General features: G+C 38.0%; 4 protein-coding genes and 1 long non-coding RNA gene across 15 annotated transcripts; 4 read left to right on the forward strand and 1 right to left on the reverse strand.

Moving 5' to 3' along the window:
* Positions 1-39,365: 39,365 nt before the first annotated feature.
* Positions 39,366-44,160, forward strand: skor1b (SKI family transcriptional corepressor 1b; the record flags this gene model as incomplete). The annotated part of the gene is made up of 8 exons (XM_083551658.1): positions 39,366-41,102; positions 41,457-41,544; positions 41,638-41,748; positions 41,892-41,963; positions 42,695-42,769; positions 42,956-43,030; positions 43,701-43,766; positions 44,063-44,160. 8 exons carry the CDS (start codon positions 39,366-39,368, stop codon positions 44,158-44,160), a joined length of 2,322 nt encoding a protein of 773 aa, XP_083407784.1.
* A 3,598-nt stretch (positions 44,161-47,758) lies between these two features.
* On the forward strand, positions 47,759-69,609 carry pias1b (protein inhibitor of activated STAT, 1b). 8 transcript variants are annotated; one of them, XM_083551663.1, is made up of 17 exons: positions 47,859-47,893; positions 49,488-49,565; positions 58,147-58,254; positions 62,658-63,105; positions 64,755-64,784; positions 65,017-65,101; positions 65,346-65,393; positions 65,746-65,836; positions 65,927-66,061; positions 66,198-66,303; positions 66,414-66,487; positions 66,741-66,901; positions 67,639-67,769; positions 68,121-68,307; positions 68,536-68,675; positions 68,893-68,933; positions 69,226-69,609. In XM_083551663.1, exons 4-17 carry the CDS (start codon positions 62,661-62,663, stop codon positions 69,505-69,507), a joined length of 1,956 nt encoding a protein of 651 aa, XP_083407789.1. In that variant the 5' UTR covers positions 47,859-47,893; positions 49,488-49,565; positions 58,147-58,254; positions 62,658-62,660; the 3' UTR covers positions 69,508-69,609. The 8 variants fall into 8 exon arrangements, with proteins under 8 accessions (XP_083407787.1, XP_083407788.1, XP_083407785.1 ...); XM_083551659.1 differs by lacking the exon at positions 58,147-58,254 and having other exon boundaries at positions 47,833-47,893; XM_083551665.1 differs by lacking the exon at positions 64,755-64,784.
* LOC310731797 lies at positions 53,827-57,520 on the reverse strand. Its single transcript, XR_014535294.1, has 2 exons — positions 57,252-57,520; positions 53,827-57,095 (listed from the first exon to the last, which is right to left on the reverse strand). It is a non-coding gene; the product is annotated as an uncharacterized lncRNA (long non-coding RNA).
* A 10,153-nt stretch (positions 69,610-79,762) lies between the features above and the next one.
* morf4l1 (mortality factor 4 like 1) lies at positions 79,763-87,185 on the forward strand. Of its 2 annotated transcripts, XM_083552136.1 has the most exons (13): positions 79,768-79,936; positions 81,216-81,273; positions 81,380-81,426; positions 81,636-81,703; positions 81,841-81,927; positions 82,183-82,263; positions 82,387-82,412; positions 82,502-82,590; positions 83,384-83,485; positions 83,587-83,675; positions 84,307-84,479; positions 84,765-84,849; positions 86,738-87,185. In XM_083552136.1, the coding sequence occupies exons 6-13, from the start codon at positions 82,205-82,207 to the stop codon at positions 86,820-86,822; spliced, it is 708 nt and encodes a 235-aa protein (XP_083408262.1). In that variant the 5' UTR covers positions 79,768-79,936; positions 81,216-81,273; positions 81,380-81,426; positions 81,636-81,703; positions 81,841-81,927; positions 82,183-82,204; the 3' UTR covers positions 86,823-87,185. The 2 variants fall into 2 exon arrangements, with proteins under 2 accessions (XP_083408261.1, XP_083408262.1); XM_083552135.1 differs by lacking the exon at positions 81,216-81,273 and having other exon boundaries at positions 79,763-79,936.
* A 4,316-nt stretch (positions 87,186-91,501) lies between these two features.
* On the forward strand, positions 91,502-104,971 carry uacaa (uveal autoantigen with coiled-coil domains and ankyrin repeats a). 3 transcript variants are annotated; one of them, XM_083552053.1, is made up of 17 exons: positions 91,502-91,903; positions 92,730-92,857; positions 94,962-95,050; positions 95,175-95,239; positions 95,811-95,868; positions 97,706-97,776; positions 98,249-98,355; positions 99,679-99,860; positions 100,721-100,761; positions 101,062-101,112; positions 101,382-101,447; positions 101,583-101,610; positions 101,689-101,723; positions 102,022-103,101; positions 103,272-103,412; positions 104,217-104,282; positions 104,582-104,971. In XM_083552053.1, exons 1-17 carry the CDS (start codon positions 91,856-91,858, stop codon positions 104,651-104,653), a joined length of 2,328 nt encoding a protein of 775 aa, XP_083408179.1. In that variant the 5' UTR covers positions 91,502-91,855; the 3' UTR covers positions 104,654-104,971. The 3 variants fall into 3 exon arrangements, with proteins under 3 accessions (XP_083408179.1, XP_083408180.1, XP_083408181.1); XM_083552054.1 differs by lacking the exon at positions 92,730-92,857 and having other exon boundaries at positions 91,586-91,903; XM_083552055.1 differs by lacking the exons at positions 91,502-91,903; positions 92,730-92,857; positions 94,962-95,050; positions 95,175-95,239 and having other exon boundaries at positions 95,811-96,098; positions 96,264-97,776; positions 104,582-104,724.
* Positions 104,972-144,179: the final 39,208 nt, after the last annotated feature.

Consider the following 144,179-nt stretch of genomic DNA (forward strand, 5'->3'; position numbering starts at 1 on the left):
TTGTCTGTGCTATTTGAATATAGAGTCGCTATGCTGAGACATGCATCAACTTTTTTTTTTTTTTTACACTTGTCACTTTGGACTTGCTTTCAGCTGTTGTGTCTCTTAGGGGTTTATCAATATTTGGAGTTTGTCCCCTACACATTCACTGATGCTATTCTGCAATGCAAATCTCTCATAATAATTTAGAAAATTCGCTTTAACGCGTTGTTTTAGGGTTCCTGTGCTAGTTGATTACGACTCTGTTTTTTCTCTTCTCCCTTGGTGCTCATCTCATGTTCCCTTCATCCATATTTACTGCTTACAGTGTTGACATTAAGAGTAATGGTTTCTAATGGTCTCTCTGTGAGTTATTGTGAGAGTTAAATGAACTATCCTTTTTTGTTATATATTATGCAGTATTTAAAGTTTCGGGTCATTAAAAGGCAGACGCTACCCTCTGCCTCCCCCTCTAGGTTGCCTTTTACCCCCTGCCAGCTTGTACTGATGCTCCTGTCGCCAAGGGCTGCGTTTAATCTGTTTTTCATAAAGCATAATAAGAATATTTTGGAATAATTATTTATTTTAGAATACTTTGTGCGTTCCATTGAATTTCGCATTGCCTTTCTGACACTGTATGCTGTATGTCTATTAACAGTTAGTGTTTATAGCCATTATGTACCACTGACCTGCAGTTCAGATATATATATATATATATATATATATATATATATATATATATATATATATATATATATATATATATATATATATATATATATATATATATATATATCAGTCGCTGGCATACATATGTAGTCATTAAGCTAGTTCCATGTGTACTGATGGGACTCTGTAGCCCCTGTAACTCAATTCAGTTAATATAATATAATTTAAAAGATTTATGACAAGACTCACTAAAATGTGTGTCAACGAAGTCCATTGGGGTCGACAGAGTTCAAGCAGCTGATGTTTGTAAGGTCACGCTCTCTCTTGCCGGGGTCAACAGCATCTGACAAAGGTTAAAAATCAAGATACTGGCTTTACTTTCATTCCTCATTGTAATGGTTTTGTGTGTACTTCTGTTCATTCACACACCACCTGCGCAATGTGGAGCTCAGAATGCACTTAGTGGTGAAACACTTATCCACTTTAAATACTCTGTATTAGAACACCAGCAGTCAGGTGAGATCTTCAGAAAACTAAAAGTGGAATAAATCATTTCCATGCCTCCACGGTGATACCTATTTTTCGCTCCTTAAACGCGAACGTTAGATCTCCAATCTTTCTGCAAATGAGCCCCGGCTTGCCGTAATGGCTTTCTGCTCCTCAAGGGAAGACGGCCGTGCGTGCCCGCTCCAAAAGCTGCTGATTGAGGGGGGAAAATGCAATACAGGTGTAAAGCTGGCTTGATGGGGTCTTATGCAAGGGTTATGAATTTTAACCATTCTCATCTATACACTGCTATGTACATACATGGCATAATAGAGGAGGAATGTGCTGTCTGGACTGTTTGCAAGCCCACAGAGACCACAAGGTTTCTGCTAGGCTGTCGTTAATTCCAGATGAGAGGATTGCTGTTATGCCAAATTAATAGGAATTAAGGAGGCTCAAGTTGGTTAAGCAAGCACTTGATTAAGCACAAGTATGGGGGAGGGGGTCTATACAAGCAGCGGGGTTGATGTAGGTTATGACACTGAAGGTCAATAGCACTTGCTGAGAGCAGTGTTTGTAAGCATTGGTAGCATTTTGCACTATGATTGGTTGCCATGGATGAGGTTTTTAAACAGTTTTGTTATAATGAAAACTTTGCTTGTTGTGTGCTAATTGTAGTCTCCCATGGCTATTTCTAATGGACATTTTCGATAGGAGGCCATGAGCAAGTATCATGTCCTGCAAATGTCCTGTGACCTATCAATTCTTTGTGCGTGTGAATGTGCCCTTGGTCAGGTCCAGTAAGTGCACAAGGCCAGACTAATTGAGGAGAAGACTCTATCTGTGGCTGCTAATGATGATGAGCGTGGAGTTGCGCAGGCTTGTCCCCTCAGGCTGAGCGATGGTGTTTGGGAAACAGCCCTGCTTAGTTATTGGCCAACAAAGGGGGAATTCACTTAATACAACCTGCGCAGATTAGTGGGTAATTGTTGCCATAATCAATAAGGCAGCAGTGCGTAAAATGAAAGGTGTGATTGTGTGGAGGAGGGGAAGTCCTAGGAAGTCTGGAATAGGTTTGCTGAATCTTTTCAGAACCTTAGGTCCATGTGTATCACTGCCATACAGTTCACAATATTCTAAACGCTTATGAGGATGTTAATGGTCCATGCGTCTGTCCATAGCTGTGTGTACGCAAGCCTGTGATTGTAAGGGCTGTCATGTCAAGGGGTCCTTGTGCCTGATCTGTGTGTGCGTATGTGTGTATATGTGTCTATCCATTGTAGCTCGGCCTGCTTGGATGAGCCTCATTGTTCCTGTGCGGCCTAGTGACAACGCTGGCGGGCAGAGAGTGATGAATCCTGGGCAGGGTGACAGTGATAAATAGCCCTTTTAATAACAGCTGCCCCACTTGGCCAGCCACTCACAGCCTGTGTCCTCTGTGTATTTATTCCTATGTTTATTTATGCATCCATTGCAAGAACGAAATCACAACCGTAGGGCTCCAATATGTCTTTTTTTGCGGTGGGGGAGGTCTTGTGATTTTACAGTTTCGAATTTTTAAGGAGACTCTATCCTTTAACCCAAACAAATCATCCATCTCTGCCTGTGGTTCATCTCACCCTGCGCTCTGCATTGAGGACTTTTTCACTTCTGTATTTCCAGCTTGTTCTGCATCAAGCACATTTATAAAGAATTTCTCTCTGGTCTTAGTCACTGTGCAGGTATATTTGTGGCTGTGCATCAATACTATACACTATATTCCATAACCATGATTCTCAAAGTGGGGTTTAATGACCCATAAAGACCTGTGAAGTGCATCTAAAGGTTCTGTGATTTTGTGTGAGAGGTTCAAATCACAACCTACCTTTAGTAAATGTATTGTGCTTATAAATAACATTGAAATAATGCTGATTTGGTTTAAATGACACTTTTAATATGTTGTATGCTTAAAAATTTCAGACATTACCAAAACTCTTTGATTCTAATACATAGGCAAATATTATTATGTATATATTTAAATAAAGAGCACAGTATATGGATTATATCCATATTGTACTGAGAATGTGTCTGGATTTCTTTTTTTCAGAGGGAAAGACTCTGTTAAAAATTTTAGCTCAGTAAAACTGCTTTTGAGGATGTCTCGAAGCTGGCATGTGCCCACTGCATATGTATTTCTGGCTTGTGACTTTCTTGCTGCTTTTGAGGAGATACAGTTCTATAAACCATGACCAACAGAAAACTGCTATTGCAACTAGGTATATTTGTTTTGTGGCATATATTTTGTGTCCTATAGTAATATTTTAGTGCCAATTGCTATTTGTCTGTTATATAACATTTGACTCTCACTTCTCTTTTGCTTATTTTGAATAAAAAAAAAAATACAGAAAATGTTTTATGCTGCTTTTTGAACTCGAGAAGGCAGAAGACAATTATGTTCCATTAATGATCACAGGTTTTAAGTGAACAATCCAGTATAGTACAATTAGGAGCAATAGATCATTCTGTACTTCAGCTCACCTGGTTAGTTAAGTAATCATTTTGATATCGTCCATGTAAAGGATGAACACCAAAGCCAATATGATCCTGACCAGGATAGGCAGATAACTGAAAAAAAATTAAATAGTTTCTTAGTTTTTTATGAAAAGCTAGTTTTAATGATACATACAGTATAGAAAAACAGCTGAATGATGAACTTGAAACATAATATATTCAGAGTTTTTATTTCAAAGCTGTTAAATAAACTTGATTGTATTGCCCTATTATTATTTATTGTTGTTAGTGTTATAGTTACTGCTTGATGTCCTGCCCTGAATTATAAACTGTATGAGGACCACATAAACGTGGCAATTTCCTCCTACAATTTAATGTTTAGAAAAATGTTAATGTCGGCACTAGTAAGTGATCGGGCTAATTGAGTAATTAAAAACAGATGTCGAAACACAAGCCCAAGCACACGCTTTGCCCTGCAGAAACTCAGCACTGTGATGGTTTCCGACACCCCTGTAGTGCAGGGATATCCCAGAGGTACCTGTATAATAGTTACAGTTTCACCCCTGTGATTATTCGGTTGGAGTCTTTGATATTGAACCGAAAATGGTCTTTTGTGTTTTTTGTGCAGTGGACGAAATGGGCTGGAAAGGGGCCACGATTGTAATGGCAAATAGTAGCACATAATGGCCATATCCAGTGGACCACAGCTCTGTCTGTGGCCAAGAGTTAGACGTTTCATGCACATACACAAGCACTACTCATATCTCTTGAGCATATGAGAGATGAGTTTATGTATTCTACTGTACTGCATTGTTAAGAAGACGCGGTGTGTGTCGACGATGTGAATGCAGCATCCTGTGACATCACAGGCCGAGGCTGGCAAAGATCCCTGTAACTGTCTGACAGCTTGTGTGATTGGAGTGTGGCTGGCGGGCATTGCAAAGTGCAGATCAATAAGCAGCAAATTTTCCATTAAAGAAAGATTACCTGGACCTTGCTCTCAAATAGCCAGTGGCTGCGGCGTGGATAGACAGAGCGGGGGAACGTTTTGCGCACTCGAGTTTTCCGATGTTACGTCCTGTACATAGCTTTAGGTCAGTACAGCACGCAATCAATCTCCCATACTGCAGGCCGCATAATAAAGAACATAGCACGTGATATGAGACCTGCAAAAATTCTCAAACAGCTGTGATATTTTAAATGACTGCACATGTATTCATGCATCCCATTGTGTACAAGTGTATGTACGACTTCCATGGATCACCTAAATATAATCACTGCACAGTGCTGAGGTCCCAACTGACAAGCATCCCAAAATCCTTTGATTGTTCATCATCATGCATTCTTTAATCAAACACAACTCTACAGGCCACTGAGCAGGAGTTGAGAAACTGCTGTCAATTGGTTGAGGTCTGTAAGGGACGATTAAGAGAGAAAGACCGCTGGGAGGTGCAAAGGGGGGTGGAGAAAAAAAAAAGACACAACAGGCAAAAATCAACACAGTGGCTGCAGAACAATCAATCAAATCTGTCAGCCTTTTTTCCAGCCTGTGTAATTTATTGGAATTGTACTTAGGAAATGGGTACACCCTGTAACGTGTAGCTAAGATCACTCTCTCTAACACCTCGCAGCACTTAATATGGAAGCCAATCTTGGACCTGCATCCTGTGATCTGTGACTCTGCTCTTTGTTGTAGCTGCTGTGTTTTGCTGTGAAATATTTCGACCTTGCTTGGCTTGTAGCAGTGTTTTGTACTACTTTTGAAACACTGTGTTGAAGCATTGGGTGTTTTTATGTCTGAAGTAGGCTTGAGGCTCTAAGGTCATCAGGGTCAAATATAGAACGGTTTATAATAAAAAGTGTTCCAAAAGAAAATACCGCTATGATTTTCATATTAGCAGGTATCTATGCATGAGCAGCATCCTTTAGCGTTCTAAAATGTCATTGTGTGCATGTGTGTCCTCGAGTTTAAATACAAGTCAGAGACACGTATAAAACTGTGGACCACTCACACGTACACTCACACACACCCTCAGTCTCACACACACATGCTGAAGCTCTAGCAGACCTCTAAATCACGTTTTCTAATTCCCTGAGCCACATCTCAATCATTTTCCCTGCTAATTTGAGAGTCACCCTCATTTCTTTTTAAACGATTCATTTTCAGCACATTTGTACAGTAAATGGCCCCAATGTGTTCTACAATTTAGTCAATTACTGTTCCAGCCACCCAGGCTCCGGGGAGCCTGAACACACATGGCCTAGAGCTACCATCTCAATAATTGTTTCAGGAAAGTTGGGAATGGATCGCTAACGTTGTGTTCTACTTATTGAAATGTCAATTGGAGCCAGGACTTCACACATCCCGTTTTTCTGTTATACACTTTCGTGTTCCATTAGAAATGTATGGAATTCTTTGCCTCACCAGATGTTACTGGATGTGATAGGAGATGTTTTGTGTGTGTGTGTATACTTCGGAGCAGCATTGCATTCATTTTTACTTATGAGGAAAAGGCTGTTGGTGCTAACAAGGAGTTTACTGGAGTGAAATGAAAATTCATTCAGATTCTGTAGAATTATGTAATGAATATGAAAATGTAAAAAGGTAATAACAAATTGAACTGGGGTAGAAATGCATATTGTGCTAAACTATCGAATTTTACCTCAGAAATACCTCTCTGTTTTACAATGCTATATAATATTTTTCAGTTTTAGCTTTTTCTCTGCTGTTTCTTTCTACAGTGTCTCTTTAGTTCAGGCCAAGACAATGGGAAAACTAATATATAATATATACATTTATACTTCCCTTGTACCAGTGGGCCCTCGTGTTCCCTAAATGTAATTCTACAGGAGGGTTGTACAACTGCAGAACTTCTCCCGAGGTCCTCTTTAATTACAAAATAATTAAATCAAAATCAATTAAAAAATTAGATCCCCTTAAATGAGGTCTTAATGGATGTTAATGAGGGGGAGAATGTGTAACTGGACCAAACAATATGACCCAGACACCCCAATTAACTAGCTCATTTTTCCCATCTATCGTCTGCTTGGCCTATCTCCACTGAAGTGAAATTTGGTTGTTACACAGCAGGTCGAAAATCGCTTTTTTGCTAAAAATTACCCACACAGCATTCGAAGATTAAGGCTCAACTGGCTACATTACGTTTAAGCTACAAGAATAAATGTCACTGCTACTATATATAGCTCTAGTCTCAAGCATAAATGCAAATGTTGCCTACTAATAGCCTGTGAAACAATCGTTGGAATGAGTGTACTCTTATGTTTGGAATACAAACTCTTTTCGTTAGCATTCACCCTGTTAATCCCGGCCTATTATTCATGCAGCTTTATTAGTTGGCTCAGGATGATGTGGCATTAGGCAGTCAGTCTATCAGTATGTATTAAGCTGTCTCAGGGACATGATGGAGAAGGAGAGGAGAGACCTGGTCAGCCTCGGCGTAAAGACAAGCCCAGGCCTATTAACTCCAATTGACTGTGACACACATGTGGCCTTCTAAATGACTGGTTCCTTATTGATTTCTCTCTCGTGCTCTCTTCACTTCCCCTCCGAAGCTGCCAAGACAAGGGTTCTTTATCCAGACTGATTGGGGATGTGTATTGCTCCAGCATATGACACTTTAAGCCTGAATATGCTCTTTTTTTTTTCCTTTTAACCAAACACACAGCATAGAATTGTGTTGTCATCACTTGAAATACTCTGGTGTGGAGAATAAATGGAATGGTTAAGGAGTGCAGTCTCTATTCCTAGCAGCACTCTGTTGCCAAAATGAAGTCTGACAGCAGATATCGACTTCATATCACCCCCAGTCACTCTGAGACAGAAAGATTGTGCTCTGCTAAAATCAGCTATCGATAGACAGCCAGACAACTTTCCACTCTCATGCAAACTAACAAGATTTATTGATATACATTACAAGCTAAAGGTATGGACAAGCAAATAGCCATTTAATTTATGTCTTGTATGTGTGATTTTTTCCACTTATGTCATTTAAATCATAGACTTTAGATTTAAAGAGTAAGAGATTCATTGTATGATTTAACAGACTGTTTCTTGAACATATAAGAAAAAGCTCTTAAATCTTGAATACCTTTAAATTGTAGTATATATAAACAAATAGTAGATTGTTTAAGGTGTTCATGTTTATTTGTTTCATCTGGATTGAGCAGAAAAAACTTTTGTTTTGCAGTAATATATTTTAACGCACAGTATAATCTAGAAAGATTACCTTCACAATAAGCAATGTTTAATTTATTTACACATTTTGGGTAAGTACATTCATCAGGAGGGCCTGAATATGACCAGTTTTACTCAAATTTAATGAAATCTGCTTTACCTTGTTAGAAATTAATTTAGTCCTTGTGTCTGTTGTCTTGTAAAAATATCTTTATTTTGAATAGTTAGCGCTGGTTCCAAGGCATTGAAATGTTAGTAGATGATGTGATGTTGATAGATATTCAAAGCCGGTAATACAAATCGTGTGTGTGTGTGGGTGTGTGTGTGTGTGTGTGTGTGTGTGCATCTGTGTCGTTAGATATACAATACACTATTTTCAGGTTTTTTTTTTTTCCTCACTCACTCACTGGATGTTCACTCTGCTGAAGCTAAATGGAATTGCTTCTGTGTTTCCATCTCTGCTGTGCTGTGATTCTGTCTAAAAGTTAACAGTAGCAAAAATAGTTATAATTACATTTTATTTCTTTTCCCTGGGCTCCACGGTTTATATACAGTGACCTTCACGCTGTCACAGTCTTCTGCTGACCGTGCCGCTGCCTCTCACAAGGGCTGATTAAGAGTTTATTTGCACTGAGTTTTGCTTAAGCAAACAAATATTCGAAGTATACAATGATTCTCTCATGCATTTGTGCATCTTTTTACATTTTTTCAATGACATATGGTACATGATTTATTTTCTTTCTTTCTTTTAGTATATAGTTTTGTACCTTGTCCTACAAATCTAATGAGCTATGAAGTATAGTCCATTCTTCCACCCTGTTCATGTTTCTATGTGCGTCGTGGAATTGAACCACAAATATAATATTGATCTCCTTCTTTGTTCCACTGAACTTGAGATGACCCTCTCCCCATGTACGTACATACACTGCGGTTCTGTGTGTGTATTCTCCCCCTGTGCATTTTTTGGTCTATTATTGTAGCAGTGAATCTGAAGTATTTATTGTTCCCGATGTTAAGCCAGTAGAATGCATATTGATTTTGAGATTGAAAGCTAGACTTGTTTGTCAGTGAATACATCTGTAGTCTATACATAAGCTGTACTTTTCTATCAAGATAGAAAAGTATAACTGTTCACATTCCCCTAAACCTCCTGCTTACATTTAAGAGCCCGGAGATCCAAGCTAACAAAAAGCTTTTCATTTTGATTACTGTTATTGATTGCTAGCATGCAGACTATCATAACCTCAGATACTGATAAACAACCTTGTTAAATCTTAAACTTAAGGGCTTTAGTTAGGGCTAATGAACATTCATTTTTTTTCAGCCTCACACATGGGCTGTAGCTCACCTTTTTTCTACACTAACATTTTAATGTTTTATAGGCAGAATATCTCATTAATTCTTGTTTTATGACAGTATAATTGGAGCTGAGCAAAAGCACCTGACTACTCTGCGTTCCGGCACGCTGCGAAAGTCAATACTGCAAGCCAAACAACTTCGCACTCAATTGAGCCGTGCAGAAAATCCATAGGAGCTCCATTTCTCTCTTTATGGCAGTGAGGGATAAGCGTTCTCATTTACAGAGCCTCTCTAAATTTGATGATGTCCGCTCCAAAACAAGCTCTTCTTCTCATTCGTATAGAGATGAAATTGTTTTGTTTGCAGCATTCTATGTGGGAAGCGGACCACAGAAAAAGACTAGAATCAGGGAAGAATTGTTTTTTAATTTCACATTGCTTTTGGTGGATGGTGTATTTTAATTATATTTTTTTATTATGACAATCATATTCTGTTTTCTTTTCCTCTTACAAACCTAAACTTAACTTTTAATAAAGGAAAATTCTGTGGGAGAGCCATTAATTGTAGCAACCCAAAGAAACATTTTTGCTAAAGCCAGTTTTTAGTGATTTAATTACCATATAATTGGTTTTATATTGCACTTATGTTCAGGGCCACATGGAATGTAGGTTGCCAAATAGCTCAGTTTTTATTTTTTGTGGTATTGGGAATTTAAAATATTTTTTTCAGTTACTGTTCAGTGGCCATGCTGATGTTTGTTGCATTGCATTAACTTACATTTTACTCTACCAGGTCCACGCATATGCACATATTACTGCAATGTAAAGAGAAAATAAAAATCTGACAGGAATACTTTAGTTTAATTATCGCCTCTTGCTGTAATCAAAGCTTTTCTGAAAGACTAGCCTGAAAGGTAAAGAGTTAACCAAAATCAATACTTGCTTTTTGTATTTTGTTCCTCCGTATGATCCTTTGAGTGTGACTGAACATTGTAAACTCACTATCCGGCTGGTGTATGACCACCACAAAGTGAGTTTTAATGGAGGCACTGAGCTGACCTCAAGATGAATTGATATCCGAGGCTGGCCTGTATCTTGCTCAGATGGTGAGCTGATCTCTGTCTCTCTCAGCCATCCAGATTTTTGTGTGCGGTCTTTTAGAGAGGGCCATGAATAGTGCATGGCCAAGCTTTCATTACAGGCCAGACTGGAGTGTAAGTAAGAGACAGGAGGGAGCAGGACATGGGAGCACTGTAGCGCAGGTCAGCTGAGCCAGGGGAGGAAAGAGCTGTCAGTCAAACTGAACCTACTTACTTCCCATTCACTCACCAAGGCTAGCACATGTATGCTGTACTAACCTTGGGTCAGGTTCTTTGTATGAAACAGATTCTGCTGGTGCTGCATCTTTTTGTATGCCTCTATTTAGCATGACCAAGACAGGAATGAATATTCAACAAAATTGTTTCTGTGCTCTTTCGCCCCCCATCAACGCAACTGCTCATGTACCTTCCAGAGGGAAAAAACTGTTGTCTGTTTAATACGACTCAAAATTGCATGAGAAATTGTGGTAAAATTGTGTCAAATATTTGGCAGTGCAATGAACGTGGCCTTACACAAAATCAGCATATTCAAGCAGTCGCTCCATGAAAGTGGCACATAAATACAGCCAGACCCCTTTTTTAATTTATTTGCTTTAAGCCTGTATTATTATCCAAAAACAAGGAGCCAAACTTGTGCTAGCAGAAGTCTAATTACCTTTCTGCTAGTGTACAGGGAGCAGGATAATCACCTTCAAATGCCAAGCACCATAAGGTATCTTATGCCTTAAAATTAATATCTTCTTCCCTACTTAATTAAGAAATGAAAGTCTTGCTTAACAGGTATTGATTGCGGCTCAGAGGAGAAGTAAGCCATCAACACTAAGAGGAGCAAAGAGGCCCCCTGGGTAGATGCCGGTAATGCAGCATGCAGTGTGATGGGTGCAGGAAGAGGACACCTCTCATGTTGTCTGTTAACTGACATTTTTCTAAATAATAAATAATAATTTACATCTGTAAGCCTTGTAAATTCAAATCTCTAAAGTACAGATGGACCATTAAGCATCACTATCAGCTGAGTTGATTCCAAAGAGATTTTACCATTAATTAATGTGCTGAGATAAGGACTGGTTGTAACTGGAGCCTTTGCTTTAAGAATAGGGTCTCACTGTGCCTCCATGCTCTGGGGAAAAATTACAATGCAACCTTTGTGTATCACTTTGCGCATTTTTGTTGTGTTTTTGCTAGTTTACAAGTTGAGCAAGTGCTTTAAAGTAACTTTAGAGTATCAAAGGAGACACATGTCAACATGTATTCCCCTCATTCAGAAGATGTTAAACAGGAAAAAAGATCAGCATGGCTGTTAAGCTGAAACTTCCTTGAATCCCCCACCTCTGTGTACCTCTCTTAGTAATCTAAGCATTGGGTTAAAAAGAGTTGATGTCATAATTAAATCATCAGGTCTTCTATTTTAATTGCTCTGTAACCCAAACCTCAACAGGATCTTGTGTAATGCTATCAGTCTAGGTGCTGACAGGCAGATGAGGCTGCACCACTCCGAGAATGGGCTATTGTGACTCGCTCACAGACCCGAGCTGGCCCAACTAACACCCAGCCAATGCTTATCTGAGCACCTCTGAAGCATGATGCTTAGTTACTGCTGTGGCTGTTGTATTTACTGCCTGCCCCATAGTCTCAGATAATTCCAGGCTTGTGGATCTTGTTTGGTCTGTTTTGGTTAGTTTTTCTCATTGTTGAATGCCTCACGATTTTATAATAGAATCTGAAAAGATTCTTTCGTTCATTTAATACTGTACTGCTACAGGTGACTTCAGTAAAAACGTTCTGTTCATGTGACAGTCCAGTTTGCGGTAAAATTTCCACGGGGTGAAAATTTTGTTTCATAGCAATACGTGAGAAATCCAGGTTGAGACAGGAATATCAGAAGAAAAATAGGTATTAGGTGAAGTATCCACTTGAGCGATTTCAGTGTCAAGAGGAGCCAGTAAGAGTGCAATAAAAAAAATGGAGTCTGCTGTGAAAGTGTGTAAGAGTACATGAGAGTGGCTCTAGTGGCTGGTGATGGTCACCGTGCCCCCAGTGAAGTGACTAACACACAGGCAGGTGGTGATGAATGGCTGTGTTTGGGGGAGCAGTTGTAATCTATCCCTAATTGGTAGATTGAACACACAAAGCTCATTCAGTAATTGAACCATTTAACCTCGGGCATAGAGTTCAACAATCAGCAATAGAACAGTTTTAACCCTATAATGGTATATTTTTTTTCTCTCTAACCAAAGCATCATAAAAAAGGAACACATTTATTTCTGTAAGTATCTATATTAAATAATGGAGAATAATAATAGAAATACATATTATTGGTAATATCGCAACAAAAAGCACCAAACAAACCTAAAATAAAATACTAGCAAAAAGATTACATGTTTTGGTGGATGACTGATTTTTCCACATACTGTGGCTGCCAGAAATTTGACCATCACACTGAGATGTCAGCCCTTCTCCAAACCATTGCCAACAAGAACAAGATTGAAAAGGATTTTTACCAAATTTGGAGTGGAAGAATTGAGAAGCGTGCACAGAGTCTTCATCTCAACCTTCGGGATGAACCCCAGGTCTCCTCATCCGATACCACTGATGCTTTTGTAACTGAATGGGCAAATCCCCAAAGTCACATTCGAAAAACTAGTGGAGAGCCTTTTCAGAAGAATGGATGTTATTATAACAGGTAAAAAGCACTGGAATGTTCCAAAAGCAAACATGAATGTGAAGGTCCAGTGTCCACATACGTTTTCACTCATCAGAAATGTTTAAATATACAATATTTTGCACAAATGTTTAAATTGATCATACTTAGTTAGAACCTTCAGGACTGTCTCACTCTGTTTTTGCACTTGATTTCTGTTCATTCCCTTTGCTCAGTTAATCTTCCACGGTATACTGTCACTTTAGAGCCAAAAAAACACTATGTTTTACTTTGTAACTCACCCTAACATCATATGTTATTTTTATGTTTATTGTTTGTGTGTATGTTTCAATTATCACATTTATACAAGCTCAGTTTGCCTATTTAGAACTATTGATATGCTCTGAAAGAACATAGGGTTGAAACTGGATGGCCCTGTTTAGTGTCAGCTGAATTATTAAGCAGGGTGGTGTGTCTTACAAAGTTCGTCTTGGTGTGTGTGTGCAAGAGAAGCCAACTGGAGGTCAACTTCCCTAACAACCAGGAAACAAGGAGCAACATAATATCTGTTTCTTAAAACTACCTCTTTAAAGCTTACACAGATATTATCTATGCTATCCCCCTGTGTTTTTTTTTTTTTTTAACTTTGCAAAAATATACTACAGTCTAATATGGAGTCAAAAAAAGGAGCTTAGAGTGATGTGCTATGCAAATAACATTATATCCAGTTGCAGATATTCACAAAAAGTGTTTGCCAGGAGTATAAGGGATTAAGGCCATCAACACCGACAGTCTTCTGTTCTTGTAGTTGTAATATGGGCAAATATGGCTTTCTGCTGTTTTTTGCATTTGGTAAATCTATTTTTCTTTGATAGATTATATTTACCAGTGCTCCTAGGCTTTGAAGTGGGAGAAAAGTCGATGCTAGCTGAGCATTCACTCTCTTTGAAAGTGCTCCATAAATCCACCGGCATCCATCCATTCACACCCCTGGGCTGGCGCCCATCTCTGTAAAGAGCTATTAGATGTTCCGTTGGTCAGTGAGTGTGTGTAAAAAGCTCCATGGGTGGATGCTGCCTGCTTTTAATGAGTGGGAGACCGGGGGGAATGCGAGTAGTTAACACTGAGAGATGCTGAGATCATTTAGTCCCCCGTGGCTCCTGACACTGACTTAATAGTCGCCCATTTTCAGAGATGCATCTAAACTGCCTCTGTGGAGCCTTTCTGCACTTTGTCAGGGCAGGAATGCTGGGGTATACAGATGGTCTTTTTGTGATACTTTTGCCATTTGTTGCCGCTGTCAGTTGATACTGATGATAACTCAGAGAACTTGTAGCAATAAGCAATTATAACTTGAACTTCAACAAAGTTGTTGTTGTATGCTAATCAGGAGCCTGTGTGGTTCACTTTACATAGACTAGAGCTTTAACCTGAATCCAAAACATATTCATCAGCAAACCAGTGCACGTTGGCTGAGCGCATTTACAGTATGCAGCAGTATGTTTCCAAGTAGCTGTTCATTCTTTTCCCCCCACTGAGACTTACCTCGCTATTCATCGCTTCAGCTTCTTGGGTCCCATCAGTCCTGCAGTCATTAAGACCTTCATACTGGCGTCGCACTCCTTGTCCCTCACAGCCGCCCGCCAATTGTTTCTCAACACAAAACTACCCATGTTGTAATTACCATTCACACAAACAGCAGAGCGGTTTCATTGCGATGCCGGCAGCGGCTGGGCAAGCATGGGGCAAGTGCACAATAGCAAGGGTGTACAGGGGGCTGTTTGTGTTGGGAGGAGTGGGCCACCAGAGCCGCCCGTTATTCACCACACGCACCAACTTTAATTAATTTTCATCACCCCCTTCTCGGTGCGCTATAGTGATGCTGACCTCATGCTTCCCTTGTTTGAATGGAGCCATCTCCTCATCACTGGCTGTCACTGGGTCAGCAGGGCTTGCATTTCAACAGAGCGGACCCTAGAGAGTACACTTATTGTCTTTTCTGAGCTGTGTGTAAATGGTTCTGTGTGTGTAAATGTGCGTGTGCAGCCTGTGCACTTAGGTGCTCTTACAGACAGGTACCTGATAATCACTGCAGTCAAAGGGTTAGTGACAGGCTACATTTTAGAATAGTGCTTTAATGTGGCCTCTATGTTCTTCTGATTACATCTATTGATTCTCTATATTAAGATATGGGCTTAACATATGGACACATGACAAAGTGCCTTGCGTCCCTCTTTTTTTGCTTTTATTGATGTTCTGGAAAATACTATAGTTAACATTGGCAGTTGATGGAGCCATTGATGAAAAATTGAGTAATTTGATTGTATAGTCTGACACTTTTCTAATTGAACCATGGCACTCCCAGACATGTTCAGTCTGATTTCCTGTGAAGCATGTGGCTGGAGATAAAGCTTGATCAAGGGTGAATAAAATGGATGTTGTCTTAAACACAACATGATTCAGATTAAGCCACAGGATATAGAGACTCCCTTTAGTGTGTAGGCCTAATTTCTGATGTTCTTCATGCCTTTTCACAGTGTTTGATGTCTCAGTTCACCTGCTGAGGCCTTGTGGGATTAAAAATACACGATATTGCCGCCTATGAGGTGTCATACTCTTATGACAGCTTTGATATGCTGTGCACCTGAGTACGGCTTATAGAGACCCCACTGAGTTGCAGCCCACTGGAGTGATTAACTAATGGTGGCAGCACTTTTAGATGTATAGTTGGGTGGTTATGCACTGAAACCAGTTCAAAGCCCACACTTAGCTCAGATGTTTCTTTGCTGGACCAACATTAGGAGATTAAACCACACTTGGTTTACTTGTACTACACACCAAAATATTATCCTTTATCTCTTCCCAATACTCTTTTACATGCTGCAACATACATTTTTACACTCACAAAAACTTCTAAACCTTTAATACCATTAGACATGCTAATATATATTTAATTACAGTATACGTAACTTAAGTATTATGTGTTAGGTCAGTGTTTTATTATAGCACATTTGTTATCAAAGAAATACAGCACCAGGTCGTGGTGGCTATGTGTATTATTAGCTTATTTTGTATTCCTTTATTGTTTGTGTATGTTTTAGGATTAGAGTGCAATAAAATGATTGAATACATAAGAATTATACCTCCTCCCTTGTCTAAATGTATAAACAATGTTTGTAGACTAGCTCCCATTACCACCTCTTCTCCTGAGGCCTATGGCTGCTGGATGTGGCAAAGTAGCTCTGTAGCCTAAAGGCAAACGATGAGCAGACGTTCTTGGCCTTGTCATCGTCAGGCTGATGGAACTGAGGCCTGTGTGACTGACTATTCCCTGTTGAAGTGTGTGTGTGTGTGTGTGTGTGTGTGTGTGTGTGTGTGTGTGTGTGTGTGTGTGTGTGTGTGTGTGTGTGTGTGTGTGTGTGTGTGTGCCCCCGGCATGTCTGAGTGCTGTCACTCCCTGCTTCCCGGCATCTATTAATGCTGCTATTATCATGCTAATCTATATTGTATGATTACATAAGGTAATTTATGCACAGTTTTATTGCGTGACTGCACAGAGACAGGCTTCACTGCTGATAAGCATGTAGTGAAGAGACTCTCCATGTCCAGGTCTCTTCATCCTGTCTCTCTTGTCCCATATAAAGCTCTTCATCTCTTTATCAGCTGCCACACCTACTCACTGAATTACACAACACAGCTTATCGTTTATCCATGAAATAATTAGTCATTCATTACTTTATTGTTTTATTGCAGAAGGAAATTGTTTTGTATCTATGCTCATGATCTGTTTACTGTTCTCTTGTTTATCCTTTTTGAAACATAATTCCACTGTAACTTTGTATTCAGTTTATGCTTAGAGTGCATTTAGCAAGAAATATATTTTATTGATGACAAAACTGTAGTGTTGATGTGGTGATCAAGAGTTATTTCTAGCCTTAATGTGATAGCGTTCAGAACAATATCAAAGACAAAAAGAAGAACTTGTATACTGTCGACCTTTTTGTCTTTGCTGCTGTGTCAGAGAGCGAGAGAAAGAGAGAGAGAGAGAGAGAGAGGGAGAAGGACTACAACTTGCATTTTCTTTTTCTCATTTAGTCACAGCCACTGATCTGATTGGAAATGCAGAGGGCTGTTAAATTAAAACTGTATTGCACTTATTAACATTTTAACTACTAACCCCACCCTCCTCTGATGGCACACAAGGACACGCTTGACACTGGCATGTTGCAGAGACAGTATTTAAGCCCAGGGCCTTCTGCAAGTGTCAGCGAGTGACACATTTGGTCAGGGGGGATGTTTTATTGCTGATCACACTTGATGCGTTTCCTATGCAAAAGGCCTTCCCATCCCTTCCCGAAACATGGCGTGAAGTTCTTCGACACATTTACCGGCTCCACTGAAACACTAGTTGTTAATGGAATCCTATTTGTGCTTCTATTGGAGGGGCTAATGGTGTCCCTTTGAGGGGAACGCTCCAAATTAAATAGCGCAGATTCACATCTGTCAGACAAAAACCAGGAGGCTCTTTGTAATCAATGACCCAGGCCGGGAGAGGCTCCGTGGGGGACCTCTCGTTCATGATGGCATCGAACGCGAGGACACACCGGGGACAATGGAATCTCCCTCAGCATGATCCAGCCTTGTGCAGGAATATCTTCCTGAGGGAAGGAGGGGCAAATAGGGTTAATGTACATTTATAAAACAGGGGCGTAAAATACTTAAGCCAGGGTCTGATTTATAATACTACAATATGACCGAACAGTAAGGGGAAATCTCTCCTTCTTTTTTTCCCTTACCATTCTGTGCAAATATTGCCGGCGGTGTTGTGTTAAAGTGTTGAACCCCATTAATTTTATCACCCCCACTATCCTCTCCCTCTTTCCCTCTCTACATCTTTGAATTTTGTTTGGGGGAGAGGAGAGAGGAGAGAGAGGGTAGCGGCCTCCTGCTGCTGTGGAGATTTTCTCCTCGTTGTTAATTTTCCTCGCTCCATATGGCGCCACAGACTCCTTACCTGCAGGCTGTAGCAGGCTGGCGGCAGGAGGCGGGTGGAGAGGAGAGGAGCAGAGAGGAGAGGCAGGCAGGAACTCGAGCCCGAGCAAGCAGCCAACACACATCCTCAGGCCCAGGCTGTCATTTACACAGCCTTGTGCATCTGTGTGTTTGTGTGTGTATTTGTGTTTGTGTGTGTGTGTGTGTGTGTGTGTGTGTGTGTGTGTGTGTGTGTGTGTGTGTGTGTATATGTGTATGTGTTGCAACCAATCTTCCTGCCCTCCATGCAAACATACCTATCCACAAATATATCTGACACTATTCAAAAACAAGTCCATTATAGAGCAAGACGACAGGGAAAGAGGGCAGTATGAAGCATGTTGTCGCAGTCAGAAGCTTCTGCTCCCCATCTTTACCATTTTGCCAGGTCAGACTGGTGTAACTACTTTGTACACTCTGATAGTGTGTGTACATGTGTGTAAGCATCGCCCTGTGGCAGAACTGTAGCCAAAGAGGTGAGCAGCATTCCTTTGTTGATGAAGGAAAGGAGAATGGATGGGATGGTTTCATCTTGGCTTGTCATTGATTAGAGAAGGCTCTTTAATTCCCTCTCACCCCATGGTGGGATTCATTTGCATGTTCTGGCAGGAGGTAATGGAGTTTTGTTTTACGATTCGCTCTGAAAATCCTTGAAGACATAAGACATGATCTGATGCATATGCAGCCGCCAGCGAATTGCCTTCTGATTGATTGTTCTCTTGTTCTTGTTGCCTTTTTTCTTCCTCCTTTCTCATTGTGGTATTTCTTTCTTTCTTAGAGTAGCGTGTTCGACATGGTGTGATATGACTTTATGAATATATATGAGATGAGTTATCTGTCATGCTTTCCCTATATACATATACCAATATTGTTTAGATGGAGTATGTCGTGCACAAATATGGAGAACTGTTTAGAAAGAGAAAAATACCTTTTACATAAACTAACTATATATCATATGTATATACAGGAGAGGCAGGGCTGCGGGAGGCAAGTCAAGCTGCTAAAAATCTAACTGTTTTTTCTGTTTTTGTAGTGATTAAACTTTATATGAGTTCTCAGTCTCGTGGATATGTATCCCAAAGTTTGTTAAAGCACTGCAAATTTTATAGATTACAAATAGATTATCTGTGTAGGTGAACTAGTCACTAAAATGGCAATAAATGTTATTTGACATTTGAAACTAATAAAATCTCTTATGAATTCTTAATTATTTTATCCAGTATTAGAAAAAGGATGTAGTTGGTACAGTGAACCCTGTACGTTTACAGGATTAATAGATCTTGATGACGATTCACGGGTTAACGGGTTGAAAAACTGTATCCTTAATTGTATACATAAAAGTTCTTTATTGTGCACACTTATAAAAATATTTTACTCAAGGTCCACTTAATATTACTGTAATACCAAAGGTTCTGTCTAACACTCTAAAAACTTAACATGTGACTTCAAATTATTTAATCTTGTTACAAAAGATTTACTTCTGACAGCGTAAATGTTCAATATTGCTTCTAGTTAAGGATAGTGACTGGTCCATGACCGGACCCTATGACTGGATTCTTGTGTGTGATTGCCAAAGGCTGATTTTTTTTTTTAAAGGGGCCTGGAAAGTAGTGGCGCTAAAAATTTGTCTGCCGTTGGGAGAGGCCGTGTGTGGGGTCACGACTAAAGCTGGGTGCCGCAGGCATCCAGCCGGCCTATAATTCCTGTGCAGACGAGAGGAGTGCTAACCTCTGTGCTAGTGGAGCCCACTCAGTTGGATTTCATTTTACCCACAGGATTGTCATTTTGATAACAACAAGGAAAAGTGTTCAGAGAGACACAGGCTTCCCTTCTTTCCAGCTATCTCCAGGCTATCTCTCCAGGCTTATCTCCATGGAGACCAGTGCTGAAAACCCTGAGGTTTATTTTTGACAATTTGGACAATTAAAAAAAATTTTAACACCCAAAAGTGTGCTTAAGGTTTCTTATGGTACTTTAACTGTAGCACTTCTTTTAAGCTGATGCATGCTTTATTTTACAGTTCTCACTCCATTTACATTATTATATACCGTATTCATGCGTATGTTTGTGCATACGAAGCAAGAGGGGATTGCATAGTCCTAACTTTTTTTCATGCTGTAAAACTGAATTTCCAGAAACTTTAAATAGGCTCCTAGGATATGACTGATGTGGAAAATGATGCGATCAAGAGGAAATACACACTTTTCCTGATTATTTCCCAACCCTATTGAGGAAGCTTAGATGATAAATATGCAAATTAACACCCATTGGGAAGCATGCCATTTGAATTTTAACATGCAAGAGTATTGTAATGTGATAAGTAATCAGATTGGCAAAAATGTGCTAAATGCAACTTTGAATTCCCTTTGAGATAAATAAGCATGCACAATGTGTGGGGGGGTTTATTGCCGCTTTTAATGACAGTTCGTATTAACTAGAACGAATGGATAATTCACCTAGCAAACACACGTTAATATCATTTTCTCATTTCCTCCTGCACGCGCTTGGCAATTATAGTTATTTTTGCAATGCAGGACAAATTCATTATCCATGTCGACTGATAATTCATTCGCTAGCAGCCGTATGGATGTTGTGTCAGGTGGGGGGTCTCTAGGTATTAACAGAGAGAGGGGAAATAGCGAAGCCTTATTTAATTGAGAGGACAAATCAATAATGGCATTGTGGCTTTGTCAGAACGATCTTGCAAAATGAGCAGATAATGACGTGTAGGATGACTGGAAGAAGGGAGAATTTGCCGGAAGTCTCACACTGTGCTGTGAGCATAGAACCCCAGAGCACGGACAGCGAGAAGAAATATCAAACAAAGTTATAATAGTTCACAGTAGTTAGAGCACCGAAATTACCAAACAAAGCAGGACTCCAATGTTGAAGGACACATAGCCATCCTGCTCTATGGAGACCTCATTTATTCTTACTGAACAGTTCAGCACAATCCACTACATTAAAATATATAAAAAGTCTGCACTCCCTTTGTTAAAATGGCTGCATAAAAACAAAGCCACATCCATTTTGTCAGCTTTTTTCACATTTTAAAGTAATCTAAAATCAGAGAATAACAAATAGAATGCTGTACAAACAAATTTTAAACATACAATTTTTGTAAAAGATTTTGATCAGGAGATGATCACAAAAGAATATTAAAATGAGAAATGAGGGCACCAGAGTGACATTACCAAGAGTAGGACAAATTCAAAATTATTGAAAGAATAATTTATGAAAAATATTTTTGCCAGCCAACATTTTCAACACATGTTTTGGTCTAACAATACCAAAGGTAGAACAGTTCGGGCTTAATTTGTAAAGATATTTTGCTTCTCATTCAAAGAATACTAAACCCACAGTGAAGCATAACGGTGGCAGCTTCATGCAATGGCAGTGCTTCTGTTCATTTGGCGCTGGTCATTATTGATTAGAAAACTGACCTATACAACAAAGCAGACTTCAGAACAAGAAAAATTTAACTTTTTTGAATGTTCCAGTCAAAAGCCAAGCTTTAAATCTTATAAAAATTTAATAGATCTGGAGCATTTTTACGTAAAAGAGTGGGATAAAATTGCTTGATCAAATTGGTAGACCTTTTCCAAAAAAGGTATTAAGTGCTCTATACCAATCTGATTGCTTGTTCGCCAAGTATTAGTTATGGGATCTGCACATTACCCATTTTTTTTTCCTTTCCTATTTTCTTAAAACATTTATATTTTAACTTTTATTTTTTGGGTTAATTCACATCATAGGTGGAAACAAATTTTATATCATTTTTTTTCCCAACAGAGAAGCTGAAAGATTCAACAGGGTTTTTATATATATATATATATATATATATATATATATATATATATATATATATATATATATATATATATATATATATATATATATATATATGCGTTCTACATAGATACTGATGTCTGTCTAAGGCCTCTCCTTTTGTTCAACACTAGTTGGCAAGACAAATCATAATCTATCTTTAGCTGTAAGATTGTGAAAACATTGGCAGAAGTACTGAAATGTGATAAGATCAAACAAACTAAAGCAATACTGTGTTAAAGTACTGGTCAAATAATAACTGTCAAAATAAGGTCAAAAAATGTTCGCCTTATAATTAATTCAGGAAATATACAGGTGGTTATTTTGTTTTTATTAGTACAGAGACTTTGTATGAACATCTGCATCTTTTTTTTTTTAAGAGAAAGCTCCTCAATAGAAACCTCCTTAAATAAGTGTAAGGTCACCTGTGAAAGACATTAATCAGATTTCTACAAGTTTGCTGATTTGTATGTATTGTGTAAATATTATTTTAAGGAACTTACCTTGTCTGGGTAAATTTATCAGACCTTTTGTTTCATAAAATGTAAGGTGAAAGTTAAAACTGACAAAAAATATAACAAATTAAAATTAATAAATTAGATTGAATATTATATCATATAGATTTAATATAATAAAAAGAAAATTTCCCAAATGCAATTCTATTTTATTACGATACACCGCTGCATGAAGGCGATTAGAATGAAATTTAATAATTACTTTTTGTTGCTGGTTTGTGACCCATATTGTAATGAAATTCTGAATAGTATTTGTTCATTTCTTTCGACAGAACAAATCTAAATTAGAGACGTGGCAATAAAAAGTCGTGCGTGGGCTTGCGCTGATGTTGTGTAAATTATACCAATTCTTCCATATTTTGTATTTAATATATTTTGTTGCTTCACAACACCATTTTGTCATGCCTCAGGAAAAATGACTCGGGGCTCATTGTGTACGTGTCACATTGCCAAACAGCTTCCATTCCAACTTAGAGTATGCAAATTATTGTTTGTTTGGGAATTAAGAAAAGCTTTTAAATTGGATAAAATGTGATGTTTTCATGGACTTTATTGTTTTGCATTGTGTAGATAATGAGAGGCTTCTCATCGATCATTGCCTCACTGAAGTAAATGGATGAAGCTAAATCATGGTTTAAAGCAAAGAAAAAAAAATTATATATATAAATATATATAAACCTACACTTTGGCAAGCATCCAAATATGTTAATTCCTATATATAGTTTTAGACTCAACTTCAATTTAAATGGGATTTTAATTGAAAATGAGATCATTGCATGGAGTCTCTTTAGAGAAAAGTGGCATGGAAAATAGTAGTTATTGCCTCTGTAAAGAAAAGTCACAGTTCTGACTGTAGAATCAGAAAAACAACATTTGCAAAATGGATTGAGTATACATGTGCTCTTCCAACCTTGCAGTTCTGCTTGGACCTAAAAGCTAGTAAAAGTGCACGGCTCTCCGCATTCCCTTTCCAAATCAAGGCGCGGTCTATTAACAGTGGTGTATTTTCATTATGGAAATGGTGTTAACACATGCCCACAGATTGCCACCAGCCATGCTGTAATTTCCTACCAGTGATCATAATGTGTCCGAATGAGTCGTTTTGATTATGACATGCTAATTACATATTCGCCGTTTCCTCTCTTGCGCTTTATTCTGCTTTTCTGTCTCACTCCATCCAGGGATCTTTAATGGTAATCTTTTATGAGTTGGAGGAAAGGCGGAGAGGAAAAAAGGGGGGGTTGAGCAAAAAGAAAATATCACGGCTCCCTGTGTTCCTGACGGCAGTGTGAGGCCCACGCTTCAGCGGTTCCCTTTAAATTTCCCAAATTGCATTTCACAATGAAGAAATACCCAAGCCCTTAACTGCCTGTATTAGATTAGACACCATTAGATGTAATAGAACATTTCTACCCCTGTGATATTTTCATAAGAGTTTGATGCGTTTGATTAATCTGGGCACATTTTATTGCATTAATGTTTTTTTTCCCTCACCGCACCACTGTAAAGACATCGTATGTAGGCTAATGCTGTTTTCTTCCTCCTCTACGCTCTCCCTCCATGCCCCCCCCACCACCTCTCTCTCTCTCTCCGTCTCGGTTTTGCTCTCTCTCCTTGTAGCCTGTTCAAGTCTGTGCAGTTATTGCAATGCATTGTTGATGAGGTGAGTCGCCGTCTTATGTGCTGTAGCTCCTAAAGTCATTGGTAATGGAGTGGAAAGCTTATATTTTGTTTCCTAATGAAGCACGGTGGAGGCGCAGGCTGCTGCCGCTCAGGCTTGCTCTGTAATACCAGACTGCCATGGTCCTCGCTCACAGCCTGAACACCAGATAGGACAGCAAGAGGCTGGGGATGGATGGGTAAAGTTCGCCATACTAGCGCTGACCTTTTAGGCAGCATATTGTGTACAGATTGACAGATTAACCCTAATTATGTAAGGCCTATTTACATTGAAGGTGCAATTCAAATTAGACTTTAGCTTGTTAAAGAAACTTTGGTCATTGTGAAACAGATACAGCAAAGGACATATAATAAGAAAGCCTATATCTTAACTCAGGCAATGAAATGGGGAAGGAGAGATAGGCTTTGTATCTGAACATTATTATCAAATGTCCTGGGTGTCTGAGAGAAGAGTTATTCTGAGCTCAGCTTCCAGAGCAAGGTCATTTTTAAAACAACGTTTCTGACACTAAGTAGGTCACCACTCTCACACTCACTCTCTCTCTCTCTCTCTCTCTCTCTCTCTCTCTCTCTCTCTCTCTCTCTCTCTCTCTCTCTCTCTCTCTCTCTCTCCTCTCTCTCTCTATCTCTCTATCTCTCTCTCTCTCTCTCTCTCTCTCTGCCTTTTACTTTCAACCAAACTATCTGCCTACCACAGCTGATAATTAAACACACTCAATTATCACAAATTTAATGGGATCTCAGAGCCAGTGTTGTATTTAAAAGGTAATGAATAATATTTTAATTGCTTACAGTCAGTAAGTGTATGAGCCAAGTGTGGTTCTGTGTCTCCACGTGTAATTACTAAGTCAAGCTAATATGATCTGATGAAGTGTGCATGTTCGTTGCCACTGTAACCTGAAAAATTTTCCATCTTTCAGTTTTCCCTGAACCCTTTTTACTCTAATCAAAATGTTGGTTTGAGCATGTGTGTTTGGGGGTTAAGTGCAGGGTTAACGTGCACTCCTAAGACTAAAAGTGTCCTTACCCTTCTAGAAGTGTGTAATTAATAATTAAGCAGTTGCAGTTGTAATGGCCTAACCTCACTGAACTTTTCATTACTCACACGACAGAGGCCTCACTCAAACTCCACCTCCTTTCTGCCTCCCCATCCCCGCTCTCTCTCCCCCCGCTGGCTAGAGAACACCTATTTCAGCATCTATATTCAGCTGACCAGGGCTCTAATAGGGGCCTGGACTGAATTAAAACTCTCGGTTCCATAGAGAGCAGAAAGCCACTAAATCCCACTAAATAGCTTTCTTCAGTAATCCTGTTCAGACTTTACTCCTTGCCCCTGGAATGGAGCCACTGAGCATAAGAAAAAAATATGGGGAAGAAAAAAGTTTCCACTGGTTGGGCTGCATCTATTATGGAAGAAAGAGTAAATGTAAAAGAGGCATATTTGTTTCTTGTTGTTTTTATTCTTGCAGCACTCTTATGTGGATCACCAGTTCACTCTGTTACACTCTCTGACCTAGTGTCAAAAGGCAAAAAAAACACATCCCTGACACGTAAAAAGCCTATTTAATTTTCTCCCTGGTAATTACTGATCAGTCTCTTTTCTGTTCTACCTCTAATTGGGACATAATCATTACATGTATAGTTACCAGTCACTGTGTGTGACCGTGATGTGATGTTCTGTCTGCAGTATTTGGGAAAGATGAGTCTTAGTGTCCTCCAACAGAGCTTATTTCTCACTCCCTTTCACTTTCCTTCTCTCTCTCTCTCTCTCTCTCTCTCTCTCTCTCTCTCTCTCTCTCTCTCTCTCTCTCTCTCTCTCTCTCTCGCTCTCTCTCACATTCTTTTTCATTCTTTCAAACACACACACTTTACTACATCTAAGGCTGCTGCCATTATGAATACATGCATGTCTGCTGGCCAGATTGCCTGGCTCAGTAGATGGAGGCTCACGCTAGGCTGACTAGCCTGCGGCACTGCACTTATGAAGAGGAGGGGTTCAGATTCTGGGTAATGATACACTGCTCATCTGAATGGCCACTGCCTTCCCCTCGTCAAAAAAAAGAAGAGTCTGATTACAACAAGTCACTCCTGAGTTAATTTAAATGGCCCAGTGCATTATGGCAGGTAGCAGCAATGAAGGCAAAGCAGCCAAAGGCTGTTTCTCTAAGTCTCAATTAGATTCTACGTGAGGCTTGATCGCTTGCACTTTTTGCCCTTGTTGTTTTTTTTTTGTTTTTTTCTTTACAGAATTGCCTGCACATTGTAGTTGTTGTTGTGAGAGCAGCTCCCAGGCTATTTTTGTATGCAACACCAATGTGATTGCTGTCACGGCCGACTTCTTTCCTTATTTTGCTACAACATATTGAACTGTGTTTTAGGGCGCCTTTCCGTCATACGACTCAGTCACCTGGATTAAAGGAATTGGTATAACTGTCAGCATGTGGCACAACCCCTGTGCTATTGGCATGCAGCATTAATTATATTTAAATCTCCTTCTAGAAATCATCCCTAAGACAATTCTCTGTGCATGTATTGGTTTAAATTTGGACATGGTTACAGTGATTATTATATGGTTTCACTTAAAAGTTTGAGATGATGAGAGTCACAGTTGGTCCATATTTACTGACACACATCTGCCACTTTAATAGAAACACCTTCATGTAATAAATGTTTCTGCAGTCTTTCATCAGCCAATCATGAGGCAGCAGAGCAATGCAAAAAAATCATATCAATACATGTCAAGAGCTTTAGTTAGTGTTTTACTTATCAGAATAATGGTCTTAATGGCAGAGTTGTTGGTGCCATATGAGCTGGTCTGAAGGATAACAGAAACTACTGATTTCCTTTGGACTTTTACACAGAATGTTGGGAAAACATTCATTAAATGATAGAGCTCAAATATTTTGTCAATAAAATAGGTCAGAAGAGAAAATACAGCTTTTCTTAATCAGACTTATAATGTACTATTATGTATTTTGATCCTCCAAATAAATGACAGTGTTAAATGGATAGCAATGGTTAAGAGGTTTTCTGATGCTTAAGTGTACTTTATAACAACTATTTACACAGTATTAGATATTAAAAATAACTGGTGATAACTATTGAACAAAATATTTAAAAGAATGTTTGGCCACTAGCTAAAACCCATTTAATTCGCTAGCTAATTCCCAGTAGCAGAAAAGTAGCAGAAGCCTGTATGACAACCAATGAAATTTATATACAATGTTTCTTCAAAAAGATAATTGTTGCTGTTATCCCTGGCCCCTCCTTTGCTCTCGCTCCTTTTTTAACTATTTAAAAAAAAATCCTGATTTCTAATTTTCTTGCCAAGTGGCAGTTCATACAGACTTGTGCTTAACTGGTTATTGGTTGAGAATATTAAACTTAAAATAGTTTATTATAGTTAAAAATCTTTTTCTGTCAGTATGACTTCCATTGGACTTCCATACAACAATAAGTGGTAGCAAGGACTAGTAAAATATTGCATCTCGCATAAGTGAGCCTTTATAACTGTCACCACCTTTCAACCTATTACTTTACATTTATATTCACAAGAGAATTTGACAGATGCCCTTATAAAAGTTCCAATGTTTACGGTGTAAAATTGTTTTATACAACTGAGCAGTTGAAGGTTGAGGGTCTTAATCAAGGGTCAAAAGTCACATCTTGTTGGTGCTTACAACCTCCCAATCTGAATTTCTTCACTTAATCACTGAGATACCACTATTATTTACCCACACACATTTGTTGTCCTCCTATGTGGCGTAATAATGAACCATTTTACAGTGTAAACAATGACATGTTTAATAGTCTACCCTCTGTGCATCTGTTCCTCTGTTTTCCCCACTGATCTCAATGTAAATATACCCTCCGCATAAGGACAGTGAGAGGTCCAAACTGCCAAAACAATGCATCATCTACAATGTAATTATAACTCAAAGCACTGCAATACAAATCAGATATTCTTAGTGTATAGGTCATTTTCCTGGTTTGTGGATACTACATCTAAGGACAAAAAAAGGCTTAAAAAATGTAAAACTTACTTTGTAACTGTTAAAAGTCATTTTAAAATGTAAATTTTTTGATCAAGTCTTTATAGGGTGCATGCTTCTCATGCTTTTGCTGACTTACTGTCAAATGCTTCAGTAGTATGGTATTAGTGACTCTTTCCTATTCTTCTGTAGATTTAAGAATAATAATGAGACTTGTATAGCATGATGATATTAATGTCCTGCTGCACAAATGTGCTGCGGTGGGAGTGCTAATATAAACAAAATCACTCTTACAGGAGCTCTCACTTCAGGGCGATAGGACTACACTAGAGGAATGAATGTTTGCAGTGTCATTAGTCTGAATCCCATCATGTTAATGGCGCCTTTGTGCTCTCATCACCTGGTTTATATGTGTGTGTGTGTGTGTGTGTGTGTGTGTGTGTGTGTGTGTGTGTGTGTGTGTGTGTGTGTGTGTGTGTGTGTTGCAGATGCTGTTTACATCCTGCTGGTCATATTTACACAAACTGGTAGCCTTAAGCAAGCCTTTTGCCTTCTCACTGGAGACCCAGTGCCCTTCTCCTCCACAGCTATTATTAGTGTAACCCTCACATGCATAATTCATCAAAATGCAAACAGGTTTAATCCTTAGCCTTAAATTCTCATACCCTCTCCTTTCTCAGATATTAGCTGTCATGGTCATACGAAATATGGGTCATACACAAATGCATGCATACAATATGCAATATTAGATCAATATCTAGTGACACCTTTTCCAGTCTGGATTATGTATTGTGTTGAACTTGTACTAAAAACTCATTCTCCATTTAAAATATTACCTCTGGGATCACACAGTGAAGACTTTACAGAGAAAATTAGTTCATTTATTTGTGTATGTACAATCCATATGTAAGCACAGAATGTAAGCAATATGTTCAAAATAGTTGTGGAGTTGTCAACAGGACTATAGCACACTCTTTTACTTATTTTTGTGTAGTTTGTGTTCAAACACACACGTACAAACACACACACAAACACACATACACACACACACACACACACACACACACACACACACACATGCACACACTCACACACGCACACACATGCAGACACACTACAGCTGCAGCTACTTGCACTTGGGACCTCTGAGAATCATCTCAGTACCCTGGACAGCAGCCCTAATAAACCTAAGAATTACTCATACATTTCTGGGAGCCTAAAAAAACATCCAAATTTGTACTACATATAGTTTGAAATTTATATTGTAAATGTTTTTTTGCACATATCCCAATCAGCAGATTAGAGAAGCTTAAACGGCTTACCCCAAAAATAAAAAAAAAGAGCTTCACTTTAAGATTACATTGCAATTTCACTGAAATACACCAATACACCAATTTTATTTATATGGAAAAAATTTACAAATTATAAAACTGTATTTTATATTTGAAACATGTACTATAGAATTTGACTTTTCTACAAAAATTATAATATTCGGAATTCATAAAAAAAAAAGAAATGTCATTAGAATGATCCACTTCAGTCTCTTTGGCCTTATCACCAAAGGTATATCATTCATGGTATTTAAACTGTAAACTCATATTTTTATAGCTGAAATAATCACTGATTAATTCAGTAAGTTTGTCTTTATTTGGTTAGATAGCAACTGTTTTTATTAGGTCATTTAAAACATATTAAAACTGTCCATTGTCATCTATAAAATATGTGTAATTGCCTTATATGGAATTTTAACAGCTGATATATGATTACAAAGTAAACTGATTAGGTTTCTGCAAGTCACTACAGAACAACCATCCAACAACTTGCTGTTTGAGGAGAAACTGTTTCCAGTACAATGTTTGATGCACTGGCATCTTATTCAAAGTGATTTTTGTGAAATGGTGTATTATAAAAAACAGTTCCATGTCATTTTGGCCAAAAGTTTTGCATCAATTTCTCAGGATTCTGCATCACCTGACAGTTTTTTTTAGCCAGCCCACATGCTTCCAAACACTTAAGTGTGTATGTATGCTGTGTCTGTGTCCGTTATGTGGTTGAAAAGAGGATACAAAATATACCTACACAGTGGTTATTATTTAGGTCTTCAATTCTACTTTTGGTGCATAATCAAAGCAAATTTACACGCAGGTTATTAAACCCAGCTCATGGTCACTCTATTTGTCTGTCTCTGGACACCAGGCATTTGTTACTTTTCCTGCAAGGCAAACTGACACAGAGGAAGAAACGACAAGGAGGTCATGACCGGGACTCTTGGTCAGGATCGCTGATGGCGTCACCTCACCAAAATGCCACTTTCTGCATACATATCACCCCTCTGGTGCACATCTATCTGTATGGAAATTCAGCAGCCTCCACAGCTGGAATCCCACAAAAGCACTGTCCTTTACTAATAGTTATTATCTTAGCGGACTGCTCCTCCGATAGACCCTGCAAAACAAGCACTTCGCATCTTTATGGTAATGCCCTGCTATAGTATGGAAAATGCCCCGGGCGAAGCATGAGCCCAGACACTGGTTTTCATTACTATAATTCCCATTATCACTGGCTGATGCTCATCCGGTGATTGGCACTATTGGCTGACATGCTGAGCTGATGGAGTCTTCTCCTCAATGTTATTCTCTCACATGAACTCTTTGAATACATCATAAGGAGTCTCTATCTTAGGCCAAAATTTGCGTTCTTGTAGATTTAAGCTTTAGAAATAAGTATTATTATTTTCGAGAGTAGCATGTGCTGGTAAAGCTTGGCTATATTTAAGTAAATTTTTAGCTGAACTTAAGGATTTAGTTTAATTTAAATATTTAAATAAATTTAAGTATCTTTCTGAATTAGGTAACATAGTAATATGTAGTATTTAGATCCTGATATACAGAAGCAGTCAGACATTGTGTTTGAATGTGTGTGTGTGTGTGTGTGTGTGTGTGTGTGTGTGTGTGTGTGTGTGTGTGTGTGTGTGTGTGTGTGTGCTACTGTGTTTAATTGTTGCTGAAGAATGATTGACATCAGCGGTTGTATGCGGCAGGCCTCCTTCTTCCTCACCCTGCCCTCACTGTCACACTGCCTTTTAGCACTTTTGTTCCCAGCATACCTCATGAGAGCATAAGCCTACGGTGGCAGATGAGCCCCTGCCTGTGACAAAAGGGTCCCTGTGCCCTCCATAATCAAACGCAGTAACAGCACTCCCTCTCATTTCGCACTTCTCTCTTACTCTGATGTCATTAGAACACACACTACGGCAACCTTTTTACCATGGTGACCTTCATTCCTGCTCTTCTGTCTTACACACGCACACACATTAAGAACACTGAGCTTTGCAGTAGTGTAATTGGTGTTTGTGCTTGTGTGTGTGTGTGTGTGTGTGAGACCCAGGGGGCAGGCTTTTATGAGGCAGATAAACATCAGGCCAGGAGAGGAGTGATGTCTCGTTTACACATTAGCAGGTTGGAGAATCTCCTGCTTAAACTCAGCACACTTGTTCTTTACAGCCCTCAAGAGGACTCACTAATATCCACTGCACCACTGTTTCCTTTACCCATGCACACATTCACATTGAAGAGTCCTGTGTGTAAAGAGCTCGGTTTGAGACTTCCATCTGGTTAGATGAAGTTCTGGAACCGTCAGTCTCTTGTCTGACCTTGAGAGAATGTTTGCAATCGGAAGAACTGACTACTCAGTGACACTATTACTTAAAAAGAGACATCATTCCCAAAATGATAGATCTAGTGCTGCAGACCTGAAATTGCCCATCGCCAGCAGACAGAGTGGTCAGAGTTTTCCTTTCTTGGGAATAAGACTATTAGTATGTAAATCTGTAAAGTCCTCATTATTACACTGACCTTCTTAGCTACCATGTTCAGTCTGCTGATCACTTCTGTTCATTTTTTTACCCTCTGCTACATTCACATACACTATGTCTCACATACAGTACCATTTAACTGAATCTCACCACATTCAATATGGCACACTGGATTCACAATATTCGGCATTATTATAAAGGGAAATTGTTTGATATCATATGGAGATTTCTATCTGAGGTTTTCTCCTAATCATCTTAATGCAACAGTAAGGTACACTCATCTAATCAAACAACATGAGGAATGTAAAAAAAAAAAAAAACACTATCTAGGCAACTAAAAGAAAACGTATGCATTTGACTTAAGAGGTGGCAGGAAACAGGATATGTATTAACAAGAACTCGATGTAATGACCTAATGGCTGCCAAACTGATTATTAAACAGTTGTATAAGTTGTAAGAGTGAATGTATATATTTCTCAGCATCAGCTCCGGATCACGTATCACATTTAATGGGGACTACAGAACAACATTAAAAAATAAAGTTGAGATGCTACTACAGTTGCTATAGGATACTAGTAAATTTTTAAAATGACCCATAGTAAAGAAAAATATATTTTGGGATTAGGGTCCCAATGTAGACTAACAGACTCACCATTGGTCAACGAGGTTTAATACAATAGGTGCACACAAAGTGTTAATATCATTAACCTTATGTATTTACAGGTTTTAGCACAATTTTCAGCCCAACAACACATCACAAATCCTTTGTCTCAATACGTTTCTTTTTCCTACTTTTTACAGTACCCATCTTCAACCACTAGGTGCACATATATAGCTTTACAATGCTATATGTGGTATTGAGCTATAGTCTATGATTGCTCACCTCTAAAATGGTAACCAGATTAACAATAAGATTTTTAAATCTTAATCCCTTTAAACAGTTAATTACTATTTAAACAGAATCTAAAATGTTTACAACTCTGAAAGAAGCTGCCACTGCTCTGTCTCATTCTCATTCTCACTCTTTCTCTCTCTGTCTCTCTCTTTCTCTCTCTCCCTGCCTCTTTGTCTCTCTCTCATGCTTTTTTTCTCTCTAGATGCAAGCATATTGCAACTTCCCAACACCGTCTAATGAGGTGATGACCAACCACTTGTTATAATTGCTTCAGACTACTTTTAATTTTCAAGCTTATTAATCATATGTAGAGTTATTTAAAAATGCATAAATTAATCTTGAATTAAAAAGCTGATCAAAGCCTCAAAACAATTAAAGTGTAAGGTGAGATTTCCCCGGGGCTGCCACTTTTATTTTAATGGAGTGTTCAGGTGATTATCACACTTTTAATATGCAGCCGGTGATTAATGTAGGGCCACTAAATGGATTTTTCTTTCCCTCTTTCTTGTAAAAGGTTAGCATAAGACACACAATGACCTCCCAACTTTGTGTCTGAATAGCTCCCCATTCATGCATCAGGTGCTGGCAGGAACTGTCCTCAACGCTGTTGCTAAAAATGGAGACTGGGTATGATTTACATAATGTTAATGTCTGTGCTCCATTCTTATTAGCACTATTAACCATTCTGGGCAAAGTCCTCCCTTAAGGTTTGATCTTGGATAAAATACATTGTGCTGGACTGGTTTAAATATGTGACCTTATGTGCACTTCCATTAAACTTACATCACCATGACCCCTTGTCAGGAAAACCCACAAATCTGTTCCATGTTCCATGTGACTCTAATATCTGGCTTGATGTAAAATTAGGCTCATCGCTACTCACAAAACCAAGCCAGTGACTCTCCTATGTAAATGTAATGTTGTTTAGCTAAAATAGAAAAAAAAAAAAATTATATATATATATATATATATATATTATATACAGCAACGTGTTTGAAATTGCAATGTATTGTATTACAGTAAAATGGTGTATTTTTATTGTTAGATCACTGTTAGATCACAAGTAAGTTTCGTCATTCATTTGTCTTGAAACTCGCACCTGATTGGCTGAATTGTATTGTATCTTCACTTACAGTCACGTTTGTGGAGCGCATGCTGTAGTTCTCTAGCTGTCTCATTTGACCAGTGTGAACAGGGTTAGTGCACAAGGGCACACTGACAGCAAGAAATGGGGCTTTAACCAGCACATTTTTGTCAATGTCCAGTAATTAAAAGGTCACCGTTTAATGTTCAGGACACGCTGGTCCTTTTGGAGCAATCTTTCCTTAATAAAGGGTCTAATCGAAACACTATTTTCAGGTGAAAAGAAGGAAACCAGAAGAGGCGGAGCGACTGCCGAGCGGGTCAATCAATAGGCGCTGGACCACTAGAAAAGAAATGTATCTGGTTCACAGTGTAAAGGGGTCGACACGGTTATTTGTTTTCGACAATTGCATCAGATAAAGGCTTAATTTTTTTAGTTTATGAATCGTGTTAATCCCTGATTCTTCAGTATTTGTTTCAGATTTTACTCCAGATCAGTTCTTTTAAACAAATGCATTCTTGAGATTTTAAACTGATTTATCGTACATCAGGAGTTTGGCAGAGTAGGAAAAACTAGCTGAAAGTGAATGCAACATTTCTTTTCTCAAAGCGCTAATGTGGATATTCTTAAAAAAAACATAACCTCTAAATGTAACATTACTACTACTTCTACAACTACTACTATTAATAAAAAAAAGGATAAGTTAATGAATACATGATAATACTATAATGGGTTCTGTTTCCTCACAAGGTTTCTTCTTCATTCCATCTCAGGGAGTTTTTCCTTGCCAATGTCGCCACTGGGTTACTCTTTATAACTATCATCTCTGTAAAGCTGTCTGAAGATGTCCATTGTTAAAAGCGCAATACAAATAAAACCGAATTGTATTTGATGAAATTGAATTATTATTATTATTATTATTATTATTATTATTATTATTACTGTTATTATTATTATTATTATTATTATTATTATTATTATTATTATTATTATTAATGTTATTAGTAATAATAACAGTAATAATCATAATAATAATAATAATAATAATAATAATAATAATAATAATAATAATAGCTAACAAATTTAAACCAGTATGTTAAAATTTAGCTGTGATTAAGCTTTTACCCGGACCACTGTTGTAAAACACTTTCTGACCAATCCGATTATTTATTCATTTATTTATTTATATTAATATGTATTTAACCTTTTGTGCCATGTTGCAGTCTAGTGTGCAAATGGTTTATTTTAAAACAAATATTTAAAATGTGTTTTTTTAATAAAGGAGTTTGGAAACCGTTATCATATTGCGTGCTTTTTTTGTGAAATATCTATTATTGTTGTGTTATTATTATTATTATTATTATTATTATTATTATTATTATTATTATTATTATTATTATTATTATTATTATGCAATGATTTAGTACACTTCTCAGTCAGTACAGTAATCCTCTCCCCCTTGGTTAGACTGTTTGTTTGTGATTGTGGAATATACTTTTCTTTAGTGTCTATCAGCGGCAGGACTCATTAATGTCTCCACCTGATAGATCTCCTTCACCCAAAACTCAGCAGCCTGTGGGATGGATGTGGCTACCACCCAGCTTCTCTTACCTTCGGATGATGGATGATGAATAGAAATGGTAAGCTAAAAAAAACACCCAATATTGCTTAGAGTAAGACACGGCAGTAATGTAGATAGAATAAAAGAAATGTAAAGAAGGGAAAAGCTTTTATCCGTTTTCTTCAAAAATTATTTAAAGAAGGCAGGTCTTATAGGTTTCGAAATATTTCTGCATCGCGTGAAGTTTAGGTGCACTTGTGATTATTAGGATGTCCAACCAAAATCTGAAATTTCAAATGTGTAAAATTATTTATTATCCCTAAGGCAGTTGGTGAATAGTATTTTCAACTAAAAAATTTTTTATCGATTAAACGTTCATTCCAATATACACAACCAGAAAATTAACTGCTCCACGCATTTGTCCATGCTTCTTAATTGTAGGTATGGATATGCTTTTCTGCTTTTTCATTTTAATTTCTCAGAAAGGACTTGCTATTGGTTAGACTCCATGTTCGCAGTTATCAGTGGTTTGAAATACATTATAATTCTGTGGGCTGCACCCTTGATTTAGAGCAAACTTATATGGCGGGGTGTAAACACAAAGGTTCAGAAAACGAAGTGTCAGTTTCCCGTGACCATGCACGCAATCGTGCCATGACGTGCGTGTCTCACACACAAGCACGCACACACACACGCACACACACACCACAAAGGATATCAATGTGGTATTCAGCTTACTCTTGAATTATTTAAAAGAAGTAAATAATTACAGTCCAAGATGGTAATTATTATTGGCGAAGAAGAAAGTCTCTTGTTTGTGAAAGTCAATATCATGACACTGCATGACACTGGGTCGGATTACTCTCTCTGCCGTCATCAATATTGCAGAAAGCAATAGAGGAAGAGGCGCAGCAAGGAGCTTATCACAAACACACTCAAACTTATTTACTTTTTTCATAGGTGTTTTATGCACCCATTCATTCGTTCATTCATTCATTCATTCATTCATTCATTCATTCATTCATTCATTCATTCATTCATTCATACCCATTCTTCTTTGTGTCGGGTTTTTTGTTCTAACACAGCATAAGATAATTTTCTTATTCTCAATATATCTCATTGGTGTGCTCTGGCGTGCCGGGACTAAAAATGACCCCAACAAGTCTCATATGGTCTAAGTGTATGACTGAAAGTTTGGTCCTGGGAAACGTACCATATGTGTGTGTGTGTGTGTGTGTGTGTGTGTGTGTGTGTGTGTGTGTGTGTGTGTGTGTGTGTGTGTGTGTGTGTGTGTGTGTGTGTGTGCGTGTATGTGTGTGTGTGTGTGTGAGAGAAAGAGAGAGAGAGAGAGAGAGAGAGAGAGAGAGAGAGAGAGAGAGAGAGAGAGAGAGAGAGAGAGAGAGAGAGAGAGAGAGAGAGTGAGAGAAAGACCCCATGCACACATGCACCGCTCCAAATCGCTTCTGGAGACATTCACCGTTTACCAAGTCCCGCGGCGCTTATCATTTCAATAACAATGTTTTATTCTTAAACGAATGCAGATGGAAAGGCTCAAGGCGATGGTGTCATTCTTTTTCTTTTTTTCTTTTTTTTTTTTTTACCTAACTCATTTATCATTTGTTCGCATTTAATTGAAACAGTGGATATTCTATTGATTAACGACGCATGGCAACGACGAATTACGGTTATAAAAAAAACCCACATCTATTTATTTATTTAATTATTTATTTCTTTATTTTAATTGTTTTATTGTACAGTTTTTTTTGTTGTTTGTTTGTTTTTTTTAAAGGTTTTTAAACAGGTTTAAACTGCGTTTTCTTTTTCTCCGGCTGTGATGATGAGCCGCTTAGTGAACTTTAGATGACAGGGAGTCAAACACCGGCCACTGATATCCCTGTGCGAGGCTTTTGTGCTGAGACACTGCTCACTGATCGCACTATAAATACTAATAAATAATGTACACTCCTGGAATACCTACACCGCTTCACCACGAAGCTCACCCGGATATTGTACACTTTTAGGCGTTTGCTAAATATGCCACATATTCAATAAACAGTCCCAATGATTCTGTTTGACTTGGAAAAACTGAAGATTAAAAGCTTAAAGCTTCAAATAAAACAATGACAGCAGATCAAATTAGATTAGCAACAGAAAAGGGACATTATTCGTGTATTGAGAGCAATAGATTACATGTTGATCGACTCTATTTTTGTCACAAATAAAAACTTTTATTTAAGGATAAACAAAGATTAAGAGAGAGAGAAAGAGAGAGAGAGAGAGAGAGAGAGAGAGAGAGAGAGAGAGAGAGAGAGAGAGAGAGAGAGAGAGAGAGAGAGAGAGAGAGATCAGCGTGATTGTTGCTCCACCACATGAGGACTTGCGATGCGTTTTGGAAATCTCACTCCATATTATTAGGATGAGTCTCGACTAAACTCTCTCTCTAGTTCATCCAATCAAACACGTGAGCGAGGTACCGTGTAGGCTTCTGTCACCTAGTGCACGCCGTTTACAGAAGCGACACAAACACACGCGTGGTAAAGATCACGTGGTGAACCTTCAGCGCGTCTCGGGGCCTCCGCGTGACAGCAGCGTCCATCGTTTTTTCCCATTGGTCCCGGAGGCGGATGCTTAATGTAAATACGCCGGCGCTAAGTGGGAGTTGCCTCGCTATTCGTTCAGCTGTCACTCGATCTCTGCGATCCGCAAGCCGCTTTGCGTGATAAAGGCGCGCGCTGGCACGCGGACACCGTGCGCGGACTGCAGCATGCGGAGCCACGCGCTCTGAACACGCATTGCGCGACTTCACGCAGCCGAGTACGTGCGGATTCACACTCTAAATCAAAAAGGAAACCAAGAAAGAGGGGGGAAAAAATTCACAAAATAAATTAACAAATAAATAAACACACACACACACACACATACACACACACACACACACACACACACACATTTCTAAGACGAGGCGGCTGACGAGATTTCCACACACAAGTCTCAGAGCTTCTTTTCTCTTCAAATAAGGTAAGTGTTTATAATCTTTATGAAATCAGCTTCACATTTCCTCCGAGTTCATATTTCATCACTTTATTTGCATGCATTTATTTGCATTCTTTCGATTATTGTACAAATGTTTCGAGTCCAAATCCAAAAATTTGAGGCACCAAACACGGATCAAAGTGAATAATTCTACATTTTCTCGCCAAACGTGTACATTTTGAGATGTCATTACTGCGAAAATCCCCCCAGACTTTGAAAAATAATACAAATAACAATCAAATCCTTTTAGAAATAATAGTGAAGCTCTCATGGCTCAGAATATCGCCTTCTTTCGACGCGCATCTGATCATAATGTTTTATTAAATATAATAACTACATGCTACAATTACTTCATCATATCCAACACGACAGAACATTTCAATCACTCTTTTATCAAATAACTATAAAACGACGAATACAATTTGAATAAAACAAAACGAGTTCATTAAGACTAATTATGAGGATAATCTCAGTATAAACATCTTCACTCAGATTCTGTTCATTTGAATTAATGAAGCCTAAAAGAAAAGTCATGTGCTGCTGATGAGCCCTGAAGTTTCTCTGTATTTTCTACAGAAAATGTCCTATAAACGAGTGTTGATTTGTTTGTTGCAGATCTTTGTTATATTTATTTGTCTATTTCTTTTATAAGGAGCAGCTTCTTCTGTGTATTTACTCTTTATATTTCTAGTCTGGTGGCCCTACATTATTATTATCATTATTATTATTATTATTATTATTATTGAAGTTATTATTATTATTATTATTATTGTTATTATTATTATTATTATTATTATTATTATTATCATCAGTCTTACTTATATTTTAATTCATACTTCGATTTTCGTCCATTGATAAGATATTTTACATTTTGTCTTATGTATTATGTAGATTTTTTTTAAGGCACGAAGTGTTTCCTCTGGTTTTTTTTTTTTTTTATGCTATACATGTTGACCCTCGAAAGCAAGCTAAAACAGAGAGATATTTCACATTGATTTGTTATTGATATTAGCTTTCTATGTTTCAAACCTTGGCCTTTTGTAATAAGTGTGTGGTGTCTGCAGATTTCCAGGAATGGAATCTATATCGAGTCAGCTATCAGCCGGAAGAGATTCCACCTGTTCACCAAACTCAAAGCAGGAGTTGCAGTCCTACACCGGCAGCACCCTCAAACCCAACCAAGTCAGCGAGACCTCTCTGTACGGAATACCCATCGTCTCCTTGGTCATAGATGGCCAGGAACGACTGTGTTTGGCCCAAATTTCCAACACACTTTTGAAGAACTATAGTTATAACGAAATCCACAACCGGCGTGTGGCTTTGGGCATCACTTGTGTGCAGTGCACACCAGTTCAGCTGGAGATCTTGAGGCGCGCAGGCGCTATGCCCATCTCCTCAAGACGCTGCGGGATGATCACCAAGCGTGAAGCAGAGCGCCTCTGCAAGTCCTTCCTGGGCGAACACAACCCGCCCAAACTGCCCGAGAATTTCGCTTTCGACGTGTCCCACGAGTGCGCGTGGGGCTCCCGCGGCAACTTTATACCCGCTCGGTATAACAGCTCGAGAGCGAAATGCATAAAGTGCTCGCTCTGTAACATGTATTTTTCACCGAACAAATTCATATTTCATTCCCATCGCACGCCCGAGTCTAAATACACGCAGCCCGACGCGGCGAACTTCAACTCGTGGAGACGGCACCTAAAGCTCGCGGACAAGAACTCTCCAGAAGACGTGATCCACGCTTGGGAGGACGTGAAGGCCATGTTTAACGGAGGCAGCCGGAAGAGGACACTGCCTGGACATGGGTCCGAGTCTTCGTCCCCGCTGAAATCCCAAAGCCCCGTGCGTCGAGCGCAGGGGAGTTCATCTGAGGTGCCACTTAAAACCCTTCGTCGTGAAGACGACCGAGCCACCGTGCCCATCCCGAGTGGCATCCGCAGTTACCCCGTGATCCCGGTACCTAGCAAGAGTTTTGGGATGCTGCAAAAGATTCCGCCACCTCTCTTCCCTCATCCTTACGGCTTCCAGGCGTTTGGACTTTGTCAAAAGAAAGACGACGGCGTGGTGGGAGATCAGAACAAAACGAACTTGCCTGGGGTGTTCTGGCCAGGCGCGAAGGACAGCGCTTACCCTTCGTTTCCCATGTTTTGGCCAACGGCAGGTGGTCTGACCATGCCTCCTTACCACCACGCGCCACCGAAACCGCCTCCAGAGGTCCTTTGCGCACGGCAGCACGAGTTCGAGGCGTCGGAACCAAGTGACAGGAGAGGAGCCAGCACCCCCAAAGACAGCCTGCTGGAGACCGAACGCTGCTCCAGCACGCAGTCCAGCCGCAATGACGAGGATAAATCTGGTGATGAGACCCGACCCACGGAAAGCATGCCAAGGAAACCGAGCTACGTGTCGGCCTTCAGGCCTGTCGTTAAGGACACAGAGAGTATAGCTAAGCTGTATGGCAACAGAGGCCCGTATTCAGGAACCAGGCCCGGTTACCTGTCACCTGACTTCCTGAGCGAGAGTTCGAGTTACAGGTCGGCCTCCCCAGACGTGGACGACAGCGCGGAGGACCCAGATGTGGACGTGGAGTCACACAAAGTGCAGGAAGATGAAGAATGCCTTCAGCTCTCAGTGGACGACCACCACAGCCCACCAGCTCTGTCTGTTCACGTGCACGGCGATGGAGGGAAAGGTCAAGGAGAAGAATCCAGCCGGACGGTTGCGATGAGCGATCCACACACTACACACACGAGCGAGGCAGAAAAGCAAAACAAACCCATGCTGGAGGGCAACAAACATACAACGCGTTATGAAGTGAGTGTTTTATCATTCACACACTTATCAACACTTCAGACAGCGAAATCCTTAATCAAATACTTCTGTATGCATATAAATCACTTATATTAAATGTCTGGGTTACAATTTCTATGTAATGCTTTTTGTAATGGTAATACGAGGAGAATTGTAATTGCTTCTCAAACTTGCTAATTAATTCTAGTTACTTTTCCTAAGTGGTCAAGTGGTCATTCTTCCATTGTGCGTATGCAAATGTGTTTTTTTACCACTGAAAATGTATTCAAATCGTCTTTTTTTGCTATCACAAGAGGCGTGCAAAGAAATAGCCAAATCGAAAATAATTGCCGCTAATTGCCTGGGTTCATTTTACAGGTGTACACGCATGAAAGGATCGCGCCCATGTATCAGATGAGTGCGCCGTGTTTCAGCTCGACTGCTGCTTACCAGCGCGACTCCAGCGGTGAGCTCCACCGTTCAGCGTCGCGTGCACACATTTCTTTCTCTTCGTCTCGAGCCGCTTGAATTTAACGCACACAATATGCATCTCCCACAGCTAAAGACGCGCACGAGGAGGAGCCGTCATCCACAGTGGAGGAAATAACGTCCCCGAAAACAGCGCACGAGCACACCAGCGCTACTGAAGGAGGCCCGAGAGAACCTGAAGGTGAGACTCAGAAGTCGGGTATGCGTGGGGAAAATATCAAATCAAAGTTCAAATGAAATTGTAAACATTTCGTGTAAAAAGAATGCACAAAAAAACAAACAAACAAAAAATATATATATATTTATTTATTTCTCTGCGTCCAGATATGGAAGCTATGCGCAGTGACACGGGCAGAGCGTCACTGATTGAAAAAAACATCGAAAATATGGCGAAAGGTAATAATAATAATAATAGTAATAGTAATAATTATAATAATAAAAATAATTATAATAACTTTAATAACAATAATTTGGCACGTGGGTCCTCATTTAAAGGGTTTACTTTAATAAAGAACGAGCTGACCCAGTGACCAGACAGAAACCAAGACATAATTTATTTGTTTTATAAATTATTAAAAGTATCTAACTGCAAATTGATGATCTTTAGCTAATAATAGTATGTCTCCCATCTTTATATGCAAAAAATCTATGTATAGGCTGTGATACTGCCTACATTACGGTGTTTATATACATGTCCTGAAATGCATTGCTTTTTAGAAATAAAAAAAAAAAATGCACATTGGGGCAAAATGTTCCCCATAAAAATTCTAACCAGTAATAAAAAAAATATATATATATATTGATTTCATTCATTTATTAAGCTTAATTGATTAGTAGGCCAAATATTTTATGCCGCAGTGTATATATATATATATATATATATATATATATATATATATATATATATATATATATATATATATATATATAAATATTATATATATTTATTTAACTATTAATAATTTTAACTAGATTTCTATTCCATTTTATTCATTTTCTATATGCTTTTTATTTGTCCAGCATCATTTCAATAAACATAGTTTATGAACAGCTTCTAAAAACTTATCATACCACCAAAATTCTAAATAATGCTGATGAAATAACTGTTCAACAATTCTTTTTGACAGAAGAGCTACAAAAACAACTTGTGGAACAAGTGGAGCTGAGAAAAAAGCTGGAACGGGAATTCCAAAGTCTGAAAGGTATTTTCCTATAGAATGCCATTTTTATAAAGCATTTATTTATTTTTTTTGCTTGAATCTTCTTTTAGAGAATCAAACCCTAGTATTTTTTCCTCGTAATGTATCTGGTAATTTTTTTGTAATTATAAAGATTCATTTAACGGACATTATTATGTTTAATTTCTGTAACTGAATCCTTGTTCCTAGACAACTTTCAAGACCAAATGAAAAGGGAACTGTCATATCGAGAAGAGATGGTCCAGCAGCTGCAAATTGTTAGAGGTGAGGTCCTAATGCTCCAAAAAAAATTTTACCACACATCCACAGGACTGACAGTTAATAAAACCTTTATTAATAATAATAATAATAATAATAATAATAATAATAATAATAATAATAATAATAATAATAATAATACATTAATTTTCATTTTTGTCATGTTCCATGTGTCCAATTGTTTGTATACTGTAAGCAACACCAGTTATTCAAAGATTATCAGTGTTTTTACAACAAAAATTCACATGGGTTTGTTCAAGTTTAGTAAATTGTTTATTCGATTGAATAATAATTGTTAGATAAATTTTCCTTACTTACATTTTGATGTGTAATTAGAACACCACAAGGAGTTCAGATGAATTTAAATGTGTAAAATTAGGCTTAACTTTGTTTCCTGATTATTATGTTTTGAATATCCTTCATTTTAGAATTAAAAAAATATATATTTAAGAAGGTATAGGAGTTTTTTTCTGTTTAACATGTTTAGTAATACAGTGGGCACTATGGTGTCCAATGGGAGGAAACTTCTGCAACAATTTCCTAGGTCATAAAATCTTTTGCTGACTTGTCTCAGTATTAAAAGGTATACATCTGAATAGCTAAATCTGGAGATGAGTAGATGAGGTAGGATAATTGGCCTTTCATATCTGAGTCATTCTTTGTCTCTCCTGCTCAGACATATTGTGCAGCGAGTTGGACCATGAAAGAAAGGCTCGTTATGCTATTCAACAGAAGTTAAAAGGTAATCAATGATTTTAGCAAAGGCAAATAATACCCAGAGCTAGGCACTGTGAGAATATCCTGCTTAAGAAAGTGCTTAAGTACACTTTCTGTACTGCTGCAGACATTTGCTCTCAAGATCACATAATTCTCTTTTTGCTTAAAGTATTTTGCTTACAACATATCACAGGATTTTATGAGGAATGTATTTCTTGATGGCCTACATCTCCTTTGACCTCTTTTCACTCTCTATCTCTTACACACACGTACACAAAAAACTGATTGTTGTTTTAAGCGATCAATACCCTTTTTTCCCAGAAGCTCACGACGCACTTCATCATTTCTCCTGTAAGATGCTGACCCCTCGTCATTGCTCTGGGACCTGTACATTCAAGCCTCCTCTACTACCACCATGATGCCTTTAGCTTCTCCTTCTCAAATAAGACTACTCAAGACAGGGACATAGATCTACCAATAAAAACAACATTCACAGCCAACAGGACTCCTTAGTTATCAGCCTGCAATGAGCAAGTGTGTATGGTAGTATCCTAGATCTCAACCTGTAATTATTACTTAATAAAAAAAAAAAAAAAAGCTTACTGTATGAACTGTATCATTTATATCAAATCTAGCTCAGTGAGAAACACTGACAGGTTTCACTGAAAAAACTACCATCTTTTAAGAAAAAAAAAAATGTGGCTTTGTGCAATGCATATATTATGTAATATAGTTTATTTATTGTGATACTCTTTCTGTTGTTAAAATTTTAGGGCACTTTCTTACATTAGATCTGACTCATTTATTAACGTATTTTTAACAGTTTTATTTCATCTATGTTGTTCATCAATGTTGTTTGTTATCATGTGTAAACAATGTACAAATTGATGTAAAGCACTTTAAATAGACAGCGCTGACAGCTAACCTGATGACTGAAACATGTATTAAACTATCTTGTTAAACTGATAAAAATTATAACTATTGTGTTATTACTCACTTCTGAATTGAAGAGTGCAGCCTTGAAGCAAGACCTGGGAGTTACAGTGCACATTTCAGTGTTTCATAGTATGTTTCACAGCAAATTAAGTACATGAACATAGACATAGTGGAGACATATTTTAGGACATGTATATAAATTAGATTGGACTACCTTTACACACACAAACTACACACATTCTCAGCTATTATTAATTATTGGTTAATAATTTCTCATGTAATTATTTTATTAAATTCATTATTTAACATGTTAACACCCCACATCCATATAATTGGAAATGGTGCTTTTATTTAAAGATGATTACAAATATGATGATATATAATTATTGCACATATGATGATCATATGTCATAAAGAGCATAAAAGCTCTACAGCCGAATGGTAATGCATCCGAATGCAGAGTGCAATATTACACCTTCTTTTATACTCAGTAGGTACCTACATGCAGATCTACTTGTAGTCTACATGGTAATGCTGTGTATATATACAGAGGATCTGCAAGGCTACACTATCTATCACATAACAGAAATGAGACTAGAAAATAATAGAAATAGAATAGAATTACGACACACACACACACACACACACACACACACACACACACACACACACACACACACAAATACACACACGGAGCTATATTTAAATATGATCAAGGGTCAAATAAAAGAAAACTAATATCTTTCAGTCTGCTTCACAGAGCAGTGCAAAATAAAATATAATTAGTTTTCAGTGTTCAGTAACTTTTATGTTCGTAAATGATTACGTCTGTTTATGTCTGTTTTTTATTAACGCCATTAATATTAATTCCATTAAATAAATACAACGGATTAACCTAATACTAAATATAAGCTAACACTAACACTAAATAACGAATCGTTTGTAATACATTGTCTTATAGCGCCATCTAATGGACTTTTTTTTTTTTTTTTTTTTTACATATTATTCAATGCAAAGTAACTTCAGATGGTATCTAAATATAGGCTAGTGAAGTTTATATTCAATAAATGTATATAATGCTAATTCACACCAACACACTTGCTAATTCACACCAACACACTTTACTGCCATAAGCATTTTTTTTGTATATACATCCTTTTCTTTCATATATACACACACACACACACACACACACACACACACACACACACACACACACACACACACACATATATATATATATATATATATATATATATATATATATATATATATATATATATATATATATATATTCTTATATTTTATTTTATACAGTTTTTATACTTTATTTATCAGTCTTCTTTTTCTTTGTATTATTTTTCTTCCCATCCTATTCCCTCATGCCGGACCGTCGTAATAAGCATTTCACTGCATGTCGTACCCTGTATGTATGTGCATGTGACAAATAAAATTTGATTTGATTTGACACAAATATTCTGTTTTAAACACAGAGTGTATGTAGGCATGTTTGAATCCTGAGTTCAGACAATTGGATGAGAGTTAGCTGTTGCTGTAAATATGAATAAATGATTAATGAATTGATTAAATGAATTAATAAATGAAACTAACCTTATACTTGTAGTATGAAGAAAGCAAAAACGTGAATTTGCTAAGGGTGGGTATTGTGAAGCGCATCAGGGGCCCGAGGAGTGTGTGATTAATACCCAGGCAGTCCCTCACTGTCATACTTTTAATAGTAAATATTACAAACCAATGATAAAAATCATAGTAAAAAAAAAAAAATCTTACAATTGTTATGGTTATTTTGCTTTCTTAAGTGAAATCGTCTGCTTATTTGATTAGATTATCTTAGATTAAAAACATGTTAATTTTAAGACATTTGAAATTCTATAAATATTTATAGAACAAAAACAAACAAAAGAACGATGTAGGTATACTTTTATATAAAATATGGACATGTTGTTAGATAAACAGGGTTTCTACATCTGAATGTGTGGAAATTGTATAAGGGGTCCATGAAAATGATTTGACCCTGGAAATAAAATCTGGCACAAACTACTATCAATACTATTTGTGTACCAAATTTCCATAAATGGCTCAAGAAAAAGTTAAAATAGGTATATTTACTTTAATTAATAATTGTTATACCTTTAACTCATGATAGTCAAGTTTAAAATGGACTTGAATTTAATGCAAGTAGCAACAATACTGATATAAACAAGGCATAGTCCACTGTTTGGACTGGATCCAGATATTGGGTTCAAGACATTTCTTAATCAAATGTTACCGAGTGGACAAAAGTGAGTTTTATAATTATACTATACAATAAGTATATCCAAGACTTATGAATTCTCTTCTTTCTTATATATAAAAGCATGCATAATAAATTAAATGTTAAGTAAAAATGTGTTGCATGAATGTTTGCCGATGCAATGTTGATCTTTCTTTCTTTTAAATCATTCAAGAATCATTTTGTAGTGTCCTACTTGTCATGCATGCATCCACATGGTGCAGAAGGTATAAGAAAAACACAATAATCTTTAATTTTTTGGTATTTATAATAATAAATATGAACATAGCCTAGAGGGGCAATGCAGCAACAGGCAAGAAAGTAGGTCTTTTTTTGTAAGTGGTTGCCAGAATCAGATCAGATCCGTGTGATTAAACCTAAAAAGGCATGTCAATATTGGAAAGATCCAATATAAGCAGAAACCAAATAAAAGCCTGGCACTTAAACGGTCTGTGTTAAATAGCAGGGAAAATATTCTCCCACTGACTACACTAGTCAATAAGTAATCCTTTCTAATTGCTTTGCTATTATATTATTTTCTTGAAAGGACCAAAGATAAATGCAGTCTTGGTGTGATCATAGAGAAAGTCCAGTCTTCTATATTTGAGCAATCCCAGACCCTGGGTTGTGTTTATTTATTTTTTTCCAAGCAGAAATGATGGTGTTTTTCATTTGGTGTTACTTTTATTACCTCCTTCGCCTCCTCTATGTGATTGGGTATTTCTTGTATCCTTGCAATGATCCAGTCTCATTAGTTCGGCTCTACAGATCCGGCCTATCTGAATACCGAGGCTTCATTTGAGAAACTCGGCGCTAATTTTGAATCCGAGGGAACGTTATTAAGGAACGCGGCTCGCTCACGTGCCGAGGGCCTACCGCGCATGCGCCAGAGAAACAAGATGGCGGAGAGTGCGGAATTGAAGGTAAAGCGTAGCCCAGAAAATTTTACTATTGATATCGTGGAATTGATGTTTTTCCCGACTAATTCTGGTGTTCAGGGGTGTTTTGTTTATATGAGCCGGTTTGCCAAATGTGTCTGAAGAGTTCTGGTTAAGTCTGGGGTTGTGCTGCGGGACGGGGGAGCGTTGTTATTGTTGTGATGTTCGGACTTGCTGGTGTCAACTAGGTAGGCTGTAAGCTAACGGAGCTAGTTAGTTGTGTCAGAGGGAGAGAGAGCTAGCTTAGCTAACCGCTTCCTCTTCAGCATCGTTCAGCTCAGCTCGCTTCAGCGGAAACCTCTGTAAAACAGTCTTATAGGCTTGACACAGGTTGTAGGTTAGTCCCAAGCCGCTCTCTTGCCCATATTGGCCTGCGGTATCCGAACTAAACCACTGTGTAGTCAGAAGCAGCAGGCTGGAGCTAGCTGGTCTCGCTCCGCCCGTGTGCGTAGGCTGTGTGGGTTTGCCAGCCGGCTAGCAAACTGAGTATTATTATCCATATCTGTAGCTCGATAGGATGGATTAGAGATGGCTACCGTATAAATGGTAAAAAGATGTCACCTTAGTGAAAACGCAAACGGCGAAAGCCTTTTATTCTTTTCATGCCTGAGTGACACAAACTGAATGTGGTGATATCCTAAGGGCTAGCTCTGTCTCCTGCCGTGACGGACCTGCTAATGGCCAGATAGCATTAGCTGTGGGACCAGCAGCTGAGTGAGTGCTGTGAAAACAAACACTTGTTTTATGACTTAACGTGTTCTTACCTGCAAATGCATGTTTTGATTAATTCTAGTAAAATGTCTAAAAATCTGTTTGATGTCTGGAGATCTGGTAGATCTGTTTCAGCTCCTGTGGTTAAGTAAAAAAAACGAAAGGATTTTTATCCGAATTGAATCGTTCCCTGTGTCAGTCGCTTATTTAGTTAGAAACTGTTTAGACGTACATATGTGGTGGTAGTAAAGCTACACTAATACATTGATCGTTTTCATCTTGAACTTTACATTGTAATATTATTATACATCACTGTTTGCTTGATGAATTGATTTGCAAAAGACTTCCAAAGAAGGGTCATGATTTCAGATATTTCTTGAATGTTATTGACTCATCCACGTGTTGCACACACTGCATGTCTTTTGTTGTTGTTTTACATGGAATCAGGTTCAAATCAGTTTTAAAACGCTGAGAAGGGAACCATCTGACCTCTGACAATAGTTTATGCACTGGTTTAAAGTTGCTTTCACATTGACTTCATGTGCAGTTTATATGAAAATTATTCCAGACAGACTGAACTAATTTCAAGTAAAAGAAACTATTTAGATCCCAGTATTCCTGACCTGTTGCTATGTTTTATCCATTTGTCAAGTTGGTTGCATCTGTTTATAGTAACCAAGTCTTATTTTTGTGAAAACAGCTTGCATTAGGCTGTAAGCACATCGCTGTTGGTTACATAATTGATATGGAATTGGAAGACGTGGCTTTATGAACAGGAACACAGAGAAGATAGCAGTATGTCATAAATGTAACATAATGGCACATTCCATTTTGTTTTTAAATAGACTGTTATTTTTTTTTTCAACAGAACTACATATTATTTGGCAGCAGTAAAAACACTGCTCCAACCACAAGATATCGAACTACACAAAAAATAAATGAGTCGGTGAGTAGTTTTCTTGTTGGTTAGCAGTATGTTCTGATAAGCAGCACTGAGTGCAAACAAGTGATAGTAAAGTGCAGTCTTCAGTCATTAGCGTTTCCCTTCAATTTAGATACGATTAACACTTTGTTTTATAGATCAACACTGACTGAATAATGAAATGAATAATGAAATAGGTAGGAGGTGAGAGAACAACTGAGACACAGTTAATGTCCCTGTAGTGCACAACCAGTGTGGATGCTGCCAGAAAATGTCAATTTTTTATGTGTAGTGTTTGACTTTGTTACTGTACTGTCTGTAACTGTGTACAGTATAACTATGTAATATACTGATGTAGAAGTATTTACTAGACCTGTGTGATTTGGAATGACAGCCCCCCCCATTTAAAAATTGCAATAAACTATTTAATCTATCAAGAACGGAGCTTTTCACAATATCAGGGGCTGTAAAAATAGGGCTTCTGCTATCGATTGTTCTAGTAATCGAGTATTGTAATGATTATTCCATCGATTAATTGAGTAAACATATAAGAAGTACTTTTCTTTACAAGTAATTTGTTTCCTATTTTAGAAAAATTTAAATTGTTATTGCTGAAATTGCATATAAGAATATCTGTGAAAACTAAAGCCATTTAGTGCAGTTATTTACCATATTGCATCAAAAAATGGGGAAATATTCATTTAATAAAAATCTACATTATTCTCACTCTTTTTTTTATTACATCTCCCACATTATCGTGATGTGGTATTCTTTTCTTCCGGGAAAAACTGCTTGAAGTTTTCCAACGTGTTTATCACCAGCTTCAAAAACGTGCTCCACTACCTGCTCTACATGGCCACTGTGGCAGGACTTTTTGGAACGCTCTGTATATGAATAAAAATCTAAAAGTCAATTTCAAATGACTTAAAGAAAACGTTAATGCTCTGTACAGCGTTTACTTTGTCAGTAATAATGTTCTGTGGAAAACACTGCGCTGTGTAGCTAAATTGACTAAACGAAGCATTTGTAATCGAATTACTCAGGTTACTCAAGGAATCGTTTCAGCCCGATAATTCACGGCTCGGAAAATTCGCGGGTTCTCATTTGGAATCTAACTAACAGCAAGTTGCGGGTTATCCTAAAATTTGTGGGAATGCACAGCGGGACCGAATGTTCTGGATCGTTAGGAATAACATGTTAAACTATGTATTTGGTCAAATACTGTACACTATTACGTTATTAAAAATTTGCGGCTTTTCAGGAACTCGTATACAGTTCCGGGGGACCACTGTATATAACATCCCCTTAATATGCATTTGTATTTCTGAGTAGGTGTAAAGAGCCTTAAAGTTCTTTTAAAAAAATGTTTGACAAAAAAACAGATACCGAATGCAGCTTGAATGTACCTTCAGTAAATATGTAGCATCAATAAGTGTTATGTCCCGTGCGTACCTGCGAGCCGAGTTGGATTTGACAATGATGTTATTTGTACTTTTTTTTTTTTTTTTAGATTAGATTTTTTGCTGTAGGCGTATTTATTTTAATTTACTTTGTTTTAATATGTTGTGGAGCCTGAAAGTGCACACTTTTTTCTGAATTCTTTTTGTTCTCATATTCTATAAATATCTAATAAATATTGTGTCCAAAATACACAGATAGATATTATTTAATACTAAAGAACATTCAAAACATTCACCTTTTACCCTGACCGAAAGTGAGGTGTTTGTGTGCGATTGTGTTGGAGCTTCCTGGGGGTCTGGTAATATTGAAGTGTTTACTGGTTTGGCACTGGTAATATAATATAATCAAAAGATAATCATCACAAAAATCATATAATGGTAATAATATATCACTGTATATAAGCAGCAGAGTGTGAATTATTATTATTTTTTTTTTTTTGAGGGTGTAGTTTTACTCCTATGACTAAGTCTTCGTCTTTCAAATGGTTTGTGTATGATTCAGTTCAATGGATTCCTAAATAGTTACCATTACTGCAGAGCACCACACGCATGTTGACGAGGATGTGGCAACCATTAGTCTGAGTAGATAATAGCAGTGTAAAGTAATACACATTTATTTTATATTTGACTGCTTAATTTATGAAATGAGATGGCATTATTTGGTATTAATAATGCAATACTAACATAAATAGTGTAGTCAGTATGTAACACTGTCTTCTCAACGGACTAAACAAAGTAACATTGTTTCTCGTTGTGCATTTAAATACTATTCCAGACCATTATTACTGACCGAGCACTAATGGTTTTTCTAATACAGTACGTGCTTGAAATGTGATAACTTACCAAAAGGTGTGTTTGACTACTAGTCTAGATTAATACAAACTTTTAAATGTATTTAAGACACCGCCAAGTAATGGCATTGTGTATGCAGAAAGCTTTAAAAAGAAATGGAGCGTGTTGGTCTGTTTAATGATGCTGTGCATGAAATCACTAAATGTTACAGTTGGACTTGGAAACTTGATGCAGTCAATGAGTTGGTCCTTCCATCAAGATGCATTTGTGTTCACACTGCACATGTGATGTTATATATGCCGTGGACTATTTTGGTTTCTTCACACCTGTATTCAGCGCTGTCCACAATAGAAGTTAGTTGGAAGTTTACTACTTGCCTTATTGTAATCATGATTGAATGAAAATAATAAAATAGTGTAGTATTTGTGTAATATGCGTCATTGTGCTTATGGTGCTACATGTTAGAGGTCCGCTGCTTGATTGTAGCATGACGAATCTTGAAAAAGCTCACAGGTTTGCGGGTGGGTTCTGGTAAGTTTTTCCTGAATAGCTGAAGATTGGGTTTGTCTTTGTAAGTAAAAAAAAATACTTCCACATATATATATATATATATATATATATATATATATATATATATATATATATATATATATATATATATATATATATATAAAATAAGTTTTACATAGATAGATAGATAGATAGATAGATAGATAGATAGATAGATAGATAGATAGATAGATAGATAGATAGATAGATAGATATAGATAACAAGCAAATTTATTAAATTTTTTTCAGTCTCGACACAGATAACACACAAACACACACACACACACACATCTCATGAGTAAATGTAGATAGCTTGTTGTGCACAATGATTAAGACAAAGCAAAAATGATTAAGGGAGACATGGAGGACGGCTGCAACCATCAACTGCCAATGATCGTACTGATAAGGATTTGTTTGTATAAATAGTTTTGCAGCTATAGGTGTGAACTTGTGTTATGAAGTTTCAAGAGGAAATTATGTTCATAACTGCTAATTATTTCGTAACTGATAATTAAATTTACCGCATTTGGCAGACGCCCTTATTTAGAGAGACTGACACCGGAGCAGGGGAAGGTTAGGGGCCTTGCTCAAGGGCCCAGCAGTTGCAGCTTGGTGGGCGTGGGATTTGAACTTGTGACTTTCCGTTCTAAAGTACAATGCCTTAAACACTGAACTACCACTTCCTGGTATGTTCATAAGTTGTGATTATGTGCGTTTTTCTCTTTTGAAGGGGGACTGCTGTGTTTTTATGTGTACTGTTTGTTTACTTGTTTGTTTACTGACTCTTGCATGCAATTCTGAATATAGCATATTGCAGGAGTTTGTGAGAACTCAGGTTTGGTCTTAAATTGAAACGAGGGGATCGAATGAAACAGCCTCAGGTTTGGGCCTTAAGTTAAAGCCTATGCAGAACATTACTATCATCTTTTACTTTGGTGAAACTGCAAAACATTTTCCAACTTCTTTGTTTTGAAAAGCACAAACACCAAGGTGTTTTTGTAGGACTGTGAGGAAGTTCCCTGTGTATAATTTGTAACCGTCTCCATTTCCTGCGAAACTAATGTTTTGTAAAGAAAGGAAAAAAAGGAACATATTATAAAACACATGCATATTTTGTCACAAGTAGATGTGAGCTAAGACTTCCTGATTTATACCGGTGCAGGGATTGCCTCGTGACCCTTTTGGTTTTCTATTTGATTTCGAAAACCTAATTAGTGCCTGTAAAACCTTTTTTTTTTTTTTTTTAAATACATTGTTACTGCCAGCTTGTTTTCTTGTAGAAAGGAGAAAAACTTATGAAGAAAAACATCCCCTTTAAAGACGCTTCCTTCTGTGTGATTGTTTGTCTGGCTTTTTCTGTATTTCAAAATGTTGTGACTCATAGTAACCATTAAAACGGGAAAACAAAAAAAAGCAGGAAAATAAAGAAGTTTTAAATCAGGAACTGAAAGTATAAAGTTTGTAAACAAGTTCAGAGTAAAGTGAAATAAATTGTAAACGATGATTAAAAGCCATGATGATAAACTAATACATTGTTGTATCATATAAATAATTCAGGGGAAATGATTAGTGAAAGGAGAAGGTGACCCTTCTATATTTAGTAGTGTAACTAGTGGAGTCAGTTATTGGCAGTGAACTCATCCTGAACTCTAAATAGCCCCTGTTTAGTTTGTTTGATGTGTGTATTTTCAGTCCATTTCTGTTCATGCTCATTTTCTCTGGAGATCTTGTTTATTTCTTATCAACAGTCCTGGGGTCAGGACTCTGCGTCGATGTCTTCTAGTTTTAGATCACAGGTGCCAGTTTAGTAATTTGCTGTAGGATTTTTCCATAAAATTGTTTGCATGCCATAAGGCAACAACATAGCACTACACCAGAGGTGCCACCACCTACAGCTTTTACAATACAAGAGACCCCTGAAGGCTACACTGCTCAGCAAGTATTCAGATCAAACCTAAATAAAAATCGCCTGGCAGAAAAACAGATTGACTTGAAGGGAATTTTCACAGGATGTGAAACCTTTTGGTTTCAGGTAACAATTGCTTTCACTTCATGACAACTTTATTTAGGTGAGCCAGTAGAAAACAAGTAGGCATGTCTGTGGTCTCTGTGCAGTAAATGCTTGTGACTTCTTTTATGCAACTTTGTCTCAGAGAATCGATTCTGAGAGAGCAATATTTCACAAGGGTTTGTGGTGTAGGCCTGTTTGGAGTATGTGCTTATGAGATATGTAAATTCAGCCAATACACCCTACAAGCTGATAATGATGTGTCACAGGGTAGGGTAATGCACTCGGATCAAATTGCTGTTTGTCGTCTTCTGCACACAGAAGCTCACTGAAACAAGCTTGGTCAATAATGCTGTGATTGACAGGAGAGAGAGTATGCCGTCACTCCTATCAGTGGGCACAGCTACTAACCCGATTCCAAAAAAGTTGGGACACTGTACAAATTGTGAATAAAAACAGAATGCAATGATGTGAAAGTTTCAAATTTCAACATTTTATTCAGAATACAACATAGATGACATCAAATGTTTAAACCGAGAAAATGTATAATTTAAAGGGAAAAATAAGATGATTTTAAATTTCATGGCATCAACACATCTCAAAAAAGTTGGCACAAGGTCATGTTTACCACTGTGTGCCATCCCTTCTTCTTTTTATAACAGTCTGCAAACATCTGGGGACTGAGGAGACAAGTTGCTCAAGTTTAGGAATAGGAATGTTGTCCCATTCTTGTCTAATACAGGCTTCTAGTTGTTCAACTGTCTTAGGTCTTCTTTGTCGCATCTTTCTAATGCGCCAAAAGATTTCTATGGGTGAAAGATCTGGACTGCAGGCTGGCCATTTCAGTACCCAGGACCTTCTTCTACGCAGCCATGATGTTGTAATTGATGCAGTATGTGGGCTGGCATTGTCATGTTGGAAAATTCAAGGTCTTCCCTGAAAAAGACGACGTCTGGATGGGAGCATATGTTGTTCTAGAACTTGGATATACTTTTTAGCATTGATGGTGCCTTTCCAGATGTGTAAGCTGCCCATGCCACACGCACTCATGCAACCCTATACCATCAGAGATGCAGGCTTCTGAACTGAGCGCTGATAACAACATGGGTTGTCCTTATCCTCTTTAGTCCAGATGACATGGCATCCCAGTTTTCCAAAAATAACTTCTAATTTTGATTCGTTTGACCACAGAACAGTTTTCCACTTTGCCACAGTCCATTTTAAATGAGCCTTGGCCCAGAGAAAACACATGCGCTTCTGGATCATGTTTAGATATGGCTTCTTTTTTGACCTATAGAGTTTTAGCCGGCAACGCCGAATGGCACGGTGGATTGTGTTCACCGACAATGTTTTCTGGAAGTATTCCTGAGCCCATGTTGTGATTTCCATTACAGTAGCATTCCTGTATGTGATGCAGTGCCGTCTAAGGGCCCGAAGATCACGGGCATCCAGTATGTTTTTCCAGCCTTGACCCTTATGCACAGAGATTGTTCCAGATTCTCTGAATCTTTGGATGATATCATGCACTGTAGATGATGATAACTTTAATCTCTTTGCAATTTTTCTCTGAGAAACTCCTTTCTGATATTCACTATTTTTCGCCACAGCATTTGGGGAATTGGTGATCCTCTGCCCATCTTGACTTCTGAGAGACACTGCTGCTCTGAGAGGCTATTTTTATACCCAATCATGTTGCCAATTGACCAAATAAGTTGCAAATTGGTCCTCCAGCTGTTCTTTATATGTACATTTAACTTTTCCCGCCTCCTATTGCTACCTGTTCCAACTTTTTTGGAATGTGTAGCTCTCATGAAATCCAAAATGAGCCAATATTTGGCATGACATTTCAAAAAGTCTCACTTTGAACATTTGATATGTTATTTATATTCTATTGGGAATAAATTATAGTGATTTGTAAATTATTGAATATGTAAAAAGACTTTTTTATTCACAATTTGTACTGTGTCCCAACTTTTTTGGAATTGTGTTGGTAGTTTTGCCCTCTAGGCTCCTGTTTCGATGGATTCAAACTTCTCTCAAAAAATCTAATGATGGACCCAAGGCTTTTTTTCAGTTGTACCACTGAGACGTATGTGTTTTCATTTTATATACGGTATTTTAGTGTAGTTAGTTGTGTGATTAATGACGGGAAATGCCATTCTCTTAAGTAACAATGGAGTGCACGCAAACCACGGTCTTGCTTTGATTTGATGTTTTACATCATGCATAAGCACGTCTAGAAATGATTACATGTACACAATACAGGCAAAAGTTTGTGGACACCTGACCATACACATCATATTCCACATGTAGTTGCCTCTTGTTATTATTATAGCCTCTACTGATCTGGAAAGGTGTTCCACTAGATCTTAACAGGTGGTTGTGCAGATTTATGCTTACAGGAGCTCACATAGTGTCAGGTACACATTCAGGGCGAGGAGGTCTGGGTGAAGTCAGCGATCCAGTTCATCCCAAAGTGTTCAATATGGTTGAGGTCTATAGCAGTCTAGTTAAGATTTTCCATTCCAACCCATGTGAACCATGTCTTTTTGGAGATTGCTTTGGGCATAGGGACAGTGTCATGTTGGGACAGCTTTGGGTCTTCTTGTTCCAATTAAGGGAAAATTGTATTTAATGTAAGTGAATCCAAAGACACGCTATACAATTGTGTGCCTCCAAATTTGTAACAGTTTCTGGAAAATATATAGTATAGTTAGCTTTTTGTGTACAGTAATGTACATAATCCTCTAAATATTATACATGATTACAGCTGTAGCATTTTTATTTATTTATTTTAATGTTTTTAGTAATATAATGTAAAACAAAACTGTTTTGCTGCTCTACTGGCTTAACTTACAAATAATGAATTAGCTAAGACATTTTTTTTTTAAGCAGCCTCACATAAAGCTGCTTTATCATTAATCTTAACAAGCCTAAATGAAACAGGCTGAATGTAATAAGCACCAATAAACTATGAAATTGCTCCACATATTATTACAACTGCATTGGAAAAATATCAAGCTTTGTAAGTGAAATGTAAATCGATGCCATAACAGCAATGGTTCAGTATATTTGAGGTTTCTCTGCTTTAGTTTTTAAATGTTCATGCATCATTGATGTGCTGCTATGAAAGGCATCTCTGCCTTGTGCATGCTGCATTGTATAGTGGTTGTCCCTTTTTGTTTGTATTTATTTATTTATTTATTTATTTATTTATTTATTTATTTATTATAAAAGGTGTAGCTTAAACTCTACCTCTTTGATGGAAATGATTCTGACGTTCTCTCTGCACTGTGTGGTTTTTTTCCCCTGTGGTTGGCTTGGTCACATGTTTAAGGTTCAGGAATCTGCATTAAAGTTCACATACAGTCCTGAAACATTCAAACCGTCAAGAGCAATAAAAATTTTTTGCTGTAGACTGAGAGATATTGACATTTAGATTTTAATATAGAGTTCAAGATATACTCTTATGTCAAAATTCAGTATTGCACATTTTATATCAGACCACTTATTCTTAAGGTGTGCAAAAATGTTGCAGCACGTGACTAACAGGTGTTTCCTGTTACCCAGGTGTTCTCCTAGGTCCAATTAAAAATTACATTTATAAATAGCACTCTGTGGTATTTTACTACATTTGCTGTTAAAAAAATATATAAAAAGGTCAACATGAAGAGAGGTGTATATGGGGAATAAGATTTTGAAGCTGAGAAAAGAGGAAACAGGCATTAGGCATAGACAATAAAGCAATTTGAAATGTCATGAAAAATAGAGAAACTACTGGGTTATTTTTCAACAGACAAAGAATGTGTCGGCAAAGGAAAACTACAGCAGCTGATGATCGAAACCTCGGGAGAGCTGTAAAGAAAAACCTCAAACAGTCTTTAACAACAACCTCCACAGAACGGTAAAGACTTTAAAATCAGAAATATTGAGGCTATACCACAAGATGCAAACCTGTTATCAGCAGTATGAATTAGAAGGCCAGATTGGAATTCATGTAGAAATATAACGATCAGTCGCAAAAAAATTCTGGAACCAAGAAGTGTTAGCTTATTGTTTAAGATGTTGGCGATTTAGCCCTTAACCCTAAACTGCTCCGGTATATAAAGACATATTTGAAATTTGCTCTAAATAATGGTGTCAGCAAAATGCCGTAAATGTTAAATTACCCTCTTCTAAAGTGATGGGCTTATAGACTGGAGGAAGAAAGGATCTGCATATGATCCAAAACATTGCCATGTTTATCAGTCAGGCTTATAGGTTTACTAATGATGTAATTCAAGATGGTAGCAGCAGAATTAACTCATTTGTTTGCTAACATACAGGGAAAAGCATCAGCATTAAGGTTTTAGACTGCCAAAGTCAAACACCAGACCGTAAACAGATTTTACACTTTTTTTTTGGACATTCTACAACACTAACTCTAACCATAAACCTTTAAATGCACTTTTTTCATTAATAAATCAAACATTAACCGATTAATCGAGGAGAAAAATAATCGTCCGATTAACCGATTATCAAAAGGATCGTTAGTTGCAGCCCTAAATGCATTATGGTTACGTGTTGTAGCACCCCCTTACCTTGCAACTTGCATTTTGTCTGTATTGTACATCAGTTCTATAGAAATAAAATTGGTTGTTACATACAGTGTATGTGTAAGTGCTTGTTGAACTGTCTTAAACATTTTTACATAATACAAATTCAAAACTGAATCCAGTTATAATTGTTTTCAAACCATTAAAAAAATACTGTACAGACAGCTGCAGTTAGTTATTCTAGAAGGTAGATTCTCCATGCTGTTAAGATAGGTGTGTCAGGATGCATAATCACAAATTATTACTTCCTCATGTGATAACTATGAGACATATTTGCAACTGAAGACACTGAAGTTTAATTTTCAGCCCCGTTCTTTGTTGGTGTGATATTGACTTACAGTAATTCCGGTGACTGAAAGTGTGACTTTTAAGAACTCAGTTCTTGTAAGTGTGAACTGAAGTGTTTTTTTGTTGTTTTTTTTATATTTGAAGATACATTTGTCCTATAATAATAATTAAAAGTTAACTCTATTAAGATATATTTGTATATTTTGTTTCTAGAATTGAAAGTTTTAAGTGGCATGAAACCTCCCAGTGAGGTTTTTTATATATATATATATATATATATATATATATATATATATATATATATATATATATATATATATATATATATATATATATACACACACACACACAATTATTCTATATATAATTATTCTATATATAATTATTCTTATAAAAAAAAATTTTTTACTCTTCTTTCGCTTGGAGCTCCACTCATTGAATCAAATTAGTGAACCAGGTCTAATTTTAATATAATATATACATACTTGTATATATTTTTGTATGTTCGTATACATAATTTTTTAAGCATGTGAGTTAGGTTTACTTTTGGGGGAAATTGTCTTAATCTGGTCAGCAAATTTAGGCTTTTACTTGGTACTGCTCTATCTATATAATATGATTTGCACAAGCAAATTATGATACAGAAATGCACCTCAGTCAGTATAGACTAACAGAGCCTAGTCAATACTAATATTTGATAGCTGTTAGGTCTTGTTGTTCCCAGAGTATTATTTTTCGAGTGCAATTAACCTTTCCTTTTAGAGCTATCAGCAAACCGCAGATTATATAGCTGGAGCCAAGTTACTGTCTGTGCATTTGCACAATGTCCATGTTAAAATGAGTAAAGGTAGAAGTGGTAAAGGTTCACTCGGTTATTAATTAAGTGAAAGTCTGGCTGGATAAACAAACCAGCCAGTGGCAATGCATGTTTCTATTTATTTTGTGGTCAGTATATATATTTACATGTTACACATTCTTAGAGGGTGAAAACAGTGCTGAAGGGTAGTGAAGGTATTTATTTTACTTTTTTTTTTTATTTTTATTTTACATAAAACAGACTTACCCTGTCAACTCGCGGTCTAACTGGCAGAAAGAGCATATGACATGCACCTACTTTAAAGCCACACATTTCTTTTTCTTTTCTTTTAGTTCAGCATTTGAATACTTAAATACTTCAAACTAGTTTTTAAGCTGTCAATCACAGTGTGTCTTGGGGCAGCTTAAATCATTGGTGGAATGTTATTAGCTGCCAAGTGCTGTTTTTGTGACCACATAGATATTTTCTGTTCATCTATTTTTGGTCAGAATTGTCAGAAATGGTCAATGTAAGTAGTCGAATACCCCCAGCTGCACACGGATCACTGATAGATAGATGTGTTTTGATTATACATATATGTATATCTTTCGGCTTCTCCCATTAGGGGTCGCCACAGCGGATCATCCGTATTCGTGATCCGCATGTTTAATTTGGCACGTTTTTTTTTTTTGTTTTTTTTTTACCCTGGATGCCCTTCCTAATGCAACCCTTTTCATTTATCCGGGCTTGGGATCGGCACTAAGACTGCAATGGCTTGTGCAACCCTAATGGCTGGGTTCGGTTCCCTGACCGGGAATTGAACCCGGGCCGCAGCGAAATTAGATCTGGTTCACTAATTTGATTTGATAAGTGGAGCTCCAAAAATCTTTTTTTTATAAATATATATATCTTAATATATAATATCTTAAAAAATAAGAGAAATGTATCTTCAAATATAAAAGCTTGTCAGATAAAGCTAAAATTGTAGATGGAAATGAACAAATCAGTTTATGGCATAATCATAAGATTAAGATTTTTCAACCTTTCTAGGAAGAAAAATGCTGTTGTAACCTACTTGAAGTTTTGTAGTCTATTGGGCTTCGTCTTTCTCTGTATTGAAGTTTATTCTGTTGGGAGGAATTGTCTGTGCATCTTTGAGACTCGTTGTCAGACATACTAAAAAAATGCAGTTGAGGGAATGAGCGTTTATTATAATGATTGCTAAAGTTCTGTGTTGTATTAGAAAGTTGGTGGTGGTTCTTTTAACCATTCTATTTTTTCTTTTACTGGGTACTTTTAAGTTTTCGTCTCTCAGTGAACATTTACCTTTTGTGGAGTTTTGTGGCCATCATAGAACGCAATCTCAATTAAAAGTTATACATGTTTTACACCAGCTACTGATGGCTCATTACTTTTCTCAACTAGACTATAGTTGATGGTAGATAAAGTATCATTGATTTATTCACCCATTTGAAATGAGTTGCATGTGTAATTTGGACCTAATCGAAGGTGTGTTTGCAAAACCAACAGCCGTGAGTGAACATCTGATTTCTATTAACTGGTGGACCACTGCTAGTTTTGCTTTTGTTCTGTAGGATTTTCGTATTTGGGTTACGTTGACATGTAGACATTATACCCTATTTGTCATAACATAAGGCATTGATGATCAATGTGATCATTGGAGGTGATAAACTAGTTACTGATTTCTTTTTTTTAGCTCATGCTGCAATTCTGCATTACTATTGCTTTAAAACAATCCTTTTTTAGAGTCATGGTAGGGTCTGTCACAATTTTGTCATTGTATACACGTCTTAAACTTGTCTCCTTTTCTTCAGAAGTTGGTTTGTGGCATTAGCGGAGGAGAGTCTGTGACTGGCCTTCCTGTCTTAGACAGCATGTTTGTGTTTGTGAGGGGGCAGGTTAATAAAAATGTGTTTACATGAACAGTCCAGCTGGCAGTAAACTGGCAAGAAAGTGGTTACAAAGATGGAGAAATGTGAGCTGCTAAGGCTGCAGTTCTTTGTTTTTATTGGAGCTTTGCTTCACTGCTTTTGTTATGAAAGCTCGCTGGTTCAAGTTTAGATTCAGTCTTCCCCTCCCCCAATATCTCTCAATCTTCGCTCTCTCCTGGACCAGCTATAATAGAAACCAAATGTTGGGTGCTAGGTGGTTTAGTTAAAATGCTCAAGAATTGTAAGCGCTTTTGTAATAATAAAAGAATGATTTGCGATAAGTAAAATGAGTTTTTACCCTCATCACAGGAAAATAATAACGCTTTAGAACTTCATGTTCTCATGAGATAATGTCTGTTTTTTTGGGTTTTTTTTTCCCCCTGCTGTTGGAACCTTCCACTTAAAGAACTTCCTTTTATTTGCCTTTTTATCTAGTTATTAATCTGATGTAAGAAATTTGTGCTGGTATCACCATGATGGTGTCTTATAGATTATATGCTTAAACTGAGAAGCTAAGAAGCAGGATTTTGAGCGCAGTTCCACAGTAACAGAATAAATATATATATATATTTTTTTACATTTTAAAATCAGTTGTTTTCTGGTGCACGAGTATAATACCACAACTGCAATAAAATAACTTTTTTCCCCCTCTTTACTCTCTCTATTGGCAAAACAGCAAATGGTGATGAGCCTGCGTGTCTCTGAACTGCAAGTACTCCTAGGATACGCTGGTCGCAATAAGCACGGGAGAAAGCACGAACTATTGACCAAAGCACTCCACTTGTTGAAAGCTGGCTGCAGCCCTGCTGTACAGATGAAGATCAAGGAGCTTTACCGTCGCCGCTTCCCCACAAAAATGGTGTCCCCAACAGACCTCTCGCTTCCCGGGGTCCACTCCACAACAGGTGTAACGTCTGCAGGTTTGCCTGCCAGCCTCACTCAACTCGGGTTTGACAGCCACGGTGCACCTTCGCCTCTGCTGCCTGTCTCTCTCCTGGGGCCCAAGCATGAGCTGGGCCTTCCACACCTTCCTTCATCCCTGCATCCTGTCCATCCAGATGTCAAGCTCCAGAGGCTTCCTTTCTATGATGTGCTGGATGAACTGATCAAGCCCACCAGTCTGGGTAAGTGATTTTTGTTTTTCACACTGTAGACCCATAAGGTTCTTTCTACTTGGTGACAGGAAGGTGCTCTTGAAAAGATTTATGGCTTATCATGTTGGATAAGGTCCAGTGAGTCTATATATAGCTGTGGTGCTAAATATAATAGAGGCTGTATCATTGGAAAGATGGTGGTGTGCAGTTTAAGGGTGTAATGCTACACAAGATTCATGGTTCGTTACATACCTCGGTTTTTAAGTCATGGGTCGGTTTCATTTCAGTACAGTTAGGGGAAGAAATGCAAAACTTAAAATTGTAATAAATATTAAATAAAATGGTTGGTTAAATAATGATGATTTTTATAAAACTAAAATATATAAAACCAAAATAGAATAAATCAGATGAATACAATACACTTTTTATATTATATTGATTAAGTTGAGCAATCATTTAAATTGGTACAAATTAAATTGATTAAATAAAATGAAATAAATGGAAAATTTAATTCATCATTTGACATTTGTTGGACCCCGTTTGGGTAATACAAGTGTATATGTTTTACATATAATATTACATTTTCTGAAGATATGATCTACTTAACTGTACTATTTATCTCAGCATACTTTAACAAGTGAAGCAGACGCTAAAGAATCCATTTCAAAATAACGCACAACAAACTGAATTTCGACACACTATAAATTGTATTTCCGGTACGACGTTAGAAGCCACAGTGACACTGTGCTCACTTTTAGTTTAATTTTTTATACTTGAGGCACAGTTGTATTCAAGTTTTATCATCATTTTTAAAAATGCGTTTAAAGTGCAAGGCAGAGACTAAACAAACTTGCGGTCCGCCACTCAATGCTTTCCCGTGGGAAATTTGTTTTGCACGTAGGACGGATTGCTTTTGGTACACATGTGTACCCAACAGAAAGCACTCTACCAAAAAACCTTCAGTACAAAAACGTGTACCGTTACACCCCTATCTCAGTTAAGTGCATGTGGGTACAGATGGGTGAAAACTAGCAGTAAAAGGAAGCATTACTTTTTTAATTTATACAAATATTTAAACTTCAAATATAAGCAAGGTCGATGTGACCATCACAACCATCGATCTCATGACATTACATGAACTGAAACTAGCCTAAAATATAAAGACTAAAACAACTTAGAAATTAGAAATGACAGATAAGTCTGTTCCCTTTTTGTAAAAGAAATACCTGCGCTTGATATCATGATGCATGTCTAATGCTGTGAAATAAATGTTTTAATATAGAAAGTAAATGGGACATTTTAACACATAATAACATGGTTGTGAAAATGGACTTCCTCTATTGAAGCAGATTCAGGGAAAACACAGAGTATAAATTTTAAGGGTTTTCTGTTATTATAAAAAAAAAAAAAAAAAAAAAAAAAGGACCCCCCCCCCCCTTTATTTCTTTATTTTTTATTATTTATATATAACAGTTCAGCGTTATATTGTGGTGTATAAGCATGCTACTGTTGTTCTGATCTTGTACAAAAGCGGTAATCACTTAAGTACCCTTTTGCAAACATGCACTTCCCTTACGTTGGGTTAAAAAAAAGAATGAGAATATTGGAATAACAAAAAAAAAACAATTCTAATGAATGTATAAATGAATAATTTTCTCTTTGTCTCTCTTTCCTTCAAGTTCTTCCTTACTATAAGCAGATTAAATTGAGTAAGTTCTTTTTGGACATGTACAGTTTGAATTGTATTTGGAGTGCTATGCCACTGAAGAGAATTAGTCAATAAAAATGTTCAGTTCTTAGAATCTTCAAATATCACAATACTTCCCAAAATAACTGTAAAAAACTAACAGCCATTATCAAATATACCCTTCACACCACCCTTTTAGTTGTATTCTTATGTTGTTATCTGCCTAATTTCCTTGGATGCAATTGTTTTTCCAGCCTCAGACAACAATCAGAGGTTTCAGGAAACATGCTTTGCATTTGCGTTGACGCCACAGCAAGTACAACAGATCAGCAGCTCGATGTAAGTATGGGGGAGGAGCATTGATTTGTTTAGCATCGTTAATAACCATGACGAGTTTGGAAATCAGTAGGGACACTTATAGTAGAATAATGTGAACGAGGACACTAGGGTTGTCTAGTAGTATAGATGAATTTATTGAGTTTTAAAGATATAATCATTTTACCAAGTGCTTTTATCTGTCTTTTGAAATGTTGAGTATGGTTTACTGCTTCTCCTTCATTTCTACCCCTTCTTTGTTTCATAGGGACATTTCTGGGACCAAATGTGACTTTTCAGTACAGGTTCAATTAAGGTATAATTTTACACACCTTTTCTCGTTCACAGCAAACCACAAAAGCAGTTAATTATAGGTAGTCCTTTTATTATAAAGACTATTGTATGTATTGTATCATTTTATTGTGGAAGTTTAAATGAGAAAAAGAAAGAAAACCCATTGTTCCCATTCTTCTTTTATTTCTACAATAGTTATACAAAGGAAAGTTTACTTTTTTAAATGTATTATTTGTTCCTTATTGCATTGGGTTGTTATTACATTCCAGTGCTTTTTCTGGTTGGGTTTCAGGCCTGTAAAGATCATTCCCACATACTTCTTAGATAGCCCTACCATATAACACGCAGTTCCTGTCCACTTTTATCTTTCGCAGGTTTTGTTTATCAGAGACGAGTTGTCCTCAGGAAGACCATTTCCCACCAAACCTCTGTGTGAAAGTGAACGGAAAGCCCTGTAACCTCCCTGTGAGTCGGCGCTTGTCAAAATCACTTATTTAAAATCTTTTCAAATTTTTTTGTTTGTGTCATGCATTTATTTTTTTTTATTCTCCTTAGGGCTATCTTCCTCCAACTAAAAATGGAGTAGAGCCAAAAAGACCAAGCAGACCCATCAACATTACCTCTTTGGTCCGTTTATCCACAACAGTGCCCAACACTATTGTGGTATCTTGGACATCAGAAATCGGCAGGGTTAGTAACAAGACAACGATGCAGTTGGTGCTGTTGACATTGCTTTATTAAAAGATGCAACAAAATGACATCACTTTTTAAAAAAAGTTTGTATTGTACCTGTATCTCAAAGACATGTCTCTTGATGTTTCTTTAGAGTTATTCTATGGCAGTGTACCTCGTCCGACAGCAGTCGTCTTCAGTGTTGCTACAGAGACTACGGTCGAAAGGCATCAGAAACCCAGACCACTCAAGAGCACTCAGTGAGTAATACATGTTGTTATTAACAGTGTATAGCCAAAATAAGCTCAGTGTATTTGTGTTCGTTGTTCTAAATTTGTTAATAGTAAAATGCTCTTTAAAATATCAACAGTCAAAGAGAAGTTGACTGCTGACCCTGACAGTGAGATTGCTACCACCAGTTTGAGAGTCTCCCTACTCTGTCCGGTATGCTTGCGCTCTCTATTATGGTCTACAGAACGATTTCTATAAAAACTTTACTAAATCTATGTTGGACAAACCTTTGTATTTTTTAACTTTGTTTTAAAGTTGAAACAGCCATACTTTCTGTAATCATTTAGCTGATTTGTGCAACCGATAGATAATACAGTTAATGAATATTAAGAAACAGACCGATGAATGCAATGCTCATATGATTTGATTCCGTATGATTGTGCATGCGTGTGAATGCATGTGACAGCTGGGGAAGATGCGGCTGATGGTTCCATGCCGATCGCTGACCTGTTCGCACTTGCAGTGCTTTGACGCCACACTCTACATACAAATGAATGAGAAAAAACCCACCTGGGTGTGTCCAGTGTGCGACAAGAAAGCTCCATATGAACACCTTATCATTGACGGGTCAGTGCACAAGTACTAAATTCTCTATTTTTAAAAATATTTTTAAAAAGCAAGAAATTGGGTTACATGCCTTTTAATTAGTTTTTTCTGTTAGTCCACCTAAGCCAAATTCAGCAATTTAATAAGTACTGTTCATTTTTTTTGTGTCTTAATATTTGAAATAATACATTATTATATGGCCAAAGGTTTGTGGACATCTGGCTACAAGATTTATGTGCTTTTAAAAAACTATACACAATTAGTTGCTGTTATAATAACCTCCACGGTTCTGGCAAGATTTTGGAGTACCATTGTGGAGATTCGTGCTCATTCAGCTACAAGGGCATTAGTAAAGTCAAGTACTGATTATGAGGCCTGGAGTATAGTCAGCATTCCACTTTATCCCCAGGGTGTAAATAGTGATAAGATCAGATCTCTGTAGCAGGCCACATACGACCGTCCACTTCAACTGATGTAAGCCATCTTCATGGCGCTGGCATTGTGCACAGGTGCATTGTCATGCTGGAACAGGTTTGGCTCTCCTAGTTGAAGAGTGAAAGGAAAGGAAAATGTAATTCATTCAAAGACTGTAGAGTTATGCATGTGCAACTATGTGGTAACAGTTTGGGGAAGAACCACATATGGCAGGAAAAGTCAGATGTACCAGTATTTTGTATATATAGTGTGTGCTTTAAAGAAGTTTGTGAATAGGAGTAATGGTGAGTTACAACGGAAGCTGCTTGTGGTGTTGTGTGTAGGTTGTTCATGGAGATCTTAAACAGCTGTGTAGACTGCGATGAGATCCAATTTAAGGAGGATGGTAGCTGGGCACCCATGATATCCAAAAAGGTGGTGCAGGAGGTGTCAGCTTCGTCCAACGGCTTAGAGGGTATGCAATGCTAAAGCTCACTCTTTTGCCATTTAGAAGAAACAAACACTACTGCTTTTAGTTAATTACTTTGTCAATGTAACAATATGCCAGCACATGTAGATTGTTTTTCACTTTACTCATATAAAAAAAGTTAAATGTGCACTTTTTTTGCTATTCCCAAAGTAATCTAGGTTTTCAATAAATGAATATATGGTGCAATCTGGGTTAATAAGTCCGGATAGATATTAGTTAAACCAGAATATTGAGCTGGAGACCTAAGTGTGCAGACTAAAGGGCACAAGTAAATATATTTTATAACTAGAATTGAAGTGAAGCTTTTTCTTTCTTGTTGGTCTGTTATTTGAACAGGTTCGTGTCGACCAGTGCTATCTGATCACAAAAACAGTTCATCCCACACCAGCAGTAGCAACAATAAAAAAGTGGAAGTGATTGACCTCACACTGGACAGCTCCTCAGATGATGACAATGATGACGAGCCTCCTTCAAAACGAGCCTGTCCATCTCTTTCACCCACCTCACCAACAGTCACTAAAGGGTACGTCTTCTTTACATTACATTACACACATTTACTACTACTGAATAATGAGAAAAGTATTGGTGTTAACTGCCATAAACTGTGTGAAACTTTCTTTTCGCTTTTATAGAAGCTACTTCTCAATAAGTAATATGAATAGCTATTGATTGAGAAAGCAATAAAAAAAAAAAGCTCTTTTACTAGTACAATTCAATTTAATAATCATTTATTCAAACTGTATACCAACAGGGTGTTGAATCTTCACCATCAGGCATCGCCAGTGACGCGTGCTCCAAGCATGCCAGCAGTGGAGACAAACTATATTCCCCCTCCACCTCCTCTCATTCAGGACTACCGCCACTATTACCACACACCCAGTGACCTGTCAGGTATGAGGAAAAATTCATGGGTGCATGGGAATTATGGACAGTTTGTGTTTCCAGGGGAATAATAATAAAAATAAAAAAAGCAGTAAACGCTGCCTTCTAATTTTAATCTCTCCAAGGCAGATGTTATCGTTAGGTAGTTATGCAGATGTGTGCCTAATTTCTTCAGATTTTTGCAGTATTTGTCCTACTGATTATATTCTTAATTTTTGTTCCACAGAGCTGAATTTCTTTTCATTTTTACCAGGGGAAAATCATCCGGTAAGCTCCCAATCTGCCTTGTGCTTTTAAAGCTTAGCTGTAAGGGAACTGACTCGAAGGTATACTGTATAGGGTTTAGTTGTTTTAGGTGTAAAGAATAAAGCACAATGAGGCGTGCTGTTATAGTAAGAATTAATCAAGGACAGGGTGGTATGAGATCACCCTAAAGGTCTAATAACCTTTCTAACAGCAGAAAAACAATGTGTTTAATTCATTCTAAGACCATTAAAACACTTACACTTACAAACACTATCCAGTAGCAAAACTATTTCCTCTGTTTTCTCGCCACCAGCATTACAACATGGTTATGGCAGCAGCAGCCGCAGCATCTGCTTCTGCATCAACATCAGACGATCATGAGCTCCTCCGCTTCTTGCCCTATAACTCTTCACAGTTGTACCTGGATCAAACGGGCACGGCGCCGAGCAGTTCACTGGCACCACCGAATGGCAGCGCGGGAAGCAGTAGCAGCCTGCAGGACAACCATGGGCACAGCAGTGTTGCCCGCTCACGGTCGGACACCGCGGCCTCAGTCATATTCGGCACTATCTCAGACGTCATTTCACTCGATTGAGCACACAGGCACAGGAACCCAAAGACAAACAGGCCTCGCCGCACCATCCATGTGGGACATGAGAAGCATGGTGCGCTTCAGGAGGATTTTCGAGATGGAAAAGTGGGTGGGGAGAAAAAGACAAATGCCTTTGTAAGAAAAAAGAAAAGAAAAAAAAGAAGAAGAAAAAGAAAAAGAAACGCTGTACAGAGAAGAAATATCTATTTTCAGTTTTACTTTTGTATATAAACAATAGGACGCTGCCTGCCCAGTGAGTGACTTCAGTTCATATTTTTTGTGTGAATACTGAAGGTGTTTTTTCACTTCTCCATGTGCTGTCCCTTGACTTAAAATTATTCTCTATCTTTTATACTCTTTTTGCTATTTTATTTCACCTCAAACACTTCTTTCAGACCCAGTCAGTTTTCTTTTTTCTTTTTTTTTTTTTAAGGGTCAATATGTTATTTAATGACACTTTTCTTGTGCAGGTAATTTATGATGCTTTTAAGTTATGTAGTTTGTATGCTGTATAAAAAGCATTTCCTGATGCCATTACAGGATCTAGCCATGAGGCATGCTCAGAACGGCAGACACCTCTAATTCCAGCTTTGCATTTACCTCCATCTAGCGCTCAGTAAAGTATGCGAAAGAGATTTTTTTTTTTTTCTCTTTCTTCCAGATATTTATGCAGAGATCATGTTGCACACATCTCCCAACTTATGAAACTAAATGTTAATTATAATGGTAATTATTTGGGGATAAGTAGTTTGCTATGAGTAATTTATCAACTGGGGAGAAATGTAATTGAAGGCTTGGTACTATAGTGTGATGCATTTATGAAGTTAATCAATCAACCTAAGAAGTATATTTAGACAACGTCATGTAGCTGCAGAACATAGTTAATGATGTGCCATCCAAGGTTGTGTTTAAATTAAAGATTCCTCTGTCATAACAGAAGACTAATTGAGGTCTAGTGAACTGTCCACCTTTAGTTTTTAACTAAATTAGATCTTGATTCACACTGTCTTTCCAGGCATTGGGAAACCCAATTGTTTCATTAGAATTTTTTTTTTTTTTTATGATTCTGTTGTCTGTGTAGATTTGACTGAACAAAAGCTGTATTGCATTGATCCGAGTTTATGAGCAATGGCACGGGTACCAGGAAATGGTAAACCCACATTATATTCTGTGTTGGTATCTGCTGTTTCCTGTTCAAAAGCTGTGTCATGTGCTACTCTTCTACAACGTCAAGTTTTCAGGACTGTGATAATCATCTCTCTGAAGGGAAAGTCAACATTTTGACGATTAATATATTTTGTTACTTATAGTGATGAAATCTGTGTGCGTGCGTGCGTGCGTGCGTGCGTGTGTGTATATATATATATATATATATATATATATATATATAATATATATATATATATATATATATATATATATATATATATATATATACACATACATACACATACAGTATATATAAATAAAATACACATTGACGATCGGGTCGTAACCGCTTGAGAGGAAAACTTACAGATTTTTTTACGCCAATAGAAAAACACTGATCTTTATTAATATGTGTATGTATGGTCTAAATGTACATACATAAGAACTCAGTCTTTGGATCTATTTTCAACCAAATCAACTTTTTCAAAGTCTGGTGCACACTTACAATTTTTTTGTATTGGCTTATTTTGCTTTTCAAATCGTGGTAAAAGTGTTGTGCCTTGTTATATTGCTGGTCCTCTAGATCTTCCTTTGGCATGCAGAAACCTAAAAAATAGATTCCTGCATCCTGGCATTCACCTTTATTTCTTTATGTAGAAAGGAAGGGTTTTTAATAGTCAGAATGCTTAACTTATCTTTTTAAGTGACCTTTCAGTTTTATTTAAATGTTTCTTATTTTTCCTGGTGAGGTCACAGCCACGTCACGTCATCTTTGCCACCTCTTTCCCGCACTCTTGTTAAAAAAAAAAAAAAAAAAAGAAGAAAAAAATGATTTTATTTATTTTGTAATCCATATATTTTTAGTATTTGTTTGACAATTATGCTTTACTGTCATTGTACATTTATTTCAATATTAATTATTTAAAAAAACCCTCATCATGTGCTTTGCCTAGTAGCAAGCATCCTGTTATTTGTCTTTGTGTTCCTTGTTTTGTCATATTGATTTATGTCTATTCTGTACATTTAATTCCATCTCCAGAATCTATGATGGTGTCAGATTTGACTATTTTCATTGCAATTAAACACTTTAAACATTTAAAAGCCAGCTGAGTGTGGACGAACTCTGGCACAGTTAAGACCCATTTTAAGAAATGTTTAGAAATGTTCAGAGGCTCACCGTTTTTTTTTTTGCCGCTGACTCCTTATGCACAGCCATTATTACCTGTATAAATTGAAGCTTTCATCAAAATTTAGGTGGCGATTGTAGAAAATAATCTTCTTTTTCATTTAGGCCAACATTTATACATGTAGTACATGCTAGTTAATTCAAGTAAAAACAAAAAAGAAGAAGAAAACCTTGTGCACCGAGGGGACCATGAATTGATCTTAAGAACTTCATGAGAAAATTCTGCACTGGAAATTTCATTTTGGTGAGGCATTAGATTACACTGAACTTAAGCCATTTAAGATTAAGTAGTCCATATCTAGATTCAGGTAGAAGCACTGTCATTTATTATTATTATTTTAAAGAATCGGCACGCTGTGCCATACACGACTGACACTTAAACCAGTTCCAGGTTTCCAGACAGAATTCTACCACTAGAGAAGCGACCTAACCCGTTTTAGCTGTAGTGGTTAGACTGGTGTGCATGAGATCTCTCTGCCTTAAACTCTTGTATTATTTTTATCATGAAAGAAATCATTATGTATATCAAGCCACTATCAGTTTGTACAAAACATCAAATTATTTATTATTTGATTTGGGATACATTGTTTACCTAATGAATGTTAATTGTTTATGTAGAGAGTGGTTTAGCTGTAATAAAACACATGCAACTATTGGCCATTTCTGTCTTTATTAATCATGTTCTGCTCTTGCTCTCACTGCTCGGCTCTGATTGTTGATCAACATTTGGAGAAACTTGGTTCCAGGTTTATAAGCCTTAATAAATAAAAGCACAAACCACTGGAGAAACAAATCCCTCTGATTAAAGTAATGGACTACATCCAAACCACACAGCGGAAATCAGCACAGCAGGGGAACCAAGAAGGATCGGGGAGGTCGTTTCAGTTCCTCCAGGCCGGAGGGTGTATGTAGGCCAACAACCATATATACGAACTATGATTTATTGTATACTTGGATACAGTTGCCTGCAAAAGTATTGGCACCCTTTCTTAAAGACGAACCAGAAAGCAATTTGAGTGTTTAGAGATTCATCCGTGATCACACACAGTACCAGAAGGTGTTGTTTGAAGATCTGTCTGCCATTGGCAAAATGTTACATCTGGGTTGTGGTTGGAACTTTCAGCAGCGTGATGAGTCAAAACATGCATCCAATGCCAAACAACATGATTCAATGGTCACCGACTCCACCCTTTGACTCTCCTGTGAATTGACAACACTATTGAAAACTTGTGAGCCGACCTGAAGTAGGAAGTTCAAAGGACAAGGACAAATTTACCTTGGAGGATCTGGGCATTCTGAATTGAGGAGTGGGTTCAGGTCTCTCGCTCTGGATTTTTAAGCTTTATAAAATACTCTGAGCTGTTATGCTGGCACTGGGAGATCGCACATGTTATTAAAGGCACAGGTGGTAATAACTGATGAGTGGTTTTGTATATATATCAGAATCATATTAGAATCAGTGTACATGAATCATAGGTTAGATTTGTGATTAACCACATTTTTACCAACTTATTTTGACCATCTTTGTTAGTTTGGCCTGCATGTACAGTGATGCAGTGTACAAAGTCAGTCTATAACCTGCTCTGAATTCTCAGGCCCGTTTACTTTTAGTCCTTTATATGAGAAAGAGCTTTTCAACACCAGTGACATTTTATGGATTTTTTTGGGTAATTCTTTGACTTTAGCTTTAATTAAAGATCATTGTGAATCTCTACCATATTCATCACAGCCACCCTAAGGCATACTAGTATTTAAACTATTTCAATATTACAATTGTTGCATTAGAAAAAAAAAAATTCTTGCTTAATGGTGTTTGCATTTTCTTCTTCGCGGCCATGACCATCGCCCGTTGATTTTAAACGAGTCTTGAATTGAATGTGACTCAGAAGAATGAGTAGTCTAGAGACCTGCACGGGACTATTTCAGTCCCACTCATGCAAAAACTGTTATTTTCTCCCACCCGAAGGTAAAATAGTAGTTTCTTTTCAATGCACTGACTGCTTCGTCCCGCCACTCTGCTTTGCTTTTTTTGTTTTTGTTTCACTTGCTTACCTTTTGAATATGAATTAAAAAGAAACGGAAAAAGAAAAACATGTACTGTTTTATTTCAGTTTGACTTTTTGTGTAAATGATTAACATGGACATGAAAAAGGAACTTTTCAGAACAAGAACATCAACTAAAACGACATATAAAAAGGTTTTGTTGTGTTGTATGATACTTTTTTATGATACTTCATATTGCAGGTCTCACCACAGTCCTATAAACTTTCCCTTTCACTCCTGCAGACTCCCTTCTATCACAAATCACTCTGCTATCACTCTTCTCCACCCACTCCACCCTGCCTGCACTGTTTTCTTCATTTCTCTAACACACACTTTATTACTTTGCACTGATGACCCCAGGTACCTGAACTCCTCCACGTTCATCACCTCCCTGCAACCGCATCACTCCACTGCCCTCCCTCTCATTCACACACACGTACTCTGTCTTACTCCTACTGACTTTCATTCCCCTTCTCTCCAGTGTGTACCTCCACCTCTCCAGGCTCTTCTCAACCTGCTCCCTACTCTCACCACAAATCACAATATCATCCGCAAACATCATAGTCCATGAAGACTCCTGTCTGACCTCGTCCGTCAACCTGTCCATCACCACTGCAAACAGGAAAGGGCTCAGAGCTTAACCTTGATGCAGTCCAACCTCCAGCTTGAACCAGTCTGTCGTTCCTACTGCACACTTCACTGCTGTCACACTGTCCTCATACATGTCCTGCACCACCCTCACATACGGTACTTCTCTGACACACCAGACTTCCTCATACAATACCACAACTCCTCTCTTGGCACCCTGTTGTACGCTTTCTCTAAATTCACAAATACACAATGCAACTCCTTCTGACCTTCTCTATACTTCTCCATCAACATTCTCAAAGCAAAAAATGTGTCTGTAGTGTTTTTCCTTGGCATGAAATTATCTTTTTTTTTTTTATTTTAATAATAAAGTAATATCTGTAGCACTCAGACTTGTGTCTCGGTGTGCTCTAGTAGTGAACCGTGCATGAACCACGCGTGAGTTCGCTTCCGATCTTGTGCCTGTAAATCGTTGTATTTTATTTTAGTTGCCATTGTTGTTTTTGAACAGTGGATACATAAGAGTTTTTGTTTTTAGTAATTTATAATTAAAACATTTTTTTTTAAAGAACATTTTGCGGGAGTCCCGCAAATTATTTTATTCTCCCATAACATCACATTGTGTCCCATGGGAGTGCAGGTCTTTAGGGTAGAATCAAAGTGATTCGTTCTTTTTCTACTGGATGCACATAAGCAGAGCATCGCAAAATCTCCATAGGTTATGTACAGGAAACAGTTTAACTCTTGACTCTTCTACTCTGAGTTGTGTGTTTTTTTATTCAATTCAATTCAATTATTTTTATTTGTATAGCGCTTTTAACAATGAAGATTGTCTCAAAGCAGCTTTACACAATTATCACGTTGACCCCATATACGCTATGCAGTGCATCACACAGGAAACAGAATTGAATTGTTCCTCTCATGAGTCCTCTGATCCAAGTCGTTCGTCCTTTTGCCATGCAACTCCCATATACGCTATGAAGGTGATTAAAGGAAAGAAATAAACTAAATGACATTTAAAAAAATTCTTAGAGTTTAAAGATTCAAAATTCAAAGAACAGTCACTAAAATGATTCGATTTTCACATCACTAGTCTCTTAGGCCTTTAACAGCCTTTGTTATACTGTTGACCGCCATCTAGTGGTTTACTGTGAGAGTGACGGCAGCTCTAGAGTGCTCTTACAGGAGGTAAAAACCCACAGTCTTAAATTGTGCTAATATTTCAAGATATGATAGGATTATGAGGAAAACAACACTAAAATGACAACTAAAAAAAACAAAGAATTTAAATGGCACAAAATGGATGAGTAACAACAATACTACTACTAGTAGCAAAACTACCACCACTACTACTACTTATACTACTACTTCTTCTACTATGAGTGATGGACAGTAACAAAGTAAATGTAATTCGGTACTGTAGCTTTTTTGCGTATCTGTACTTTACTGAAGCATTTCCATTTGGGGAGACATTTCAGTTAAATGAGAAAAAAAATTATACCGATTGGCCAGACTGAGGGACCAAGCTGGGAAGGATGTACTGCAAGTTATAGCAATAAAGGATGGTGGTGTAAATGTGTTGACTAGTGAGGAGAGTGTGTTGAGAAGATGGAGGGAGTATTTTGAGCAGCTGATGAATGAGGATAGAGAGAGAGAGAGAGAGAGAGAGAGAGAGAGAGAGAGAGAGAGAGAGAGAGAGAAAATTGGATGGTGTGGAGATGGTGAAATAGGAAGTGGATAGGATTAGTAAGGAGGAAGTAAGAGCAGCGATTAAGAGGATGAAGAGTGGAAAGTCAGTGGACCAGATGACATACCGGTAGAAGCATGGAGATGTTTAAGAGAGGTGCAGTGGAGTTTTTAACAAGGTTGTTCAACAAGATTCTGAAAGGTGAGAGGATGCCTGAGGAATGGAAAAGAAGTGTGCTGGTACCAATCTTTAGGAATAAGGGAGATGTGCAGACCTGCAGTAACTACAGGTCAATTAAGTTGATCAGTCACACCATAAAGTTATGGGAAAGAGTAGTGGAAGCAAGGCTGAGAGAAGAGGTGACCATCTGTGAGCAACAGTATGGTTTTATGCAAAGGAAGAGCACCACAGACGCCTTATTTTCTTTGAGAATATTGATGTAAAAGTATAGAGAAGGTCAGAAGGAGTTGCATTGTGTGTTTGTGGATTTAGAGAAAGCGTACGACAGGGTGCCGAGAGAGGAGTTGTGGTATTGTATGAGGAAGTCTGGTGTGGCAGCGAAGTATGTGAGGGTGGTGCAGGACATGTATGAGGACAGTGTGACCACAGTGAAGTGTGCAGTAGGAACATGGGCGTAAATCCCGGGGGGGAAGGAGGGGTGCATGTCTGCAGCTCAATTAATGTTAAGCTCCATTAAGTAGGATATTTTATTCACTTTGCAGACTTATTCATAAATTAGTTGCGGCAAAAATGCTGATTAGCGATGTAATTTTCCATGAATCTGCTCTATTAGCGATTAAAATATGACTTATCTAGTGAACGTTAGCTTGTTTACAATAGCTTGTAGCATAGTGCACTGACACTAACACACCAAAGCCGTTTCCCATGCAGTGTTTTATTTTGGATGAATTGGTATAATGTTAACTTAACATTAACACACATTTAGCATATTGTTTATCTGTGCATTTACTAAATGAGCACTGTGCTACGTCCGAACTGACCCCACTGTGTTTTTTGCATAATCAATTTCAATTCTGTTCTTAAGTGTCTTAATTAATTTGTAAATAAAATGTTACATTTTTTTTTTATTTTTTGTTTTTATTGTTGGGATAATTTTTTTTTTGTGATAGTTTTACTTTATTTATGTAAAGCAGTTTGAATTACCATTGTGTATGACGCAGTCTCCATGCTACAATAATAATGAAAGAAACAAAGTTTTTCACTGTGGGGACACTGTGTCTTTATACTGTAAGTACAAATTGACTGTATTATTTGTGTCCCCCTTTAAAAATTGCTCATGAGAATTTTTATATTTATTGTCCCCCCTACTGTTAAATTAAATTTACGCTCATGAGTAGGAACGACAGACTGGTTCAGGGTGAAGGTTGGACTGCATCAAGGATTGGCTCTGAGCCCTTTCCTGTTTGCAGTGGTGATGGACAGGTTGACGGACGAGGTCATACAGGAGTCTCTCTGGACTATGTTGTTTGCGGATGATATTGTAATTTGTGGTGAGAGTAGGGAACATGTAGACGGATGATCCGCTGTGGCGACCCCTAATGGGAGACGCCGAAAGAAGAAGACATTTCAGTCAAATCATTTTGAGAGTAATAAATGATAGAAGAAACTCGTGACTCTGACTTGCCACAACACATATGGCCATTTATCACGATTCTTTTTTTTTTTTTTTAAGTTGGTTCATGAGGAACGTTGTTTCATTTCACTGTGTACTGCGTCAGCTATATATGGCTGAAATGACAATAAAAGCTTCGACTTAAAAAAAGGTTTGGTCTAGTAATGATTTCAATAGATAGCTATCAGTGTTTGACTAATTAAAGAAATTACGAGAATAAAGTCGAAATTACAAGAATAAAGTCGAAATTACAAGAATAAAATCGCAGCACTAAAACAATGAAGTCGTAGGACTATGAGAATAAAGGCGCAGCACGAATGCATCTTATAAAAGATGACCCAGAAAAGTTCGCTACGGAAACAGCGTAAATTCAAACATCAGCGACAACCCGTTGGTTAAATGTCAGTGCGAGAACCTACCGTGAACGCGCTTGGAGAACAGTCTATTGTCGTCCTGTACAAAAACTATACACAGGCGCTAATTAAACTGTACGGAAACTATTTTTTTTTTAGCAATAGCGCCCTCTAATGTAACAAAATACAATTGTCACGGAATCTGGCGGTGTATCAACGCCTTAAAACAACATATCCTCTTTAAATAGCACACAGATTTACCCAGTCAGAAATATGTCAGAAATTGCCTCTTTTGTGCAGTCTAAAATCGAAAAAAAAATTAAAATTAAAGGCAAATACTTTTGTACTTTTACTTAAGTAAAAGTTTAACTTTACTCATACTTTAACCTGGTGTATCTCTACTTTAATTCAGGTATATTGTTTGTGTACTTCGTCCACCACTGACCACCACTATTACTACCACTACTACTACTATCAATACTACCACTACAACAACCACTACTACTACCACCAACACCACTACTACTACTACTACTACTACTACAACCACCACCAACACTACTAACACTACCACCACTACCACCACCACTACTACTACTACTACTACTACTACTACTACTACCACCACTTTTACCAAAACCACCACTACTACTACTACTACTACTACTACCACCACTACAACTACTACTACTACTACCACCACCACCACCACTACTACTACTTCTACTACCACCACCACCACCACTACAACTACTACTACCACCACCACTTTTACCAAAACCACCACTACTACTACTACCACCACTACAACTACTACTACTACTACTACTACTACTACTACCACCACCACCACCACCACTACTACTACTACTACTACTACTACTACTACCACCATTACCGCTACTTCTTCTACCACCACTACAACTACCACTACCACCACTACTACTACTACTTCTACTACCACTGCCACTACATACACTTCTACTACTACTAAAAAGAAGAAGAAGTGTATGCCTACTAGACAGCAATTGGGTAAAATCACTACCAAGTAGATAAGCAAATTAGCTAGACACTTTTTATTTATTTATTTTTTTTTTTTTGGTCCTGCTTTGCTATGCCATGCTGGAGGCAGAAATAAACGCCCAGTTGAGAAAGATACAGTTAATTTGAAATTTTACTCGTTTTATTGTCAGTATCCACATATGGGTCATTACCGCCACCTACTGGACTACTAGTTTTACGTCATACATGCAGCACACACTTTCGATATAATATACAGCAAATGTCAAAGTTTATTGTATATATAGGTATATGCTTCCTAAAATGTAAAAATAACTACTGAGACATGCATGTATTTATATGCAGTGTTTATAAAGGAAGATCAGAGGTTATCCGTACTTGCTGCGTTTAGTTCATCAATGCGGTACACCTGTCTTTACAAATGCTTTTCACATCATTGTTCTCTAAAATCTCATGTATTAATCGGTTTGTGATAAAAAAAAAAAAGTATTTGGGCACACGGGCTGCTTGTAGCTGTTGTAGCGTATTAAACGTTATTCTGAATACGGATGGGAAAATACTCCGCGGACATGACGCGTTTTTTTAATAGAAATCAAAGTCACGTGACACGGGCGCCGAATGAATGCGTCAGGAGATGAGACGTAGTGCGGCGCCTTCCCCGCGTATCTGACCGGACTCGGAGCTGGCAATGCCTGGATTTGATTTTCAGCTGTTTTTCGTGCTTAAGCTGTGAATGGCGCCTAAACAGGACCCTAAACCTAAATTTCAAGAAGGTAAGACGCGTTGCGGTGCTGCGTGGTGCCCTGAGAAACAGCTGGTGAATAGCTGCTGCAGCTCGCACAATGGCGCGCGCGCACCAGCAGTCTGCAGTGCACAAAGCCCGAAAAGGAAATATCCGAGTTAGCAAAACACGAGGACACCTAAAAAATAAAGCATTTATTAACAGTAACGCCGTCGTGAATCGTGGCGAAATAGCTGAAAACATGCGGACAGACATCGTGTCTGACTGCAGGATGTATTTAGCTTCTAGCTAGCTCTTGAAGGCTCGGTAAACCGATAGCTAGTTAGCGGAGGGAGCTAGCTGTGTTACCATCGTGTAACCATTCATTGTCTGTAACCATTAACCAGATCAGCTGTTTATTTGTTTTTACTTTGCTGTCATTTTATTGTTAATTGTGTGTATAGTTATATATTTGCAACTACATGGGGTATTCCTGTGTTCCGACAGATTAGCCTACCAGGTTTCTTTGCGCATGCGCAAATGTGTGCACTGCTTTAGATTTGATTCATTCTAAAGCTGGAAGCATATTTCTTATCAAGAGAAACATGTTTTCTCTTACTGTCTTTTTGTGTGTTTCACCGTTTAGACCTCATGACTGTTTCTTTTAGCCAGCTGTCACTCTAGCACTCTGTTTACCTGCACTATGAACACATTACAGCAAATATTTCCAGTAAGAGGCACAAAATCTAGCAATAACATTTTCCCAAAGCTGTTTTACAGAGATAGCGTTTATAAAGTTGCAATGTATATAAAAGTCTAGTGTATATACGTTTGTATCCTAAAAGTTTATGTCTAATAAACAAGCCAGTGTTGACAGTGGAAAGGAAAATCTAACTGAGGGTATGAGGGAGCAATCTTGAGTGGAACCAGACTCAAAAGGGAACCCATTCTCATCTGGGTGTCCCCGAATGTCCATTCATTACAGTCCCATCATTGTTGAGGTGTTGAGATGTCATTTTTAGCAGACTGTTGATATTAATTACAGTCCAAATCCATCCTCATGTTTTATTGAGTTGCTTAGTAACTTCATAGATCTTTAGGCTGATCGTGTAGAACCATCTTCAGCTGCAGAGAGTAATCTACAATTAAAGAGCACTCTATCCGATGGTAGGGTTTTGGGATAAATCAGGGAGGTCTGAAGAGAAAAAAGGGCCATGAACACTGGCACACTGTCAGGATTTTGTAGAGAAACCAGAGCTTAGCATGTGAATGATTAAGCGAGGACACAAAGGTTTTAATTTTCCATTTTCTGTGTGATTTTCTTTATATAGAAACAGGTTGCATATACATTAAAGACTTTAGGATAGTTCCATGGACGAGCAAGTGAAGGTAGATTCCAACCAGAGTTAGTTCTTTTATAAAGTCCAGCATGTTGCATGCTTGTGTTCTGGCAACATTAATATCGCTCTATTTCTCCTATTGTTTTGTGTTTCAGGTGAAAGAGTGCTGTGTTTTCATGGGCCGCTGCTATACGAAGCTAAGGTACCCAATTTCAGTTTATCAAGACAGTTATTGAAATAGATATCTTTAAAAATGCTGTCATGTATATTAAATTATTGGATCAGCGTGTTTTTACATCTGTAAATGATCTATTTTAAGTCTATACACTTGTATGGTAAATATATTGTAAAAGTTTGTTCTTGTGCACAGTTTATTTGGCACTGAACTGTTTGCTATGTACTTCTTTGCAGTGTGTAAAAATCAGTATCAAGGACAAGCAAGTCAAATACTTTATTCATTATAGTGGATGGAATAAAAAGTAAGTTGGTCACAATTACATTTGTGTTTCTTATCCATCACTGTTTTATTAAAAAGTTGTCATGAAGAGATCTCTTTTTAAGTATTGATGGCATAATAACCAGTGATTGGAATATTTTTCTGTTCTGCTTTTGTTAGTTGGGACGAATGGGTTCCTGAAAGCCGTGTACTTAAATATGTGGACAGCAATCTGCAGAAACAGAAAGAGCTTCAAAAGGCAAATCAGTGAGTTCTTACAGGGAGCAAAGAAAAAAATGTCTGCTATTTATTCTTCTATTAGGTTCTGTTTTCCCATTTATCTTTTTTTCCCCCTATTCATGTTAAATTTAAAAGGTCCTTATGCATCTAATTTTACTCACTTTACATTTTGAATGAAAAGGTTCTGTATAACAAATCGTATTGTTTATATTTCTCTGGATAAAATGTATTTTTAAACGATATTTCTGTTTATCTGTGGGTAAAAATCTATCTATTTTCTAGAGACCATTATGTTGAGGGAAGGATGAGGGGAGTTGCACCAAACAAGAAGATAGCTGCTGTGCAGCAAAAAAATGTTGATGTGTGAGTATGATTGTATTTTTTTCTTGATTATTGGTCTCTTTGCCAAAGTCCCATATTTGTAATAAACAAAATAATTAAAATAAAATGCTCTAAAATAACTTTTTTTCTATATTTAATTCTCAGGAAAACAAAAAAGAACAAACAGAAAAGTAAGTTTAAAATTTCTGCCATTGTATTGGTTTTGTGTACTTGTGTACCAAGGCAGAAAATTTGACCAGATATTTTGGTTCTCCTCCAGCACCAGGAGCTGGAGAAGGGACCAGCACTGGAGAACTTCCCCACCCTCCACGCAAGAAGAGGGCACGTGTTGACCCAACTGTGGAGAGTGTATGTTCTTTGCAGTTTCATCTACTCAGTCAATATTCATGTGCAAAATATACAAACAAATATATTACAGTAAAAAAATAATTTTGCAGTAAAAACAAACATTTGCCACCAAATCAGAAAGAAGTAAAGTGCAAAATGCACCCAATGAGTTAATCATCCAGCATTTTGGCCAGCTTTATAAAAGCACAGCTTTTGGCAAGTTGGTGTTCTGGAACACACACCTGTGTGTTTACATCATGCTAAGAAGAAAGATCACCAACCTTGCCTTAGAGTTGTAATTGTTGCTACTCTTCAATCTAGAAAAAAAAAGACCATTTCCAAACAATTTCCTAGTTGCGGTGAAAATTGTTGTTTACAAATGAACTGCTTTTAAGGCTGTGGTATAACCAGAGGTTGTTTAATTGTATTTTTGCACCTGAAATTTAAACCTATCAATTAAGGTGAATAGTTATTTGATTTCTTCTTGACAAATGAGCACAGTTTTCCAAATGCAGTCAAGAAATGTGAGGCCTTTTTAAATGTTGTCAAGACATTTTTGGTGTCTGTGGTTTGATTCCTTGATTTTTTTTTTATTTGTTCAGACTTTTACATTAATGTTGCCATCAATGGAAAGTATAAGCACCTTTTTTTTATTATTTTTTTTTATTATTTGGCAAGCTTTCTATTTAAATGTTTTCATTTCTGAAGAAAATGTATCTGTGGGTTGCTGTCAAATTTGTCTGTTATTATCCAGCAGTTTTGGCCACAAAACAAATTCAGCTATTTATGGGCTATTATCACTGCTTTGGTTTAGGAGGAGACATTTATCAATCGTGTAGAAGTAAAAGTGAAGATTCCTGAGGAGTTAAAGCCATGGCTGGTCGATGACTGGGACCTGATCACTAGACAAAAGCAGGTGATGAATCAATATATAATTTTTTTTAGTGACTTTAAGATGTCATTGTAAAATGTGGCTTTGTTGTAAATGTTGTCCTTGTTCTATTTTTCTTTCTCTAGCTATTCCATCTACCTGGAAAGAAGAATGTAGACACAATCCTGGAGGAGTATGCAAGTTACAAGAAATCAAGAGGAACCTCTGATAACAAGTATGCACAATTAAACTTTCTTTCGGCTTCTCCCGTTAGGGGTCGCCACAGCGGATCCTCCGCACGTTTGATTTGGCACATGTTTTACACTGGATGCCCTTCCTAACGCAACCCTCCCCAATTTATCCGGGCTTGGGACCGGCACTGAGAGTGGCTGGGGATGGTTCCCTGACCAGGGATCGAACCCGGGTCGCAGCGGTGGGAGCACTGCATCTTAACCACTAGACCACCAGGGGACCTACAAGTATGCACAATTAATAAGGGGAAATGCATATAGTTATTGAAATACATGTATATGGTTTTCTAATATTAGGGAAGTGTTTCTGCTGGCAAACTGGGTTATTGTTCGAGAGGAACAGCATTTTTTTTTTTTGTGCTTTTTTTTGTGTATTTTCATGCAGTGTATTTTGCTTTTAAAATGAAACCCTGTCCCTTGTATAGAAATTTAAACAGTTAATTATTGCAATTATAGAGCTGTTGGAGATATGCTTATAACTACAACTTATAGAGCTGTTAAAGATGTTTAATATAAGTGGCTACCTTAAAATTAAATTAAACATCTTATTAAAATATGCATGTTTGAATATAATCTGTGGTTTGGGTTCAGTGTGCAATTATATTCTTCATTTAGGGAATACGCTGTGAATGAAGTGGTTGCTGGCATCCGCGAGTACTTCAACGTTATGTTAGGCACACAGCTCCTCTACAAATTCGAGAGGCCGCAGTATGCAGAGATCCTGGCAAACCATCCAGACACGCCGATGTCACAGATTTACGGGGCACCACACCTACTGAGGCTTTTTGGTATGCATTGTTGGCCAAAGTCTTCATTGTGATGATGTTTAAAAACATTTTCAGGTTTACCCTTGATATTTTCTAGTTAATACAATAATCATGGAAATGTAGTTTCAGCTTTTCCTCCATGAATGAACAGATAAAACTGCTGAGCATTTGTGGAGGTGTTTGACAGTTACCAAAAATCAAGATTGAAAAGGAGAGAGGCATAGTTCTGGAGGCAAAATTTATCAAATAGAATTTGCACTTTACTAGTATGTCTTTTACATGTTTTCTCTCTTAAATGTGTGACAGTGAGGATTGGGGCCATGCTGGCGTACACACCTCTGGATGAGAAAAGTCTCGCTCTGCTGCTCAGCTACTTGCAAGATTTCTTAAAGTAAGCATGCATTAATACTAGTTAAAGCTTTTGAGATGTCCTACTTACAAGTGATGTGTCGTCTTGTCTAAAAATAAGATTAGCTAGCAGTACAGAGAGGAATGGGACTCCCCAAAAATGTAATTGAATATTAAGTTAAAGGGCCGTTGGAGAATTACATCTCTGTGCACGGTTACTTTAATTGGATCTTAGATTCTGGGTTGGTTATTGAGATTGAAAGAGATCCCTAGTGGTGCTTTAGTGAGCATCATTTATAACTCTGTATCTGATTTTGCTTCCAGAGTCACAGTGAGGAGGCAAAAGTTTTAGGAAATATAGCATTTAGGCACATCTGAGTTTCATAAACAATTGTTTGTCATTTGTGTTAAACACATTTACATATTGGTCATAATCTCATTTGTGAATAGCTATAAAAGTAAAAAAAAAAAAAAAAAAAAAAGTTTTACAAACATTGTGTAATGTGAATAGGCATTAAAATGTCTCCTGCTTGATTAATCAGCTACATTTTAAATGTACAATTTAAATGCTATTAAAAATCAGTAACATTTTGGGTTCTGATATAACTTGTTATAACTACTATAAATTGTCATTTTCTCAGAAGCGTTTTTTGTTTAAAACCTAATATCTCATGAACAGCTGGCCAAATGTTGGTAAGATATGTGTGTAATCACCATATACATCGTCAAATCAAGTTTTCCTTCAATAGTGCTTTCCTTTGATTCATTAATGAATGATAAAATTGTATGGACCGATTCAATTGTTAAAAGTGCTATACAAAAACAAGGAATTGAATTACTGTAATTTCCGGACTATAAAGCGCACCCACTGAATTTTACAAATATTTTTATTTTGAACATAAATAAGCCGCACCTGTCTATAATGTCTATAAGCCGCAGGTGTCTACACTGAAACTGATGAACTTTACACAGGCTTTAACGAAAGACACGTTACACACGGTGTAATGGGTGAAATATGTTGCGCTTCCTTTAGGAGCATAGCGGTATTTTGGGAATAGTTTGCCGTCGCATTTTTCCGCTATTACTGCGTGTGTATGCAAGACGAGGAATATGTCCTTATTATTTTCTGATGCTCAGTTCTAAGTTTCTTTGACTCACCCGTAACGCTGTTGCCAAGAAAAATAAAAAAGCACGAGTTTTGGAAACCTGTCTGTGCTCATATGATTTCTGTTGCAAATGGAGTTAGTGAGCTCTCCCTTCACCCAGACTCAACGCGTTACAACGGCTTGTATCTAAACAGTAGCCTACCAAGAAAGTCATTGTTCACTGTCTTCCGCCTTCCTTTCACAACTATTTCTCTCGGGAGTTTATCTTTTGGCATCGTCATGCGTTTAAAAAAAAAAAAAAAGTTTTTTCTCTTGATGCCGTGCAGCTCAGAACACAGGTGAGGTGTTTTTTTTTTTTTTTTTTCGTTTCCGTTCAGAAATTTCATTGGTCTAATGTTATTGGGTTCAGTTTTATGGCTTGAAGTTTGTGAAACCGGGAAAAACCCAGGAAAAATTCATAAATCAGCCGCTTCGTTGTTTAAGCCGCGGGGTTCAAAACGTGAGGAAAAAGTAGCGGCTGATAGTCCAAAAAATACGGTAATTAGCATTGTTTTTAAAAAAAAGAGAGTAGAAATCAGCCACAAAGTCGATGCATGGAAATGTACAACTAAATAAAAGGCATTTTTATTGAATAACATGTATTTAGGTATGTAGGCCTGGTTTTTTGTTTTTGTTTTTTTCTGTTCTTATTGCATGTATTTGTTTATGCTTGTCCTTCATACTGCTAATTCAGTAAAAAAATAGATTCAAAATAGACATTTCAATAGCACTATGATATAAAACTTTTTTGTACAGTTTGAAATGTAATCAATTTGTTTGATGCAGGTATTTGGTGAAGAATTCATCGTCTCTTTTCAACGCCAGTGATTACGAGGTTGCACCACCAGAGTATCACCGCAAGGCTGTGTGAACACCATGCCAATGACCATCTGTGGTGTTGAAATGTCAATACTGAATATTTTAAATTTGTTTGTTTTTAAACCCCCTTTCAAAGGGAAGCCCCAAAATCCAATGAAAGCCCTAGAACTGTTTGGTTGACTGGAACGTGAATCAAGACTGGTAACAGCCCATGGTACAGGACTGGTACAGAGGCTTATTGGAATGCTGCTCACTGTTCCCATGCTGTTGAAATATATTTTGGTTCAGAAAACACTGATACTGTGTGGGTAAAACAGAATCAATGAATCAAAATTACTGCAGAAGGTGTTTTTTTTTTGTTTTTGTTTTTTAAATATATATAGTATGTTTGTTAATAAATCGTCCTTCTCAAAAATGGCTCAGTGTCGTTATTAATGTTGGAGGTATTAAATTTTCTGTCTGCTCAAGGTTTATTAAAGGAGATATGTTGATATACAGACAAATCTTTTTTTTTTTTTTTTTTTTTAATGAATCAAAACACATATCTACTGTTTGCTGTGAATTTATGAGCGTCTCTACACCAGCATGTTCATGCAGTTATCTAATCAGCCAATCATCTGGCAGCAGCACAATGCATACAATCATGCAGATAAAGGCCAAGATCTTCATCAGAATGTAGATAAAGCATTGTGTCACTTTGATGGTAGCATGGATGTTGGTACCAGATGGTCTCAAGTATTTTAGAAATCTTTAGAGATTTTCCACTCGAGTTTACTGAGAACAGTTTTTCAAAAACACTGGTTGAATGGTTTTTTTTGGGACATAGACTATATGACCAAAAGTATGGACACCTCACTTCACTATCACTATATGTTGCTTTAAAGTGAAAAGCACATCATTGAAAGATGAGGCCAAGTTCTACAAACAGGTCCTTAGTGCAAAACAAAGACCAAGTTTAGTGTGGAAGAACCCAAGTATCCTGTACAGATCCCTGACCTCAGTCTCATTAAAAAGTCATGCAAAAAAAAAAATGGGAGATGGCAGCTTAGTGGTTAAGACTGCCGCTCTTGAACAAGGCCCTTAACCCTCTGTGTTCAAGGGGCACTGTAACATGTCTAACTGTGCCCTGACCTTCGCTTCCTTCACTGCTGGATATGCAAAGAAATGATTTAGTTGTGCCAACAGCTAGAGCAAAGATCTGATTATTTCTGAAATGGAACTCAATAAGCACAACGTAATATAAAAGTCAAGTGTTTAGAAGGCTTCATTAGATTACACCTCTGAATTTTTGTTGTTTTTATTCTTTTACAGTCATGTAGAAATAAAATGCACATATTCCAAATATTAAGACAGTAGTGGTCTTCCGCTGTAGTTAATTGAGAATCGACATTATTATAAATAATGACCAGTTTAACAAAATGCAATGTTTTTTGACATGACAATTCCTAATATGATAATGGTTATGATAATTATAGTTAGTTATTATTATTATTATTAGTAGTAGTAGTAGTAGTAGTAGAAGTAGATAGAAAAAAAACAACCACTACCACTGCTACTACTGCTTGAAACAAGAAGAAAAAGAACAAAAACAAGAAACGCTACCACCACTACAACTATTACTACTTCTATTACTTCTACTACACCACTATTATTACTACTATTACTACTTTTATTACTTCTACTACACCACTATTATTACTACTATTACTACTTTTATTACTTCTACTACACCACTATTATTACTACTATTACTACTTTTATTACTTCTACTACACCACTATTATTACTACTACTATTAATACTACTACTACCACCATTACTACAACTATTACTACTTCTATTACTTCTACTACACCACTATTATTACTATTACTATTAATACTACTACTACCATTACTACAACTATTACTACTTCTATTACTTCTACTACACCACTATTATTATTACTACTATTACTACTACTACCATTACTACAACTATTACTACTTCTACACCACTATTACTACTACTATTACTACTACTACACCACTATTACTACTACTATTACTACTTATATTACTTCTACTACACCACTATTACTACTACTATTACTACTACTATTACTACTACTACACCACTATTACTACTACTTCTATTACTACTACTACACCACTATTACTACTACTACTACTACACCACTATTACTACTACTTCTATTACTACTACTACACCACTATTACTACTACTTCTATTACTACTACTACACCACTATTACTACTACTACTACTATTACTACTACTACACCACTATTACTACTACTTCTATTACTACTACTACACCACTATTACTACTACTTCTATTACTTCTACTACACCACTATTACTACTGCTATTACTACTACACCACTATTACTACTACTATTACTACTACTATTACTACTACAACACCACTATTACTACTACTATTACTGCTACTACACCACTATTACTACTACTATTACTACTACTACACCACTATTACTACTACTATTACTACTACTACACCACTATTACTACTACTATTACTACTACTATTACTTCTACTACACCACTATTACTACTACTATTACTACAACTACACTACTATTACTACTACTACACCACTATTACTACTACTATTACTACTACTACACCACTATTACTACTACTATTACTACTACTTCACCACTATTACTACTACTATTACTACTACTATTACTTCTACTACACCACTATTACTACTACTATTACTACTACTACACCACTATTACTACTACTACTCCACTATTACTACTACTATTACTACTACTACACCACTATTACTACTACTATTACTACTACTACACCACTATTACTACTACTATTACTACTACTACACCACTATTACTACTACTTTTACTACTACTACACCACTATTACTACTACTATTACTACTACTATTACTGATACTACACCACTATTACTACTACTATTACTACTACTATTACTACTACTACACCACTATTACTACTACTATTACTTCTACTACTACTATTACTACTACTACACCACTATTACTACTACTATTACTACTACTACACCACTATTACTACTACTATTACTACTACTATTACTACTACTACACCACTATTACTACTACTATTACTACTACTACACCACTAGTACTACTACTATTACTACTACTATTACTACTACACCACTATTACTACTACTATTACTACTACTACACCACTATTACTACTACTATTACTACTACTATTACTTCTACTACACCACTATTACTACTACTATTACTATTACCACTACTACACCACTATTACTACTACTATTACTACTACTATTACTACTACTACACCACTATTACTACTACTATTACTACTACTACACCACTATTACTACTACTATTACTACTACTACTACACCACTATTACTACTACTATTACTACTACTATTACTTCTACTACACCACTATTACTACTACTACTACACCACTATTACTACTACTATTACTACTACTACACAACTATTACTACTACTATTACTACTACTATTACTACTACTACACCACTATTACTACTACTATTACTACTACTATTACTACTACTACACCACTATTACTACTACTATTACTACTACACCACTATTACTACTACTATTACTACTACTATTACTACTACTACACCACTATTACTACTACTATTACTAATACTATTACTTTTACTACACCACTATTACTACTACTATTACTACTACTACACCACTATTACTTCTACTATTACTACTACTACACCACTATTACTACTACTATTACTACTACTATTACTACTACTACACCACTATTACTACTACTATTACTACTACTACACCACTATTACTACTACTATTACTACTACTATTACTACTACACCACTATTACTACTACTATTACTTCTACTACACCACTATTACTACTACTATTACTACTACTACACCACTATTACTACTACTATTACTACTACTACTACACCACTATTACTACTACTATTACTACTACTATTACTACTACTACACCACTATAACTACTACTATTACTACTACTACACCACTATTACTACTACTACTACACCACTATTACTACTACTATTACTTCTACTACACCACTATTACTACTACTATTACTACTACTATTACTACTACTACACCACTATTACTACTACTATTACTTCTACTACACCACTATTACTACTACTATTACTACTACTATTACTACTACTACACCACTATTACTACTACTATTACTACTACTATTACTACTACTACACCACTATAACTACTACTATTACTACTACTACACTACTATTACTACTACTACTACACCACTATTACTACTACTATTACTACTACTATTACTTCTACTACACCACTATTACTACTACTATTCTACTACACCACTATTACTACAACTATTACTATTCTATTACTTCTACTACACCACTTTATTTTACATTATTACTACTATTACTACTATTACTACTATTGTATTGCTACTTTCCTACTACTACTACTACTAACAATAATAGTAAATAATAAGAAAACAAAACTTACATATGCAAACAAGGTGCCTAATTTTTGAGATGGTATAATAAATATATACTGAATGAATCTGTAATATTTTCCTTAATATTTAATGGGGGTTCTGAGTGTAAGAGTGTAAGAGTGTAAGGTGTGAGAAGCGGACTCGAATCTATCTCTACATGTCGTATATGTCGGATTTATGCAATACAGGACATGACTCTTTGAAAGAGCACATGATCACACGACACAAGATATTTATACACATGGTTTTGTGTGTGTGTGTGTGTGTGTGTGTGTGTGTGTGTGTGTGTGTGTGTGTGTGTGTGTGTTAAAAGTGAAAGGAACATCGTGTGAATTTTTTCCAGACTGCGACCTTCGCATTGGGACTTTAACCCGCACAGTGGGTTTGTGTACACGGCGGTGTGAATCTCAGTGGCTGCGCTGCTTAAAAAAGCGCTGCTCTGAACTTCTGCTGTAAAAACCGTACAAGTGTAGCGACTTTCATCGGGCTTGTGAAAGCTCCTGATCTCTAATCATGAAAAGTCTGAAACAGAGGCTGAAGAAACACGAGGCGTCGAGCAGCGTGAGTGGAAACTGATCTTGTTTATTTATATCAGTCTTGTTAGCTACTTATTATTATTATCATTTTTATTTGTTTAGTGCAGTTTAGGAAATCGCCCTGGCTACTTGTTAGCCTCCCGAGGTGGGGCTTTAGTACTTAAACGAAGGGTGTGTGTTCCTTAAAAACAAATCAGGGAATTATTATAAATGGAAACCTCATTGTTTATAGCTTTTGCTTTCTTTAGAAACGTTTCCATTTTATTTATCTTTAGAAACAATTCCGAAGAAATCTCTATACAGCATGAAGCTGTAGGCTTAGTGGTCATTGTTGCTGTCAAACTGCTGTCAGATTCGCACCAACCATAAGAACCTCAGGAATATCATGCTGTCATGATTATTCTTTTACAATTATATATATATATATATATATATATATATATATATATATATATATATATATATATATATATATATATATATAAAAAGAGGTGTAAAACAGAAATAGTTCCTAGACTGATATTATTCTTGGCATTAAGAGGTAAGAATCCCTAAAGAATGCCACAACCGTTAAGAGTTTCTAGGCATGGGAAGTGGTAGTTCAGTGGTTAAGATCTTCTACTTCTGCTCGGAATGGTTCACATCCCAGCACCACCAGGCTGCCACTGCTGGGCCCTTAAGAAAGACCCTTAACTTGTTTAGATTAATGTAGATGTATGTAGACCATGACTTAAATCCTGACTGCTGATGATTCTTGAACATGCGGTCATGTATTTAGTATGCAGGATGTGTCTGTGCTGATTGTTTTCATTGCCTTTGTATCATGCTCTAATGTTTACCTGACATCACAGACTACAAACTGGAACAAGTATGACGAGCGTCTCATTAAAGCAGTGGAGAGCGACGATGTGGACAAGGTCACCAGCGCACTCAAGAAAGGAGCAGTCGCCACCAAACTGAATGCTGATAGCCGCTCTTCGTGAGTTTCACCTTTAAATATGCTCCCAAAGAAAAGACTTGGTGTCGTTCAGCAATTTCTTCAAATGGAATGAATGAATGAAAGAAACAATACTTGAATGTGTGAACAACTAACTTGATTGTGCAGAGCAATTTTTTGGGGAGGACAAATGTTTACATAAAGGTGCAAGCACATTTACTGTTTGCATTCGGGCATGTTGTTATAAGTTTCACTCTTGTTGTACAGGTCTTGGCACCAGCATCTGCTTTCTACTACAACTTGACAGATAGATTCTAAGACAGAGGCTGAATGAGCATATAGAGATCTGACTTTGATTTATCCACTGCCATGCTAAGTGCCTGATAACTTTGATGTCACTAGTCTTCCTTTGCAACAGTAGATTTGACATTTGTGTTTTCATGTTTTTTTGTATTTTTTTTTTTATTTTTATTTTTTTTTACATTTGAAGCACTATACAATGATTTGATTTTTATTTAACTCGTGTAAGTGTCTGTCATAATTAGTTATCCAAGGTAGATGATGTTGCGACCCTCCTAGAACTCTTTTGCCACATAGGTTTGGGTGCTGTTAGATTCATTACATGTAGTAATTGAGGTTGAGGTTATTATTTGGGCTTGACACCATTCCACATTTTTTGCAATGCATTTTTTACAAGTTTTAAATAGAGAACATGGGGGTAATTGGTTACAGTTCCTGTCTAGCTGATATGATACACAGCATGACAGCAAAATCATTTTTACAAATGTGCTGAGGCTTTCAACATGACTTTTACATGAATTAGCTTTACAGACAGGTGGCAAATTACAGGACAATCTGGAAGCTCTTTTCTGCTATTGGGGGAATTTGTGATTTATTTGGCATGGTTTGGGTTCATTTGTGCCCTTAGATGAAAGGTCACTACAAATTAGTACAGAGTTATTCTGATGAATAATTGTTATTCTTTCCAGCATTATCCACAGGGCATGAGTGCTTCCAAAATCAAATAACATAAATCATATACTATGGCCTTTTAATTCAACAGATCTAAACCCAGCTGAACGATTACAGGAGATTTGGGAATAATGTGCTGTCAGACAGTGCTGTCCACCACCATTATCAAAAGTGAGAGAATATATTTAGGGAAGAAATTTCTAAAAAAGTTTTGTTTTTCTGTTGTACTTCTAGACACCTGCTGAGATCACTAAAACTATGCTGGCTTGTGGTGGTGGCCTTTTTAAAACCGAACACTGTAATTTTAGAATATAACATAATATAATACCTTACCTTCTTTAATGGATATTGTTAAAAAATAAGGTCAGTTGTAACTGATAGCTGAAGCATGTGCTACTTTCCCTATTTAGGATTTAGCATCGACTCCAGTGTTGAATCATCAACTAAGACTGTTTTCAAGGAAGCTGGTCTGTAGCTGAAATCAAATAGACTTTTTAAAATTCATTAGGTCAATAGGTTTAAAGCAAAACACAAAACAAAACAATGGTTTTGACACCATATTTGTTTTTTATTACAACATGCATGCCTGGGTGTGGAAAAAAATTATAATAATAACTGATAATAACATGGGCAGCATAGTGGCACAGCGGGTGTGGTTGGTGGTAGGTGGATTGTCTTGTCTGAAATTGGTCTTAGGTGTGTGTGTATGGTGTTTTTCTGCATCGTGGCCAGTGTTCCCAGGATAGGGTCGCTATCCAGTGCAGTCCTGACCATATCAAAGTTGTACATAAGGCTGAAGACAAAGCAGAACACAAAGCTGAAAATGAATTAATGAACGATAATAACGTTTTCTCTACCTCTTCCTCCACCTCTTTGCTCTCATCAAATGAAAGTGCTGAGCTAGCTCAAGTTTGTTTGGAGTTTTCGATACGGGTGAATAACGATGCATTTATTTACTCACATCCTGTTCTTGCTGACATCTTATCTTATCACACGAGGAAAGTGGGTTACGATTAAGTATCACACTGTCTTTAACATGCTTTAAATGTAGGATTTGTCTTTTTCTCACTTTGTGCTTCACATGTTCACCTTTGAAACTTTCTGAAAAGTATTCCTTTTAATTAGTGAGGAATATAAGCTGTGAAACATAAGAATTCTTGTTTCTTCCCTGTAGGCTTCACCTAGCAGCATGCAACGGGCTTATAAATAGTCTCAATGTTTTCCTTACCCACGGTGTCAACCTACGCACAGCAGATGCCGCTGGTAAGAGTCATTCTCCACTCTTAATGAACCATTGTACTCGATACACTGTTGCACTGATTGTGCGACTGCAGTAATGCAACTGAGCGTGTGTAAAACATGTCTGAAACAGCTTCTAATTCCGCAGGTAAAACCGCACTGCATCTTTCTTCAAGAGGTGGCTATTCTGCCTGTGTGCAGCGACTGTTGCAGGTACAGCGAGTTTTGTTTTCCCTCACTAACAACTGCAGGAAGAAAGCTCTAACAATATGACAGGTTATGGTTGTGCCATGTTTGCTGTAAACCAGCCCTACCATAAATGATCTTTCAAAAGCCTGTTGAACAAGATCAAGTGACATGTTTTTGTGTTCTTCATTGCTGCATGTAGTCTTTGTGCTTTGCTCCTTTTGTTCTCACATAAAACACTTGAGCTGAGGCAAGGAGAAAGCAGGTTTTCATACCATAGCAACATTGCCTCCTTAGTGTACAGTAAACATTAAGAAATCATAAAAGATCTACCCCAGGTTGAGGAAGACAGTGTTGTCACTCTTTCCTGAATGGAAAATGAAAGCCTCTACTAAAAAAAAAATGTGGCATGGCAGAATGTATTGTATTGCAAAAGCAAAATAAATTATTGTTCATTTATAATCATTGTTGGTGTCCCTATATAAATAAAAAATAGTTTTAAATGGTTTATATCTGTGGTGTTTGTGAATGAAAATGAAAATGTGTGTAATCAGTAGCGATTGAACTATTCAAGAATTATTCATTGTTTGGTTCGCAGTGTAAAAGTCCCGTTGACAGCACAGATCTGCAAGGGAGGACATCGTTACACGAAGCATGTGAGCAAAACATCTAACATCTCTAAGATGCCTTTGTGACAGACTCTACCTTTGATTACTGTGTTCCCCAACATTATTTCTCTGAAAAAATGGGACAGGGTACTAAAGCCTGGAAGTTCTCCAATGAAGAATAAAGCACATTAGCTCAACAGCTACTTTATTATGGCCAACAAAGTAATACTTAGTAGGACCCACTTTTCCCTCAGAACATTCTCTCAGTGAGCAATGAGGCCACTCGTATTATTCATTCATTCATTCATTCATTTTCTCCCACTTATCCGTAATTCGGGTCGCGGGGGCAGCGAATCTAAGCAGGCCCCCGCCTCCGACTGCTGCCCAATCCTCATAGCACCGTCCCTTACGGTCCCTCCTGCAGGTGGTGAGCCCACGGGAAGGCCACTCGTATTAAATGTATTAAATTCATTTTCATGTTCATTAAAAACTGACCTACAAAAGAATGCACATGGTCACCAACAATATTCAGATAAGCTGCAAGTTTAGATGAAGCCTGTTTAAAATGGCCAGAGGCCCAGTGTGTGCGAAGAAAACGTTCCCCCACATAGTTATGCCAAAAGCCTGAACTTTTGACATACAAGGCCGATTGTGTCCATGAATTCATGCTGTTGATGCCAAATTCTTCCCCTGCCATGTGAGGACACCCCCCAATTAGGAATGTACTATATTGTGAACTACAGGTCACACCATTAATTAAAGGTTAATCAGACCATGCAATATTTTCTATCTTTCCAGTTTTAGTAAGTCTGTGCCAACTCATTCTCCAGATAAATATACTTGGCTTTTAGGAGTGGAATTCACTGTGATTGTCTGCTGTTGTAGCCCATCGGCCTTTAAATGGTTGTGCGCTCTGAGATTCTGAGACTTTTCTGCTCATCGTATTTGTAAAATTGTATTTTACTACTCTAGCCTTCATGTCACTTTGAACTCGTCTGGCTACTTTCTTCTGACCTCTTATCAACAAACGGTTTGTTTTTCAAGTCTATCCGGTTGACTGCTCCATTTTCACTAAGAATGTATGCATTGTTCTGCAGCCACATGACTGGCTTGTTCGGGTAATTGCATGCATACAGTACAGTAAACAGTGATACAGGGGCTGGTGTGTGTTTTAAACATTGTATTTCAGCGTACCATATACACTGAGTTGTCTGCATGTTTATTGGCAAACCAGGTCATTTGTTTATTACAGCTGGTGTTTTCAGGGAGTCACAGAAGTGAGTATTGAAGTGTAGAAGTGTATTGAGAACTGCTGATCATTTTTCAAATACCACAGTGTCACATTGATTGCTGCTGAAAAAAATGATGAATAGGGAAGTGAAGGTACGCACCACGCTGACGTGTACCTCGTGATTTATAGATTTAATTTAGTGTAGTACATTATCAGCTAAAGCATATACAGTGGACTCATGGATGGTGCCACATATATTCTCTAATAGTGGACACTGAGGGAGGAAATGAATGATTGCTTGCTCCAACTAATTTCCAAATTGGCCAAGTTTCACAAAAAGGAATATTACAAGCACTTTGCAGACTAAATCAAACATTAAGGTCTGACTTGTCCGTGTATGATTATGAGCATTGCTGTTCAGTTAGAGTTCAAATGCTAATACATCATTACATATGGCTTCTTTTTTAACTGAGCATCAACCCTGCAGAGAAAATGACGGCACTCAGTGAATGCAGTAATGGCTGATGATGTTTCTCTGATATGCAAACAAATTGTTTATGATAACTAGTCATGATAGACATGTATGTACTGATAATACACTCAAGCTTGAAATGAGTGGAATGCTCATGATGTAATTTTATCGTGTTCATTCAGCTTATGGAGGTCACACTACAATAATCAAAATGCTGTGTGGCAGCGGTGCAGCTGTGAGTGCTGTTGATAAGGTAAGAAAAAAATGGGTTTCTGTTTAGTTAAGCATTTTACTACCTACCTTCTCTCAGAGAAGTAGTAATTACACCAGACACTGGCTATTTCCTTAGCAAGAAAAAAACTCTTTATTGTCTTGTGTAGTCATCTTCCCTGTCCTAGCAACTCTATGTATATACCTCATGATTGCCACACCTTATTATTAAACACCTGTAGTTATATCCTTGAATCTGTTTACATTTGACCATGTCCTTGTAACACATGATTATTATTAATAAATTCGAAGGTAGAAGGCATCCACTTCTGTGTACAGCATCTGCTGAATATGATAATCGCTATAAAAAAACAAAAATAAAGATGGTAATATTTATGCCCATCATTTGCGAGAGAAAGGATTTATGGTTTTTTTTTTTTTTTTACACCAGCCAGAAGTTTACACGGTTGTCAAGCTGGTTTGGAAATGATCCTAGAATGTTGTATTTTCATCAGGATGGCCGTTCTCCTCTGATGATAGCAGCACTGATGGGTCACAGCCGGGCTTGCCAACAACTTTTAAATTGTGGGGCTTCTGTCAATCTTCAAGACAAGCAAAATAAGTATGCTTCATTTCTTCTGTGGTTATTTACATGGGTATATAATGGGCCTCGGAAAGGGCCACCGTGACTGCAGGTTTTTATTCCAGACAAACAGGAACCAAACATGATTTCACATTTAATCAATTATCATTGGTCACCAGATTAGTGCTGTATAAACCTGACAATGCCATATTTTCAAAGACCTGTATGCTAGTTCCGAATTTAGTCTGCATTATAGCAAATACTGGTCATATGGCTTATAGGGATGTTTGAAGTATACTGCAAATATTACAAGATACGGGTAGTTGTGCTATAGGCCAATGATGGGGGAACCAACAATTGCAGCACAAGCTTTCTTCCTGATCTGGGCTACTTTGTTTTTAAAAGACCTGTATTTTTAATGTGGGAAATAAAAACAGTGTATAAGAAAATAGTAAAAAAAATAATAGCAGTCCAATTAGCAACTGCTTCATTGTCATTATCAGTCCAGATCTGCATTTTATAAAACTAATGAGAAATGCATGCATTATAATTCTTGTTATTTGGCTCTTGAGCAGTGCAACCGATTAGCATTTGCCCTGTGGTTGGGAGCTAACTAATAAGAGCCCACTCAATGCCACAAACAATCTGTGGCCAATAGCCAAAGGAGCAAAATTCGCAGTGTTCTCTATGCATACTCGCTCTTTCATTTTCAATCTGTTTTATGATATGAAAGAGCTGGATAGTGAGAGGAAATTGGTAAATCGCCAAACTGAGGAGAAAAATCTATATTTGTAGTTCTCTTATAATATCTGTGCTTATTTTTGGCCAATTAAAAATACATGTCTGCTGAGTGCAGTCATCCATCAGTACTGCTGTATAAAGGAAAGTCAAACAACATAAATAAGTAGTTTCTTTACATTTAAATCCAGGGTAAAACTGCCGCTGAAATGCTGAAGTATGCTTCAAAGAACATAAAAGTCAAGTCAAGTCAAGTCAAGTTTATTTTTATAACGCTTTTCACAACAGACATTGTCTCAAAGCAGCTTTACAGAAAACGAGGCGAAGGCGAAGGACTGTATAGAAAATAAACACTGCAACTTTTTATTGACGGAAGTGTGTGTTGTTTGTGTACAGTTTTTACACACTGTGTACTGTTGTAAATAAGGGCAGTGTCTCATGTGCGCATGATTCAAACAGCGGATTATTGTTTGTACACATGAATTTAATTGCAATCGAGATGAGCCATTGACATTTGTTATAAAATGTGCTCTGATGATCTGATATAAGGTCTTAATGTCATTGTCTCTTTAATGCTGTTCTCTCTAGGTTTATGCTTGTGTGTTTGTGTGTGTGTTTCCATAGGACTGCACTTCTCTTGGCTTGTGAGCATATTTGTCGTGAAGTGGTGGAGGTCTTGCTGAAGTATAAAGCAGATGTTACTGCTGTGGACATGCATGGCCATGACTCGTGCCACTATGCCCGGCTTAGTGGAGACCAAGCCTTGATTACTATGATCAATCAAGCCTGGGAGGCAGCCAGCAAAGGCAAGTCATCCAAAGCAAGCAGCAACTTAACCTTAGGGGAAAAAAAGTTGTATCTGCCAACATTTGGCAACAATTTATATTGTACTAATCCAGCACATTCTGCTTTCTCTAAAACATGGTTGTACATGTAGCACTTTACAATACATTATTTTGTTGATTTGAGATATTGCAGGGAGATATCAGATTAAGGCAATGTATATTGACTCCTCATTAGAATGGGTTCCTGAATGCCAGAATTTTCCAAACACAGCTTACTTGCCTTTGGGTTAAGTTTACTCATTAAATGACAATGCATCAGTGCTTCAAGCTAAAAAATTATGTTTTTGGCAAAAAGTGTTATTCACTGTTTATTACAGATGACTGTTTTCCATTTTTCTACTCTGCCTGCTTTCCGTAACCTTTACGAGTGTGCGGATGGCACATGTTGTATTCTGTTAGATGTTGTTGGCACTTGTCTATGAATGAGCTTATTACAGAAAAACGTGTGAGATGAATCAATGTTTCATCTGCCTGGTTTTTGGATGTAGGCCCCAACTGAATGCATTAAAGCAGTTTCTCTTCTGAAGCAGTATTCTGATGTATTTTTCAAGTTCTGACTTCTGTGAAACTACACTGCAGAAACAAAGGCTCAGTGGAGGTTTGTGAGCCACAGCCACAAATTACAAGAATTGTGTTATGACCCTGGCTCTAGAACTAGCACTCAGCACTGTGAAAAATAAAACAAATAAAATGCATGTATGAAAATATTATATTAATTTTATCTATGAAAATTTGGTACTGAAGACCTGGTACTAAATCTTTGAATGATGTCTGGATTATAAATGTATTTTAAATGTAATTCTCTTGTTTTTCTTATATAGAGGCTTCCCATTCCAAGACTGGTCCAAAATTACAGCAGCAGGTAAGGACTGAAAGGGTCTCACTGGGAAAATTGTTGTTTATGAGTCATAAGACGACCTGAATTTTTTGACCTCCCTTTCTGTCCTTTGCTTTGGTTTGCTTTGTCTCACCACCAGAATCTAAACAAAGCTCTTTTCCTCATACTCATGCTTTTGTGTATTAATCTCACTTCACCCTAGAGGTCAAACTGCTAAAAATGTAGTTCTGTTCTGTTTCGCTGTGTGTGAACTTGTGATGTTTGATCTTTTAGATGTTTAAATCAATAATAAAGAAATTAATGTGTGCTGCTTTTTTTCTTCAGAGGTCATTGAATAGTGAAACCCACATGCTTCTGAGGAAGATGAGTGTGCATGTGAGCATAGTATTGCCCGTCACCAACATTAGTGATTGGAATTTTCTTTTCATTTTAGATTGATAGGGCACTTCGTATTACTAATAGAATAAAATGTATAGTATTACTAATATCACAATAATATAAACATTTCATCAGATATAATTTTACTGATTTATATTTTTGCACAGCTGTACATCAGGCATCTTTTACAAATACATCTCATGCTCTTGAACCAAGCAGCTCAACTTCTTGCTAAATTATTTCCAACAATCTTTGTCTTTTTCAAGGCTCCTGCTAAAGGACCATCTTCAGGCCTCAGCTGTCCTGCCACAGTTCCAACACAGCAACATACAGTGAGTAACTCACTATAAGTGAATAGTGGCTGATGAAGCAGCTTTTTTTTTGCCCTCTTCTGAACCAGCAGGCTTGATTTCTGTGTCGTTTAGTTGTGGGTAGCCTTTTGTTAACGAGTGCTTTCTGAATTACAGAAGGAGTATGCCAGCCACTCAGAAAACGGTAAGAGTTGGACTTTAGAATAGTAATCAGTAGCACACAATGATTGATCTTTTAACCTCCAAATTTTGTGCCTTCCAGAAAACCTGCAGAGTTATCATGTGGACTGTGCACAGGTACATGGCTTTCTTTAGTCATTTCTTTTAGTAGCTTATACTGTGTATTTGGGTTTTAATTATGAAATGATGAATGTGACAGTCATACCATTTTTATAACCACACGACTTTTATCTTCCAATTTGATTAGGATTAGAAAGTACATTACTTTAATGTAGGCAGTGATCAAATTTGTTCTTAGATGTGCTACGCAGTCTGAATTATGACTATGCAATCTGAAGTTAAGCTCTTGACTGCTGACAGAATTTCAACAGAAGATCTCTACTACTTTATCAGTTCACAAAATATTCTGTTTCAGGTTCGACATCATGCCCCTCATTCAGCAGCTCCAGCCTCATTCAAAGCAAAGGAGGTGCAAGTGGGTGAGGCTGATCTTCTTAAGAGGGAACTATGGGACATGAGACAGAGGCATGATGCTGCTCAGGAAGAGCTGCTCAGGCTGGACGCGGCTCTGGTCCTGCGCACTCGAGACTACGAGGAGCTGAGGAGAAGCAGTGAGCGAGCACTTCAGCAGGCCCATAACCACGCTTGGGAGCTAGAGGCAGCACTGGGGGAAGTGCAGCGCAGAATGGTAGGATCAGAGGCTAAGGTGAGGCAAATGCAAGCACATTTGGTAGCCGTTCGGGAGAACCTAGTGGAGGAGCTGAGAGTACAATTGCTCGAGGCCAGGGCAGAGCTGCATCGAGCACGATCGGAGCTTGGCCAAAGCAAGAGGGAAGCAGAGGAGCAAAAGGAGAGGAATGACATGCTCCAACAAGAGGTACACAAGCTTACTGAGGAGTTACTGAAGAAAGAGGACACAGATAACCTGAAGGCAAGCCTATCAGGTCAGGAGCCTGAGACAAATGAAAAAGCTTGTAAGGAAATTCAGACTCCCTTGGAATGGAAGCCTGGTCCTTCAAAAACCACAATGACATATGTTACAGGCGAGACTCTGCAGCAAGAGATGGATAAGAAGAGCTATATCAACCTAGAGGAGCATGAGTCTATAAGGAGCTCACTAAGTAATGCATTTCAACGGGCACAAAGCCAGGCTAATGAAGCATTGATGATGCAACAGAAGACCAGTGAGGAAAATCAGAGTCTCATTAGAGAACTGCAGGAGCAGAGGACAGAGCTGGACACCCTACAGAAAGCCCTAGAGGCACGGTTTGTACCTGTGGCTATGCTGGAGGCGAAGGAGAATGAGGTAGCTCAGCTTAGGCTGGCTCTGAAGCAGATGGAAGAGAGCAAGGAAAGGGAGGAGGAAGGCAAGAAAGCAAGTAGTGCCGAAACGCAGGAGCAGTCTCAGCCTGAAGCAACATCACAGGACAATAAATGCACACAGACTGAAGAAACTCCAGAAAAATGTACAAATACTGCAGAAGGACAAAATGAGGTTTGAAGAAATATAAACTATATTTTCATTTAAAATGTATTATGTATAATATTGATAGCACTATACATTTGTGATAGTTACAGCAGTATTTCTGAGCACTACATATTATGTTTGTTTTTGTTCATTTTTTTTTTTTTTTTTGTGGCTTACCCAAACTGTATTCATTCCAGGATTCAGACATAATAGTGGAAGCAGAAGGCCAGAGGGCTGCTCAGAATTGCTCATCAGCACCCAACAGTGTCTGTAGCCTTGCACACTCAGACAACACCATCCTAAAGGCACACATTAACAGCCTGGAGCAGCAGCTAGAGGTCAGTCGCCCCCTCGCAGACCTAGTAGTTTAAAAGACCTCTCTGCTGCTCTGCTCTCAGCACACACAGGCACTAATGCTGATTATGTTTGCAGGATCATCTACAATATTTTACTCTTCCACTGTCTGTAGTGTTTGGTAATGAATTGTAAATAAGTCTCTTTGAAATGAAAGATTTGACCTTTCCAACACAAACCACTACAAACCAGCTCATTATTTCTATTCACGAATAAGCAGTTTGCGTATCTTGCGATTCTTGCGTATGTGTATCTGTGTCTGTGTGTGGACAAGGTCAAGCTTTCTGTCCTTATCTGTGTATTTCTATTGTAGAGACAGAAGTAACAGAGTCTGTTGTCATGTCTTATCCAGACGATAACTAAGAACTGCTTATTGTTCTTAACATATGTTTTTGCCCAGAATTCGAACGCAGAATTAGTTACATTGCAATAAATAATCAATACGTTTGCATTTCACCAGGTTTGTGATGAAAACGGACAAACATTAACATTTATTACTAGGAAAATATATTATAATATATTATATATATATAAATATATATCATAATATAAGAGTTAGTACAGATGTCACTGCTTGGGTTCTATTTTCAACCACAAGAGTGTTTCACAAGCCCATGCAGTCTCAGTACCGTGCCTGGATCAAATGGGAAGGGTGTGTCAGGAAGGGTATCCGGCATAAAGCTTGTGCCAAATCAAATATCCGCTGTAGCGACCCCTAATGCAAGGAGTCAAGGGGAAAAAACGACATTCTTTTCCACTGCTGGTTATCTCTCTCGTTTTCTCTCTAGAACTCTGAAAGGCATTATAGACAAGTTCTTGATATATATCGCACACGTCTTCTCAATGCAGCGCAGGTATGATTTAAAGCTTTCGATACCATACCATTCTATATGAATATTGTTCTTAATCATTTCTATAAATTCCACGACCCATTTCACATTCACATTCCTCATATCTCTTCCTGTTAGTTTCACTGTAGTTAATGAATATTTTCTATTAATGTGGATTATACGCTTAAAGATTAAATTAATTAATGTGCTTGACACATAGGATAGGTTCCATTTTTGATATGCTTCAACATTACACTATGACCAAAGCAGATGTATATATGGTTAGAGACTAATAACTGTTTCTTTTGTTGTTTATTTTTCAGGGCCACATGGATGATGAGGCTAAAACTGCACTGCTTCAGATTGCCCAAATGAGACAGGAGTGTGTATGTTGATCAATTGATTGTCTCTGTGTTTCTATGTCAAAGTGTCCGTGTTAATCTATATAATAAAATAAAAGAGAGAGAGAGAGAGAGAGAGAGAGAGAGAGAGAGAGAGAGAGAGAGAGAGAGAGAGAGAGAGAGAGAGAGAGAAAAATACTTTTTTAATACAGATTAGGCCCACCAGTGAAACAGGTGAAATCTACTGTACATCTACCTTTCATTAAATACTATGTAAATATATAGAATAATTATAATTATTCTTTTTTTAGTGTATAAAATGTACAAATGTTTGACCATTTTTTATTAAACAGATGATGTTGCTTTTATGGGCTTCTTCTAAAAAAAAATTTTTCCATGAAATGCCACCGTTTTTTAATCATCAGATGTAAATATTAAATTTCTTTCTAGAGGTTTTTGTAGAGGACCATGGACATTGTTTCTGATTCAGGTTATGAATTTCTTAATTAAGCTTTTAGTATTGCTGCCGTACATGTTAGAGCAGGGGTCATCAACATGGTGCCTTTTCTAAAAATAGCAGTTTCCTACTTCGTTAAATCATTGTTGATTATTATTATGAGAAATCATTAACATGATCAGTGTCTTCACATAGATGAATATCATTAATTATTAATAATAACATATAATAAAATGTAAATTGAGCAAATGTGTTATTTCAGATCAAACTGAAAACTGTGTGTATCAAACTGGTAGCCCTTCACATTAATCGTGAACTCAAGAAGCAGCTCTCAGTTTCCAAAAGGTTCGTGACCCCTGTGTTAGAGAAACAGGGCTGCCCTCTAGTGGATGATGCTGCGTACTAACTTGATGCAGACTTACATGGACCTTCCTGGACATGGAGAGTCTGGTAAATGTGAAGTGCTGTCTGACCTCAACCCTAATTATTTATTATAATTATCTCAAATTTCTCCAAGAAAAGGAATATGTGCATAGTTAATAAATACAATATCCAACATTTATTATAACACTTCTTAGTCATATTAGTATTTTTTCCCATCCAGGCCTTGTCAGGTGTTGTCAACCCTCTTATTAAACATTCTCCAGACCCTCTTCTCATATGGCCTTCATTTGAGCAGTAACCTGAGAAATGGTTCTTCTAGCCTCATGTTCACCTCAGCTCAGTCATCAATCTGCTTTCTTATTTTTTATAATAAGATTTATTTTTAAGGATAGCACTAATCCCTGTGCTCACGCTCACACCTCCATTTGTGTGTTTTTCCATTCCATAGCTGAACAGAGTTATTGTGGCCAGTGTGGTTTTATCCACTTTCTCAGCCTGGGTGTTCTGCACTGCAGCTGCACTCAGTGAAAACAGGAATGTTTTGTGAAGGAAAAGAACCCTTTAGCATGATGACTATGTTTTTTTTTTTTAATCCAACACTGGAGATTTTCTGCCAAAAGGAGAAACCTAATACGCCATTTAACTTTGAAGCCAAGCCAGCCACATTCCCCTCCTCCACCCTTTCACCTCAATTTGTTCAGTCGAAATCCACTTCCATGCTTTGACCATTATTTGTGAGTTCTGGTTTATATTTAAAAGGAGCATAAACCACAACATTGGTTTCTAGTTTAGTTCATTGCGGTCTGATCTGTCAAAGTTGTTCTCAGTCATTATGGTGAATGCCTTTCAGTGTGCATGGAGATTTGCCTTTAATCAGATTTCCAGGGCCCTAACCAGAAACAGATGGTTGCATTCACTTTGGTTTTGCTCATATTCTTTAGTGCTCTTAAAGATTATAGCATGGCATTTAACAGCCTCCTAACAAGTGTTAGCTGCATGTGACTCCGCCCCGTTACTCAAGCCCTGTTAGTTCCTCGTAACTGTGCTGAACTCAGATCAACTCATTATTTTTTTAATTTTCCTTCTGATTAAAGCCACATAAACCAGGACTTTTGTGCCATTCCAGATGTTTTATGATGTATCTTGTGAAATGCTTTTTTCCTCTTAGGTATGAAGGTACACGTATAACCTATGCAACATACTACCATAATTTAAACATACAATGCTGTAGACATGTAGTGCAGGATCAGTGTCAGTTATAACTGCCAGTCAATCCAGCCCATTCCTGTCACCTCATCAATCCCCATTAATTAAAGCTATAGTAAAAAGCTATACAATTATTTTTGAAACGGTATTCCATTTACACCGATGAACACAACTGAATTATTAGGTGTTATTTGAAATGTTGTATTGCCGCCATCCTCTAGAGGGCGTGCGATTTACCTCCATTGGCTTTTTTGTCCAGCATATTTGTATACACTACCAGTCTATATATATATATATACAAAGAAAAAACATTGAATAAGATATACTGGTAGTGTATACACATGTTTACACATTAATATTGAATTTATGACAGAACATGTACTAAATTATGTAAAATAATTATGTAAAAAGTAAAAAGAAATGTGGTAAATATTCAAGGATGACTCATGCATTCTCCTCTAAACAGTGGATGTTGATATATGTCTGCTAGGTGCTGTAAATCATGTTTTTTGAGGCTTATAATTCTATTAAACTTATACTCTGCAGCAGAGGTAGCTCTTGGTCTTCCATTCCTGGGACAGTCCACGTGAGAGACTGTTTCATCATGGTTTTATCAACCGCGCTTTGGATACAAATTCTTGAGATTATTTCAATTGACTGGCTTTCATTTCTCAAAGTACTGATGGACTGGCTTTCTTGTTGAAATATGGAACTGTAGCACTTATAGGGCTGTTGAATCTGTACTCACCCTTCCTTTGCACAAGACAAGTCAAGAAATATCACAAGTAACACTTGATCAGGCACATCTGTGAATTGAAAACCATTTCAGGTGACTACTTCATATATCTGATAAGAGAATGCTATGACTGTGCCAAGCTGTCATTAAAAAAAAAAACCTAAATGAAACTACTTAAACAACTCATAATGTATATATTTTAGATTATTCAAACAAAATTATTTTGGTTGCTACATAACTTCATGCAAGTTCTTTCATAGTTTGGATGTCTTCAGTATTAATGTACAATGTTGAAAATAATAATAAAAAAAATAACCACATATAGTTATAAGAAAATGCATATATATTTATAGTAGTGCTGAATTATATTATATTCCTAACTGACAGATTCCTTTAAACATTTTTTAATTTTGACTGAAGGTTGTTCTGTCCTTCCATGTAAATTCCAGGAAGAGATCAGGCCACATCCAGAGCTCAGTCAAAATAATAATTTAGGTTGTTTCCTATATTAACCAGAAAACAATCATTTTTAGTACCCTTCAACTCATTTTAGTCTTTTTTCTCCCCTAATTAGTGCATCTTGTCTCTGTTCCTGTGGCTGTCTATCTCCAGCTCAAATTAACATGCCCTTGTGGTTAACTTTCCCCATTTTGCTGAGCCACACTGTGCAAAAGTAGATATCAAAGAATCTTAAACAGACGGTTAGAGTGCTGAGTGGAAGGCTGCCAGAAACCACATTCACAGCTTGTTGCTCAATGCACCAGAGTCCCAGCAGTACCCACGCTGTGTAGTGATTATTGGTATGTCAGTTAGTCTGACTGGTTTATTAAACACAATTTCTGCAAAATGCTTACAAGGTTTAAACACGATATTGTTCCCCTCCAGCTGGATAATGACAGCAGTGTTTAGTCTTGTTAGGCTGTCGATAGATTGGAAGCAATTATACTCTGCTTTAGCGCACTAACAACGGTATATTTCTATGCTGTTTACTGTGGCCAGCTTTGGATGGTGACTGAAAATGGGACCCCACAAAAACCCCAAAACATCTCATAGACCCAATAATTATAATTTTGGCCAACAAACACTTGGCTGCTCAATAACTTTGTTGTTTCCTAAATAGAGTCATAAGCATATGTTGCAGATTATATAATATGAAGATAGTTGATGTGACAGATTTGACTTTCAGACAGACATGTGACCAACTAGCTGAAACAGCAGACCACAAACCAAACCTGATTCAGTATACTGTCAGAAATTATTTCAGCATCTCTCTCTCACACACACACACACACACACACACACACACACACACACACACACACACACACAACCAGCCCAAAGGAAAGATTAAGTGTAGAGCCTTGACTGTTTGAGACCGCCCCTCTCTCTGATCAGCCTGGTGCATACACTTTCTGAAGAGCCATGCCAGCTGCTGGGCCACACGGGTCTTCCAGAAGTGTTGGAGGTTTTTTAATGTGGCTGTGAATGTTTCCCCAGAGCAGGAATTAGCGGTAGCGTAATTACACAGTCGGCACAGAGCCCATGTTTTGCATTGTGTCGGGGGGGCAACTAGCTCTGCTTGTGTGTATGTTTGTGACTGTTGATCATTAGTATTGGAAAATGCCTTGGCCACAATAAGCTGCGGTCTCTCCCATCTATTAAAAACATGAAAGAAAAAACCTCTTGTCTCTGGAGAGGGGAACCCACCAGACATAAACAGCCTGTTAAATGGAAAATGACATCTGCGTTCATTTGTCTCATGTGAGGTGGCCACATTTGGCAATCCTTACCAAAAAATTCCTTTCAATCGCTTGTATCAGGACATTTACAGATGGGGGAGGTAGCTTCAATCATCTCTTTTCAGTGGCGCTTTGGAGCCCTGAGGGATATGCGGTGAGAGAGCGATTAGATGTAAACCCTCATCACACTTCATAGATGTTTGGCTCTTGCATCACTTCCTTCTCTGATGAATGTTTATGTAGACTTTTTTTTAAAGACATGTGGCTTTAATAAAATCGATGTAGGGTAAAATGTTTTCTGTCTACACAGCTCCAATCATGTTCCCTGCTGTTATATGAAGCGGTCTAACCTTCTGGGAAATTTCTTGTTATCATTCAAGTTATCATTTAAGTGGTGGATATATTGAGGAGGATTTAGGGCATGTTTGTGAGTCCTCATGCTGTGACAATAGTCAAGCTTTTAAAATGCAGTGTGTGCATTGGATGTGCTCAGGTCACACAAAACCAAAGCATTGACACGCACGTGACTGTTTCACTCGGTTCAGCAAGGTGTCGTCGGCCAAGCATTAATGTGTTTTTAACTGAACCGACTTATTTTCACGACATGTAGAACTGTGTCTTTTCATGTGCAAGTGAAGTGAAAAAGTCTCAGTGAAAGGTGGTTGTGAAAAAAAGGTGGGTTTTTTTATGCTCTTTCTGTCTCTCTTTCCATTAATCTGGAGATAGATGTAAAACAGCGACTAATGTCGTTCTTTGAAGCACCTGTCCTCTGCTCGCTTTTATCTCAGCTCCTTCAGAGATTTGGAGCACTTTGATCACCATTGTGAGCTTGTGCCTTTGATTGCACCTTTGTGCATCAGAATTATCAGTGCATTGAAATGCAGATTCCCTAGTTAGTAACTTCCTAAAACCCACCTTAAAAAAATCAGTTGATGACTCAATTATCTACCTGTGAATAGGGAAGAATTATTTTACACGTGTAACCCTTATACAGTTTGTGTGTTTTGTGGGTCTCGTCCTTCTTTCTTTTCTCAGAATTGGCCCACGTTACATCAGATTTCACACCATAAATTATGGCCAGTAACAAAGTAATCTAGCTGTGTGCTGTGTTTAGTAGGTATTAAAGTAGTTGTATACTTGTCTTCTATAAAACATTGCATCATACAGTCACTTTCTTCTGTTTAGTGTGTTAAATCTTGCCTAATGATATCCACGTTGATGTGCGAATAATTCTTAAGTAAATATGATGTGACTAAACCGGAGTGAATGAGAAGTAATATGTTAAAATCTAAGTCATTAATATTTAATTTATACAAGTAAACTATCATAAAGTAATAGATATTTTTTTAAGTAATAATGACCTGGTCTTACATATATACATCTCTTCTGGAGAAGTACTAGGTAACTAACTTTCTTTCGGCTTCTCCCGTTAGGGGTCGCCACAGCGGATCCTCCGCACGTTTTGATTTGGCACATGTTTTACGCTGGATGCCCTTCCTAACGCAACCCTCCCCAATTTATCCGGGCTTGGGACCGGCACTGAGAGTGGCTGGGGATGGTTCCCTGACCGGGGATCGAACCCGGGTCGCAGCGGTGAGAGCGCTGCATCTTAACCACTAGACCACCAGGGGACAGAAGTACTAGGTAACTAATCATTAGTAATAAATAATCAACTCTTTCACTGTACAAACTGATTCAGATCATCATTAATTCCTAAGCACTGGGGGAAATGCAATGAACTAATAGGGAGATGGTCGTTTAGTGGTTAAGGCATTAAACTTTGGGTCTGAAGATCATGAGTTCAAATCCCAGTCAAAGCAAGTTTCCACTCCTTGCAATGCCATTAATCCAATAGCTGCTCAGTTTTATTAATCAGAAAAAAATGTGCATCTCCCTGGATAAGGGCATCTGCCAAATACCATAAAAGCAATGTAACAGTGCAGTAACATGTCGACCATTCTAGAACATTTAGGTAATGTCCAAATATTCAGTTATTCAGTACTATTTGGAAAAGTTCTCTCAAAGACACATACACTGAGTGATGCATTAATGTAAGCCAGCTGTTCGGGATTGTGTTTGGTGATTACTCAGGAGGAACCCTGGCTCAATTCCAAACAAAAGACTGATGGGAGGTAAGAAATCTATTCTACTGGACACTAGTGTTTTAGATAGACCATTTGACCCACAACTAAAGGTTCAAAAAAAGTTCAAAAGAAATACTAGTGAATACTGGGTGTGTTGACCTCTGCTTCTTCTATCTTTTTATGTTTATAATAGCAACGGATAAATACATTAAGACTGTTTTTGGTGTTAGCTTTTTTTTTGCATCAGCTGGTGGTTCTTCAAAGGTATGAAAGACAACCTTTGAGGAATTGTTCTATATTAAATATAAAAGATGCAGTAAGTATCAGTGGACTTTGGATCCAAAGGTCATGAGTTGACATTCCGGCCACACCAAGCTGCCGCTCCTGTGTCCCTGAGCAAGGCCCTGTGTTAGATAATGTACAGTATTAAAATATGATACCCGAAAGATAAAAATATATATATATTGAAATATGCAATACTGACGGGAAGGGGTGTTTTAACTGCTATTTATCTAATTTTTCTTTTATTGTAATAGTTTAAAATAGCATGTCACACCATTATTGCATATGCCATTACCATTTAATAAATACAGAAAACCATTAGTTTATTGCAAATTGCTTATCCGCTATTTTCCAGGTGTGTCCAGCAGAGAGCAGGCTTGGTCTACAATTAGATATTGAAAGGTTTCGACGGCTTGCAACGGTCATCCCAACAGATGGCGCTCTGGAGATTTTTTCTGGCTTTACTCTGTACAAATACTACGTTTAATTGTGTTGTTGCTCTAAATGATGGTTAAATTCAAACAGCATGTCACTTGGAAAGTCTACATTTACAGCAAAACCTTTAAGTTGTCTGGAATCAACATGCATCAAGCTGCACACTGCTGCTAGCATGATCTTATGAAAATCACCGTGTGAGCATTAAAACCACCTGCTTATTATTTATAATACGACAATTCTACTGGATGACTGAGCTCATTCTGCCACCATGTGCAAATGAGTGACAGAGCTGATCGTTAGCAGTGCGGCTATATGAGTCAGCAGCATGACCCCAGTGTAAACCACAGACCTCAGCACTGTCTCTCTGCACTCTCACAGACTGTTCCCCTATAGGTTTGGCCTAGAGTTGACCTGTGGCCTGATTAGTGCACCCGGATAGCTTTGGAGCAGATGAGAGTTTGTCAGTTAGCCTTGGTGCAACATTTAGGCATGCTGAGATTTCCCTCCCACTGACTTCTAAACTTGTTAAAGGCTGCAGCTGGGATCTAATGAATGTGTTGAGAGCATCAGAAATTAATAAACATGTGGTTAGGGAGGCAGGATAAACATCTGTGGGACATCCAAGTATGTTTCCAATAAAACACTATTAAATTAGGCACACTTTTTTTCTCCCATTGTTTTCCTTTTGCAACTCAACAGTCGCATTTGTGCTGTATGGATTTGCAAGCTGTTGTTAGATGGTTCGTGCATGCGGCTCAGATTTATTAAACAGCTTAGTCCAAAATAACAGGTTGTTTGCAGGAGAGCAGTAATATGGTATGTGTCCTCCCCTGCGGCTTGCCAGGAGAGCTCGTGGGGAAATCATGTCTTTACAAATATTTACTTTTGCCCAACAACATCTGCTAGATGTATTGTATTTTTCAATCCCCCCACTACCACCACCACCACCACCAAGCTAAGGATTGATGTCCAGATGTTCCTAATAACGGCTGGTTATTTATCCAAAATGAAATAGTGGAGATGCCCTTGGGCAGGTAAAAACTTGTCCTGGTCTTTAAATCACAGCACTACCTAGTCTAGCCAAATTATGGTAGATTTGAGCAGTGGAAGGCCCTTAATATTTTAAAAATGTTGTGGTTGGGATTAAGGTGGACAAGTTTTGTTATGTTCCTGCTTGTTAGTCAGTTTGCCACTCACCATGAAATTCCTGCATGATCCGATTGCACCAACAGGTATTGCAACATAGGGTATTATTAATGATTTATATGCTGCCTGTTAGCTTTTACAGACATTTGGAATAGTAATATGTCCCCATGAGATGTTTAATCATCAGATGCCTTTGGATCGGAACAGCAGGCCTGGCCGGAAACTGGGACTCCTGCAGTTTTGTGAGGGTGTGTTTTATTTCTCCTGGTGAAGTGTGTGGTGTTAGGGGACAGATGGGCCCCTCTGCGGGGTTCTCTAACCTGCAGAGTACATACTGTGGTTCCAGATTCATTAGTTCTGCACTGTGTGTATGACCCACTGCAGATATGCTAACCTCTGCACAGCCAGACAGCATGAAACAGCAGGTCTGTGGTGGTTAGGAGAGACAGTTAGGAGTTCCCCAGGTAGGGATGTAACTTGAATCTGAAGATGCTTGTAATAAGAGTCATTTTGCTGCCACTTTGTGCTAATTAGTGGTGTAATCTTGCTCATATACTTTTCTGTTTCAATCTGCTCATAATATTTTCTAACAATCTTGTTTTTTTCTTTTTAAAAAGAAAAAAAAAACGTGACAAATTAGTGCCCAGTTTAAACCATTGTGACACCAACCAGGCAATTACTAAATGTAAAGGAGTGAATTCTGTACATTTAGCATATTCGTGTTAATGATGATAGTCTTTCTTTGCCTTTCAAGCATTACACCTAAATGACATTAAAAACCACCAAGTTGCACAATTCATATCTTTAGTTATACCTATTTCGTCTAATTATTGCATATAACAAATAATCAGCTAAATCGAGATAATGTCTTCAACCTGGTTACCTAGTGCTTATGTGTGTGTGTGTGTATAAATATATATAAATAGACTTATTAGCTGTTTTTATTTGCATTTGTTTATAAAGCTATGCATGATTTGTATACATTTGCATGTCTTTGTTTTCTTTCTTGACTTCATGTGACATACTTTTACCGCAGTTGTTGGAACAGGCTTCTTCCGGAGGATCCAGCAGCCCATTAGTAAAAAAGAAGAAGGGAGAGAAGAGGGGCAGTGGAGGGGAAGAGTGTGTGGTGTAAATTATTTGTGCTGGCAGATGTTCACAGACCCAAATATGCATAGGTCTGTAGACCTGGCAGTTCCTCACTCCTGCCAAGGATACTTTCAGGAGTTTTTCTTTCCTTCCTTTTTTTTCTCATGATGCATGCAGGAGCAGTTGTTCTTCTGGCTGTTTTACAGCAAGCATTCATCTGAGCTGTCATCACCTCTAACCACTTTGGTGGAAATTATTTCACTCCCTTATTAAGGGAACTCCAGTGAAACATTACAGACGGCAGCCAGGTCAACATTCTTGGAGGCTCTGTCATTGCGCTGCTTTGCCTTGCTTGACGTTCTAGACACAGTATTGGCAATAATTTTAATCTCTATTCAAATACACAGAGACGGTGAAGAGGAACTTTTCATATTTATAATTATATATATCTTTTTTTTTATCATATGTGCAATTCTGTCCTGAAGTTGTAAAACAATACCCTAAAAGAAAATCTGCATTTTTATTATGTTATTGAACTTCACCACTTTTTACTGGTGTTAAAAGTCTGCCATAAAACGCATGATCTGGTCTGACTGTTGTGTTTCGGAGCATTCCACATTTGTGAACCACATGCTTCCAATTGTGGGTGAAATGTGGAAAATGTGTGTCACATGAAGGAAACAGCCATCGGTTTATTCTATTGCTTTCTTGATGAGACAGTGAGAAGTATCCATCCATATTAAACCCAAAAACCCATATGGTTTACTCTGGCTAGTGGTCAGATGAAGTAGTTTTTCATTTATTGTGACATCTCATCCGGCTGGGATTTTGTTATACAATGTAAACTGCATAACTATTCAGTACGTTATGCCCATGGTGACCTTTGGTCTGTGGTTCCTCGCAGATCTACAGCCATTTTGTCACTGTCAGGACCTTAACCTTTAGCAAATGTCACACTGATGGTATGTGTGAACGCCATAACAATGATCATGGTGCAATCAACTCCTGGGCGATGACTAGTAAAGCACAATTATCACAATTAACATATCCAGACAGTCACATGTAAACATGCTGGTCGTGATTTTAGTAGGGAGTAAAATGACTGGAGCTGTTTCATGAGGAGGACTTTTGGCAGACTGCCACAGATTGCCTTTCCCCTGAGGCCTCTTACTCACCAGTCAAAGAAAAGGAGAATTACATATATTAAAGAGAGTAAACGGCTGTAATCACAGCTTGGGGAGGAGGCTAGAGGAGTTCTCAGCCTAATAAAAGTGTGTGGACAACTGCTAAAGCATCTTTATTCATTTTTAGCATACATCAGTCTGCTGCTAAACAACTTATTTAGCCAAGAATGTCCTTGCAAGTTGACAGAATTGTAATCCATCATGCAACCCAAAATGCAAAACAGCATTATATTTGAAATAAATTAGGTATAGTGGCAGTTGTGACTAATCCATATATCATTTACAGTATATTAGACATTTTTAACAAATGCCATTCATGAAGATTTCTTCCACATGTTAGGGCTTCCAGATTTGTCTAGTTTAAAATAAAGTCTGAGTGGCTGCCAAAAATCTTGTTTTATAGCAAATAATCTAAAAGATTTCCCTGAACAAGTGTAAGTGCAGACAGTGTAGTAATGACTTCATTGAGCATTGGACTATTGTTTTGGTGTAAAAGGAATACATTGTTTGAGACATGTTTTTTGCAAAAAATAAAAATTATAATAATAATTATCATACCACCTCAGCAGCATGTCAGATAAATATTCATTCAGTATTTTAGATTATTGCAATAGGTTTAATAATAATTAATGAACTAAACTATTTAATTACTAACTTAAATGACAACACAATACAAAGCACATTGATAGCACAATATGTAGTATTTATATTGCAAATAGTTAACAGAATAGCTTGTCGTCTTCTTTGATGGCACAATTTCGGGTAGGCTAAGCAAAATCCAAGCATGAAATCATCCTAGATTTCACTCCAGCACTGCACAAACCATGTAGCTGAAACACGGATCTCTAGACTATCTCGCTTACCTTGGCAGTGGCCCTAGGCCCTTTTTATGAGGAGCAGTATGTTTGTTTGTTTGGCCAGCAGAGTTCACTCTGCTAGATGTGTGTTTGCCAGGTCAATTGAGTGAAGCAGGGAGACTAGGAGGGTCAAGGAGCGAAAAGATGAGCACAGCTGCAAGGCCTGGCTCACCCCTCTCTATCATTGCAGTGTTTATCACTTGTCCTCCTCGTGTGTGTTCCCTCATTTTTTTTTCCTAGGGAGTTGCTGGCCGTGGTAGTGAAGTTTGCACGGGGCAGACCACCAAAGCTCTCCGACTAGCTCTTCACTCCGAGAGTCAGATAAGAGGCCTGGAGCAGCTCCAGATGAATTAACTCCGGACCAAGCCTCTGACACAAACCAGGCCCTCGAGAGAAGCGCAGGCATCCATAAATATTTAGGCACCAAAAGAGGTTTATGGAGTTTGTTGTAAAAGGATTTATGGAAGGCTGCAAGTTCGTCCAGACTCGCGAGGGAAGCAGGGGGGCTTTTTTTGGAAGGAACACATCTCTTGATGGTGTAAAATCAGAGTGGCCTGGAGGGGACTGATCCAAACAAGCACTTAAACACCAAGAACAAAAAACAGCACATCTGGCCTTCACCAGCCTTTCACAAAACAGGTGTGAGCTAATAAAAGGCTCTTTACCTGCTGTGGGAGGAATTCCATGCTGGTATGCAGAACACATCAACAGTTTTTGAGGCCTTATTAGGACAACACAGCAATCATCTGCCTTCTATGTGCAACACGAGTAATTTACTGCTGCGAGCTTGATGTCCTGCAGGCGGTAGACGCTAATAGGAAGCTCCTGTGCTTATTTGGGAAAGGAAGGTCTTTGGAGGGCTCCCCTCATATCTGAACTCAACCAAACACTGGTCCTGCAACTAATAATAGCACTTCTGTGTAATTTCAGATATCTTACTGCATATACTTCAACTACACTGCATTTTGTTTGACGCTTTCAGACCATTAAGTCCCATTCTGTCTGGAATACAACATTTAAATCTGTCTTGTATTTGAGATTTTTTTTTAGGTTCAGTAAATTAATGAAATTTCTTTAATTCACAGAAACAGTTTATTCCTACAAATATTTTAATCCGAGTGCTTGTACGAAACCCTTCATAACAGTCTGGTCACCAGTTTCCTGTCATGTTGAGAAATTACAATCTACTGAAACATTTTCTCCACATATTACAACAAATCGCATGAACTTGTCCATTAAGGAAATCAATTTGACCCTCAACTCGGTTATTCTGGTAAACTGGTACATTTGGAGTATTGTATCTGCTTTAAAACTAAATAAACCGAACCCTTCAGACGATTGCCACTGCAATATCCGGCCATGTAGCTGAAACCCCACTCTGCTTTCCCTGTCAGTTTGTCAGACAGTAGCATAATAAAAGAGGGACTAAGGCTAGTCTTTGATATCAGGAAATATGAATTATTGAGCTGTCTGAAGATGAGGCTTTAGATTACAGCAGATCCTATCTCAGGCAGACATCACATAATGAAAGAGATTTATCATTTTAATATGTGCATGTCTGTGCTGTAAACAGAAGCTTGTGTTAGCCAAGGCTCCAGGGAGTGCACTTATTGGTGAGGGAGCTTGAGGTCGATGTAGTCATGTTCCACTGGCACCACATCCCATTTACATTCTCGTTACCTTTTTCTCATACTAGTTAATTGGGTTGTCAGTCACTCATCTTGCCCACTTTTTTGAATTTATTCCTACTTGTATTACTTCTATTATCAGCAGATGTGTGTAGTAGTATAGCAAACTGCAGGACCACCTCTAGAGAATTTAGCTATACAGGCATCCTAAATTGATGATGCATAGACTGAAAATGTTGTGCATAACAATGACACGCTAAGTGCTCTAAGTGAAAAGTAGTGAGCACTTGAGCCTGCTATATGTCACTGAAGACACATTGGGTTATCATTTTTAGTCAACAACGAACATGAACTCAATATGAGACTATAGCGATACTAATCTGTATTGTAGTGTTAGCATTGCTAATCAGAGTTAAGCAGCTATGCTTCACTCCTATAGCCCCATTGCATAAACTGTATATTTATTATAGTTGAGAATATTTTCCAGTGTTCCCCAGCAGGAGGTTCTTTCACCACCCACTGCCAGTGTGTACGGCTGTTTCTTTTCATACGGTTCTCTCCAGTATCTGGTGTAGTAAATTATGTCCAACACAGTGTCTCTCTCTCTCTCTCTCTCTCTCTCTCTCTCTCTCTCTCTCTCTCTCTCTCTTTTCTCTCTCTTATCATCTTGCCAGGCCCCAGATGTAACTCTTTTCCTATTTCTCATCTCCATTCACCATCTGTCCATCCCACAGTCATATGTTCTTCTGTGAAGAGGTGAGAGGTCCCTATTGCTCTAGATGGCCTGGAAGATCAAGAGTCCTTATTATTCTGTTAACTGTACATTTATCAGACAAGAGAATAGGATTGAAGCACCTGGACTATAATTAAGCTTTAATAGAGAATGGGTAAAAATGAGCAGAAGCAGTACCTGGGGATAAAGGTAGTGGGGAGCAATGTTCCTCTTTAATGTCTCTGATAGCTCTGACAGGATTATTAATCAGGAAACTAAAGGAAATTTCTGGACCTTTTGCCCCTGGCTTCTTCACTTTAGAGTCTTTTAGTTGGGTCCATTCCCGAGCAGTGGCAGGGTCACCAGGTCCGCTGTTAATTGCTTCTGCAGGGTTTTGAATAACAATGAGCAGTACCCAATTACCAAGCCACATGAGAGAAAGAGAGAGAGAGAGAGAGAGAGAGAGAGAGAGAGAGAGAGAGAGAGAGAGAGATGAGAGAGAAAAGTGAGAGCACAGGAGCTCTGCAGGTCCCATACAGGGAGTGAATGGAAAGAGATAGAAAGGAAAGGGGAGTGGGTTGTGTTTAATCTCCCCCCCCCCCCCCCTTCTTCATTCTGTCTGTGAGAGCATTAATGAGATTTCCAAATCAACACTGGCACACAGTCTAATAGAGGGCTGTGCTCAACAGCAACATTCCTACAGGACTGGTTCGCCTCATTGGCTATTCCATTTGAAGAAGTCATTTTACTCAATCACTGAGAATAGTTCTTTTAATGTCCCTAATATCTCTTTTCTTTTTGTATAATTTTTTTCATTTATTAGTGCTGTGTTATTTTCCCCGCAGACACTACTGTGTCTCTCATAGGCAATCCGAATGAATGCTTTTTGATGATTAGCTCAGAATGCAGTCTTGATGTTAACACTCTTCAGAGCTTATACTTTGGGACATGAGTCAATCTTTTGTCTCATTTGCTGTTGTTCTTTTTTTCAGCAGATTATGGAGCTCAGTTTCCCTTAAATCATTGTTTTATAGAATGACCTGTTTATATAAGAAGCCTAGCCTATACAGGGTTGTAAGAGATCATGCTTGCTAGTTGCCACAGCAGTCCTTGACCTTGTCTTCAGACATTAAATTGTACATTTAATATGAATATAAGTACCCAAAATATAGTAATATTACTCTTAATAAGCCAAAAAGCCGTATCTGTTTGGATGAGTTCCACTGCGCACACCAACGCATTAAATTTTATCCTGGCTTTTATCTTGAACATATTTTTTTTTATATTATATAAGTTGTGGTTTATTTATTAGTTTCCCCATATGGAATTTTCCTGAATTCATTTTAAAATGTCAGTTGAAAAAAAGTTTGGATTGCATTTTTGCCCTTGAACTTTGGCACTCGCATGGAGTGGAGGAGTATGAATTTTATATGATACCATGTTTAAATAATCTGTTTCTAATTCATGGATTGGCACGAAGCAAGCAGATGATTCTTCCCCTCCTCCCACCTGTTCATCATTCAACATAAGCCTCTGGAGAAGCCATCATTAGGCCCTGGCCTCATTGGCGTGCACTGAGCCACTTTTCAAGGGCTGTAAATTGGAAATAGGACTTAAATACAGCTTGAAATGGATACTTTATATTCACGTAAGCCCAGAGACTGTGCTGTCAAGTGCAGAGTGGGAGAAAGGGAGAATGTGAGAGAGAAAGAGAGGGAGAGAGGGAGCTTTCAGCTACCAGATGTACTTATGCAGAAATGAGTAGAATCCTTTTAATAGCTTGAACTGAAAGGATTTTTCTTGACCTTTTTAAAGTCATGAGGCAAACAAATTTCTTCCAAGGTTAATACCTCTTGTTCTATGTTTTTTTTTTTCCATATGTACTTTTGGTTTATTGAGCGAACAGATGTAGAGCTCACAGCTCTGCAACTCCCTATGCTTTCGATGAAACTGGATTTGAAGCAGCAACTCATTTAATCGCTTCAGTAGGCAGAGTGCTAAGTGGTACAGTAGTGTCCCATCTGAGTGAAGTGGATTATCTCATTTTCATTTATCCAAAGCTGTGACTGTTAATGCGCTGCTAGTGATACAGCGAGTGTCAGAAAAGAGGTGCTGATCATTTTTATGTGACCCATTGTTTTGCTTTGTTTTGTTTTAACAGCTCTATGAGACAGGGACAGGGTGCCTGGCTGTATATCAGGTTTTATTTTAGCTCAGAATTGAGTGTGTTGTTTATTAACCCATCATGAGATCTAAAATCTAAGATGAATTACTCTTAGGGTTTCTATTCGCACGAAGAACTGGAAGTGCTGAAGAGCTTTTAAATCCCTGTGCTTAAAGAACAAACTGGATGCCATCCACTCAACTTGACAGTGAGATCTAATTATGCGTACTCAGCCTCATAATCTGCATATATGCATACAGTAGCAGCGCTGCAGATGTACTCTCGGAAGAGTTCATTATTTCACATTTATTTTGTCTCCCTAATTACCTAATTAATTCTGTTGTTTTGATTGTCATGTTTACCATTTGCTCGGTGGAGGCATAATTCTGTTCTATTTGTCTGTTTGAAGAAGGAGACATCTCGCTGAATAATTCATGGCGCGCTTCGGCGATAGTACAACCATTTAAACGGTGGAGGCGTTTGTGAAATTCTCTCTCACTCTTTTTCCTCGCACAAGCACAAACACTTACACTCTCAGTGTTTCGCTCACCCTCCCTTCTTTCACTGCTTCAGGCGATGGTAAGTAGAGAGAAGTGGATGTTCACAAGGTTCACCTCAAATGAAGCCATTAGTTTGTGTGTGTGAGAAAAAAGAAAGAGAAAGAGAGAGAATAATGTCGTCTAATGAATCTTAGAGAGCTGTAAAAGAAAGCTGAAAGCTGTGTTATAGTATGGCACACTGTAAGATCTGTTCTGGCCCTGGAGGCTGGCTCTAACATCTCTGCTGAGGCTCTTAACCACCTGATTAAACTTGTCAGGATCTTAATGATACTAATTAGGAGCTTTGCACTAAATTAGATCCAATGGGCAAACCCTCAACATGATGACTGGCCACCCCTGTAGTGGAAAATGGGCCATACGTGGGTTGCATGGCACCTGGTGGGTAGTAGCTTTGATTCTGCTTTGCACTTCCACGGCTCTCTTGAGAATGCACTGAGAGATAGAGAAAGTGTGAGAGTGAGAGAATAGAGAGAGCGTGAGCAGATGCATCCTGTGAGGAGCAGAATACAAGTGTCTCAGAGGAGAGGATGTGGGACAGGAGAGTGTTTGTTGGGGGGGGTGTCTACAGAGTACGCACTGGAGCTTCATGACCCTGAGGCCCTCAACTCATTTAAATATCACATGCAATAAATAGTTACACACGCATTGCTTTGTTCTTCTCGTTGCTCTTATCATCTTCCCGTTTTCATGCATTGTAAATACTGTATGCTGGGCTGACTTCATGGCCCTCTTTAACATTCGATGAGTATGTGTTTGTGTGTGTGTGTGTGTGTGCGTGTGTGTGTGTGTGTGTGTGTGTGTGTGTGTGTGTGTGTGTGTGTGTGTGTGTGCGTGTGTGTGTGTGTGTGTGCGCACATATGCCCCCAGTGGGACAAGTACCAGCTAGCTTTTCAAAACAGCTTCAGAGTTCAGAGCTTACTCATTAGCACAGCCACAGCAAAATCGTATAATCTCTATTGAGTTGTTTTTCTTTTACTTCTCCTCAATCATATTCTCTCCTTCTGCCTTCCCCACTCTTTTCATCATTCTCTTTACTTTTTTTCTTTATCAGGTGCACAATCCATGGAGACATTTTCTCTTGCACACAGTCAATGCAGTAGGAAATCATTTCATGCCATTTGTGTGTGTTTGTGCATGTGTGTATATGTAAGAGAGAAAGAGAGAGGGAGAAATGGGAGACAGAGTAAATGTGTTTATCTTCTGAAGATGTACCATGTGATGGATATTATCACCTGCAGAACAGAGGTGCCAGCAGGATCTCAAGTCATGCTGTGTCCTTTTTTTTAATGATTTCACCCAGTATCATCTTTCCTTTGCCTCTCTGTGAGCCTCATGCATTTTATAGTTGCCTGTTTTTTTGCTGTTTTTTTTTTTTTATCTGCCCCTAGATGACCACTTTCCAATTCAGCAATGGGAACATGTCACTGCCTCTTCTCATGCCCCACTGCATATATTATCTTGTGTTGGGGGCTTATAGTCACACTGCAGCTCCACACCGATGCACATGCTACCTGCAGACAAGGCGAACCGGGAAAAAGGCAAGTGTGATATTTTCATTAACACATATCTTCATTAACACACACAAAAAAGCAAGGGAGGGGAAAATAACAACAACAGCAATGCCACAACGAAACTATGGCACCCCCCGTGGGCGTTCTGCTGTTTTGTAGTGACACAGAGGACGAGTTATGCTAATTGAGTGTTCTTTGCATAATTAGAAAAGAGAAACTTCATCATTATTATGAGTAGAGAATAACCAGACTGAGGGTAATTTAGAGTTTCCCCAGCAGGGTGCTGGCAAAAAAAAAGAAAGAACGAAAGAAAGGATGCCCTTTCAGTGTTATTTCTACCCTTTTTTATCCCCAGCACTTTTCTATACAGAACAGCATATTCATCAGGATGCTTCGCCAAAGTGTGTCTTAATGATAATTACTTTTCTCAATACGATCGTTTCAAAGTGATTAAGTACATTTGTTTTTGAAGAGCGCCCATTTGCAATGGAAATTTACGAGGCAATATTTGGATTAAAGCAATTCACACACATTCAGGCATGCTGCCAAAGCCTTTTTAATAGGACCAGAGCCCTCAGAATCAATTAGAGCACTTAAAATATTTTGGTGCTATTGTTTTCTCCACAGAGAACATGAACATCCATGAAGCATGAGCACCAGCATTAAAATCTCAGCTTTCTTACTGCTGAAGCTGGTGTGCACTGATTGAAAGCAGTGGTGTAGTTTGCATGAGGGGTACGGTTATGATGGGTAGAGAGGGGAAGTCGAAATCCCATTTGGGCAGATACTAATAAGACTGATACTGAAGTTACGGCTTTCACAAAGCTATCATCTGATTTACTCATCTCTCTTCTCTTTGTTTCTGCAGTACCAACATGGCTGACCAGGTACTCTGCCTTGAGACAGAACATGCTCTGCTTCAAAGGCTCTCTCACTACTTTTTCATCTCTATGTACCAGCCTACAGCCAGAGCCATGGATTAATATTTCAAAACATGTTTCTCAGCCCTTCTTCCTCTCTCACTTTTTCTTCCCCCCTCCTCTCAGTGTCTTACATACACACTCCTCGTTCCCTGTTCACCACTTTGCGTATCTCCTCTCTCTCTCTCTCTCTCTCTCTCTCTCTCTCTCTCTCTCTCTCTCTCTCTCTCTCTCTCTCTCTCTCTCTCTCTCTCTCTCTCTGTAATGCCTGGCTGCAGATACGTGTGATATTTTCCCTTATCTCATGTTTTGCTGCTCCATTGCTCCCTCGGTCCAATCACTGGAGCACTATGTTTTATGAATTAATAAGAGATGATCCTAGAAGGGAAGGCAGCTGAGAGAATGGAGAAGGAGGGAAGAACATAGTGGGGAAATGAGGGAAAGGGAGAGCAAGAGAAAGAAAGAAAGAGAGAGAGAGAGAGAGAGAGAGAGAGAGAGAGAGAGAGAGAGAGAGAGAGAGAGAGAGAGAGAGAGAGAGAGAGAGAGAGTAACAGAGGGTGGAGGCTGCAGTAGAATTTTAATGAACACCAAGGGGAATATCACGTTCCCCTCTCATTTCTTCTCTTTTTCTGTCAGGATATACTTATGGTACGCTCCCTAAATCACTGTCATGCAAACAAGGTATTTCCCATCATGCCCTTGGTTTTTGGATGGTAAGTGTGTCACCGTGTGGCACAGCTTGGCTCACTGGGTGCACCTGCTCCGTTGTCCTAATTGAACAGATGATCTGCCAATTTGTCATGTTTATCTTCTGCGCCTCTCCTCGGTGGCTGGCCCGCTCCACGAACCCACCCCCCCTGTACGTGCTGCAGATGTTAGCAGCATTTTTTATGACAGATCTTGTAGTCATTACTGAATAATTCATGCTTGCATTAATGTCTTCAGATAGCATCTCTAGCTCCCCTTACTCTGCCTTTCTTTCCATCCTTTACTTCCTGTACCCCCTCTCTCTCTTATTTTGCCAGCTTGCTCTCTCTCTCTCTCTCTCTCTCTCTCTCTCTCTCTCTCTCTCTCTCTTTCTCTCTCTCTCTCTCCCTCGCTCTTTCGCTCTCTTTCCCCGCATCACATGGGAAAACTTTATTATGCCTCCCTCTGACAGCAAAGTATACGGATAAAAGATAATTGCCTGGCTTGACTCTCCCCATTGATATGAAAATAGGCTTTGAATTATTCACCAAGGTTTAAAGGTTAGTTGAAGGTTATTACTTGGGGACAGAAATAAAGGAAGGAGAAAGAGCCTCTCTGCGCATTGTTCGGCAGCAGGCAAACGAAACGTCAGTGAAAGGCTAATTTGCAGTGCATGCCGCAGTGGTCTCTCACAAATAAAGACCCAAAGTCTCTCCGGAGGTTTTAACATGGCAGAAGTCAATTATTTATAAGCAAATGATGTTCAGCTTTTTTCTCTGTACCTAAATACAACTCAGTGTCTGCTTTGCTTTGCCTTCCGACTGCTATGCTTATGCAAATCTTTTTTGTCTTGCCTTTTTTTTTGCTCTCCAGCCCAGCCAAGCAGGGCAAAAGATAATTAACAGCTGTCTTAAAGAGTGGAAAGTGCCCTGGATGATTGCTTTTGACATGAATCAGATGAGTTGAGATACTAGCAGGTTTTAGATGGCTTGGATAATGAAGCTCAGAATACCGTGTCCTTAATATATATATATCATTTCCTTTGTTGGTGTGTATTTTTCCTTTCTGTACGGGTTCAGAGTCACAATGAGTTCTGCGTTTGGTCCCTCTGTTCTTACGCCATGCTGCATCACCATAGCAACCATGCGTGCAGGTACTTCGTTTTAGCAGGGAGTCATGGTGAGCTGTGTGATGGAGATGGACAAACCCCCACCCACCCTCCCTTTCTCATTCTCTCTCTCTCTTACACTCTTACACACACACATACCCAGAGGTTCTTTTTATCTCTCAATCAGTCTACCCCCTTCACTCTCATTGCTTGGTGCTGGTTGACCTGAGGTGGTGTGTTTATGAAGCTCTATTTATGTACTCATATATGTCTGTGTGCCTTTTTGTCTCGAGCTCATTTGCATGTTCCCACACAGCAGTACCCCTCAGTTGGTGTGACGCTCCGGGCCTGTGTGCTTCGTCTGTCTTGTCATTCCTCCAACCGATTTGCGACACCTCCTATCTCAGTGCTCAGTTGCAGGCTTGATTGTATTAGCGCCTCAAAAAAAATTCATAACATAAAATGAAATTTTTTAAAATTAATTTAAGTAATTATTTTTTTTTAGCCGAGGGACATTTTGTGATTACGCCTTTCAGCGGCTTGTGTCTATGTTTCACACATAGACTCCAGTTGTGCTTCTTTTTTAAAGAAGCAAAAACAAACCTATAGAAATAACCATTTTATACTGGCTTATAAGCATTCGGAAAGAAGTCATATGATCCTATTTGCACTATTCAGGTCATTTATTCCTTTTCTTTTCTCGATTTCGATTTCTTTTTAGTAATATTACACATACCATGTGAGTCAATTCATCAATGTTTTAACATTATGTTCATTACACCTGTTACTAACATTCATCCAGTTTATCATCTTTTCCTTGCAGTCACACTCACTCCTTCCTGCTGTTAGTCGATCTGTTTTTCTATGAATAATACACAGCTTATCAAAGTCAGCCATCCACGAAACTCATTTCCAAGTGGAAATATGGGTCATTTTGACTTAATTTGGCAGTGACTCTTTTATAGCTCCAATTTGTTGGCAGCATTTTGGCAGAGGACGTAAAGACAGCTTTGTTTTTGACAGCTTCTCAACACATCATTAGTTGAAAATAAGGAACTAGTAAGAGGCTTGCCAGGCGCACTCTAGCAGAGATGAAGTTCCAGATGGCAAAGCAATGCTCTAGAAAGCAGATGTGTTGAAATAGTAATGCTGCACACCCACTGCACTCTATTTTGCTACTTGAAATTGAGCATAGTAATCTCTTTCAGTAGATTTTTATGTTTTTTTATTTATATTTTTAAAAGCACATACTGATGCATTCGTAGAGGATAGCATATTCAGATACATTCTATACACAGACACTTCTGCCATTGATCTGGCTCCGGGTTGCACAGAATATCTCAGCAGCTGATCTTCTTTCTTTGATTTTGCTGAAATCTATGCTAAAGGCATGTTTCCCAGAATGCAGGGAATGTGAGATCACTGACTCTGACAGCTTCAGTACTCCTCCTCATCGCTGAATGGCACCTCATTGTCGCTGTCCCCTGACCTCTGCTGTTGTCTGCAGGTCAGTGTTGTAGCCTTTCTTAGCAAACAGACTATCAATTACTCTGCATTGCCTACAAACACTTGAGGAAGAAAAACACACTCTTTTTTTCTAGTTAACAAAGATATGTACTTCATTGTAAGGCATTTGATTCAATTTCCTCATTCAATGACATATTTCATTGGCAGCTTATGTAGAAAATGAGTTGTGTTCTGGGATAAACTGGCATTTCACTTCTGATGAGGCTCGCATGTACCTGTGGATGATGTGATGGCATGAAGGTTTTGGATCACTTCATAGCACTGCCGATAAAATCGTAATAGAAGGTGACAGAGCGATCAGTGATGTTCCTCTCTCTCTCTCTCTCTCTCTCTCTCTCTCTCTCTCTCTCTCTCTCTCTCTCTCTCTCTCTCCTTGCTCAATTACTTACCTCTGTGACAAGGTAACAAAAAAGCACTCTCTATCTCTGCCCATGCCAAGAGGCACTTCATCGAGGACTTTTGCCCGCCGCTTCAGAGCGCTTGTCTGATTACAGACTGATCGATACCTGGCCCCTTTCCCACTCTTGGCACAGGAAATGATGCGATGCTTGGAGCTGTGACATTGACTGGGCCCTGGAGGGGGTGCCTGAGTATTGCTCAGCGAGAAATGGCCATCCTATTAACTCTGCTGGCCTTTTCTTTCGTGGTCGTGATAAAAGCCAGAAAGGAGGAGGATGGGGTGGAGAAGGAGGCATTAAATGACACAAATGCCCTCATAATTGCCCCCTTTTAATTCTAATTATGGAGATTAATCTTGTTTTGTTTGAAGGCATACTGGCGCCAGAGCAACTGCTGGCCCAATAAATCCTCATTGCAACAACTGTGACTTTATCAATGCATTATATTTTCCTTGGTATGCTTGACCATTATATAATATAGCTAAATTATAAAAATGTAGTTAAATTACTGGCATTTTTTAGTGTGTGCAGTTCTGCAGAGTGCCTGTGACACGTTTGCTGACCCTGTGGCCTTCTCTGAATTTTTGCAGAACCTTCTGGTCCCTTGCTGAAGCTTCTTCTACCATGCCCCCCCCATGCTGGGGGCCATGTTAGTGTGCCGACATGCCCAGTGATGTTTCCTCTGGCCTTTCCCATAAGTCTGCTGCGCATTGCATCCCTTCTTTTGCCCTTTGTACAGGTCATACTGTTTATCACTCCATCAGAGACAACCTGGGTAGCTGTTACAGCTTCTATTATTTACAGCTGAGCCAGCGTCTCTCTCTCTCTCTCTCTCTCTCTCTCTCTCTCTCTCTCTCTCTCTTGCTCTCTCTCTCTCTCTCTCTTGATCTCTCACTCTTACTCTCTCTTTCCCTCTCTCTCTCTCTCTTGCTCTCTCTTAGGCCCCGTTTCTCCTATTAAGCACTTTTATTGTTTCCCCACTATTTCCTTGTTTGAAACAATATAGCCAGAGCTGTTCTTATTGATTCCACTGGATTGTGCCCTGAGTAAGTGCTCCTTTGTGCCTGGCTGCTATATTAAGCCATCGTTCCAGCAACGCATGACAGCTCTCCCTAGATCACCGATTGCCTCTCACTGTGCTGGTATTACTCATATGTTAATTGATTGGGTGACAGAAATGGAGAAGACTGGTGGGAAGGTGGAAACAGCTCTGCTGAGAATATTAAGCAAAAGGCAGAAAACTTCAAAACTAACTAATGTTAATGTTCTCAGAAAGAAAGAAATGTCTTGGAATGTGTTGAGTGGATGCAAACTGCATTTTGTTGTCTTTGTACTTGAACTCTGCTCGGTAAAAATCCAATGTAATGTAATGTAATGTAGTCTAATCTAATCTAATCTAATCTAATCTGCCACCACTACATTTCCAAACTACTTTAGCTAAAAACTGTAATAATCTAGTATTTATTAGAACACAATCATAAAGGAGAAAGTGTTTGCAATTTAGGGTCATTAAAATCCAAAATAAACAAAAATAAAATAAATATAATTTATATGCTACACAGCAGAGAGGATTTTATTAAAAAAAAAATCTGTGGAGGAGATTTGCTCAAACTGGATATTACTCTTTTCTCTGCCTGAAAACAGTGTCAGAGGCTTGAGAAAAGATTCATCTTCCTCCGCCACTAGTTTGAATGTATCAGGATTTGTACTGCCATTGGAAGTAATGATACAGCTGAATTTCAAAGGCTGTGGGTTTGTACATTTTGTTAGTGTTAAAAAATAATAAAATTGCCAGGTAAATCTTGTGCAGTCTGTTCTCTGGAGTGAAAAAAAAAGAAAACTGCTGACATTGCATATTAAACCTAAACATAAACATTCAATTGTATAAAGATATTAGTGAAATGGCTGGATGTATTTTTACACGAATAACAAAAGTCTCTAAAACAGAAGGTTGAGCATTTAGAAAATTTTTTAAGAGAAAGATTTTAAAATAAATTTTCCCTTCACTTCAAATAGGAGACCCAAACCTGTTCCAGCATGACAGTGCTCCTGTGCACAAAGCCAGCTCCATATGGCTTCCATAGTTTGGAGTCAATTATCTAAAGTGGCTTGATATATAGCTTCGACCTGGAATTTGAATGCTGACTGCACCTCCTCATCCTACATCAGTACCTGACTTTACTAACTGTGGCTGAATGAGCACAAATCTCCACAAGCACAAATCAAAATCTAGTGGAACATCTTTCCAGAAAAGTGAAGGCTTTTATAACAGCAAATGGGAACTAAATGCGGAATAGGATGCTTTAAAAGTACTTATGTATGTTATGGCATGTTAAGATTTTGACAGGCTTGTTGTGTGAAAGCAACACACACACACACACACACACACACAAACACACACACACACACACACACACACACACACACACACACACACAGAACTGTCCATATGTCTCAAAATATTGTTTTTGTTTGTTTTGAATGCATGTTTATTGTTTGAAGTTGTCTTCCTAACAGAGTTTATATTTCCAGCTCTTTCTAATTTTTTACTTCTGTTTTTCCCTTTAGGGAAGTCATGTTTGTATTATTCTAATTTGGATTTATGTACTGTCTATGTTTCCTGCTTTCTTTTTACTTTTTGCTAGTAGATTAATGATTTTAAACTGATGATTTATCTCACAAATAGGTTAACATAGTGTTCATTACACTTGTTATTAACCTTCTCTGAGTGAAATTGGCTTTTCTCTATATTCAAACTATTCTGTGTTATTGAATCTGTTTTCAATGAATACTACACTTCATATCAAAAGCGGTCATCTTTGAAACCCGTTTTAAATGGGAATACGGGCCATTTTCAGTGATTTTGGCAGAGATTCCATTCAAGCTCCAATTTGTTTGTAGTGTTTTGGCAGCAGATATTATGTCTTATTAATTTTTTACTTTTTATTTTACTACCAGATGGACTGTTTGTTTTTTAATGTGATTACATGTTGTGTCCAGGTTTGAATGTGGTTATATTTATTGCACAGCAACTGATTTCTGGACTTTCTTTGCTTTCTGTGCTGATTTTAACTAATCTCCTGATAGTAGTAAACTAAACTATCTAACTAAAACAAAATATGTGTGTAATGTCTTTGTACTTAATAACACCGAAAATTGGTTTCAATCAGAGAGAAAGATTTTTAACCATGACAAGTGGGAAATAAAACTGTTCTCATACTGTTCTTTGCAGCTTTTGTTTGCCATGTAATCCTAGTGGCTTCTGAGGGCCTAATAAAAATTGATGATTGACATTTTGTTTCTTTTCCAATATAACTATTACCTTATAATTTCTACATTTTCAAAATTAGAATGCAGGTGAGTAGTTCTAGATTTCCCCGCAAATATATATACAATGTTTCCCATTATTATTCTCATCCACCTATATTATCTACCAAATTTTAATGGATAACAATGTGAAAGATGTGTAGTTATATGCTTACCAAACACTGTATTAATATTGATTACGGTCATAATTTGCTATCAAAATACTATCAAGATTCCACACGATGTTGGAAGCATTACTTCTGGTCCATGGTAACATGATTACCCTATACAATGCCTGCTGATTTTTCAGGTGCACTCTCATGCTGCAAAGCTCCCATTCCACCACATCTTTAAAGTTTTCTACTTAATTCAGAACCACTGTCTGGGAAGACCACTGAAGAACACTTAATATATTATCATGTTCATGGAACCAGGTTTAAAAATAAGATGCATATGGACAGGAACAATCTGTGCAGTTTCAAAGACAGCAAATAGTAATGTCAGTTTAAATAGGCTGTGGCATTCAAGTGATGAAAGATTTGTATTAATAGTATGTGAAAAACATTCCAAGCACCATTACACCACCTCCACCCACCTGGAATGTAGAAACAATTCAGGTTGGGTTCATGGATTCTGTTGGTGCCAAATTCAGACCCCACCATCTGTGTCCCTCAGCAGAAATCAATATTAATCAGACTTGGCCAGGTTTTTATAGTCTTTAACAGTCCAATTTAATTCATCCTGTGCCCACAGCAGCCGTGGGTTTTTGTTCATGGCTGACAAGAGTGGAACCTGTTGTAGCCCATCTGCCTTGAAGTTCTATATTTTGTGCATTCCTAGATGCTTTTCAGTTGCCTTTCAGGAACTCAAGCTGCTTTAACAATGCTTCCGCATTGTCCACACTCTGAATCACATGTGTAATCCTTCTTACCTATGGCTCACCCTATCAGATGTTTCTGATAGGGACAGGGCCGTGCTGCTGGACACCCCTCTAGTGCCGACTGGCCTATTCAGCGACTCCATAAAGTCAATAGATTTCAGGAGGCCAAAAAAACAGGCGGCGGCATTTCAGTGGTTCCTCCCACGTCGCTCTAATGAGACTGCTTGGCCGGTGGGGGTGAACCTGGAGAATTTGCGGCCTACTTCATGGCTCCTAGAGCTGCATCTTTGCGTAGTCCTAGCTCTAGGCGTAGCAGAGGTCAGTTTCGAGAGACGAATACCCTTAAGAGAATACCTGGCATCCTGGGAAGCTTGGCCAAACGTGTCTCAGTGGGTCCTGCATATTGTAGACAGAGGCTGCACGATTCAGTTTAGGTCTTGTCTGCCCTGGTTCGATGGGGTGTGTCCCACCTTGGTGGGACCCGATCAGGCTCTGGTCATGGAACAAGATGCAAACACTCTTCTGAGGAAGGAGGGCATTAAGGTGGTCCCTCCATCAGACAGAGAGTCTGGGTTCTACAGCCGGTACTTCATAGTTCCCAAAAACGACGGGTTGCGTTCTATTCTAGATCTACGTCAGCTGAATCGCTCCCTAATGAGACTCTGGTTCAACCTGCTGACACCCAAGCAGGTCGTGTCTCAAATCAGTTTAATGGACTGGTTTGTCACGCTAGGTCTAAAGGATGCATACTTTGATGTATTCATCCTTCCTTCTCACAGGAAGTTCCTGAAGTTCGCTTTCGGGGAAGACGCATACTAATATCGAGTCATTCCTTTTGGTCTTGCCCTTTCACCCCGCACCTTCACGAAGTGTGTAGATGTGACTCTGGTTCCCATGAGACTTCAGGGCATCTGCATCTTAAACTATATTGATGATTGGTTGATATTACTTAGCAGTCCGGCATCGAGTTGTTGTTCTTGCTCGCATGAAGGAGCTGGAGTTATGGCTGAATGTCAAAAATAGTGTGCTTTCTAGTGTGCTTTCTTAATAGTGTGAGTCCATCTCCGCCTAGTGGCCCCACGGTGGCCGGGCAGACCATGGTTTGTGGACATCTGTTCAGTGTATGGTGCACCGATTGGAGCCAGTTAACTGCCTGGTGCACTGCCAGTGCTGGAATTCCTTCAGGAACAGTTCGCCAAATGGTTGGCTCCATCCACCCGCAAAGTCTACGCGTCCGACATTTGGCGTATCATGCCCCTGTAGTGGGACAATCACTGGGCAGAGACCCACTGGTGACGCATTTTCACCTAGAGTGCCTGCGTCGGACTTTGCTGTTGTGTTGGAGGCTCTATTTGAGTCCCTCTTCGAGGCGTTGGCCGAGGCATCTTGGAGGTTCCTCACAGTCAAGACTGTTCTCCTCCTGGCTATTTGCTCTCTTAAGAGAGTAGGGGATTTTCAGGTGCTCTTAATGGCCCTCTCTTTTCTGGAGTTTACTTCAATAATGGCCAGTGCCTTCCTGTACCCTAGAATGGGTTACATTTCCGTCTGTTGTCCCAAGACATTTTAGGCTCCAGGCATTTTATCCTCCTCCTTTTTAGACCCCAGACCAGGAAAAGCTGAACCGGCTGTGTCCGGTGCGAGCACAGGACATTTACATCCACAGAACGAGTCTGTGGAGAAAGTCGGTACAACTGTTCATGTGCTATGGCCCTCTGAGGAGAGGCTTTCCTGCGAACAAGCAGATGCTTAGCAGGTAGATTGTTGATGAATTTGCGTTCTCCTAAGAGTCCTCTGGTCGCCCCGCTCCCTTTGGGGTCAGAGCGCGCTCAACCAGGAGTGTGGCAGCCTCTAAGGCTTGGTCTTCTGGAGTTTCCATCCATGACATCTGCAACGCTACAGACTGGTCCACTTTGCTGACCTTTTTTAGGTTTTATAACTTGTGCCACAGTGCCACTCCTGGCCCCTCTGTCCTTCAACCTAGCTGTGCCCTCACACACTAGGTAGGGACTTGTCAGTCAGGCGCTATTGGGCTCACGTTTCCAAATCGTTGTTGATGCAGCTCGAGTTCCTGAAAGGAAACGTCTCCAGGTTATGTATGTAAACCTGGTTCCCTGAGGGAGCGAGATGCCACACTGCCGGCATCCCTGTAGCACTTCCTTCTTCTTAAAGAACATAGCTTCGGCTTCACTTCATGTGCTTTTATAGCTTCTTGATTGTGACATCACCGTGCCATTTACGCCGCGCTTCCATTGGACGGATTACACACATGATTCAGAGCGTACATATGTAACCTGGAGATGTTCATCACCAATGCACAGAGTGGTTATCTGAGTTACTTTGATCTTTCTGACAGCATGAACCAGCCTGGCTATTCTCTGTTGACCTCTCTTATAAATAAGGCATTTCCTTCTGCAGAACTTATTGTATGGTTATTTTTTATTGCTCCATTCTGATAAATATTAATACTGTTGTGTGTGAACATTTCTTAAGATCAGCAGAAATACTTTAACCAGACCATCTGGCACAGTCATCCTACAGTCAAAATCACACACCCTTAACCAATATTCTGTTGGTTAATATGAATATTAATTAAGTCCTCTGGAACATATCTGTATGATTTTGTGCACTGCACAGCGGCCACATGATTGTTGGATTAAATATTTTCTTGAATGTGTATGTTTATGAGTTCTTGTAGCTGTTCATTCTTATGCATTGTGTTCAGTTACAGACATTCTGATTCCTGTGTGCTTTCAAGAACAGCAAATGGCGATGTCAGTTTAATTTTGGAAGATGGTTTCAGCATATTGAATTTAATTGTGAAACATCTCAAATTTTTTAAACAAAGGCTAATGTGATTTAGAGAGCAAGTTGAGTCAAATTGGAAGATGTTAAAACTATTATTATTTTACCAAAATACTATAGTAGTAAAAGTTTATAAGTATTATAAGGTTTTAGAATATTAAAGAATTATAATATGAAGTTAATAAATATTTCACAGTATTACAAGGTGTCTAATAAACGACTAATTAGAATATCTGTCTATGAATGATCTGTTGTAATTATTTGCTCTTCTATCCTATGGAATAGACCACTGACAGGTCAGGAAAAGAAAGTAGAAAGGAGGAAACCACATGGCTGACAAGGCAGCTACAGAACCATGGATTATTGGTTTAAAAATGCATAGTCATTTAGAGAAGGACGACTTCACATTTAAGTGGTTTTCAGTTTTGTATGGATGGATAATTTGCTAATGGAAAGGGATCTTGTTCACTAAATGTCCTTAATCAATTATGTACAGAACAGTTTATTTTGCCAGCCATCAGTAAAACCACAATGTGCCAATGTTCTATCTGTAGAGGAAAGTGAGCTGTCTATTTAATTTCCTATAACAATATGTTAAAATCTCTGCTGTGTCATGACACTGGTCTGTGGCCTAACACAAACATCTCTCTGCTGCTATGCCATTAGTGATATAGATCATTTACCCAGCAGCATGGCTAATTTTCATAATGTTCCTTTTATTATCAGAGGAAGAAATTAACCCAGGAATTTATTTACATATCCACTGCAAACGGCAACAGTGCACTAATTGGCTGCTAGATGATTAATAAGCTTACAGCAGATGCTAATGAATCGTGCACTCACTGTTCCGAAGGTGCTCTTGCAGTGTGCCTTGTGATTTGGCAGCCTAATTAGTCTGATAATTATGTACTTGTTGCATTGGCTCTCAAGCAGACACAATCAAACATTGCTGGGATTATTAATGTGGATTCTGTTAGAGATTGCAAGTGTTCCTTCTGTTGTTAAACAGGCCCTAGCATGTGATCTCTTCATTTTGTTCTTGGTTTACTTTAGCTTGCATGTTCTTGATAAATGTGCTTTATTAGCGTGGGTGGCATATTTATCCGAATAATTTTACTTCGAAGTGTTTAGCAGCTCAGATGAATGATTTACAAAATACAGTCTTTCCTCGTAATTCAGTTAGACTGGAGACTGAAACCTGATTAGGCAATCTATTTAAAAATGTGTAATTTATCAAAACATCTGTTACTTCAAATGAATTACAGGTGACTGAGTCATTAAAGTCATCTATCTCTTCTCCTTTGAATGTCATTTGAGGAGGGTGATATGTTTAATAGAATTTTTTTTTTACCATATGTAGAATTAATGTAGACTTGGTTTCATATGTCTGAATTAGCAGGAATTTCATGGTGAAATTATTACTATATTATAATTAAATTTATTATATCAGCAATGTTGTTGAGAAACTAGTACCTATGGTTAATATACAGTATATTCAGTAAGTAAAATGGGATTAAAAATGGCAGTAGGATTATCCTAATCTTTGATGGGGAGTTTCAAATTATAGTCGTTATGACTAAAGTCAAATTATGGTAAAAAATTTAATAATAAGTTATGTAGAGCCCTGTTACCTTAGGGCCATGTTAAGATTTACAATTCATAATTGGGAACAGTTTATTTTCAGGATGTTTTATAATTCATTTAATTATTTTATGCTATAATGTTTAAAATTGCCATCTACATTGAGCATTTTTTTATTAACATTATTGGGAAAGTGCGGGAAGCAGACCCAGGGTTGGCAAAAGCCAAGTTTTTTTATCTTAATCCCTGGATCCCTGGATTTTAGATGACCTGTTTCCATAAAGATAAAAGAAAAACAAACTTCAATGTTCTTTCAATGTTATATTTATGTCAGTGCTTTATTAACTCATCTCAATGCGTTTGACATTTGTTATAAGCGAGTGCATGAGGTTAAGCAGAGACTGAGCTGTGAGAAGACTGGAGCAACTCTAAGGCCTGTGACAAGGATCATGAACATTTCAGCACAAGATGAAGAATGCTAGATTGATTCATCTTGGTTCATTGTGGGAGATGTGGATGAAAAGGTGTCTGGATACACTGATTATTTTTATTCCACTTTGAGTTTGTGAACATGGATGATTTTGTCACCAGGATCTTGTGTGTGAATACACAAGACAGTTGTATATTATTGAGTTGGCAGCTGCAACTTGGTGCTTGAGGCCTATTTAGGTGAGGGAAGTGGGTGATGAAAGAGAGTAAAAAGCCTACATCAAACAGAGATGTTTAGAATTTTCTCTTTTGTGCATTTCCTGTAAATAGAAAAACACTTGTTGGGTAGACATATTTGTAAGTTGTTTGGGGTTCTTAGTACTAACACGGTATTTCTCAGCAACACATTTCCTTTAATGCATTTGGATTCAAGGTGAATAGTATGTTTTGAGAATTGCGTTGAGTACTGAATACATTTTACATTGAAATCATGTAGATGAGCATCTCATCAGCTACTCAATCTGGTCGTAATTTTCCACAGACATAGACAGAGAGCCAGTTCATTAGTAAGAGTGCTAAAGGAATTTTAAGCAGCAGGACTATGTTTCTTAAAACTCATGACATAAGAATTATATTTTTGCATCTGGATCTGACAGCAAGGAAAAGAGGAGACCTATGAACCACTCAAAAAACAGACTAAAATTATATAAGTTAATTTGCAATTCTTTCTCTGATTTGAGCTGATCATTGCCTCCTTCTTTATACATTCAAACAAACAAAGAAATTTGTTAAATAAACCTGATAATAATGCTTTATTTGTACACACAACAGTATTTCACTTATGTAATTGTACAAATTGTAAAGCAAAAATAAGTATGTAATATAAGTGACATTTTTAAACGCCAAACTGGTCCTTTGAGGAATGTTAATGATTGAAATGGGTTTCACTGCTGATTTTCATGGCTAACTGACAAAATTAATGTCTTTGTTGCTTGTTTTCTATAACATGAACTACAACAACATATTCTGGAAGTATATTAAGGCAAGCAGTACACACTCTTTTATGCAAGCACCATATTTAAATTTTTTTTATTATTTTTTTTTATAAACAAAGGAAGAAACCGATGGAACCAGGACTGAGAATAAATCTGTGCCACTGTGTAATTAAACAAGTCCAGCAAGTCTGCCGGATTTCCGCAGAATGGTTTTGTTTTGCCTCTGAGAACAGGATGCTATAATAAAGCTTCCAAATCGGCTTGACATGGAGGGCCATTAGAAAGCACTTGCTTATGAATATTTTATACAAATCCTCCTTTTTATCTCAGACTCAGCTTGAAGCAAGGCTTGTGTTGATCTGGTGTTATAATCACAGATTAAAAAGGGGCTCTCCCCAAACAATTCTCTGATTAAAGGCCTGTTTACATTCCATGCTCATGCACTGGCTGAGCCACAATGAGTTGAGTGCTGTAGCTACTGTAGACTGGCACTAATAGGCCCCTCACTGGCTTCTGGAAGCATTGCGGATTTTAGACTTGTGTTTCAACTCATTAGTTTCCTGATTTGGCGAGATGTCCAATCCTGTCCGCAAAGGGCCTGTGTGCCTTCAGGTTTTCATTGCAGTGGAATAGAAGGCACACCAGCTGCAGTTTATTTAGGAGTAATTATAACTATGCCCTACTTCCTCTGTAGTCTACATCCTTCACAGTGTGAACTCTGAATGTTTCCTCATTGTAAGGGTCAAAACTAACGGCTATTGAGAAGGAACTTGAATATCATTTAACAAAATTATATTATATTAGTTGTTACAACTGCCTGTATTTTATTAAAACTTCTTAGACTAGTTTAAACTGAACTTCACAGAAAACCATGAATAATAAACCAGTGTAGATTGGTGTATTTAAATGTGTTTTTGAATAGATGCCTGTTCATTGGTTTGTAAAACACAAAGCCAGATTTAATTAAACTTCACTTGTGCATAAGTAAATGCAGCACACTAAAATGTCTATTTTGCTTATTAAATCCATGAACCCTGCTTCATATTTACAGTACTACCAAATATATTACAACTGTTAATTTTTTATATTTTTCCAAGGGCAGAGGTGGGAAGTAAATAAATACAATACAATACAATACAAATACTTTGTTACTGCACTTAAGTAGATTTTTCTGGTATCAGTACTTTACATCACTATTTATTTATTTTACTTTTACTCATTACATTTTTACACAAATGTCTGTACTTTCTACTTTTGACATTTTCAAAACAGACTCATTACTTTAATTTGGTAAAATGTCAACATTTTTCCTTTTCACTGCGCGCTGTTTTCAGCCTATCAACCGATTTCCTGTCGTTGCGCAGCTTTTTCAATCTACCACTGGTGTATCATTTCCTGGCTCTCACACACCACAGACATAGACTAGTTTATGAAGATAACAATGAGCAGAGCAGAAGGCAACAAGAAGTTTGGGGTTAACGCGGATGAGACAGAGGGTGTCTGCGATGTAAACATGACTGAGGACAGAGACTTTCCTGATCACCTGATCATCATCATCTTTTCTCTGCTTGTGTTCTATATTGTGGATGTTCAGCTTTGATACTCTGTCACCTTTTTTCACAGACACATAAATAAAACAACCTGAATCTCAGTGAATACTTGCCTCACACACAATAAATATATGTACAAGAAGCTCGAAAAGTCTACTTTTAAATATACCAATTCACATCAAATGCAAATATTCTCTGGTTATGTAATCCGTTTGTAAGTTATAAAAGGTACACTTTCTCTGGTATCACATCATTGACGGTCCGTGTGGAAACATAGAAAAGGTTCCGTTTGGTGTCCTGATAATTACCGTAATTTAAAACACCATATTTACTTAAAAACATTTACAAGAATATTTTGTCTTCTTGCTCTATGTTGAGTTTGGTTTAATGAATAATAAACATACATAATTATTTGTCCATATCCATGTTGATTAGAGTATAAACAATTTGGAAAGTATTAATTTAAGGTGCATTTATAACAGATCAAAATTTGCAAATAAATTGCAATTAATCGTGAGTTAACTCATGATAATCATGCGATTAATCACGTTAAAATATTTTAATCAATTGACAGCCCTAATATTAATATGATGTGAGGTCCAGTTACCAGCGTGACACTAAAACAGGTAGTAGTAATGGCTTTTTACTTAAGTACATGTCAGAGCCACAACTTCTTTACTTTAACTTGAGTAAAAAAGTGTAGCCAGTACTTCAACTTTTTCCAGAGTACTTTAAAACATGAGTATCTGTACTTCTTCTTAAGTAAAGGATGTGTGTACTTTTGCCACCACTGTCCACAGGACATAGGTACATACTGGGAATTAATGTGTGTGATACATTACTGCTGAACATGCCTGATGAGTTGAAACTATTGGCTGCCAAGCTCTGCTTAAGCGGTGAAAAGGGTCCTCTGTTAAATTCATTAACATTCTGGGTCAATTACTGGCTTTGTGCCAACTTCCCTTGTTCTGAACTTTGAACAATGAGTGATTTCTATCTTAATTAAGCCAGGCCTGAGCGTTCCTTGTTTCACTTAGTGGAGCATCCGGTGATAAGAGCTGATCATTTTTTGTGTTTATTCCTCTGAAAAAAAATTTAATGGCAGTGTGGGGAAGAGTACTAAATAGGTTTCTCTGGATTGTAAAGGCAATTCCTGCTTATGCCACGTCCCTCTGCACAAAGAAATGTTTTAAAATATTGCATTTAAACCCATATCACCCAGCTGCTGGCCAGGCGTACACCTCCTACCGGCACTCATCACCCTGTCTGATTTGCATGGGCTCTTGTCTGAAGTAGCAATAAAACATTGCTATAATATAAAAGGTTACATAAAAAGCAATTTGAATCTGCCTGAGTGTAATGCGTGAGGCTCTTTTAAGCGTAATGTAGTGGTGCGGAGAGCACACTGACTGAAGCTTGCATCTTTTCTAGAGGAGAGGCTGGATGGGGGTGGCAGGTCAAAGGCACAGCAATCAAATCAGCCATGGAGAGTGCTTGAGTGACAGCTATAAGAGGCAGTGTGCTCAAACGAGCATTATAAACTCTAGATGGGCTCTTGTAGTCTGGCATGTGCTACTGACCTCCTGTTGAGGGCAAGCTGATAAGAGGGGCTTGGGACAAGTGAATTAGCATTGCTCCAGATGCATATCTGTATCTCCTCTGTAGAGATTTGCACACTCTCACACTGCCTCCCCTAGCATGACTGTGTGACAGTTTTGTGTTAAGCCCACTTGACTGAATTGGAGGCCACACTGCGGTCACAAATGTGGCTAGTTTTCCTAAATTACCCTATCAGCGGGATTCTAGGCTGAAAGACCATTTTGGTGTAGTACTAGGCTTAATTTATGTCTTTACAGCAAGGTCTGACAGTTGAAATGCTGTATTTTTTTTAGCACTTACACATGCTCTGCCACTGGGGAGTGTCCAGCCATGTAAGATCTGAGCGATTTCTCAGCTTGTCAGTTTTGATTTGGAACAGTTGTATTTGAGTAAACGCACATTCTCTTTCCCCCCAACTCTGCTTTTAAGGGCCTATGGGACGTGTCGTTTTCTTTTAATGTTACTTGCAAACACACTCTAGTGTGACAAAGTGGAACTCCCTTTGAACTTGCCTCTCCACTGCAATAATAATTCATAGTCATCCTCTTTTTCCTTTCTTTCCTGTTAGCTTAAGGTCTTTAAATCCACACAGCATAAAATATTAACCAATCAGGAAAGCTTTTACCTGAAAGTCAAAAGCTCAGGTTTGGATACAGATGGCCCCTGTATTACATGTTTACACCACTGGAACAAAACATCCCTGAGCTGCCAGTCAGCTTAATGTGATGGACAGTATCACTAGTCGAGCTTTAAGAACCAACCTCTGACTATGAGGAAACGGACAGATGGAATACTTTGTGGACAGCAGCAGGCTTTGGTGATCTGGATAGATTCTGGTCCATGTAAAGAACTCACTGGGGTGCAGTAATAATTCACACAGGATGTGCTAGTGGAAAAGATGGAAAAGGTTGCTTTGATAGGGCTGTGTACGTCAGGCCAGGCTTCAGACTTGCTGTTCTTGGAACAGAGAGTGGACTGTGTGTGTGTGTGTGTGTGTGTGTGTGTGTGTGTGTGTGTGTGTGTGTGTGTGTGTGTGTGTGTGTGTGTAATGCGTGGGCTGGCCTGATTGCTAGATTATAATAAGGTGTTTTTCTAACACCAAATAATACTCAGTCAATCTAATACCAGCTCTCTAAGCCTACTAAAGAACAATACTAAACATTGGGGAAAAAGGCCAAAAAAACCCTCAGTTAACAACTCCAGCAATGTAACTGTCAGATTTCCAGATGCACTTTGGAACTTAGAAAACTCAACTTACCTTAATTAGCTGTTATCAGTCATTAGCACTTTGGCAAGGAATGCGGATGGAAAGTAAAGCAGACAAAAGCAGACAAAGCGGAGGCAGATTCTGGTCCCTGCTGCCACTCTGACATAGTGGAATGGCGCTCATCTATGGGTCTGCTTGCCTCCACCACTGAGTCATATAATTGCTCCTCTCTCATTCGGCTGCTCTTGTCTCCAGTGCTCGCAGGCAGCCTCGCCGACTCATAAGACGCTTCCAGCGAAGAGAAACATTTCTCATTTTGCATCTGATTCCTTCCTAACAAGACAGGGGTGCCCTTGCATTCAAATGCTGAAATAATGAAAAAAGTCTATGAATATTTCAGCACCTCGACAAAAGAAAGAGTTTGTCAGACAGCAACGAGTTCACCAATCAGCCCAAACCGCCCTTATAAAAGAGATGGCAATCTAGCTCGTCTGTGATGTGAATGTGTAATGTAAACTTTTTTAATAACTGTGGAGGGGCCTCAGGGGCCATCTGAGAAATGGCTGCCTGGTGCACTTTGGTATTTGTGCGTTTAATTTCTGTTGAATTTTTTATGTTTCTCTGGGGCAAGCAGCTCCAGGGCTTGAAGGCAGACCTAACTGACTGGCTGAATTGAATGCTTCTTCATCACTAGTGTCACAGTTTAGCCACTGGGCAAACAATGGTTCTGTTGTTGTGTCACATATATAGTGGCATTAATAAACAGCATGAAATCTCCAACATGTTCGAAGCATTACATTTCTGAATTAGTTTAGTTTAACTTTTGTGTGTTGTGGGTTGTGTGTAAGACTCATTTTAAGATATCAGTCATCACATTGCCAAGGCTATGCTGAGAACCCTTACGTGACTCTGTGCTGTATAGGCTAAAATCATTGTCATTTCAGAGGTCAGGTAAGGCCAGCATTCATGAGACCTTTAACCTCTACTCCACCTTTTCTTCCAGCACCTGCCTCAGCACCTGGTATGCAAACATAAATCTCTGCTGACTTTCATCTTGTTACTGAAATATGTATGCTGCGTAGAAATACATGGTTAGACTTTAAGAACAGAGTGCAGACTATAAATATTGGATTTTTTAAAAGACATTTTTCTGGAATTGAAAAAAGGATAGCAGGATTAACAAAGTTAAAATGAACATTTCAATTTGCTTGACTTTCAGTGTGGATGTAGTGATAGGCTTAAGAGCATATGTTTTTTTTACTTGCATACATATGATTTAAAATATCACACACGGATATAATATGTTCATCTTCTCATCTACACTCTCCTCAGTAACAGTAATCAATCGCTTATATTTGCAGATTAAAGTTATCTACATGATCATATTATTGTAATGGTGATCAGTGAAAATGAGTTCCTTATTATGCACAGCTAGCTTTAAAGTGCTGTGGGACAAGATGTTTATATGCACACTACAGAATGTTTTGAACATAAACGCTAGTGCACTTTACTCAACCAAAGAGTTGATTTACATTACCTCTTTGGCAGCCTTCAGAGGCCCACCGAGGTGTAAAGAGTATATAATGAAACAGAGGCTCCATTTATGACGAGATCATCCATATTCATTAACAACAGTGCATTAACATATGATGCCTGTGACAGAGCCCTGATGCATATTTTATAAGCTCTGTTAATGCTACACTGACAACACCATGCACACACACAAAATAAAAAAAAAACAGCACACAAACGAAGCAAAGAGACACAGAACTACACCTCCCCGGGAAAGCCACACGGCACTGTGCAGATTATTGATTCTCCCCTGCGTCCTATTGATCTCTCGTGTTTTCATCTCGCAAAGGCCCAGCTAAGCTTTGCCATGTATCTAGGAGACACATTGACAATGCAGCCCATTGACTCTTGGCTATCAATAGCCATGGTAGCTGGATATTATTAAATCCTCATCACCGTGCTTCCTTTCAGCAAAAATCAGCAACTGCCTCTCATGACCTCCAAATCAAAGCAGCGAGCCGTGCTGTCCTCCCCCCGTCGGGCACTAAGTGGGCCGTTTCATTGCCACCATCATTATGGCTGTATGCCTGTTATAATATGGTGAGCAGGCGCAGTTCATATCACACAGCCTCATCCATGAACATAAATCAGAATCACAAGGCTCATTACCAAAATAATGTGTAACTAATGAGATTAGCTCACAAGTTCTAAACATGCATGCACATTGGCATGGCTGGGAAGCATTTAACTCATAGCCAAGACAGTGAACTGAGGACCTGACTTTAATTTGTCATTTGGCAAATAACATATGACTCTGATTTCAGTCATGCTAGTGCCTTAATTTCAGCAATATTTCAATTAAGATTATTACATCTAGCTGGAGTTTTGAATGTTTAACTGCT

The sequence above is a fragment of the Silurus aristotelis genome (genome assembly GCF_946808225.1).
Source record: "Silurus aristotelis genome assembly, chromosome: 10".
Taxonomy (NCBI): Eukaryota; Metazoa; Chordata; class Actinopteri; order Siluriformes; family Siluridae; genus Silurus; species Silurus aristotelis.

Coding starts and splice junctions, on each gene's coding strand:
- uacaa (XM_083552053.1), top strand. CDS start 91,856: ATGAAAAGTCTGAAACAGAGGCTGAAGAAACACGAGGCGTCGAGCAGC. Junction 98,356..99,678: donor CTTCAAGACAAGCAAAATAA/GTATGCTTCATT, acceptor GTGTTTCCATAG/GACTGCACTTCTCTTGGCTT. Junction 103,102..103,271: donor CTGCAGAAGGACAAAATGAG/GTTTGAAGAAAT, acceptor TATTCATTCCAG/GATTCAGACATAATAGTGGA.
- morf4l1 (XM_083552135.1), top strand. CDS start 79,897: ATGGCGCCTAAACAGGACCCTAAACCTAAATTTCAAGAAG. Junction 82,264..82,386: donor CAGCAAAAAAATGTTGATGT/GTGAGTATGATT, acceptor TTTAATTCTCAG/GAAAACAAAAAAGAACAAAC. Junction 83,676..84,306: donor AGAGGAACCTCTGATAACAA/GTATGCACAATT, acceptor TTCTTCATTTAG/GGAATACGCTGTGAATGAAG.
- pias1b (XM_083551659.1), top strand. CDS start 47,852: ATGCGCCAGAGAAACAAGATGGCGGAGAGTGCGGAATTGAAG. Junction 68,676..68,892: donor CACACCCAGTGACCTGTCAG/GTATGAGGAAAA, acceptor TTTGTTCCACAG/AGCTGAATTTCTTTTCATTT. Junction 68,934..69,225: donor TACCAGGGGAAAATCATCCG/GTAAGCTCCCAA, acceptor TCTCGCCACCAG/CATTACAACATGGTTATGGC.